The following is a 141,360-nucleotide window of genomic DNA, read 5'->3' as shown; positions in this document are numbered from 1 at the left end:
CTTTCCTGGCCAGCCCTTTAAAAAAACCATAAACCAAACCCAACCCATGATGCACAGCGAAGTGCTTTGGGAGTTCTCTTTTGAATAGCATCAACTTCAGAAACAGCTGCTAAGATCAAATGGACAAAGGGAATTCAGCACCACCCACCCCATGTATTATCTTTTAAAGCTCCAGGAGTTTAATCCTTCCCGTGAACAAAGTCTGTTGTCCCATTTGCCATTACCACTAACATATTATATTCTGTGTGAGTCTGCTTCCTCCTAAGAGTGCACCTGCAGCAAAGCTACAGTATAAGGGTCCAAAGTCTTTGCAATTAACCTGAGTCATGAAATGAAACGTTTCTTCTGCACTGCGAGGAATGATTTCCTATGACCTAAATAACTCTAAAAAGAATGTCATTATTAAAAATATTACTGTTATTGCAAAGGTACTAAAAGCCAAAACAATAATCAGTATTTCTGCAAGCTGCTGGGGTGTGCTTCCTACACAGTTAAGAACCGGTCAGTTTACTAGCCCTATATAAGTCTTTTTCATTTGCCTGGAGAAGCAATTATGGTCTGCCCATAAATGAGAGAAATATCTTTATTTCTAAGCTCGATGACAGGAGTGTATTTCATTCCTGGGAGTTAAATTTTGGTGAGAATTTTGAAAGGCTGATTTTGACCTTATTCAGCATTTTTCCATTCTCAAGCTGACCTTTGAAAACCAGAAATGTTGAATGAAAAAGAATCTGGAAGCAGAGAAAGCAGTGTGTAAGGGATGTAAGGAGGTTTATCACAGCTATGTTTGTGGCAGGAAAACCTACCAGACTAATTCTCTTTTGAGATTCCATCCCTTGTTACACACCACAGCGCATTGCTCTGTCTACTTGGTGACCCAACAGTGAAAATGCTGCTGTACTGCCTGTATCCTGTGTTGCCACCTTCCTACACTGAAAATACAGAAAAATTACAAAATTTGCCAACTTGAGTGAATAACTGAATTTATGAAAGGGTATATAGCTATATAATCTATTAAGAATAAATATTTTATATCCCAATTGCTGCTATTTCTCTCTGATGGTGGCTTTCCAGTTGTAACAGCCATCCTGCCTACTGCATTTTAAGCCTCTTTTCTGTCAGTAATTGTTTTGTTATTTCTTGACCTGGACTATAACACCCTAGCTTTTGACAAATTGACAAAAATAATCTTCAATCTCTTCACTTTGCTTGTGTTTAGACATTTGTGATTATTTGTGACTATTTGCACCGAGTCCTCCAACAGGATATTCCTCCAACAGGATACTCTCCTCAAAGCTAAAGAGAATATTGGATCAATAAAGGTAAGTTTACAGAGAATGGAGCTGAATATTCTCTAAAGACCCATTTGTCACTAGAAATTAAAATGTTTACTGTATTAAAGATGTTATTTTACTCAGCAGAACCTGTACTGGTGACCTCATTTTTAAAAACAAAACCAGAACAAGGTTGATAATATTGAAAATTGTTTATTAACCTGTAAAGAAATTAGGATGAAAATTTCAAATTATGAAAGGCAACATAAAAACTGACTTCTGTAGCAAAATATAAGAAAAAAGAAATGTGAGATGTCAACAAACTTACAGCAGCTTGCAGGACTGAGAATATTGCAGGTATACAGACGCATGACTGCGGAATTTGATGTACTTGGGTATGAAGGTGGTAGGTATCAAGAGAAATCAATGAGGATGTCACTGAGTCAGTGAAGGCTGCAGTCTTGCAAACCCCAATAGTGGAAGAAATCAAATCCTATGAATCATGATTACACAATTAATTTTACTGATTCTATTGGGTAATTTTATTAAAAGCCTCACATGTGTAGTGAGGTAATGCTAGACAATTTAACTGATATTCTCTGAGCACTAAGGCACATGCCAGACTGGGTGTCTTGGTGCTCCTCCACCACTGCTCGCAGCCCCAGAGAGGGCTGTCAGATATGTGGGCTCTCCCACAGGGAGGCATTTTTGTGATGTCTGGGCAAAACTTGCTCTTGGTGAGTGCCAGGAATTCCTGGTGTAAGCTAATTGCTCAAATCAGCAATACCTCTGTTTCAGACAGCACCAAACAACTCTCAAGATAACTACGAAGCTGTCTTCTTTAAAGTGTATTCTACAGAAATGTGGTTTGCTGGCTGAATAACAACATGACACAAAGAAGGTCTTCTTACGCTTTCGTGTACAGCTGCTGGAATTGCCTGTGGGGAGAAAAAAAAAGCAGCAACATATAGTCAAACGTAAGGGCTAATATTTAATGACGGATTTTTTCAAAACTTGTGACTACTCTGTCCTCTGTGAAAGGCGATGACATTCTGGGCTGAGCACTAGGTAAGCAGACCTAACTCCATGTACTCGCCGTGCTCCGGCGCGGCAACGGAGGGATCAGGCCCCACGGGGCCGTTTCGCAGCCAGACTACCAGCGCTCGGGCTGCCCCTCCCCTCACGGGTGCCGCAGCCCGCGCCTCACGGCCTGCGCCGCTCCCCGCCCCGCCCCGCCCGCAGGACCTGCCAGCAGGTGCCAAAGGCGCCGCCAGCGCGGCCGGGCTGCGCTCTGCCTCCCCGGCGGGCCGCGGCCGGTGGCGGTAGCGAGGCAGGTGCCGGCTGTGACACGGTGGCGCTGCGACGGCACCTGCTCGGCCGCGGCCCGCCGGCCAGGCGGTGCAGGCCCCTGTTGAAGGTCTCCTAGCAACTGCTCGGCCAATGGGAGCGGCGCTGGGGCGGGGGTGCGGGCGGTGAGGCGGGGGTTAACCCCGCGGGGCCCGGCCGGGGGCCTGAGCGGTGGCGCCGGCAGCTGCGGGGCGCGGAGCGGGGCTCGGGAGTCGCCTCCTCCCTCCGCCTCCTCCTCCTCCTCCCGCGCCGCGGCGGCAGCAGCCGCAGCAGGTGGTGCTACGCGGATGGGTGCGCGGGGCTCCGCCTCCTCCTCACCGGCGGCTCGGGAGGAGGGTTTCGCGGGGGCTGCGTCCCGCCTGCGAGGCGCGGCGGGTAACGGGCGCTCTGCGGCCGTTGGGGAGGAACAGGGGGCGGGCGCCGGCGCCGGTGAGGGGGCTGGGGCGCGCCGCAGCGCTGAGGTACCGGGGCTGCGCTGGGCTCTGCCCGCCCGCCGCGCGTGTGGGAGCCCGGCGTGGGGCGGCCGAGGGGAGCGGCGGTTCCGCGGTCGGGGCCGGGCCGGGGCAGAGCTGTGTGCGGGGGGAGCCTCCGGCCGCCGCGGTGTTGCGGGTCTTGACATGTGCTCTCCTTCCTGCCAGGCTCCGTGGGATCCGCAGGGGCGCGGGAGAGCTGGGCTGGCGGCGGGGCTGTGCCGGCTGCCCCCCGCGGGAAGGCCCAGCCCTCCGGGGAGCTCTGCGGAGCTACAAGCGGCGGATGCTCGAAGAGGTGGGAGCCGTAAAGCTTTCCTCTGATTCAGTGAATTTGTGGCTGCTCGGGTTTAGCTGGTGGTTTCACGTGATGTAAGAGTAGAGGTTCCATAAAGGATTTTGGCTTTTTTTTTTTTTTTTTACTATTTTGTTTAAAAATATTTTTTTCTTCACTTGCGGCAAAGCCCATTTCGATTTGGAGATTGAATCATAACTCAAGACCAGTTTGTAGTATTACTGCATCGCTATCTATGTAGAACACTGTTGCTTTCAGTGCTCTCAGTGAAATAGTTACATGGGGCTCCATATGCTACAAAGGTATGATAGGAATTTCAGGGTAATGACCTAAAATAAGAGGCACGTGAAGTAAAATGTGAATGTATTGGGTAAATTTTAATAGTGAAATTGGAAAGGAGACCTAGCGAAATTATTTGATACGTTTGATGGAGATTTCAGATTATAAATATTGGGGGGGGGGGGGAGAGGGGAAGATGTTCTCTCTGGTTTTTGAGGGGGGAAAGCTGTGGTACTAATACCAGTTATCATTTGTACTGGAGATACCAGGCTCATTGGCATCAGTATCTTGTCTCTGAAAGTGGCTGGCAGCAGATGCTAAGGAAAAGATCATAAGTATAGGTTGGTTGTACAGCAATGCTTTTATCGTGTATCCTCCCAGTATACTGCAGTCTGGAGCTGAAGGATTTCTGAGCAGAGGTTGTATCTCTCTCTTTAAATTTAATAGCTGCTGATGGATGTTTTCCAATGAATTGGAGTCAATTGATATACGTAGCATTCACAGCACCTGTGATGTGAGTCCACAATTTAACTGTTTTATATGAAAAAAAATTCTTATTTTCAGCTTTTGTGCTGAATGTTTCATTTCGTTCTGTATAACTGTTATGTTAAAAGAAGCAATAAATATTTTCTGTATGTTTGTCCTGTTTCTCTAGCTGTCTCCTCTTCTGGCTGAAGAGTTGTAGCTTATTAGTTTCTTGTATGAAAGCGTTGGTTTGACCTTGCACAGTTTTAAGGTCTGTCCTGTCTTTTGTACAGGGAAGGTTGTACCTGCATGTGGTATTTAAGCTGGAGGAGCTTAGTGTTCACAGACATTATGATGATCTCTTTTCAGACTTCTGCTCGGATGTTCTGTTAACTACCTGTGAGCTGTTATTTCCAGAGGACTAAGAGCAGTGACCCTGGGATCTCTTCCTGCATGATAATACCTGACTAGAGGCTATTGGTTTAAGTAGGAAGTAGAGTTGTCTTTTTCATTCTGTTAGTTTGCATTTATGAACATGGAATTTCAGCTGCTGATTTTTATCATCCATTTGCTTAGTATGAGGATGACATTCTTCAGTTCTTGTCAACCTGGGTGTTTATTTTTTTTTAATAACTCTTGTACACTTACCTGCTCACCACCTTTTAAAATTTACTGAACAACAGAGATGCCTTCACCAGACCCCTTTGTGACTCTAATTTTTGTCTCTTTGTGACTTTCCTATGATATATTTTCATACCCCTCCTCACCCTTCTTTAATTTATTCTTACACTTTGCCCTTCTCCATTTAGAATCGGTCATTAATAAATCCCCTGATATCTTAGTTTAAGAGCTTTTGGTAGAAAACATTGTGAAAAGCTTTCTGGAAATCAAATTATGCTGTCTTGCCCAGGTATGTTGGCTCATTCCTTCTTCTGGAGCACTGTGGCAGACTTGTTAGTGTTTCTTCCTTCTTCAGAAGACATGCTGACATTTCACCAGTCCTATTTGTTTGCAGTTACTGAGTCTGTTCTGTTTTGCTCAGTAAAAACCTCGAATTTACATGAGAACCCTTGCTTGAATTCCCTGGCAATTTCCCTTAAGAGAAATTAGTTACAGTTACCATCTTCCGTTCCATGCCTGATTTAACTTACAGCTTATGCTACGGAAACTTGTGAGTTTCATAATTTCTGAGATCTGGAATACTAGTTCTGACTCTGCCCAGTAAATATTACCAACTTTAGGAACTAGTAAGGTTGTGGTTTGTTTTGTTGTTTCTTTTTTTTGTTTTTTTTTTTTTTCTTTTTAAAAAGTCATCTGCTTGCAGAGACAGCCAAGCTATAAAGTCTGGCTAAAGTTGATCTCAGGAAAATGAGGAGGAACTGCAGAAGACAGTTCCTAAGGTTTTCCCCTTGGGTATCTATGATGTTGGGAGGTTAAGCAGCAGAATGTTCTGCTCCAGCTACACGTAGTAAGTGGATTGTGAATGCACACAGAGGAACACAATTTTGAAGATTAACAAAAATAGTGCTATTGTTTAGTAATAGGAAGATGGTAATGTGAAGATCCATCGTGTGTGTTCAAAATGGGGTAGGAACTTGGGAGCCAGATGAAACGTTTCCATGTGTTTCAATTTGTTCAGTGATTGCATTAACAGAATTTTAGTCATCTGTGTATGTAAAAGTTAGAGCTGAGTCTTGAGGTAGTAGATCAGATTATATTCCTTGTGTAACCTGAGTGTTTGAGGCAAAGACCATGACAGAACAGTCACTGAAATACATGTTGAGAAGATCAAGTAAACATTTCTTTTCTTAAACTCTAGATTTTTTGTTTGTTTTTTTAAGTAAAATGGAATGGAAAAATGTAATTGGGATTTTCTGAGTGTGAAATGCTCAGAAGGAAGCAGAGACTTAATACCCATAGGCTGGGTAGTTTGACTTGCCTCTTCACATTACTTCTGACAATACTGAGAAGTTCAGCTGAAACTTAGACATTACTTAAAGTCCCACAGAATGTGGATAAGCAGAGGGATTCCCCCACACCTATTTTGCAGTTAATAGAATGATTAAATTGCCACAATCTTGTAAATGTGGGAGGAAAGATCTGGGGTTTGCTTTGATTGCAAGGCCCATCATTAAAATTACAATATTAACTAAAGGTCACTGAAACTGTAATAGATTTTTAGAGGAAGGAATTCTTGTAACTGTACAGTAGTCACTGTACATGATATGCATGCTTTAGTGCTAGTTGTAAAGAGCTGTAGAGAGAGAATCATCAAAACTCTAGGGAGGAAATGCATGGACATTCATGGTGATTACATGAATTAAAACAAGTATATGTCTTATGACACTATCAGGGATATATTTATAAACATACAATGTCATGACAGGAGTGTACCCTAAATTTACATAGACTGATGTGTCTTTCTGTCTATCCGGATAAAAGCCATCTGTGTGGCATCTGTGGATTACTAGACAAATGTAAAAGCTTTAAGCAGATTCACAGCTCCTTTCGGGATATAATTTTAGTAGAAGGAATCATATTGCCCTTTAACTAAATGCTAACTATGCCCCCCTCCCCCCCAGTTTTACAAGTTGAAACATACACATGTCAACAACTTGTAGTAGTATTTGAAATATACAGAGAAGGAATGTTTGTTTGACAATTTCTGGTTGATAACTGACTTCTTAAACTCTTCTCCAAGGCATTGTGATATTGGGGGCAGGTAGAAACCACCTCTCCAAAAATTGCCTTTCCCTATCCTTTCTACCTCAGGGGGGAAAAAGTTTTCTGGGATCCCAGATACTGCGTTTCCCATTTGTGTCACACCCTGTGTGGGTTAGAGATGACCAGATGGTGTAATATGATCACAGCACAGTGCTGTGACAAGTGATTCTCTTCTGATTGTCTGAATGAGTTTTACAAACCCAGTTACAACTACTCCTTTTCAAGTTTAAGCATGATATTAAGAAATTCTAAGTATGCTGTGTTGTATAAAGTTTATAATCCTACTTCTTACTGCTCGTGATCATCAAGTTGTGTTATGGTCAGAACTTGGGCTGACTTGATGAGATTTAAACTATAGTTAATCTTGGCACATTCATTGTCAAATCACTCCCTTGTCCCCCAGAACACAAACCAGTAATTTTAAGAACAGCTCCTTTCAGCTCTCTGGGTTTGAAATGTACTATTTTAGAAGTTTAATCTAAACTTACTCTTAAAAAAAAAAGATGTCTTTGTTAGTGACTCATGCATGAGTTTGTGGAACTATTACTGTAGATTTCTGTCAAAAAATACCCCAGGTGCCTTTCTAAGAATCAAGTTCTGGTATGTTATTAACATGACAGCTTTTTAAAGTTCTTTGGGGTTTTTTGTACTTGTTCTGACAAGCACTTGAATGCCTTGGTTTGCTGACTGCTTCCTTAGCATTAATCAAGCTCTCTGCAATTTTAGTGTAAGTATCCTGGGGACGTGTGTGTGTTTAGGGTTTTTTGGTTGGTTGGCTTTTAGATTTCTATCTGCAGTGAGATGGCTCTGCCATTACGTTCATGCATTTGAAATTGGGTCTCGGAAGGTAATTTTTTGACAATCCACCTAGGTCTTGTCCACCCCAGGAATTTCTTGCTTGGGACAGGAAGTGACACTGCCAATTGGCAGAATTACATCTAGCAGGCACTGGGTTGTTACAGGCATATGGCAAGTCATCGAACCTGTTGATGAAGTAACTGCAACAAATCCCTGTGTACCAAAAATGGGCACAGAAGGAAGATCATTAAGTACCAAGTACCACAGTTTTGGCTGTTCAGTGGTTCTTTTCCCTCCCACCCACAATCATTCAGATTTTTGACATTAGATGTTGGGAAACAGCAAAAATTTTTTTTTTTCTTCCTACTGCATGTTTTCCCAACCAGGATTTGAGGGGAAGGGGGGGGAAGAAAACCAAAACTGAACAAAACCTTCTTACTACTTTTACTACTTCTTTTTTGATAGCCTAGGGAGATCCCTAAAGTACTTTTCAGTCTTATGTATTTTATTATTCTTCTATAATTACACAAAATACTGCTTCAGAGTTACACATTTTCCTCCTCTACGTGAATATGTGTCCTGGTGTGTTGTGGTGGTTAAAGAGAGTGTTGTAGCATACTAAAGGTGAAGAGTCCCTTCTGAGTACAGTGTATCTAAATTAATTTTGCGTTCACACTGTCTTCATCAGGAATGCTCATCTTGAGCTCATGCATACTTCAGTGGGACTATTTTTGAGCTGTGTTGCTTCAGAGGAACTGCCTAGACCAGGAAGGAAATATATCTGGTGGGTCTTAATCACTAGATAGCTTTAGAAGTCATGGCTAAGGTCCTGAACTGGCAGTAGAAGCCACGTGGAACTGATGAGATGATCTTAGTATGCGACTAAAGGCTTGTAGCATTCCCTTTTGCAGCTGACACGGGATTGTCTCATTCTGCACATCTGAGTTTAATTCTAAATACAGTATGTAAAGATGATTCAAGTACAAAATGCTGACCACTCTCCGATGATTACTGCTTCAAAGCTACTGCACTTGTTTGGTGACACATAACAATTTAAGATGCTTTGGGGTAGTGGTTTAACAGTTGAAGGAAGTTTTTGAGTTTGGCGTTTTCCAAGTCTTGACATTGCTGAGGGTGGCTTTTAATCTGATGTATTAAACAGTGTGCAGTGCATCCTTGAAAAGTGTACTTTTCAAGACAAAAGGCTCTAGAGCCTTCAAGATTGATTAATGTGAGAAGAATATAGTTGCATTATCTGGACTTTATTGTACTGCCTAAGTGTTCTTGCCTTCTCCGTCTTCACTAGACCTCCTTCTGAGCCTGTGTGTTAATTTTCTTTGTCCTCTTGTTGGTGCACCTAGAAACAGTGTGTCACTAGAGAGTAGTCGTGACAAAGCATCTGTACTGAATCAATCTGCATGAGGCTTGCAGGGCTCAATTTTAGAGAATCATTGCATTCCTGCACCTGGACTAGTCCTGTTTCTGCTCCTAGTCAAACATTGTTTGGGGTGATAGATGCTGTGTCAGAATAGTATTGTCAGTGTAGAGAGACCTGTGGGTTCGTAATACTGTATGTTGAGGGAATTTGGGTGATAAGATCTCATAATTGGTACGCAGCCTCTTAAAGAATAAAAGCCAGTTTGAAAGTAGCGGCGTGTCTGAAACGTGAGTAGTAGTTTTGTGGACTTTCCAACAGTCCTTAATGGAATTTGTGTGTCTCGAGTTTCTTAACAATCTTCTGAAATACCTTATCAGAATGAAGGATTGCGGTGCCAGCAATAAGAATATACTTAATTTGCCTTCTTTTTCCCTTACATTTGTAGGTTTCTCTGTCTGATGGATCCAGTAGAAATGAAACTAACATGTAAGAAGTGTGCCCTCTTAATCCTTAGTTTGACTTTAAATTCCAGTTTTAAAAGCACTGTTTTGTATGAGTGAAAAAAAAAAAAAAAAGATTGCCTTGCAGATTTCTGCTATGAAGTCAGTTCTTGTCTTTAGAGTTGGAACCTTCGCTTCATTCATTTCTGGACATCTTGGTTTTACAGGGTGGAAAAAAATTGAAAAATGTGATTAAATGAATACAGGCAGAGAGGAAGCAGAAAACCCCATTTCTTAAACAAGAACAGTCATCAGATTGTTGCATTGACTGTGTTTTTCTTGCTGCCTTACATGTGCTTTCTGATACATAATTTAGTAGTTCCTGTGAGCTTTCAACTCATCTGAGAATAACTTTTTACCTTTTCTCCAAGTAAATTTTTGAACTTGGAGAAATACTCATCCAGCTGAATATTTTATTTTCTAGTGCTGAGCATTCAGTAACATGACTATGCACCAGTATGATCTCTTAAAAATGTGGTGTTACTTTGGGCACTGTGTTCTGCACACTTTTTTTTGGTTTTTTTCCCCAAATTATAGCTTTTTCCACAGTGAATAAAATACAAAGTTTTGGTGACAGAAATTTAGAAGCTGCTTATCTAGAGTGCGTTTATTGTAGCATTAGCAGGGAATTAGGAGGAAACATCCCTGTGCTCTAAAAGTCTACAGAGTCCATCTAAAACTGACTTGAGATAACTCTTGACAAAGTGTTGATTGAAAAAAGGGGGCCTTCCTTCCTGTCAGGTGAAAAGTTTATTTCCCTAAAGTATCATTGTTCACATAACAGCTGATGTGAATCTTAAGCATCCAAGCTGGATTTTAAGTTTCCAGCAGTGTGGTAACTAATGCTATTATGTGCCTTCTTACTGGGTGGTGGAGGTGGGGCGAGGGGACAATCGGTTTGTTCTTTCTTACCAGTGTGTGACTTTCCTTTGGTTTCCAGAGGGCCAGTGCTGTACTGAGTGGCTGTGCCAATGGGGTAAGTCTTCTCTTATTTGTTTTCTTCAACAATTTTAGAGGTTCTGCAAAGCAGCAAGCAACTTGCCAGGGAAACACAATATAATTAAATCTATAGGTTAGGTTATTTTTTAATAGTTAAATATCTATTAGAATTTCTTTTGCCTTCTCTCTGCCAATATATGTTCTCTAGAGTCTTTATCCTTCTCTTTAAGTAATAAACTCAGACTTATGTTAAAACTTCACATAAATTTATCTTAATAAAATTGCTTCCTGGTTATATGACAGGAAAATATTCAATATTTAGCTTGGTGTGTTTTTTCTGCTGTATATCAACAGAAATAACTGAGTTGTTTACAGTGAGTCTATTATTTTCACATGTGCATGGCATTTTAGCTTTAGTCAATAGTTTACAAGACTTAGTTTAGTTTAAGATAGATGCATCATTTTTACAGTATATTTGCTATGCTTACTATGTTCTAAATGCTGTGTAAAGACATAGAAAAATTTCGTGTGGCTCAAGTCCAATAGTCACTCTCCTATTCCTGCTTTAATCTTCTAACAGTATTAGCTGCTATTGTTAATCTAAAATGCTCTTGCTATTTTAGGAGATGCCTACTTAACGCACATTGCCAGCAATTGTACTAAATATTTCACTGCTGAACCAGTTGCTCAGGTACCCTGCCTGTCTTTGTTGCTATGGGAGATTGGAAGACTATTACTGTGCCAGTGCTGTCATCAGGTAAACTAGTGATATTTTTAACTTAATGGCTTTGTTAACTTTATCAGTGATGTTATAGGTGCTAAAGAGAGATACTGGAGTTTCATGTATGACATACTTGACTAGTTAAGCAGAATGTTAAATAATGTGTAGTACATGCAGTGCTTTGTTTTGGATTGAGTCCTTACATAAATGCTGCTCTAAAATACAGCCCTTTCACGTGTATGTAAAGGTTCTAAGACTCTTCAGTCACACTTTTTTTTTAATCGCACCTTTTGGGATATCTTGCATTTTCAGAGGTTCCTTTACTTGTTCTATTGCCTCATAAATTGACTACAGATTTATTAAAGGAGTATTTTTTTGCTTCTACCTAGTGGAAGAATAAATTTCAGCACACACTTAAGTATATCATACGTTCTGTAAGAATTTTCACTAAATACACAGCTTCTGTACCTGTGTGTAAAAAAAAAAAAAAAAAAAAATGTAGCAAGCCAATTAGGAAGAAAGGTTGGGCAGTTTTTTTCCTTGGCAGAGGAGTAAAATTTGAAAGATACAATACCTTAAAATGTTATTGATCTTTAAATCTTCAGTGGAAGTTTATCCATTTTTTTCACTGTGAATTGTTTAATATATGTCATTATAGCTGAAATTCTAAGCTCTAGACTTGTAAGTTTCTGTAAATAATAGTTTGAGTAGTTGGGGATTTGGGGTTTTTTTGGTATGTAATGTGTCCTAAACTATTAGCCCTGAGTTGTTTCTTAATGTTTTTAACTTTTAGATAGCAAAAATATTTTTCATTATACCTCAGAAAAAAAGATATCTCCCCCAAGCATGAACTCGCAAGTGCTACGCTTGCCACTGCCTTCATCCAAAAGCATGCACAGCTTTTTCAGTGCCTTCTGCACAGAAGAGAATATTGAACAGAGTATATCCTATCTCAATAGGGTAAGTCAGATCTTGTTTACTGGAGGTTGTGTGAAGGTGACGTTAAATCAGTTGTGGTAGTAAAGAGTCACTGGATTAAGAAGGCTTCTTTCTCAATGCTCAGAAGCCAAAGTTGGTGGGGAATAGGGTGTGTGTCCTGTTGTTTCCCCCCACCCCTTCATATAGGATCTCACCTGATACTGTTTCTCTCTTTTGGAGAATTGTGAGAGATCGATTCAGTTATTTATTCCCATCTCCCTTGTGTTTTACCAGGAACTGACAACATTGGGCTTTCCTTCTATTTATGCGGAGTCCAAAGGACAAGAATTAAATTTAATATCGATCATAAATTGCATGAATGAATTGCTTGTACTGCAGCACAAGAACCTTCGAGCTCAGGAAGAAGTAGAAATGCAGCATCTGAAACTGGGTAGTGATATGGATCACTTGCAGAACTGCTATGCTAAATTAAAGGTAGAAACCAAGAGAATTTTACCAATATTAGGCAGCACTTATGTTTAACAGATACTGTATGTTCTTAACAGTGAGTGCTTTTTCTGTTTTTCTCCCCAGTACTAATCTGGAATTGTATTTTTATGTGTGTGTTTTGGTTTTTTGGAAGGCTTTTTTCCAGTTGAAAATTCCTTAAAGTTAACAAAATACAAATTAATGAGAGAACTGAAAACTTACGGAGAATTATGGCTTCTTTAATCAAGGAAGTGGGAAGACTGTTTGGGTTGGAAGTGTTAATGCATGCTGCAGGTGAAAATGTTAAACACTTCATATCATTCAGTATCACTTAAAAGGATGTGCCCAGCTCTAAGAGATAAATTCCGAATATAACTGTAACCAGTAAAAATGTAGGTAGCATTTCTAGGGTGTGGCACAGGGTTGTTACCAGTCTTTCTCTCTATCTGTAGCTTTTTCCATGTTTTGGGTGTGGTTTCTTTTTGCTGTTGCTAGATTCCTTGGATAAATGACTACAAAGTCTTCTAAAAATTGCTCAGAAGCTGTTATCAAAACTGAAGTTACTAAGCTTTGTCTTCTCACAGGATAAATACATGCACAAGGCCAGTCACCGTGGAGTAGCTGATACATTGGAAGTTCACAGCCTATGCTACTTCACGGGTACTTGTATGTGCAGTCATATTAGAAAAGTGTTGTCTTTCCCTTGATTCCGTCAATAAAATAAAACAAAATATTTCAATGCATGATTCAGGGCCTTTTAGGCTTGCTTTTCACTAGACTGGGCAGCACGATCTCCTTGACGAATACTGCTCTAGATTCTCAAAATCATAGTAGTCTTGCTGAGATTGGTTGTCCGTGTAGAATCATTTCAATGTGACATTAAAAATCATGTGTAACTGCAGTCATTTTTATACAAACATTGTATAATATTAGGTTCCAGACCACTGCAGTTACTTTCCCTAGACAAATGGCTTTAAGGTGAGGGCTGGGGAGTACTTGTTAGTGCTACTTCAATCCCAGGCATTTAATTTAGCTGTCAGCTTGTGCAAATTTTCAGATGCCATGCAGCAATCATCTTGATTTCCACTATTGTTACATATATTCTGGTGTGGTTTGCTTAGAAGTTCTTGTTGCTTAAATCTCTCAACACATTTGTAGCTCACTATACATGAAAAAAAAAAAGAGCTTGTATGTAGTATTTTCCTCTGTCATTTAAATTGGCAATTTCAGGTTTGTTTGAGTCTTGTATTTGTGGAAAAAAGATTTCTAAAGTGCTAGTTTTGCATAATCTGGTATAATGAAATCATCTGTCTGGCCTTACTCTGTATATGTGAAATGTCCCATTTGCTTTGCTATGGTCACAGTCTGTGTACCTGTGTTAATTGTTCCCTTGATTATTTAACAGAAGCATTTCAGTAATACTGTAGTCCCAAATTCATACAGGTTGCTTAGTATATCTATACTGTGATAGTAAGGCAGATGCTTACAGAATCCTGACTTAATGTAAAAGCAGTAACTGTATAGGATAATATCTGTTAAGTACCAAGCTAAATTTTTATTTCTTGTGAGCAGGAGTGTTTTTCATGCTGCAGAATCATAATTACTACTCCAGAAAATAGAACTAACTTGTCATTGAGAATGCAATATCATCCCTAAAACACCAGAGATCAAATATGTAGGCTAACTTCATATGAGGTGGTATGGCAGTTTGACTTGAGTGGTGGTGTTTTGTTTTTTTTTAATCCTTCGCTATTAATTCTTATTGATACTGAACTATCAACACTTTTTCTAGGAACAATTGGAATTATCTAAAAGGGAAATAGTTGGACTTCAGGAAAGAGACAGACAACTGCAAAGCAAGAACAGAAATTTGCACCAGTTACTTAAAAATGAAAAGGATGAAGTGAGTTGTTTTGTACATTAACACAAGACATTACACAGATATTCAATAATACGATTTTTTGCAAGAGGTCTAGTATTTTGAATGCTTTTTTGTTGGTAAATGTTGTCTTTCACCAAAGTGAAATTGGCATGTTACATATGTATAAATAGGTTCTGTAAGGGATAGTTCTGAGTTACAGTGATAGACAGTACTGCAGAAATGTACATGCGCAGTTTTCTGAGGCTTGATATAGTTTTGAGCATAGCTTTATCTTAGAATGTTTAAAAATACCAAAAAGTAGGAGGGGGCAACAGCATTCAGTCACATCCTCAAACATGTGTATAGGAGCTTTTCTTTGGTGTTTTTTTGTTATATTGTAGAGGAGAAAGATCAGAAAGAAGGGAGGTAGGGAGAACCAGGATCAGAAAACAGTTTGAAATCCAAGACACTGCTCAGTTTGGGATTTGCTTCCAGTGTGCTTCTTCCCCCCCACCCCGTACTTTATATGGCTCCTAAGTTTCTGTGATTGTTCTCTGTGTTCATAAACATTCATACAGTTAGCAATCAGTACTATCTGTATATAGCGAATATCCTGAAGTTCCAGCTTAAAATACTGAATGTGCTGTATATTTGTAAGGTTAAAACTGATGATTCAGAAAAACCCACATATTGATAGTACAGGCCAAGAATGTGCTTTATATGTTTCTTTTTGACCAAATGGAATAGTCTGTCTTCCAGAAGACAAAGAGTTTATTATTCCCAAAAGAAGAAGAGTTTATTATTTTTGGTTTTTAGTGTAAGCCTAACAAGCATACTTTAGAGCTAAACTAGGTCCTGAATGTTAATTACTGAAAGCAAAAACGAGTCTTTCTCTGCTCTGTTCAATAAAGGTGTTAAAGTTACGTGAATTGTCAGAACATGAGTTCAGTTGTACTTCAGAGGTGCTATAGTATTATAATATGTTGCTTATGGTGTTGGTTTCTGCAGAAAAGAAACTAAATTCACTGAGATAAGTCTGAGGTCAGAATCCATGGGTTGGGAGAGTTCTCCTGATTCCTTTTGTCCCTTTCACCAGAAATAAGGTTTGATAGAAGCATCATTTCACTTCATGTATTTGTTTTGGTTTTCTGAAGAGATTTATGTGCTTATGCTTTAGTTGAAGAAATACAGTTTTTGTGGGGTTGCTTTTAGGTACAGAAGTTACAGAACATAATTTCAAGTAGAGCTACACAGTACAATCATGATATGAAGAGGAAAGAGAGAGAATATAACAAATTAAAGGAACGCTTGCATCAGTTAGTCATGAACAAAAAGGACAAAAAGATAGGTAAGTAGCTGTGAAGTTGACTACAGCAAAATAGCTGTAAAAATTTTGTGTGTTAAAACTTTAAATTTGGTTCTGGGTATCTTTAAAGTCAATATGGTTCTCCTTGTATATTTTTAGATGTTAAAATCTTACATAACAGATGTAGTATTTCATGTCAGCTGACTGTAAGGGTAATAAACTTTTATAATGTTTTACATAAGATTGTTTAACAAGCACAAACCAAGATGGAGATCTCTCCCTAGTAAAAAACTCATTTTGTAGAATTACTTGGAATTAATTCTGAAGCTAGAGCTGTGTTTCCTCAACTTTCTTTCTACTGCTACCATGACAAGACTTTCAGATAGTGTCGTAAACATGTCTTCTGGAAGGGAAGTCCTACTTTTCTCTTCTTACTCCTCCTGCCACCCCCGAAACACTTGGCTGTTTGCCAACTGTAGCGCATGTTGTATTTTAGTAAGCTGGTTTAGTTCACTAAACCAGAAGAAAACTATTCCTGTTGTTGCCAAGTTGGTTTTCTGCTGATTTAGTTTTCTGAAAGTGCTTGTGGGTAAGCCAAACCAGGTTAGGACACTGTAGTAGGAAGACCTATTTTGGCTACAGAAAGTCTTTAGGTATTGGCTCAGTAATCTCTAGAAGTCTCACCCTGCAGTCAGCAAAACTTGGTTGTGGCATGTTCTTGACTTCAGTTGGCTAATAGTAGTTCAAGTACCAGTGAGGTCAAAATGACAGGGTTTTAAATCTAGTTTACTGTTTACTTGATAGCTGACTAGAATTGAACAACACTCAATTTGGAGTGGGGGGGAAGATGTTGTGGTTGTTTTTTTCCTTCTAATGTGGACAGAGTAGTTTCTTTGCTTTGAGGAACACCTTGTGAAACATCAGGAAGTTGCTTGCTCTGAACTGGAGATAAAACTGCTATTATTGCCAGAAGAGAGGTTAGAGTTGATGCACAATTGATACAAAGGCTGAAATAAGGGTGAAGGTGCCATTAAGAAATACATATAAAAGATGAGAATATGTCCCTCTGAGTTTCCAAACACAAAAATTATCTTCTTTCCTTGATTATCTTACTCTTACTTTGTTAAGCAGGGCAATGTGGTTTCATACAGGTCTGTAGACTGAGGAGGATAATTGGGTGATGTGGTCTCTTGACAATAACTACATGTAAATGCAAATAAGTAAATGCAGTGTCTCCTAAATATTTATATATTTGCATGTTGTTTCACGCTTTTGAAATATCCTTTTCATTTGTAGCTATGGAAGTTCTAAATTATGTTGGTAGAGCTGATGGGAAGAGAGGTGCATGGAGGACTGATAAGACAGAAGCCAGGTAGTTGTCTTATATGCTTCAATTAAAGTTGTTCTATTATGGCTTTTATGTTGTTACTGTAAGATTTCCTCTTCCAGAAATGAAGAAGAAATGTACAAAGTTCTGTTAAGTGATTATGAACAACGCCAAAAACAGCTTTTAGTGGAAAATGCTGAGCTGAAAAAAGTTCTTCAGCAAATGAAGAAAGAGATTATTTTACTTCTCCCACCACAGAAACAGAAACCTAAAGAAAGGTCTGAAGATGGGCCAGTAAGTATTCTTCAGTTAAAATTAGATCTGTGTGGTAGTTTGGTATAGTGCTGGAGTTAATTTGATCATTATGGGGGGAAAAAAAAAAGGTAAACTTCTTGTGGAACTTGAAGTGGACTGCACATTTCTGCTTGAAATCTATCCATGTTTAAATGTTCTACTGTCTGTGAACAATACCCAGTGTATTCTTCCCAGTCAGTCAATGGAAAGCGTATTTGGAATGAATTTTAAATGCAGTAGGTACCAGTATGTAATTCTGTGCAATGGTGCATTTTGAATTTTGTCTGCCGTGCATACTAAGATGTTGATACTAGCTTTCAAGGTGCTTATGCAAAGAAACCAGGCTTGCCATAGAATCCATGGGGGTGGAGGAAACGTAATTAAGGTGCACTCCTGTAGTACATGGACTAGAGTAGCTGTTAGTTACTTTTGCGGAGCTGCTGGCATGTTCAAGGAAAATATTTGATTTTTTTTGAGTAAAATGGTTTGTGGGGTTGTTTTGTTTCCAGGCTTTTAAGTATTTCTTCATTTGCACAGGATACTTTATTGTTATGGAACAGCACACTGCACATTCACTGTTTCTCAGTGTTTGTTTATTCCATTTGCTGATTTCTTGCTAGAAGTTGCAGTTCTGTTTTGATGTCAGAGTGAAGTAGGGAATCTAGAAGGTTAACTGAGCTTTCTCTTAGCAATAAGAGAAAGAGTACCACTGGGCATAAGAAAGAGTTGAAATACAGGAAACATGCATAAAGTCTAGATTCTAGGAAACAGTCAAGATGATGGTGTACTAGTAATAGGATATTAAGAGAATATGGATACTCTACAGAACAAATTATGAAGTATTTCCTATTACAGTAAATAATACATGTTGGCACATAAGAATATGTGTAGATGGAGGTTTCCAGAGTGTGCTGTTTAGTGGAATCTAGGGCTTGCCATTTCAGAAGGGCCCCTCACCTGCCTAATTGCTGTACTCCCTTTGTTTCTGAGCCATCTCAAGTGCATTTGTCCAGCCCCAGGATGTTTGAGTACAGCCAGCTGTGGGAATGGGGTCTTTATGAACTTGCGCATTGAAACAAACTTGAGGAAAAACTGGGACTTAGTGCTCTGAAATTCACTGTTCTTGGGTGATTAGACAAGTACTTGTTAACTGTTGTAGCATTAATAAACTGCTAAGAAAATATTAAATGCTTGCACTGAAACTTCTGGTTAGTTCTTTTGTAATAATACTAATTAACCAAATTAAGCAGAACAACTCACTAGACAATAGTAATTGCTAGTAGTAGAATAATAATAGAAGTACTCACTAGATGCAAGTCTCAAGTGGAATTATTTCAGGGGTTGTAGGGTGGTGTGGGTTGAATCCCTTGCAGAATAAAAAAAATCCCCAAACATTGCATTTCTACTTAGAAATGCTAATTCATATTGATTCTTAGAAGGAAGCATATACCTTGGATTGTGGCAGCCAGTGATGTAGTCGCATCATTTATCACTTTGCTTCCCATTGCAAAATCACAAGCCATGAAACCAGCTGGACTGCCATATTATCACAGTACTATCCAGAGACCTACTCCAGACTGGGCTTTCATTGTGTTAAGTGTGTATAAAGATAAGTAAAGGAATAAGATGTTTCTTTATGAGGTCACATAAACCTCTTAAATCAACTAACCCCCACCACCACCCCCCCCAACCAAACCAAAAAGCCCCAAACCAAAAACCTGCCTTTTTTTTTAATAGCTGTTGTTTTACTCCTTAAGATCTCCTGTGATCCAGGTTTGAAAGACAGTGCTTACTGCATATGTAAATGATTACTTTGATGCCTTTGAATGTCTTGTTTTTGTACTTCCCATTCCATTTTTCTTACCTACTTGTAGATAAAGGGGATTGTATAGAATGGTTTAGATGCTTGAGAAGAGTGGAGTATTCGTGCCAGGTATTGAAACGGCTATAGCTTTTCAACTTAAATCTACTAAATTGCCATGGGCTAGTCTTCTCTCTTCCATTTAGGCTTTTATGTCTTAGCTCTTCGGGATAGCATTCAGGTTTGATGTTTGAACAGTGGTGTAAAATGGAAGTGGGAGAAGGAGGTGCTAGTTCCACTCTACCTTCAGTGTGTTGCAGGGGTGTTTTATCATGGTGAAAAACAAGGCAGGGACAAATTCCTTAATTCTCAAGAGGAGAAAATCTTTGTCTTAAATCCTGTTCATGCTGCATAGTGAGTTTATGGGCAGCTACTGCTGAAGTTTAACAGCAGAACTCAGCAGTCTGAACTTACCTAGCTTCAAGATGTGTGAGAGTGAGTCTTGTTAGGTGATACGCTCTCTCTGTGGTGGGGTTCTGGGGACTACCACTTCACTTCTGTCTCTTCAGCATTATGCCGTCAGGGAACTGAACTCCCTGACAGTCAGATTTCCCCGGATGGAAAAGTCTTTCCTCTATATAAGGGTTTTCCTTCTCTTCAGTAAATTAAATTCATATGCATACTTAAATAAACACACGTATTTGGAGTGGTGGAGTGGTTTGCAGCTTCCTGTTTCTGCTTCTACAGGTGCTGTCAGACCTGGAGGAAGATATTGGAGAGTTAAATAAAGAGAATATGTGGGAACTGTCTTGTGAAACTGTGCGAGAGCAGCTTACCAACAGCATTAGAAAACAATGGAGAATGTTGAAAAATCACGTTGAAAAGCTGGATAACCAAGGTGACATTTAACTGTAATACATGTACATATAAAATGCTACTGATAATTCCATTTGGTATCATGCTCTTAGGATTTACTTTACTGTCTGTCTTAAGCTAAAAGGAAGCTAAAATGGAAGGAATTGTGACCTGGTAGACTTTCTGAAAGGCTTTGTGATTACCGTTTTTCTGTCTGAGTTTTAGTTGTAGGTAGTTAGGGAAGCAATTGCACACCAACCTGTTATCATGAGAAAGGACACAATTATAGTTTGACACAGTAAACAGCAACTTTATAAAGAAATAATTATTTTTCTTTGGAAAGTACATGCCCTGTAATAATGTTTGTTGCCTTTTCCCAACTTTGAGATCTACAAGTAACACAGATGTAACAATTTGAAGTAATTGGATGCAAAATATGTAAATCCTTCTCAAGTCTAGGCTTGCCATATCCGTACCTCTGAGGATTCTCGTGGCATTCTAAAGAGAACTGGCTGATGGTATGGTGCCGGACCCTTCTCATTTCCAGCTGTTAAACAGTATTAAAAGGCAGCTAAAAATATATAAAATTCTTTCCTAGTATTATTTTCCCATGCAAGCAAATGTTGCTGCTACCACAGGGATGTTTGCAGTTAAGAATAAGACTGAGAAGGTCATGCATGCAATTGCAAATAAAAGAGCAGATGGTCTATGAGGGTGTTTTTACTGTAGAAAGGATTTTAAGAGCACTTGTTCTGTGTAATACTTGATTTGGTGTAATGAACTGAAAAAATAGTTGTAAGCGTCAGGAAAAATGTTTCAAGAATTTGCTGCTTTCATGGAGTCACCATTTTATTTCTTGGGTTTATACTGATGACCATAGTCTAGTCCTTTTGAATTCAATTAATGTTTAAACACTGGCATCAGGGGATCAGAACTTGGCTCATTACAATCACTGTGATAGCTATGCATGAAATGAAACAAAGCAGTATGTAATTATACAAAATAAATTTTATTCCTCTCTAATTCATTCCCTTACTGGGATGAAACTATGCACACAATGTTTGTTATCTCCATTTTGCCTTCACAGGACTTGAAGAAAAAGGCTTTCTTTTTATATCTGTGATAAATATAGTTACTGTCATATTTTTATGAACACACAAGCCCTTCAAAATGGGCTCAGAATAATGGGCTAACAGCATGTGAATGAAAAGAAGTCTTCAGTTGTCTTGATTTTTCTTTTAAATAACTGCTGAAACAAGTGGGTTTTTTGTGTGACACTTTTATTGCAGTGCAGATGCTTGGTTTACCTTGGGGAGTGTGAAACAGCTATGCTTTCATTGCCGTTTTTTTTTTTTTTCTGAACTGGATTTTGTGCATAATTACATGTGTAGCACCAATTCTGGATCTCTTGTCTCTAATAGAAGTGCTTTTGAATACACTGTGTATCTGTCTTTCAGGATGAAACAAATACAGTCTAAAATCTCTTGCTATTGCTGTGAGTCCATGATGTGAGGGATTTTTTTTGTTCTAAGTATCTTTTTTTTTTCCCCATTAGTGTCACGTGTACATTCAGGAGCTTTGAATGAAAAAGATGTCATTTCAAGAGAAGACCATGAGCTGGAAACTGAAAAGCTAGAATTAGAGATTCAGCAATGCAAAGAAATGATCAAAACTCAGCAACAGCTCTTGCAGGTAGTAGGCTTTAATTTTCCTTGTATCTTCTCTACACTGAATCTAAGCTTTTTTGTTTTTTAATGTGCCGCTTCTCTCACCTCTGAGCCTTTCTATGTTCTTTGATAATGCTTTTTAAATATCTTAATTGTTTGTCTGAGTATAGGTGTGCTAGTCAGTTGGTTAGTAATTTAATGACTTTGTAATTCTGGTAGAAATAATTTTGGGGGATAAACAAAGGTGGGGAAGGCTCCTGAGGTCAGCTGCCTGAACAGGGACATTTTGCTTGCTATGCCCCCACCAACTTGATACTTGCTACATTGTTTCCGTATTAAACTTCAGCCATTTTTCTGATAAAACTGAACCTGTGGAAATACTGCACCTCTTAACAGTCACTCCCAAATTAATGTTTGTGTCTTTTGTTGCTCTATATCTGCAGCAGCAGCTTATGTCTCCATGTGATGATGACACCACTCTGTTACTACAGGACTGCTATTTGTTGGAAGAAAGAGAGCGTCTTCAGGAAGAATGGAGACTATTTCGAGAACAAAAAAAGAATTTTGAGAAGGAAAGAAGAAGTTTTACAGAAGCTGCTATTAGATTAGGACTTGAGGTATTAGAAAAGTGGAAGGATATTAGAAAAGGGAACTCCTATGGAAGATGTGTTACCATTGTTAAGTAGTTTTACTGTTACACAAGTGCAGCTGTCCAACAGTATCTGTTTGTTAACATCTGTAGAGAAATATCATTCCCATACTGTATAAAACATCTTTGGTCATTGTAGGACATCATTCTATTAGCATTTAAAAAACCCAAGTTTTTATGTGTATTGGAAATGCAGTTGCTGCAACTGGCATGACCCATTTTTGTTTCAGCTTTTGCAGTATCTAAGTACTTCCAAAAATCAGTCCAATTATTCACTAAACCATTTATTAGATGCTGCTTAAGTTTGGTTTTCTACAAAAGCAAGGCCTATGCAAATTTCAGTCAGATTTGGTTTCACGGTTGCATTCTCAAATGTACTTGATTCCTAAACTTTTGTGAAAACCTGTGACTGTTGCAGAAACACAAAGTAATTGTTGCCTTTCCCTTAGCAGAGTCATTACCTGTTGTGTTCCAGTAGTTAAGATGGCCAGTAAGCATGCATACTGGAAGGCACTCAGGGTAGATATGTCTCTAAATGAGCTCTGGCACGTGTGTCCTTTGGTCTAGCCAGTACTTAGGGCCAAGAACATGAAGGGGCTTACAAGCGTGGTAGGGAAAGGAGGTCACGATGATGTCATGAGACTATGATGGTACAGATGTGACAAGAAAAAAGCCATCAAAGGGAAAAAGAAATGGACTTTATTGCTTACAGAACTGCTTACTTTGACACATAGAGGAGAAGGTTGGAGTGGGATGTGATTAAAATTTATAAAACTGGATTCAGTTGGTCAGACAAAAGCAGTACTGTTCACCAAATCTCTCAAGATTAAGACTAGAGGGAACTCATAGAAACTGCTTGAAATTAAGTCTAAAACATATCCAAAAAAGGTATGTTTTTATATATCAGGTAGTTGACTTCTGGATTTGGCTGCCACAGGAGATTATGAAGGCAATCAATACCAGCAGGTTCAAAAAGCAGTTGCCCAAGATCATGACCAATACATCCACAGATGGATACGAAAAGCAGGGGGACAAGGGGGTCCCTTCCAACATCTCTAATCAAATGACACTTGGGGCTGGGAACCTCTGAGGGAAAGCACTGCAGAAAGTGGCCAGGTTCATGCAATCTCATAAATAGCATCTCGTGTGGCTATTGTTGGAGACAGAATACTGAGCTAGATGGACAACTTGTCTGACTCGAGACAGCTGCTTTTTTTTTTTTTATTCTTATGCTGTAAAGGTTACTGTAAAGAACATGAAATACTAGAGATTTTACTTGAGATGCTGGCACAACAGTAGTTCACATGGTGACAGATAATGACTCAGTCCACTACATATAGATATGTATTCTTCAACGATTTAATTTAATTTTGTTTGCATTTTAATGAACCTGCGAATTTCACGTTGGACCTTGAATTCAGCTTTAAAAGTCTTGAGTGATAATAAATGATAGTTGTTTGCCCAGAAATGTTTAGGACTGCATTGCAGCATAAGTGTAACTACCTATGCTTCTACTTGATAAAATGCTTAAGTATGAAAAGAGAAGTAATGCTGTAAGTTTTATAGGTGTGTTTGAAAGTTTGCTATAGAGTTCAGCTTACTCTATTCTTCTGCTGACACAGTAGAAATAATTTTATATAATGGGGCATTCTGTTTCACTGATGGTTTTTGGAGATGAAATAGCTTGTTGCTTGATTCCAGAGCCACTGGAATCTTTTAGAGATTGTCTTTTAGCCATTATTTTCCTTTTCTGTACTCAGTGATTGGAAAATGAAACAGCCCCTTCCTTTCTGCCCCAGTTTCAGACAGAAGTAACCAGTTCTATTTTAAATGTCGTTTTTATCTGTTAGGAGAAGGCTCGGGGTTGAGGTTTAATCAGTAATTCTTACTGGCAGCTGCTCAGAAATGAGGGCCACCTCCAAGAGGTAGTGCCACACTGAGGGGGAGGGGGAGCATAGGAGGCAGCAACAGGAGATTGTGTCACAGGAGTGGAGAACAGTAAAATGAAAGGATTAGTCAGACCTCTGAAACAAATCATGGGGTTTGGCTTGTAAATAAATATGTCCTGAGCTAATCCTTATTGAATTCAAAAGGTTGCTCACATGACTGTAATTCTGTGTTAAACTGCTGGCTTTCCTTAATTACATGGATATGGTACAGCTTCTGCTTTCTTAGATAGCAGCAATGTAATGTTGACTAAGCTTGTTCCTATGGTCGTAAGTGTAAATTGTCATTTCTTTTCCTAGAGAAAGGCATTTGAAGAAGATAGAGGAGCATGGCTGAAGCAACAGTTCTTAAGTATGTCTACTGATTACAAGCACTCTGAAAATGTGACAACTCCAAGTGCCTTCTTAGGAAGCAAGTATTTGGTTCAAATTGTGCTCTTGTAATGTGTTTCTTTTCCCCCCCTTTCAACTAGAAGATGCAAATATGAACAAAACTATTAAAACCCCCCAAACTTCCCAAGACCAATTTTACCATGTATGCCTCTAATTGTCAAGGTAACTGATGGTTCAAAATCTCCTTTTTAAAAGAGAATTGTGATAACTCGCTCCCTGATGATTACTTATGTAATGAATTTATATTTGTGAAGTGATCTGGTGAATGTCAAGTACCTGACAGCACAGCTCTTAATTCTAAAAGTTCCCTGTTCTTACTAAATTAAATGTGAGCATATTAATTGCCAAGGCAGTTGAAATCATGACCCATAGAGATCTGTATAGATTAGAAACAAGTTTTGGAAACAAGCATCATAATGTGGAGATGGCAGCATTACTTATTTGAGATGAGGTAATTAAACATGTACACATACATATTCAGTAAAAAGAATCCTTTGGAAAAATAAACAGTGAAAAGAGCATAATGATAATAAAAATAAATTTGAACAATAAACCATTGAATTTTAAGATTAAAATCTTCATAAAGGAGTAATTTCTTCAGAAAAGATAATGAAAATATGGCTATATATGACATAGTTTGGAATATTGTTTTTATTGAAAGTATTTTTTTACTTCCTTTCTTCTACAATTCTTTTTTCTTTCAAGTTGGTAAGTTTACTTCCCATCCCCTCATGCCTGAATATGCATGTGCAGTGTTTTGGTCTTTGCTACTGACTCTTCAGTACTTTCTAAGGGGTCAGGGAGTGGTGTGAGACACAAAAAAAAAAAAAGGACAGAGGAGAAACAAATAACAACAATCTCTGTTAAACAGATTCTTCTTGTGGCAGCCATCATCTAAAGATAAGTGTATGAAACACCTGGCAAGTAAAGATAGCTTGAATTTGTGTTCTTGTTAAATAAAGTAGCCTGCCTTGTGTTCTGGGTTCTCCTTGTTTCTCCTCTGTGCAATTCCTGTAGTGCATCTGTAAGTGTGAAATGAAATGATCTTCTACAGGGAAAACTATTTTTAGTAACAGAATTGAGATTGTTTAACTGTTGCTTATGAAGAATTACTTGATTTAGCGATCTGTCAGCAACTTGAGATCTGTTTAACATTCATTGTACACTAAAGCTTTTGATTTGTAATTGTCTTTTTCCAAATTGTAGTGTTTCTGGATTCATTTAATGCCATATTTTCTCTTCTAAATGGGATTCTTCAATCTTATATATCCTAACCTTAAGCTGCTGGCTAATAGTAATAAAACAAAAAATCTGCCACAGAGAATCATATTCCATTTGGATATTATTCCACAGATTATCGTTAGAATTGTTTTAATGTTAAATTTCCCTTTTACATAACACTTGTCCAAAAGCTCTTAATTCTGTAGTGCTATGATGAATACTGTAGAATACAGAATCATTCCAGTTTTTTCCATTTCACATGCAAGCTTTGAAATCTAAATGTGAGGAAGAGTTAGCGGGGATTGATCTGGCCCTGCCAAGTTTGGCCATGTCTTTCCATTGACTTTAGTGATGGTTAAGTTCATATAAATGTTAAGGCATCTAACATTGCTTTTAACTTTTTTTCTGTACTCTGACAAGTTTGCAAGTTCTCATGTTGGTGTTGATTATTGTATATGCATGCTGGAGAAGTTTTTATTTAAGGAGTAAAAAAGCTTTATCAATTGTAAAGTGAGAAACTTTACATTTAAGTGACTTTAAACTTGATTTCAGTGTGGCTACTTGCAATGGTGGTTGTGTGTGTTAAATGCTTCATTTTCAAATTTAGAATCCTAATTTTAACATAACTTCATTCAGTAGCATTAAGTGTACTTACAAAACTTTATCACAGGTCTGTAACAAGATTTATTATTATAGACATGCCGTAAGATGTTTGGTGTGTTTTTTCACAAAGCAAGTCCTTCAAATGTTTTCAGTTGCACTGTAGTTTAACTGATGGTATGTATGTCTCTCAGGTTGTGACCAAGACAATCAGTTAGTGAAATCTACATCTCAAAGAAAACCTCCCTGTATGTTGAGTGGTCCTGTTTCAGCAGAACCTTGCCAGACATCTCAGTATATTACACGTAACAGGTATCTGAAATGATGTTGCAGGTGGTTATTTTTATACTGCTAAACTCTATGTAGAGCACAGAGACTAAGTTGTGCTAACTTACAGAAAGCCTGATCTAAGGCTTATGATTGATATGTAGCAAAACATATTAAACATTGTACCATAAAAAGTTCGGGTTTTTCTATCCGAAGTATAATTTATTTGTATTGTAACATTCTCTTTTTCCCAGTTCCAGTGCTGCATCCAAAAAACCTGCTGGAGATAGCAAGCCAAATCAGTGGGCGGAAAGTGACAAAGAAGAAACCAAGTAATGCACAAAGTCATGGGAAGACTCTGGAGTTGGCACTCTGCTATGTAGAAACTTGCACATAGAACAACTGCCTTAGACTTCCTAGGGTTGCCTGCTGGGTTTTTTGTTAAGAGATTTGTTCATAAACTTATCATTCTCAAGTGAAACAGAATGCTGTGAGTTTGGTCATTCTTCTAGAGGATTATGTGGTGATCTGAATTGTGGTGTGTGTGTGTGTGTATGTGCGTGCACAAGGCTTTTATTTTTTAGACCACTCTTTGCCTCTTTTCTTGCAACTCTTGAAAGAAAATAATTGAAAAATATATAAGAGCTTTCATATTTTTCTAGTAACAGAAGCTCTGATTCTGTGAATGAAGCAATGGTCTCAAACTTTGACTGTAATACTGGATCCTAATGTTACCTTTCATCACAGGCAGAGATAGCACTTTTAGAAATTGTTTAATTATTGGAAACATTCATTTATGTTTCAAGTGTAACTGGCATTAAAACTTCTTTTGCCTCAACTTGAATGTACAGTATACTGTAGATTTTTAACAAAACAGGTTCTATATTTATTGTGTGATTTGAAAATACCTCTTTGATATTTCAGATGACCTAAAGCGCAAAATCTTTATATATTTGTAAATAGACAAAGTGATTATGCTGAGAAACCATGAAATGAAACACATGCATACATAATATTATTTTACATGGCATTTTACATTGTTTTATAGTGATACTCAGTTTACAGATGCATTAGGACTTTCAGTGGTTCAGTTGAGAACCAAATTATTTCAAATGTGAACAATAAACGTGTAATTCTATTCTAAAACACTGGTTCTTTGTTTTATGTGCACTAAACTTTTAAGCTGTCATGGTTGTAGGGCTGTATACTATGTCAACAAATCTAGTGCTGGTTTTGTATTTTCTTAGTTCTTCCATTTAATTGACTCCAGATTCCTTTTTGGCATAGCCTTTGGGAAATCTGTTTTGTTTATAACATAATAAAAATAACCAAGTAGAGGTAAGATGTTTCAAAGACTCCTTCACCAGACTCAAAGCATGCACTTTTCCTTGCCCATTACAAATTTATCTTGTCTTTTGTTGGGTTTTCATGCATCTGTGAATGCATGTGTATAGCTCTGATTCTAGTGTAATTGACCTTTTTTTTTTTTTTGGAAGATGTCTGAGAAACTTCTGCCTTTCTCAGGGTCATAGGAAAGAAACTAACTCTGAAGCTTAGAATCCTTCACTGAAAATGCATTGCTGCTCTGCTTGTTGTCTTCAGAATTGGATGTAATGGAGTGATCTGCTGCATAGGTAGTCAGGTTGGAAAGATAATACAAATAACATCGTATTTTTTTTTTATTTACTTCTCCAGTTCCCCTTCAGTAAAGGGGTGATCACAGTCATGTTGTCATCTGAAAAGGTTTAGCAGTGTATGGTTCCTGTTGGGCTTACCCCTTCCCCACAGCATGTTGGACAGCTCTTGCCTGGATTTTAGCTATGGAAGAATAAATATACATATTCAAAAAACATATTTAAAGGTGTGAAGTGAAAAAGGTAGTATCTTGGGAATTAAGCGGGAGAATAGTACTTCACATGATGTCGGATTGGTGTTTTCCAGCCAGGAGGTGGTTGCAGGCCCGTGGGTCAGTGCTGAGGCAGTGTCACTATGCCGCCAGGGGCTGCTGCGGGGCTGAGGCCGTGCCAGTGTGCTCGCGGGTGCTTCGCTGGCACACAGAAATGCATTCAGCCTAGCCAGACTTCTACTAGACATTTTTTCTTCATGACAGTAACTTCTAATATAATAATGCCTTTGAAGACAAAATAACTTGCCTATTTAATCTTTTGTTTGTGCCTATTGAATGATTAGCAATTAATAAACATTTTGTACTGATTTTTTTTTTGCTTTAACATTCTGTAACCCACCTTATGGAGGTGTTCAAATGAATTTCCACTTCTGTGGAAGAACCAGCTGTGCTAGAGGTGTGTATGTATGCAGCTGAGTCCTGTGCTGACCTCTTAGATGTGGTCTAGAAGTCTGGGGTATAGATTCAGTCCTGTCCCTGTAAAGAAAGCAAACGTGCCCAGAAATTTAGGATCGCTCTCTATGCAGTTAACAAGAAGCTTTTAAATCTGAAGCTACTGCTAATAATGGTATGAATACTGCAGGTGGACTGGTGACACTGTAATACTCCACTATGTTGGAAACATCTTCAGGATCTTTCTCATTGAGAGACTGTTGAAGAGCAAGGGGGGAGGCTGCTTGCAGGAGTGTAACACAGGTATGCTGTTACACATGCGTGTTTGAGGTAATAGAGCAAGTGACCTACTTAAGAAGGAACAAGAAGTCCTGACTGCCAGTGACTGATTAGCATACTGTTCTTGCTAGCTACCTATGCATGACATTGAAAAAGAAGCAATGCATATGGTATGTCAAGATTTTGTGAACTAAAACACCATAGTTTTAAGATCCACTCATCCTAAACATGATGAGAGTGCTTTTACCATAAATACCTGTCTGATGAAGTATGAAAATTTACAGAGTTAGATTACAGCTGTTATTTTTTTCTCTTTCATCCCCAGTGGTTGAGGATGATACAATACAGCTTTTGCAAAAAATTAATAAATGAAAACTTTATTTAAGAAAACTTTCTCCCTACAAAACAGCCCTTTTCCTAATTTGAAGAACTGCTTCCACCAGCTTCTGCAGCCTTGCTCTATTTCAGTTGCAGCAGGAGAAAAATATTCCCATGTGTATGAAAAAAAAATCAGACCGCATTCTAGCTTTTTCTCAGGGATTATTCTATGTACACTTAAACCATGCCAAGGTAACTAATAAATCCCCAAGTTAGTATCAATTTAAACAAACAGGTTATTCTTGAAAGGAAACCAGAAATGTTTGCTATTACCCTGTAATGTTGTGTATGTTGAATTAGCTTAACTGCTACTTGTGCTGCTTTTTTCTTTTAATTTCTAGTTACCACAAAGCTTTTGCGTGTGAAGACGTGGAGGACATCTTGCTTTTACTTTCTTCCCTTCCATGCCCCCTATCTAATTTGTGACAGAAGTAGATTATAAGATATGAAAGGTTGATATAGTTGGATCCAAAAACTGATCCTAAAAGAAGTGTTCATATTATCTGTTGATTTATTTATTGCTTTCAGAGAATGCATCTGACCTTTAACATTCACTATGCCCAGCAAAGTTTCACTGTAATTTAAAAAAAACCCTTAAAAAAATGCTATGATATACATTGTGTTGTAGTTTTCACACTGACACAGTACTCATGTTCCTTTATTCAAGTTTCAAGTTGTGTGAGATGTACAATTAGTTGGAATGTATAACATAACATTTGTTTTAAAGAAATGTTCAATGACAAAAAACTAATTATCATTGTATAGAAGAGCTTGCCAACACTATAGTGAAGAGTTTGTCACCTAAGGAACAAAACATGCTTGATCCCTTGAACATAATAATAGCTTGATAATGATGAAAAGGACACACTTCTTGCTAATGTCCTGGCCCTCCCACCCCACCCCCCTCAGTGTAGTCTTCTGCAGTGAGCTGGAGGGCAGTTCCCAAAACAGAGGTTGTACAACCCCAGGTGGATTTACAGCCCAGATGAAATCTGTCTGAAAAAGTCAAGACTTGTGGGACTGACAACCCAGAAAGAGCAGTTGCTAGTGGGAGACTAGAAACTGCTGAAATAGAAAATAAATGTTCATTTGTGGTCATTAAAATAGTGTTTGCCACAAATCACACTCCTGTGGTTAATCTTACAACCATAGGTATTGTGAGAACAGCAATAAAGTGACTGAATAACCAGTACATCGTAGATGCTGAATTAGAATCAGATTCATGTTTTTTGCATGAGTTAAAGGCCATGGTTTATTGCATTGCCTGAAGTTACCCCTCCAGAAATACCTTCCAATTGAGAAGCCCCTGTGTGTTTTTCTTGCTTTTTTGTTTTGTTTTGTTTGTTGATGCAATTACCACCCATCTCAGTTTGGAAGACTCTATATCTTTTTTGGGGGGTTGACCAGAACTCATTACTCCCTTTTTGTGATTATCAATCTGTTACTATGCTCAAAAAGGGGCAAGCATGTTTTGTGCATCTCTGCTTGCCTCCATGCCCCCAAAATTTCTAGAACAGCATGCTTGTGTGAAAGCGTTCCTGGGCTGTCAATGTATCTCAGTGATGAAGCTGGCTGCAAGCCTACGTGAGTTCAGGTACTTGGACACATTTTGTATTTGGCTCCTTAGGAAATGCAAAAGTTCTAGCTGCTTCGCTGCTCAGAGTCTCTGCAGCTTTTAATTGTTCACATTTAGCTGTCATTTACCTTGGAAGATAAAATATTTACAGATTGCTTATGAAATCTTTGTTCATTTAAAAAATATTCCTGGTCAGTGTGACCGGAGCTGAAAGGACACACTGATCCTCTGATTTATTTAAATAAATATATATATTCCATACATACAGATTTTTAGCAGGATGTTAGATGTGCTTTGGTGCACATATGATTATAAGAATAGCAAGTCTTTAGCTGTCTTCATCTCCTGTCTGCAGTGGTGGCTGTAAACCAATGCTGAGGGAAGAGAAAGAACACTCTTAACGTGTGTGACACTGACTGTACTTTGTTAATTGGGCCAACTATCAGTTAGATAACAGCTTGGGTCAGATGCCAGGTCAGCATAACCTGGGCAAAATCAGCCTAATCAGTGGCAGGATCAAATACCAGCAGCCAGCTGTGACACAATCTAGGAAATTAAGTAATGTGTTTATTGTAAATGTATTGTAAATGACCTAGTAAAATTGTTTTACTAGGATGAGTAGAAACTTTTAAACAATACAGCAAAAGGCTTATATGAGAAAGTCGGTGAGATGCTAGGGTATGACTTGATTTCCGTTATTCCATCTGAAGAGAAAGTATGATTGCAAAAAGGGAAGTGTTTACATAAACTGATAAAAAACTTGAGAATTCAGCAGAACGGAGCCACGTGTTCCTCAGCTTTCTTCCATAAAAGTCTCACCATGTCTGGCAGAGCCCCATTCACCTTCACTATGAGGGGAATCATACTTGCACTAGCGCTCACCCTTGTAGGTAAGCCTACATATCCCTCCTTCATATCTCTTACCCAAAATTTCCCTCGAGTTCAATGGCAACAATTGGATCTAGACTGAATATTACTTATCTGGTTTCCATCTCTTTTTGCAGGTAGCCAGAAGTCTGACATTGGTAAGTAAATTTCCTTCTCTAACCTTCTTTTGGTGACTTTGTTGTGATTTCTGTTTATTAGAACATGCTTGCAAGTATCATAAAAATGGCTATTATTCCCCACAGACCCTGCATTCAGTAGCAGAAAGAGCTACTTATACAGCTATGAAGGCTGGGTGTTGAATGGGCTTCAAGAAAAAATTTTAGCCAAAGCCGGTCTGCGCTTGAGCAGCAAACTAGAGATCAGTGGGCTGTCAGAGAACACTTACCTCCTCAAGGTACCGTGTCTTCTTCCAAATGTACCATGCAACAGTGAAATCTATATTGCAGTCATAATTGCATCTGGCTAATTTGTGGTTTAGTAAAGCTGTAGGAAGCAACTGGAGACTGTGCTGTAGATGTCAGAGAACGATCTGCAAGTTAAAGTTTCGGAAGTGACTAGTGATTTGGCATCCAGTCACTTACCAGTGTTTGTGTGGAAATTGTTCCTAGGAGGTGTTCCTCGAGACTTTTTGCTGGAAATAGAAGTGCCAAAATCAGGGTTTCTGTTAGAAAACTGTTATTTCTAATTCAAGGCATTCAAGCCTGCTCTGAGTTTATGATTTGGTTTTAGTCTCAACACACATTTCCAACTTCTGTGGGAATTCAGGATTTGGGTATGTAAAATAATTGTCATGCAGACAATTAATAAACGTAGACTTAAAAAGTGATTAAAACTAAAGATAAAAAGTGATAAAAGCTGAAGACAAAAAGTGGTAAGTGATAAAAGAAAGATAAAAATAATGAAGGGCATCGAAAAGGATCATGTAATAATAGTTAGTGTTTGGATAATTCAGTAAAAGATCTGTACATGTGAAATCATGCCTCTGCTGACATCAGTGGAGACAGGACCTCACCCATCTGAAATAAATATGTTTCGGAACAATACTTTTATTTGTCTGTTTAATTTAGTTACAAATCAGAGCTTCTTTTTGGGGTACTGAGTTCAGTGTCAGAGCTCTCCCTGGTTGTAGTTGAGCTGTAGATCTTCTTTCATTGATGAGGGCAAGCTATCAAAATTATGGGCTGGGGATTGTATTTCACCCTACAGCCTTCATCCTGAAATTCTTAAATGGTGTGCAGCAGGCTGTGCTCTGAGGCATCTAAACTAGCAGTAACTTTTCCAAAGTTACTGAAAGTGCTTCTGATTTACGTTGTGTCTCAGTATGGGGGAAAAAAAGGTTTATAAATACATTGTTCATTATTTAAAACAAAACCTGGGTTGATTTGAGCAATTCACAAATATGAATCAAATATAGCAACTAGTTTAACAAAGAAAATAAATTTGGAAGGGGATGAGTTAAAATGAAACATTCTAAAACTGTATTTTTTTTGACATTTAGAATGATATAAACTTTTTAAATGCTAAATTTCACCTAAAGCAGAATATTTATTTTAAGACTGAAAAAATAGGGAGAATTTTATTTGAATTTTTAAAAAATTTTTTTTAACCAGTCTTTCTCCCTGTAAAGTTAATGCAAGTAAAATGTTTAAAATGTCCCTGGGAAATAATAGTGATACATTAACTGGTTCTGTAAGATAAAATAATGCTGCTGAGCCCCCAGGGTTTGTACTGGTTTTATAATAGTGTAAGCAAGAGACAAAAGAATAAACTGCTGTATGAATTTCTAAGCCTGCCTTTGGAAGGAAAGAGTATATAACTAGTGATTATGTTAATTTCTTCCAATCTGTTTACATATTTAGTACCAAAGTAATTTTATTCAAGTAAGTATCTTTTTCTTAAATTCCTCCCAGATCCGCTCTCCACAATTTGAGGAATACAATGGCATCTGGCCCAGGGACCCATTTACTCGATCTTCCAAAATCACCCAGATGGTTTCTTCATGTTTTACCCGGCCCTTCAAGTTTGAATACAATAGTGGACGAATTGGAAACATTTATGGCCCAGAAGACTGCCCTGATATCTGTATTAACATAGTGAGAGGAATACTGAACATGATACAGATAACCATTAAAAAGTCACAGAATGTATATGAATTGCAAGAGGTTTGTTTTTTCCATTCTAACACTACTTTACTGAAAGGATGTTTTGTCTTTACGTGCTCTTCCTTCAAGTTTCTGTTTATTTGCATCTACTTTCAAATGTTCATCATCAAAATAAGAGGATTTTTTCATTCACATGGAAGAAAATGTGTGCATATGTGTTGGATGAATTATCTGGGCTGGATTCTTTTTAAGACATCTGTCTTAAAAATGCAGTCTTCTGAAGAAAAGAATTATTATCTATGAATGTATTTGTTATATGGCTTCCCTGATATAGCTACTTGATCCATTTTATTTGTTCATTGTTGATATTAATTAATTGATTACTTTTTAATTTTAAACTCTATTCCCTGACTATTGTTCATGTGTCTATTTTTTAGTTCAATAGGATTAATTGTGTGCGATGGTAACAGGTTTCAAAACATAATTAAGACTGGTCAGTAGGTCCTTACCTGCATACTGCTCCTTCAGAATCTTTGTTCAGTAAAACTTCTTCTCACACAATGAAATCCTGATATAATTGGGAAGTCTCATTATCTGTATTGATCTACCAGGCTGGAATTGGAGGTGTTTGCCATACAAGGTACGTCATCCAGGAAGACAGGAAGAACAGTCGTATCTCTGTTACCAAAACTATAGACCAAAATAATTGCCAGGAAAAAGTGAAGAAGAGTGTTGGAATGGCTTACATCTATCCTTGTCCTGTTGACATCATGGTATGTGAGATGTGAAAAAACCCTCCTAATTACAGGCACAGCCATTCTGTTCCCATTTACCCTTCACGTTCCTCTGTCTTCCTCCAGAAAGTAAGGCTCATAAAAGGGACTGCAGCTTTCTCCTACAAACTGAAGCAGTCAGACAGTGGCACCCTCATCACAGAAGTGGTGTCGCAGCAGGTGTATCAGATCTCACCACTCAGTGAACCTACTGGTGTTGCTGTTATGGAAGCAAGGTAGGTGGACAGGAATAATTATAGATTCTGGCAGTCCCTTTCACCCCCAATTGAAGTGAAATGAGAATTGAGTTCCACAGGAGTTGGGCAAAGCTGTGAGTACTCATACTTGGGGTTTCCACACTCCTAAAAATTCAGTGAACCATTCCTTATTTGTACCCTGGTGAACGTGACACTACAATTACATGGAAGAAAAGGAAAAATACTCTTTTGCTTGCTTATACCATAAGAATGCAACTTTACAAGTCTGTTTGTCCTCAAAAAGGGCTAATTTATAGTGTCAGGAGGAAGATGGTGCACATAGAAATAAGATCGATTACACCAAATCTGTAGCTCTCATTCAGAAAACAGTGGTTTAGCTCCTCCTCAGAAACAATTTCATTGTTAATAACTCTAATATTATTCTGTTCCAGCTAGAAGGCTTTATCCATTAGCAGACTGTAAGATTTTACTGTAAAAAAAAATTATTAAAGAGTAAAACTTATACCATCACAGAATCACTGAACCAACACACAGCTAAGGCAGATGGAGGAAGAGAGTTCATTCATTCCTCCCGTGACTCTTGTCTCTTGACAGACAACAACTCACCTTGCTTGAAGTGAGAAGCGAACGGGGGAGTGCCCCGGACATTTCCATGCAGAGCTACGGAGGCCTTCGTTACCACTTCCCATCAGTATTGCCACAGATACCACTACAGCTAATCAAGATGAAAAACCCTGAGCAACGGGTATAGTATTTTTAGGTCTTCAAATTGCTTTCCTAATCAAAAAATTACTAAAAGAGTAATGATCATAAATTCCAAAGGATTTAATTAGGTATGCCCCCTCTCTCTCGTGTTTTGTAACAGATAGTAGAAACACTGCAACACATAGTCCTGAATAACCAACAAGATTTCCACGATGATGTTCCATACAGATTCTTGGAGCTTGTCCAGCTCTGCCGGATAGCAAGCGCTGATACTCTTGAGTCCATCTGGAGACAATTTTCAGATAAGCCCCGCTACAGGTATTTCATTGTACCAGCTTATAAGAAACTTTTCAATTTTTTGAGAATTGACATCTAGAATTAAGGATTTTTTTTTTTAACCTGCTTGCAGGCGATGGCTGCTGAGTGCAGTTTCTGCAACAGGCACCACAGAAGCACTCAAATTCATTAAGACCAGAATTCGCAATGATGAACTTAACTACCTTCAGACTCTTCTAAGTGTTTCTTTTGCTCTTCATTTAGTGAAAGCTGATGAACACACTGTTCCAATAGCAGCAGTGAGTAAATCTATGTGAATCTTTCCTGTGTGATATCGAAAGGAATGATAATTGATGACAGCCTTTAATTATTGAGTACATTAGAGACTGGATTCTCCTCTCATGTACACCAATTTTGTGCCAATTTTGAACCATGAATTTCTTTTGGCATTACATACATGAGAGGAGAGTTCAGTCCTGTGTCTTCATCTAGCTACATGGATATAAAAGCCCTTCTCCCATAAGAGCTTCTGAGAATAATTCCCATTTTAGTTTTATGGGATCACATGTCATGCCTTCTACAGACAAAACTTTGTCCAATCTCTTTCTTCTGAAACAAATGGTGATTTGTGTGTTATGTCACTTGAACAGCAATTTTAATTGCAAACTATTCCTATGAACTGGAAAGTGCTGCATGTGAAAGTATTAGTGCAAACATCAAATATTTTGACACTATAATGAATAATTCATTCTGAATGGGATTTTTTCCATCTTTAGTCAATATTATTCTTCTTAAATAGGAAAAAATGATATGATGTGGGAATGCATCATTAATGTAATTGAGTTGTACATTATTCTAAAGATATTATAGATTGATGTTTACCCATAATCTTTATATTTTCAGTGTTATGCTCAGTTGAGGAAAAACAAAATGGTGCTATGTAAATTTCTGTATATTGAAACTAGTGGGAAATTAAGCTCCTAAGTGAAATTTACAAGTAAAATGTCTACAAGCTGATTTAATTTGTTTAGATGTGAACAATGATAATTCTGAAATTGCTCCTCTCACATAAGCTCTGATGATTTTCCTGCTCTGAAACCTATATGAAACACTGTATTGAATATCAAATTCTTTTTTTCCCTGTTTTTCCCCCCAGGATTTAATGACCAGTTCTCGAATCCAGAAAAGTCCCACGCTTCAGCAAGTTGCCTGCTTGGGATATAGTTCTGTGGTCAATAGATACTGTTCTCAGACCTCAGCTTGTCCTAGAGAAGCTTTTCAGGTGGGCAGCTTTTTGTCGGGGTCTTAATAGCTTAGTAATGTTCATTACATTAGCTTAATTCTTTTAAGATACAGTATAAAAATGGCAATTGGACTTATAAATACACATTTCATAGGTCTCCTTCAGAACAAAGACAATAAATCATTTTATTAATGTAGATATTTGCTTCATGATTGAAGACACAGTTTTCACATCATAAGGTAAAATCCTAAGAGGAGCCATCATTGAGTAATTTTATTAAAACCAGTTGCTTTATTGTGATAGGCTTTTCAGTGGGTAAGGGGAAGACTGTGCACAATCTATATATTAGGAAGAGAAGACTGAACTGTGCTTTTTCTATAGCCCATCCATGACCTGGCAGATGAAGCAATCAGTAGGGGCCGTGAAGACAAAATGAAATTAGCTCTGAAGTGCATTGGCAACATGGGAGAACCAGCCAGCATCAAGCGCATCCTGAAGTTCCTTCCCATATTTTCATCCAGTGCTTCTGATATCCCCATCCACATTCAGATTGATGCTATAATGGCCTTCAGAAAAATAGCTTGGAAGGACCCCAAAACAGTAAGTAGGATCTGTCAGGGATTTAGTGAATTAGAGAATACATACTGTGAGGGTAATGAATTTAATGGTATCGTATGTGTGATTCAGCATGTTTAATAAAAAAGGATTATTTTTAAGAAGAACACAATACATTTTATATTTCAGCTGATGTTTTCTGCTAAGCTGTAATAACTATTAGTCAGTAAGAATCTCTCAGAAGGATATCAGCACTGTTTTTTTAGTTGTATGTCATAACCAGTTGAGTCCTGTGCTAGTTATATATGGTGGAAATTTAGCCACCTAAAAGTCAAACATATATTTTAAACTGTGTCCATAGTCAGAAGAAAGACACACTTTCTGTTGACCTCCTAGGCAAAATGTTGACATTGCTCTGTCTCTTTTAGACCCTTTCCTTAAGGTTGGATGAGTCACCACTGACCTTCTGCTGAGGTTGCTGGCATGGTGAGCGTAGGCAAGACTCCTGCCTTTCCCATGGTTTAGATATAGGAGCTATATGAGACAGCATCCACTCAGACTGTCTTTGGTGAGCTGCTGAAGCTCTGCTTTTAAAAGTGGTCTAAAATAGTGAAGCATGCTCACTGAGTCAGTAGAGTTACTCCAAAGAATGAATCTGTCTTCTTATCTCCAGTTGTTTCTTCTGAAGATACTCACCGATCTTTGAACATCAGTAATGCAAAAAGCTATGCTAATGTCTTTTGGATTGTGGTGGGTTGATCCAATACACTGATACAGGGACATTTATTTTAGATTCAGTGCCAGCCCTTCTCCGTGGGGCTGTTCCTCCATTGCCCTTTCAGTTGCCTTAATAAAATTATGTAGAACCATGCAATAAAAAAGATCAGGAGATCTTTCTGCAGGGACAATGTCCCCCTCTCCCATATTTCTTGCAGGTTATGCATGTATCCAGTCTGAAAAAACAGTCACAATTACGGGCAACTCCAGACACTCTTTTCTCTCTGCAGGTGCAGGGATATCTCATCCAGATCCTTGCAGAACAGTCGCTTCCCCCTGAAGTGCGAATGATGGCTTGTGCTGTTATCTTTGAGACAAGGCCTGCCCTTCCTTTAATAACAACGATAGCTAATGTGGCAATGAAGGAGAGCAATTTGCAAGTGGCTAGTTTTGTGTATTCCCACATGAAGGCTTTGTCGAAGAGCAGATTGCCGTACATGTACAACATGTAAGTAGAGACAGGAACGAGGTAGGTGATCTTCTGCAAATATTAAATTCTGTTACATTCTTGTTAGTGAGCACTGCCTGTGCTGACAAACTGAATTCAGTTTATATTCTGATGGGGTGCAGCTTATTTCTGGATGTTATTATCTTTCTCATTTTGTTTAGATCTTCAGCTTGCAATATCGCCCTTAAGCTGCTGGCCCCCAAACTGGACAGGCTGAGCTATCGGTATAGCAAGGTCGTGCGTATCGGTGGTTTCTTTGGTGAGTAAAACCATTTCAGTGACCAGGAAACTTTCACTTCAGAAATCCATTCTGAAGAGACATTATGTCCTTTGGAGAAATATCGCATTCAGTGTGTCAATAAGAAATTGAATTAAATGTGACAGTCACATATTTAAAAGTGCATAAGTAGCCATTTATTAATATGGGCCTAAACAGTTAACATTTATGTAATGATATATCTTAGAGTTGGCAATGGAAAAAGCTGTAGGAATATGATCTTGAATGATAAGCAGAGTGGTTAGAAAAAGGATGTGTCTTTTGTTTACTTCTGCCATAGATAACTATAAAGTTGGTGCTGCTGGAGATGTCTTTGTTATGAACAGCCCAAGAACGATGTTCCCATCAGCAATAATTTCCAAGCTGATGGCGTATTCTGCAGGGTCAGTGGCTGATCTGGTGGAGGTAAATATTCACCTAAACCAATAATAAAGCAAATTAAAATGAAAATTGACAGCAAAGTTTTGTCTCTGTAAGTATGTCTCAGACTGCTCCTTCTCATGCTGTTTTGGTAGGTTGGTGTCCGCGTGGAAGGCCTCACAGATGTCATCATGAAACAAAATATCCCATTTGCTGAATATCCCACATACAAAAAGATAAAGGAGATTGGAAAAGCTGTAGGTATTTTCAGTAGTGCAATGTGTGGGTTATATGAAGGGGTATTTAGCAAGGCTTCTTGTACTAGTTAAGCCCTGTCTCAGAAGGTAAACTACCCACCTAGCAGTAAGTATTTCTGTGAAAGAGAGATCTGCAGGAGGACTACAGGAGACATCACTCCTGCGATGGTTGTGATAGCTTCTTCAAATTCTCGCTCTGTCCCTGCCTCATCCTCACCTCATGCATGGCTGCGGAAGGAGCACAGGAGGAGAGGGGGGAGGCAGGCATTGCAGCATGGTGCCTCATGCCTGGTAGGCTTCACCATTCCTCCCTTCATCTACTTCACTTAGTTTACAAGAATATACCTTTGTCTTCAAGAGGAAAGGTGATTTATTGCTGTGATTTCAAATGGGATTTAGTGGTATTAATGGCCTAGCCCATCTGTGTAAATGTTATTGCATCGGAATACAAAACACTGGACAGGAGGCTATTCGTGGGCACCTCAATGACTGGGAGTAAGTCCGAGTTAGTGATGCTGTGCTATTTATAAAACAGCAAAGAAACACAAACAGCAATGGAAAATTGCAGCTTGGTCAGTGATAGGTTTGATCACCTTGCTGAATTACCATTTGTAAAGTGTTGCATTAAGGAACTTTGATTGTTTCTTTACCTGTTCCCTAGCTGCTGGGGTGGAAGGAGCTGCCAACAGAAACCCCCTTGATATCAGCCTACTTGAAACTATTTGGCCAAGAGCTGGCTTACGTCAACATCAATAAGGAAGTCTTGCATCAGGCTGTGAAGGTACCAGGGTTCCCCACTTTTCTTTGCAAGATTTGACACCATTGTACTTTTATATTCCAACCTCTTTGATCTCTGTTTTACTGCAGACTGTGCTAGAACCTGCTGACAGGAGCACAGTGATGAAGCGAATAGCCAGCCAAATCCGCAGTGGCATTGCAGGACAATGGACGCAGCCGGTGTGGCTGGGAGAGCTACGATACATCATTCCAACCTGCACTGGTCTGCCGCTGGAGTACGGGTCATACACGACTGCTCTGGCACGTGCAGCAGTCAACGGTGAGTTGGGAAGTATGAGGTCAGTCCTGTGAGCTCTGAGCAGGGGATGCAGAGACAGTCTAAGAGGGGATGGAGAAGGAAGTGGGAGAACAGGAAGTTAGAAAAATAAATTAATTTTTGTAGTGGAGGGGAGGTAGTGAAGATGTTTGAAGAGAAGCTGGACACAGCTGATTTCTGTCTCATCTTTGAATGGATTGAAGACAGAGAAAGTGAGGTGAGAATCTGGGAAACCAGAGAGAGAAAGGTCACAGCATTCAAGGCCAGAAAAAACAAAAGCTGCCTCAGGAGCTGATGCAGACATGGGCAGAAGGGTGTGGCTCCTGTGAGATGCACATACAAACTAATCAGGATTCAGTGGTGATTTAAACAGAAACGAAAATAAAAGACAATCAAAAGAGAACTACCAGTAACGTTAAAGAAGGCAGGAAGAGAAGAGGGCTTGTGAAGAGAGAGCTCTGTTTTAAAAGAATAAATATGCAAGTACGAATACTTATCAAGAAGTTAATTCAGTGATCAAACTGTTTGTTGTGCAGCAGACTTTTAGTTTAGGCAAAACTGACCCTTTCTTCTGCTGACACCACATAAGGAATGAAGGGGGAACTACAGGTACCTGTGCCCTTTATAGAAGTCCCATATGTGCTCACCCTTCACTGGTCTTGGCTTTTGGTTTGTTAGTTTGATTTAATAACATCTTTGATCACCTTCCCCTTGTTTTGTGGGTGTTTCTTTTTGTTGTTGCTTGTTTTTTATAAAATAACATCCTTGTAGCCAAGTTGGGGAGGTATGGATTGGATGGATGGGCTACAAACTGAGTGAAGGCTGTCTGGACTGCTGATCTCCAAGAGTAGTCAACAGATGAAAGTCTAATTGGGGCTTGTTATGAGCAACGTTCCTCCATCGCTAGCTGTTCATTGTCTCTTTTAACAATCTGAACCTTGAAAAGAAGGCACCCTCAGCAAATCTATGTCAGTGATGACATTGAATTCATGGGAATGGTAACTGCAGTGGGCAGAGGGGGGCAGGCTGCCACCCCAGGGGACCCTGACAGGCTGGAGGGATGGCCTGACAGAAGTGTGCTGAAATCTCACAAAGGCAGTGCAAAGTCCTTCACCTGGGATGGAGTAACCCATGCAAGTATATAGGCTGGGCATCACCCAGACATAAAGCAGCTTTGCAGAAAAGGGCTGAGAGGCCTGGGGAACAAACTGGTATAGTGAATCAGCAGTGTGCTCTTGTGGTGATGAAGGCCAACTGCATCATTGACTGTAACAGCAAGAGCAGAGCTAGCACGAAAATTATTCCTCCCCCTCTATTTAATGCATCTGAGGCTGCATCTGGAGTACAATGTTCCGTTTTGGGTCCACAGTAGAAGAAAGATGCTCACACTTGGTGTGAGGAAAGATTGGAGAGCAGGGTTTGTTTAGACCGTTTGCTCACTATTCAGTCTGTCTTCTGGCTTCTTGCATTTCTGAAATTTTAATGTTATACTAATTAACAAACTTTCCATTTGGATCAGCTCTTTATTTTCTTACTATATTTTTATTTCCATTTTCAATATGTTGCATCAGAACGTTTGCCTACAGAACAAGCTTTCTGTATATTTTCAGTATTTTTCATATTCATAAAAGATCTCATGTACCCCAAAGTCTGTCTTGTTTTCCAGCCATATTTGTTGTGTTAGCAAGAATATTACCTCTTCCTGAAAACTGTGTCTTGCTCTGTTGTTTGCAGTTGATGGAAAGATAACCCCTGCTTTAACTGGAGATTTTAGACCTTCCCAGTTGCTTGAATCCACCATTCAGATTCGGTCTGACATAAACCCTAGGTATGGCAAGTTTCTAAGGCTTTACATATGATGGAGGGTTTTAAGAAAAGGCAGAACCACATGTTAAAAAAGAGCACCTTTCTTACATCTGACCACTTCACTCTGTTTCAGCTTATACATATATACAGTTGCAACAATGGGTGTCAACACAGAATACTTTCAACATGCTGTTGAAATTCAAGGCAAGGTCCTGACAAGAGTGCCATTGAAATTTGATGCCAAGGTGGACATGAAACTGAAAAATATTAAGATTGAAACAAATCCATGCCACGAGGAAACTGAGATAGTAGTTGGAAGGTACAGTAGCATTACTTCAGAATACTTTCTGTTGCTGAAACCTTATGAAGTTCATATTCACTGATGTCCTGCTGAGGTTTTTAGATAGGCAGAGTGACTTTTCAGTGTGTAGCAGAATCTTTGGGATAAAGAACAAGGAAGAGAAATAAGAGAGTTAAAAGTCAAAAGATACCTAAATTATTTAGGAATTTAATTTTTATTTTAATTTTTTCATTATTTTCTGTGTTTAAATTTTATTTATTTATTTATTATTTTATTGTCTTTTAGGGTTTTTAATTTTTATTTTTTAAATGAATGCCTTTCATGTTTTAGAAATGTATTTAAATTTATCCAGATTTTGAAAACTTCTGGTGATATAAGGAACTGATATTTGTCATGAACTTTTATTTGTCTTTAATAATATTTATACTTATAGTTGCATATACAATCCCTATGTTCAAACAACATATCTCTGTGCTGTCACATGATACCCACAGGGACGCATTTAATTTAATCCAAAGACAAGGGGTCAGAATACTTTACCATTTTTTGCGCATATCTCAACAGACATAAGGCTTTTGCTGTATCAAGAAATATAGGAGAACTAGGTGTTGAAAAGAGGACCTCAATTCTCCCAGGAGATGCTTCATCAGATATTGTGGAAGAACCTTTCAAGCCGTCAGAGAGAGCTTCCAGTGAAGGTTTCACAACGGTAACCTATTCCTTTTTGCTTATATGGTAATATGTACCCTCTCCATGATGCACATGTCTGCAATTTCACTCTTGCCTATGATATGCTCCCAATACTATTCACATACTCATCTCCAATGCAGCAAGGAGATGACAGCATTCCAAGGAAATATACCTATAGCTCTCAAGAGGATCTTTACCACAGCACAGGAAGAAAAACTCATAAACAAGACATTTGCATCAAACTGCATCATCTTGGTTGTCAGTTCTGCTTTTCCAGAAGGTCACGAGATGCCAGTTTCCTAAAAAATACGTATTTGCACAGGTTAATTGGAGAACATGAAGCTAAAGTAGTCTTGATGCCAGGTATGATACTGAGCACAAGTCTTGTCATCTTAGGTTTGGCAGTGCTATTTGAAACAGTATAACCTTCTAATGTGTGCAATTGGTGTGTAGTTCAAACAGATGCTGATATTGACAAAATTCAGCTGGAGATTCAGGCAGGATCAAAAGCAGCTTCCAAAATAATTCATGTGGTAAACTCAGAGTCTGAGGAAGAGGATGAGTCATCTCCTTATGAGGACATTCAAGCTAAACTGAAGAAGATTCTAGGCATTGAAAACGTGTTCAGGGTAAGAGGCTTTGAGCATGGAAGGGGGGAATATTTACCCATAAATGAAGCCAAGAATTTGAAGTTCAGTGTGGAAAGCTGACATGGAAAAGCAAAGATGGGGCTAGTTTGAAAGGTGCTAGTGCGAGGCCTGTCAGCCAGTGCCACATCTAGAGGGATTCATCTTATGGGGTGCATCCAGCTGGGGCTGGTCCTCCATGCTAGGCTAGATTTTAGCTGGGTGGAGTGGATCTAAGGGAGTGCTGCAGCTTCTTCAGTGAACAAGGCAGGGAAGGTGTTCCTTGAAAGGCTGAATGTGAGGAGCTTGTCTGACACTCAGAGAAGTTTTACTTTGTAAATACAGAACCAGACGCATCCCCTCTCTTGCACTACTCTTTGAACTGTTTTTGCAGGTTGCAAATAAAACACGACACCGGAAGAAGCAACCTTCTAAGAAAGGAAACACTATGCTAACAGAGCTTGGGACAGACCCCAAAGCAAAAAATCCCTCCAGCTCATCTTCTGCCTCCTCAGCTGTCTCCTCATCTTCCTCATCATCTTCTGCTTCTCCTGATCGTAAAAAGGCTGTGGATGAAGATGAGAATGATCAAGTAAAGCAAACGAGAAATAAAGATGCAAGCAGCAAGAGCAGCAGCAGTAGCAGTAGTGGCAGAAGTAGCAAGAGCAGCAGCAGCAGCAGTGGTAGCAGCAGCAGCAAGAGTAGTGGTAGTAGTAGTAGTAGGAGCAGTAGCAGCAGTAGCAGCAGCAGGAAGAGTAGCAGTAGCAGTAGTAGTAGTAGTAGTAGGAGGAGGAGGAGCAGTAGCAGCAGCAGCAGCAGCAGGAAGTCATCGAGTCACCATAGCCATGGGCATCACTCAAGGTATCTGAATGGCAGCAGCAGCAGCAGCAAGAGTAGCAGTAGCAGCAGTAGTAGTAGTAAGAAGAGCAGTAGCAGCAGCAGCAGCAGCAGCAGTAGTAGTAGTAAGAAGAGCAGTAGCAGCAGTAGCAGCAGCAGCAGCAGCAGCAAGTCATCAAGTCACCATAGCCATGGGCATCACTCAAGGTATCTGAATGGCAGCAGCAGTAGCAGCAGTAGCAGCAGCAGCAGCAGCAGCAGCGAGTCATTGAGTCACCGTAGCCATGGGCATCATTCAGGACATCTGGAAGGTGGCAGCAGCAGCAGCAGATATTCCAAAATATGGGTAAGTTTGTCAGTAAATTGACTGATGCTGCTAAAGTCATGAATCACATTTCTGATGGCAGATGGCTTTTCATCATAAATCAGGAAATTATGAGTTGACACAGTAAATTTTAGAAACATAAAATTGCAAAATTCATTCTGCAAACACACCTGCAATCATTGGCTCAGATGTCTACTTCAAAGCATCTCAAAAGTTTCCACAAGTTTGTTGAAACTTTTGTTATAAGCAGGGAACCATATTTGCCACTTTACTACTCTCTGTCAATACATTCCATGTTTCTGTCTTAATTTTTTGGTAGGAGCATTAGTGCTTTATATAAACTACTTCAAGTCTTACACTATGTGCTTGTGACTAACAGAACTATGTATGAATGATAATTAGTAAAATTCTTACTTAATTCCCAGTGCTTAGATTTCAATGTAATTGCAGCATTTCTTCTGGGACTTTTCATCTTGTTTTTATCATTTTCAAAGGGAGATGATGAGATTTATCAGTATCGCTTTAGATCAGCGCATAGACAAGAGGTGAGTTTTTCTTTCCTCAGTAAATTAAGTACGGAATCTGTCATGAGTCAAATGGAAACCTTACAAGCAACTTGTTGTCTTTGTTGAGGAAAATTACAGTACTGATAACATTTAGAACACCAAATCAGCCGTAATGGTTCTTCCGAGATGCATAAAGACAGAGAGCTATGCTCTCCTTTATGTTGTGCACATGATGCCATTTGTGGCTCTGCAAAGCAGATGCAAACCTCTACCAATGCAGTACAAGGGACTGGTGATGCACACTTTGGAGAAACAAAGATCCTACCATCAGGAGCTTGGGTCATTTGACTGGCTTTGATCACTTGGTTTCTTGGGTTGGCATCACTGTTGATACACACCGGGATAGTGATATTGACAAATGGGGGAGGATACCTTATTTTATGGTAGTTTAGTTCAGCAGAAGATTCTTACCAGGGCATGAGCCAGTCAGGAGCAGTGTACTTGATATTAGTGTTCCTGAAAAAGTAAGAAGTTCAGCTCTGTGTGTCCATTCAGTTGTTCCTTTCCATTCTGTTCGTCCATTCAGTGTGTCCTCCAGTTGATCAGGCCCTTCCAGAAGTAAAATGAATCAGTTCTGGTCTTTCATATTGAATCAAGAGGCTGGTTCAGTTTGACTTGCTCTGGTTCATTGTTTTTTCACACTGGAAATTCTCATCTAGACATGTATCTTATTTGTCTCTTCCGAGGGGTCAGATGTATTTGGGTAAACAAGATTCTTCAGAGCTAGATCACATGTACTAAGCAGAACAAAGCATATTGCTAGTCATGGAGCTGCTCAGGGTTGGGGTGCAAGTTTATCAACACCAAATGCTATGACAGAGAGTATTCTACAGCACTGCCTACTGCAATTTCTTCAAACATGCTTTTAAGTTACCGTCTTGAGCATGATGTGTTTTCTTCTTGCAGTTCCCAAAAAGGAAACTCCCAGCTGACCAACTTAGCAGCACATACTCCTCTACCAGATCCAGTCATGCCTCATCTCGAGCTGTTTCCAGGGTTAGTTGCATCACTTTTAGGGGTTTTTTGACAGCTTGGAGGAATGGCAGAGTGGTCATGCACTTGCAGTAATTGCACAGCTAGGATATTGGGAAGAGAGAAATACCAACCTCTCAAGTCTCAGGGATCAATGAAGAGTGAGACACACATCATAGTTCCCACACACACTTTCCTCTGCAGTGAGGTGAGGACCCTTCTTACTTGTACCATGACCCTTCCCTCATGGGAATCCCACCCAGCAGGTGCCTTCAGAGACTGATCTTGTGACCTCTGCAACCAGGAAGGAAGCTGAGGTGTTGCAGTGCCAGTGCAAGCATAGTGGTGGTGGAGGCTGAGGCTAAGAGGAGCCTCAGCAGAAGGCATGCTCCAGAATTGACATGTAGCACCTTGGCTCCTCACTACCACCCAGTCTGATGTATACAGGCTTGTCCCTGGGGCAAGTGATAAAGTGAAGTCCGACAATGGAGTGAAGGAATTGCAGGTCATAGCATCCTTAAGGCCCTGCTGTCAAGGGGGGAGGTTCTCAATGTTAGAGACAACGTGCTGGATTATATATTGTGCTAGGGTGCTGTGCAAACACAAAACCTGCCTGCCCCACAGAAGTCACAGCTGAAGTGTGAGGTGACAGCCAACAGACCCACCAGACAGACAAACAGGAACACACTAGCTGGGGGATGTCATTGTTGTGAGAATGAGTGATGAGTACAACTGACAGCTGATGTTAGTCAAATTGAACCACTTTCTTTCATTCACAGGCAAATATATGGGTATTAAAAATGAAGCCCAAATCATATAGTTGTTACTGTATCCTAATGATATGAATATTTCCACGGTATCAACTGTAGCTCAGGAAATGGCACAAATTTTGGCTCATATAAAATACAGTGGTAAAATCCATCTGTGCATGCAGAAGCACATGCACAGTAAAAAAATATGCATGAGAGTTTATAGGCATGTGTGGTACATACGCTGGTATATATTTGCAGTTTAGTTGCTTATTTTTCATTTATCAGATCTTGGAACTAAAATGTTCCATGGTAACCCTTTTATAATTATATTCTTTGCATACTTTCTCCCCCTTCTTCTTAGCCTAAGTTTTTGGGAGATGTTAAAGCACCAGTATTAGCTGGTTTTCTTTACGGCATTCGTAACAATAAGAAGATAGGAGGCCTCCAGCTCGCGGTATATGCTGATATTGACTCCATCAGGCCCCGGATGCAGGTATTTGTGTCAAACCTCACAGATTCAAGCAAGTGGAAGCTCTGTGCTGATGCTTCAGTCCTCAATGCTCACAAGGCAGCGGTAAGGCTCAAAAATAGTTATATACAGCCGTATGCATCACAGGAAAACCATGTTCCATGCATTTAAAAATGGACCATTTCTCTCTCCATTATAGGCTTACCTCAAATGGGGCCGGAATTGCAAGGACTACAAGATTTCAATGGAGCTGGTAACTGGGCGGTTTGCTGCCCACCCTGCTGTACAAGTGAAACTGGAGTGGCCTAAAGTTCCTTCAAGTGTCAGATCCATTGCAGAATGGTGAGGTTTTAGTCTTTAGTGACACTTGTTCATGATATTCGTCAACTGGGAAAAATCAGCATCCACCCATGAGGTTCTAGGGGTTAAAGCACCGACTATTATTTTATTCTCTGATCTGTACGAGTATTGCCTTCCGACATAAAGGCTGATTAGAAGACCATAGCCGCCCTATAGTAAGGTACAGTAATTCTTTATACTGGATGTAATTACTGAAAACTGAGAAACAGATCCTTCCTTTCACTGAACACTTGATCAGTAAAGCAGAGTGGTGATGGGGACCTAACCAGCGATCCTGAAGACTCCGTATGCTACTTACACACAGAAGTGAGACAACCTGCTTGGGATGTGTGCTGCTTTTTGCTTCTCTATTTCATCAGTCTTTCTGATTTGAATTTTTGAAGGTTTTACAAGTTTGTCCCTGGGGCTGCATTTATGCTGGGATTCTCTGAAAAAACAGACAAGAATCCTTCTCAACAAGCCAGGGTGATCGTGGCTCTAACTTCTCCGAGGACATGTGATGTTGTCATCAAGCTTCCTGATGTAATTATGAAATATTATTATCATTCTCCTATTTTTTCCTAGTAGAAAAGTGAGACTGTTGCATTTTAATTACAGTGGGTCAATTCTGAGGAAGAAAAATTAAGTAAGCATTGGTTTGGGTGCAAATGTTGAAAACAACTTTTGTTTCTTTTCAATCTTTTTTATATTACATCCAAGGATATTCATGGAGCAATTTTGTTCATGGAAAAAGAGAGTGCTGTGGGTACTCATAATGACACATACTCATAATGGCATGTGTTTCCATCTGTAGTAGCTGCATAAGTGTTCACCTAACCACCTTTGAAGGGGAGTAATTAATTCTCTCCCAAATAATATCTGGATGATGACCCACACCATGAGAGAAACTGTAAGCAGAACCAAAAAGCTCATGGACAGTGAGTCAGATGAGTTGTGTTCACATAAACTCTTTGCCAGCCACAGTAGAAGAAATTGAAATCAAATTCCAAATAGGACAAAAAGCTGAGCTCAGCTGTTTGCTGTGATTATCTGGCACAAGTGTGTTTTGAATGTGCTTTTGAATTCCTTTTTAGGTGATCCTCTATGAAAAAGCCATGAGGCTTCCCCTGTCACTCCCTGTAGGTCCGAGGATACCAGCTTCAGAGCTGCAGCCTCCCATCTGGAATGTCTTTGCTGAAGCCCCCTCTGCAGTGCTCGAGAACTTGAAAGGTCAGGGTCTAATCGGGTTCAGAAGCATGACATCCTCAGTCTCCCGAATTACTTGAGCACTTTCTGAATTTTTCTGGGATTACCTGTCTGCAGTTAGTTAGGAAATGTGCTGTAATAATGTGAGGATGGTTCAACAGGGAGAGAATATTGTGCATATAGTACAGAAATCATCAGCGTTTCAGGAATCAAGATACCAATTGTCTAAATAGATAACATTTAAACTCTGGCAATTATTTTTTGTTAGATAGAGATTTTTCATGCCTTTTTTAGAATTTATGGGTTCTTAGTAACCAAAAGCCCCTGTAATCCATACAAAAATATCACATAGTGGAAAAAAAGGATAAAGCTAAAATAATATAGCACTAAAAATAAAATATGCCATTTAATTACTTTCTTCCATGGAAAATCAAATACTCACTGGCATTTTATTTAACCAGCTCGCTGCTCAGTTTCCCACAACAAGATCATAACCTTTAACGAAGTTCAGTTTAACTACACAATGCCAGCAAACTGCTACCACATCTTGGCTCAGGATTGCAGCTCTGACCTCAAGTTCCTGGTGATGATGAGGAATGTTGAAGAAGCTGTGAATCTGAAGGCAATCAACATCAAGCTTGGTATTCAGTAAGTAACTCCTGCCAGATGCTGGGATTGTGAGGGACTACATCGTCCACATTTAACATGAGAGGAGCTTAGATCTGCAGTGGTTAGCAGCCCATTTCAGCATTTTCCTTATTTATTTTCCACACGTATTGAATGTGATGCTGATGATGTTGTTCTGCATCTTAGGTGATAAGAATACCCCAATGTAATTTAAGTATTTGAAATGAGCTTATGCTGTGACCAGTGATATTTAGTGAGCAGGAAAATGCCTTTGTCACTGTATGCACGTGAATGTGATACAAACAGGGTATGAACACTCTTCTCCTTAACAGTGAAATTGATATGCGTCCTGTGAATGGACAGGTGAAACTGCTTGTAAATGGGGTTGAAAGCCCCTCAACGAACGTTTCATACATATCTGCTGGTAAGTGATGCAGCATCTGTTGTTTCATTTTCACGTATGTTTTAGGAGAAAGAAAGAAGCAAAGAATCTATCAAAGAGATTCCATCGGTTTGTATTCAATAAGTATTTCTACCTTTGGTTGCAAGGTTAATATTTAAGAACATGTATTTTACTCACTTGCATAGGAACATTTAGAAAGACTGATTAGAGTGTGAAGCTTTCCAAGTAGCCAGACTAAGCAAGATATAACTAATGTGAAGATCCCTCCTTTTCATACATTACAGTAGCTCCTGCTGGAGTTCCAAACTCAAGAAGTGTTTCAGTTATACTATAAAATCTTGCTTGATTAAAACTTTTTGAAATAGAGCTTTTCTAAAATTCACCACACTTGTATATCAATGTTTTTCCTAATTTGATTTTTAGGTATAAATTTGGCTAACATTCTGAAATCTGCTAGGAATAAATACGGAGCACTGATAAAATAGCCTGCTTGCTTTTCTTAAGCAGGAATAGTTTTCTTCTGTGAAAGGTACAGGAGGACCTTGTTTCATTCTGTGCTATGCAGTCAGGGACTATATACAATGCGGGTATTTCCTGACTGTAGAGCTGTAGTATATGAATCAGGCTAAATCTTGCTGAAATTGGGTTAGCATCTGCTAGTGCTGAGCTCTGTGCTATTTGTTACGTACTTGGGAAGTGATAATTGTGCTAGAAATGGCTCCAGTGACAGTCATGGTGTTCTTTGTATTTCCTTACTCCAATATAGTGTACTTAGGGCCTTGTATATCTGCAGAACTGTACAGGTATTATAGACAGCTCTGTAATCATATATAGAAATAAATATGGTTATGTTAATAACCCAAAGAAAAATTAATAAATCTGTGATCATTAAAATTGTTTTCCAACTTTTTACAAACACCTGTTTTCTATATATGCACATTTCTACATTGTTTTGCTGTATGTTATGTTTCTTGAATAGAAAAATTGAGGAATTTCAAGGAAAAGAGTGTTTTAGAAACATGACAGTTGCTTTTTTCTTAAAGAAGCTAGGTTAGGTCTATTTTGGTTTTGCTTTGTTTTATTTTGTTTTCTTCTAGGTGCTCCTCTGTGGATCCACAGTGAAAAACAAGGACTTGTACTTATTGCCCCAGCCTATGGCATTGATAAATTGTACTTTGATGGATACACATTCAGGGTATCATTCTTCTTCCTCATAAGCTTGGGTGTTGCAAAATTTTCATAGATGTCCCTTAAATCTGCAAGATTATACAGTGGCAAACCCAGATGTGTGCAGGGCCCAAAAAAAACAAAAGGAAAGACGACACTAAAGAATTGCATAGTCCTGATCTTTATTTCTAGCAGGAAAAGTGAGAATCTCACCAACAAAAATACCTTATTCTTGCAGTACAGGTGTGTGTTGGGAAATGGGCCTGCGAGCATACACACACACCAAGTCAGCAGGGCATTTGCAAGAAAAATGAGTTTTCAGCTCCTGTCCACTGTTCAAATCAGCAAAACTGCAGCCATTCTTTTAAGATGAATGAATGCTTTAAAGGCTGCACTAAAAATTACGTGAAACAGGAATGTAAGAAATCAGTAAACCATACTGTATCTATCACCTGTATTATGAAAACATCCATCAGACAAAAGCTTCAGCATATTAATAGTCTAGACTATTAATAACTTAACATACTAGACTGGCAGAGTAGGTTTTAAAGGCTGTAACAGTTAAAGACACTACAGCACCACAGGAGTTTGGCATTTGACTGTCAGACCCTTTTGAATTCTTACCAAAGAGATTTTAAAGGTTTGTGCATTAACTTATACTGGATAGCAAAAATTTGCTCTATAGATTTTACTTTTTTTAACTTGAAATGGTTTTGACTGTTTTTTCTCAAAGATTCAAGTTGCTTTATGGATGGCAGGGAAAATGTGTGGAATATGTGGAAAATATGATGCAGAATGTGAACAGGAATATCGGATGCCCAATGGATATCTAGCTAAAGATGCAGTGAGTTTTGGGCACTCTTGGATTTTGGAAGAAAAGCCGTGTACAGGAGGTATGCAAACGCTAATAAATTTAATATAATAATATTACAGTTGTTTAGAAAATGTAGAATCTCTTTAGAAAATCTAAAATCTGTAAATATTTTGGAAATAAAAAACATTTTAAAAGGATTCATTATTAAGTTATATATGAAGTATTCAAATTGCTTGCCAGTTTAGAAATAAGAAATTACAAGTTAAACAAACAAGACAAAATACACAAGTCAGTTGAAATTAAATAACCAAGCTGAAACAAAGTCTTTGTTTCAGTTTTGAAGTGTTTTAGAAGATGATCAGAAAAAAAAGTAGGTAGGTAAATTCGCATAGAATGCTTGCATTTTGCACAACAGCATTTTCCCAGACATCAATTTCCAGCATTTGACCCACCAAAAAATCAGATGGGGATTAGTAATTACTACCATGGCTGACCACCTGATTTTTGAACCAGTGCAACCTGTCAAGCAAAGCATTCAAGTGCATGAGCAGTTCCACGGACTTAATTACATGGTTGAAATAAAAACGCTGTATTTTAAGTGTTTCAGTAGATTAGGATCTTATGGTGTGCTGATGCTCTCAGCTGAGGTTATGATGCAACAGCATACTATAGTGCTGCGAGGAGAACAGGCATGTTGCCTTTGTAAAGAAGACTTGTCCTGGTGGAAAGGACTTCCTCAGTCCCTGGAGATGGCTTCTACATGTTTAGCTGTGCATTAACTGTTATTCTTCTATGTCTTTGTCGAGAATACTGGGCAAAAAAATTGCTTTAGATGGATATGGAGTCCACATGCATGTACACAATAATATTCCCATGGTTGGTAGTGACCACATACTGTGTTTCCATTCCACATACAGTGGAATTAGAGAATAAAGCTTATATTCAGGAATAAATTGTGGCCCATCTAGCTTCTCGCACACTTGTAACTGCTGGTCCTGGGAATCCGAAATGAGATCGATATTACTGGCTGGCAGCAATGACTTCTGGTCTCTCTCTGCAGCAATTCTGTGCCTGGATGACAGTAGTAACAGTGTAATTCTTTAGTGATTATTTTTATTTGGTCAGAAATCCCCCCTGTATTTCCACTGCTGAGTATTCAACACTTTTGAATGTGGTTTTGCAGCTATTCAATAAGCCAATTTACTCTGAAAAATGTTTATTAGAAAGTTCATCATGCTAATCTAGAAATAAACCAGTTGCATTTGAAATTAACTTCCATAGCTCCATATGTAATTAGCTGATTTGAAAAGCTTATCAGTCAGTGATGCTGCTTCACTTATGATCAAAATATAGTTTTCATAGAGGAAAGTTGTTTGCAAGTTGGGAGTGTGGGCAGAGGGGTCCTTCTGGGAGATCGGAAGATTTTGAATGTAAGCATGTAATGATTGCACCAATGTAAGCACCAATGATTGTGTTACAGCCTGCAAACTGCGACGCTCATTTGTGAAGCTTGAGAAGACAGTTCAGCTTGTGGGTGTGGAGTCCAAGTGCTATTCTACAGAGCCCGTGCTGCGCTGTGTGAAAGGATGCTCTGCCACCAAGACTACTCCAGTCACTGTTGGTTTCCACTGTCTCCCAGCTGGTAAGTCAACAGAAATCCTACTGACTAGAAGCTGCACAAAAGTCTAAAGAGATTGTGCCTCAACTCAGTTATTCTACTTGAAACACATTAATAATCTAACATACCCACAGGTAGGGATGGACTTACTGCAGTACTGACTGAAGACCTTTCCCTGCTTTCATTAACATGTAAAACTTTCTTTAGCAAGAGAGGTGTTTTTCTGTTGTAATTTTACTATGTTTTTCATTATACCGGAGTTTAAAATCTAAACCGAACTCTCCTTCATGGTGCTTTGAGCTAACAAGGTAAAGGCAGGGTAACAGCACAGTCAACACAGTGATTCAGCTGAAAAACTGTGTATTGCAGCCTGGCAGGATTCAGCCACATCCGATCACATCCAGCACCTTGAAACAAGGATCCTTGCCTTGTATATTTTTATATATCACTGCCTTTAGGCGTGATCCTATTTCACCAAGCTGATTTAGGCAATAGAAGTCAGGTGTGGTCAGGATTCCTGCACACAGGTGCAGTGATATAGGAGGATGTCTTTTTTATAGGTATATTGTAGATTATAAGAGATTAGATAAAGTAGCTATAGGTTACACAGATGATAGGTTCATGTCTGTTTTCCATCCTTCCTTGAATGTATTATTAATAAAATTCTACATGAAAGTAGTAGTTTTCAAGGTAGAACTGGCTTCTTAATTAAATAGGTTTCCTGGAACGTCTCTGTGTGACTTAGACAGGTATAAATATGTGAGCCAGTGAGGAGAAGCAAAGCTTGCTGTAATTATTGACTAACGCATGGTAAATGCTGTACCTTACAAAATTACTTCTGAAGTATACTGTTTACTTTTAATTTCTTGTTCCCCATCAGATTCGGTTACCAGCCTGACAGACAAACAGACGAAGTTTGACCAGAAGTCAGAGGATATGCAGGACACTGTTGATGCACACATAGCATGTTCTTGTGAGAATGAGGACTGCAGTGCCTGAAGCTGTACATTGCAGCACAGGAAAAAACAAACTTTTAAAAGTTTTTATTGTGTGGTGTAAGAAAACACATCTTAAGGAATAATAGAGATACTAAATTAAGTTTTTAGGGACATGTGGAATCTTCCCAAGTAATTTAAAGTATTAAACTTTATTATTGTAGAAACTGTTATGATTACCCATAAATATCTGATTTCATAATAAATCCATGCATGGAAAAAATTATGAAGGCTTCCTTATTTCACTGGTTATAGAAAGAAGAGGTCTGTGTTGTTTCTCCTCACCCCCCCATATCATAGACTTCTTGAGCTTGTGACTGTCTATCTCCGGTGCACCAGGCACGTGTCTGTGTCAGGCCCCATCGGAGATATGGGTTGGGTAGCTGTGGTACCAAGCTCCTGCCTGTTTCACCCGGTGCTTTCTTCCCTGGTGCTGGGATCCTGTGCAGGAACTGATCACCTCTGTGTGATGCAGAACTCTGTGTAGCAGCAACACAGCCATGTGCTCTGCACTAACTGCATGATGTGCCAGCGCTGCCATAGGGAACAGCGAGATCAGGGAATAGGCTTGAATCTTGTGCAGCTAGGCAAGGCTGCTCTGAGGGAGTCAAGAACACGTTATGTTCCTGATGTACCACGTGCAGAAGCTACTGAGAATCAGGGGGCTTTGACAGGGCACGGTGAAGTTACCCAAGCATACCTTCTGCCAAAGGGTCCAAAGCAGAGCCAGACCTTTGCAGTTTGGGTGAGATGCCCCAGCCTCTGTACCCAGCATGAGCCCTTGCTGTGGCCACCATCAGCAGGTGGGCTCTGCCCCCTGCCCACCCACTGCAGGTCTGCATGGGCACGGTGAGGGATGTGTTCATCTGCCTTGAGTGCTGGAGCTCAAAGGATTCCAGAGGATCTGGAAGATGCTTTCTGCTTACCCCCTAAGGCTGTGCTTGCAGGCTGAGTATACATACTGGGTGAATTTGTTTTTCAGAAAATTGTCTTAGGAGATGGTGTAGACATAACCATTGATATCAATGAGATTGTTGGCAGCTTAAGTCATCAGGAGTTTTGCACAAATTTCAATAGAAATGGTATTGTACTTTAAGTTTATCAGTATTAATTCATCAGCGTTCTCCCAATTAATACACACACATCCAGCCATTTTTATTACTGTCTGAACACACATTCATTTTTTATATTGAAGTTCATTAATGCAAAGCAGAATGTGATTCTGCTGAATTGTTAAAAATGTAGATCTTCAGTAAATTAATTAAAAGAGAAGCAAGTTATTTGGTTCTTAAAATCAGTAGAAACCAATGAAGAAACACGGCACTTACCTATGACCATGTGGAGTGGAGAGGTAATCAGTGGGTAGTTTTTGAAAACACTTGAGAACATTCTGTAAAAGTGGTGTCATTTTGCTTTCCCCAGAAGCTTTGGTACCTTCAGTGAAGGCACATATAGGGGTTTTATTGTTTGGATGTGAGTTTTATAGTTTGGAAAGGTAATGTCCTTAGTACCAAAAGGAGTATGTTTGAAAGACAGGCATAAATATACAGTTATATAAAGTTTAAATGCTGTCACGGTACCTTGTGCTGCAAAGTGATGGGGAGCTGACAGCAGGCAGTGTTTGGGCACTACCTGGCAGCAGCAGTAAAGCGGTGAACTGGTGGGTTTGCTGCTTGTCTGCAGGTCACATGGAGCAGTGATGGGAAGCACAGACTTCCCAGGTAACCCCTGAAGCCAAACCCAGCAGAAGCTGGGGCTTTGCATGACCCCCAGAGCTGGGGTCCATGGGGGGTGTCTGGCAGAGCTCCCAGCTCCGGATACCAAGGCTGGAGCACATTTTTTGGGGGAATCTTATTTTCCAGCCCCCGTGCTCAGGTGTGAGGGGTGCAATGAGCTCAGCAGTAACCCCTCTGGCAGGAGATCCATGGGTGAGCATCACCCAACCACCACGGCAGCTGGAGACTGGGGGGGGATGCAGGCCATGGTTCGCAAAGGGCTGCGGGGAGGCCTCAGCCAGCCTTGGACCCTCTCCTCCACTGCCATTGCAGAGAGAGCTGAGCACAACTCGAAGGAAATGCTGTCCAGGGCAGGTCCTGGGCACAGCAAAGTTTTTCATCACACTCACAATGTTAGGATTTTTTTTTTTCCTTTCTCTTTTTAACTCAGGTTATACCCTTCAGAGAAATATGAAGTGTGAAAGGGCTGTGAGTGTATGGGGGGACAGGCTGGGAGTTGAAATCGTTCTTGAGGTACTGGAGAAATTATCTAGAAAATAAGAGGGTTCCGTTCTATAAACAAACCCCCAAAGGCACATCCCTCACCAACAGGTTTTGCCTACAAGTGGAGCAGAAGCATAGATGATCCCACCCTGTGGCAGTGGCATGGCCAGGGTGACAGGGGATGCAGTGTTTTCTGCCCAAAGCAGGGGGTTGAGTGGGATGGGGGTGAGACCCTGCAAGCCCTGGGCTGGGAGGCTGGGGAATTTGGGGAGACCCTGCAGCCAGGCACAGTCCGTACAGCCCCCAGGGAGGGCATTTATTCTGAGGAGTGTTATGGTGCGTGGTGTTTTAGTGATCTAGTTTTATAATTTTGAGACACTGAATACAAACATTGTTGTGTTTAATCTGCCATCACAGCAGCACTCTTCTGCTTGCACTGCCACTGACCTTGAGTCCTCTCTGCCCACAAGCTGCCCGCTGTACAGCTGCATATAGTTAGGCCATAATATATTAGCTTTTGAGCCTCAGTTACCAGTCATCAGTGGCTGTATACTCAGATCCTTTAGCTACATTTACCATTTATCAAATCCCCAAAGACATGACACGAGTCACTTGTGTGGCTTGGCTTTTCTATGTGCCATCAGTTTTACAAGGGAAGGGGTTAAATCAAACAGGACCAGAATATAGTGCTGGGAAAATTACTGTGAAGTATTGCTTCAAAATTTACTTTTTTCTATCCTACAGATGCAATCTTTAATCTAGGAACAAAATCCACAGACATTATAAATTATATCCCAACTGCCAATTATAAAAAACCATCAGCTAAAGAGCATTATGAAAACTAAGCTGTCTTGGATAGGAGCCATTGATCTGTTGATGAGAAACTGAATCCAGTCCCTTTCCACAGTGACCTGGGAAGCAGCTTCGGTTCCCCACCCACAGAGGAGGTTGGTGGGCAAAGGCGCCTGCACGGCGCCAACACGAACCCCTCCGTCCCGGGGCTGCCGTAACCCTCCTCATGCAGACTCCCCACAGGAGAGGTGTGGGTGGCTCTGGCTGCTCCAGCTGCACCCAGCTCCACACCCCGGGACCAGACCAGACCCTGGCATGAAGAGCAGCCTGAGGCACCAGTGGGGCTGCCTCCAAAGGGACAGGGAAGATGCTGGGAAAAGGGGGCTCCACCATGGGATGAAGGTGCTGCTCCTTGCTACATGATGTGAAATGAGTTTGGGTGAACCACACTTTGCAGGTCTTTGTAAACCAAGAGGTTTGTGTCTGTAATGCCCATCAGCCCCACCCATTCCACCTCACGGGGGCAACCCTCACCCTCACCCCTCTATGGCTAATCGCACCAGTGAAAGCGGTTGACGCATTAGCCCTGCAAGAGAAGGCAGGTGAGGGAAGCATGAACGTCAGTGGTGTTTAGCCATGGCCTTTGTGACAATGACAGGAGGTGAAGTCCCCATCTCCAGAGAGCAGCACTGTGGGTGACAGCCTGTCCCACTCACAGCAGGGCAGGTATCAGCACGGTGTCACAGGGGGGCTGCCCAGGGATTTTGCACAATCCTGCTGGGGCACTATCAGTTAGATAAGCTGTGTGCCTTATGGTCAGGTCAGGATAACCTGGGCAGAGTCAGCACAGACTGCAATAGCACCAGGTGCTTCCAGTGAATAAGGATAATTAGTAGTTTTTCTTACACAATAAATATTTGGCTTTAACTTTTTAATTTTAAGTTTTAATACTTTTAAGCACTTGTTTCAAAAGGTACTTTCAGTGCATTCAGTTGGTGAAGTGAGAACAAAAGTGCTTGTGAAGATTTTGGCTCAGCAATAACAGCTGGTGCCTTGTCCCCAACCCCCTCTCCCTCAAAGGGATTGACTGGTTGATAAAAAGTTGATAACTCAACAGAATTCACCATGCCTGTTAATAATTCTTCTATAAAAGCTGCACATTTCCCCCTACAGTCTTCAGTTGCTTTTAGCATGAAGGGACTCATCCTGGCCCTGGTGCTCACCCTTGTGGGTAAGTTGAAGCTTTACCAGCACTGCTGAGCCATGATGGCCACTGCAGTCTTAAGCAAACTGCATTTCCTTGGGGCCTTTCAGGGTTGTTTACAGCTTAATTTGCTGAAGCCCTTTTATGACTTCAGCTGTAAGCTATTAGATTTCTGTGCCTAAGCTTAGCAGCAGGGGAAGGGCCGAGCAAGCAGGAGCTAGCTAGTGGGGTTGGTGTGGGCTTGGTGTCCCAGGGGTATGGGGTGCACCCTGGCAACCCTTTACTGGTTGTTTGCCAACCATTAACACACTAAGTAAATTAATAATAAATTAAAGGATCCACAGAGATGGGGGTTTCTCACGCATCCTGTCCTTTCCTCCCACACAGGGGGCCAGAAACAGGACCTCGGTAAGTGTGCTTCCACTGCCAGCGAGCAGCTCCCATGTTGCCCTCCCCTATGGCTGTGCCTTGCCCACTGCTTGCATCTATTTTTTGGCAGTAGCAGTCTCACCTTTCTTTGCTGGGACGGTTCTTGTGAGTCATAGCGGAGGAGGTGTTTCTGGTTTTTGGGTTTTTTTTCCAATAGAGCCCATTTTTCATGCCGGCAAGACCTACCTGTATGGCTACGAGAGCTTCACCTGGCACGGGCTGCCCAGCAGAGGCCTGGCGATGGCGGGGGTGAGGCTAACCTGCAAGCTGGAGATCAGCCGTGTGTCTCGCAGCGACCACCTTCTCCAGGTAAATCACCATGGGCGTGGGAACCCAACCACCCACCTGCATCATACAGCTATAGACATTTGGTTCAGACCTCCAGGCTGGTCAAATAAGCAACAAAAAGATGTAGAGCTTACACAAAAGCTTAGGGCCCTTCCTGGTGCTGAGCTGACATTGTAAGCCCAATGTCAGACCAAGCAGGTTTGCTCAGGCAGTGATGATTTCCCCGGCACGGGCAGAGGTGCAGGTAAAGGCACTGAGCTTTGCACCCTGTACTGCTGAGCCGTGCTGGGGGAGAGCTGAGGGCACCACTGGAGTGTCTGCAGCTGTAGCCAAACTGCTTTGGGTTACCAGGTTATTGGTAATGACCTACAGACAGTAGGCTTCCTCTCAGCCTGTGCCTCTGTGGGAGGGAGCCAGAGCTGCTCCAGCTCTGTTGCCATCAGTACCTCAGCCTCCTTGACTAAAGCTGCCTTAGGTTTATCTCCATGTGGAAATATGACAAGCAGCTGCTTTAAAGATATGTCCCTAAGACAGTTTTACTAAGGCAACGCTAAACTTGAGTATGAAAATGAGAATTCAAGAATGAAATATCCATGTTTTTCAACCTGCTCCATAGCCTGAGAAAAGCTCAGTGCTGGACTACAGATATCACATGAAAAAGTCCCATCTGTCTCCATTATCTTCCTTTTGATACTCTTCACATAGGCATTAATTCAAATGTGAAGAATTCTAATGGTGATGCTTGTGCTCGGCATAATGATATCAGATCTGGAAGTGCTGTTACTCATTGAAAAGATTAAACCAAACAGTTTAAAATACTGCCATGGAATGAAGGACCACAAAAAAGGGATCTAGAAGATACCACGTAGGGAGAAAGCTGTAAGAGGGCACTTAGCGTTCATCCTAGGAATTTACTCAGTCTGTAATCCTGCGCATACATTACTGAAACAGCATGAAGGAATACCTATTATCAAACTTGACATACTTCTGCAATTGCAGGCTCTGTGTAACCTTACTAGAGTTGTTATAACTATAGTAATTGCAGACAGTAGTCTTGAGTAGAATTTAATTTAAGGAGACCAGTGAGGAGTGGTGTTCCTCAGGGATCAGTTTTGGGACTGCTGCTGTTTAACACTTTTGTCAGCAACATGGACAGTGGGATTGAGTGCACCCTCAGCAAATTTACCAATGACACCAAGCTGTGTGGTGGGGTTGACACACTGGAGGGAAGGGATGTGCCATCCAGAGGGACCTGGACAGGCTGGAGAGGTGGGCCCATGCAAACCTCAGGAAGTTCAACAAGGCCAAGTGCAAGGTTCTGCACATGAGTGGGGGCAATCCCAAGCACAAATGCAGGCTGGGTGATGAGTGGATTGAGAGCAGCCAAGAGAAGGACTTAGGGGTGTTAGTCAATGAGAAGCTCAACATGACCTGGCAATGTGTGCTCACAGCCCAGAAAGCCAACTGTATCCTGGGCTGCATCAAGAGAAGTGTGACCAGCTGGTCGAGGGAGGTGTTTCTTCCCCTCTACTCCACTCTCTTAAGACCCTACCTGGAGTACTGCATTCAGCTCTGGGGTCCCCAACATAAGAAGGACATGGACCTGTTGGAGTGAGTCCAGAGGAGGGCCATGAAGATGGTCAGGGGGCTGGAGCACCTCTTGTATAAAGACAGACTGAGAGAGTTGAGGTTGTTAAGCCTAGAGAAGGCTCTAGTGAGACATAGACTTCCTACAGTACCTAAAGGGGGCCTACAAGAAGCTGGTAGAGGGACTTTTTACAAGGGCATGCTGTGATAGGACAAGGGGTAATGGCTTTAAACTGAAAGGGTAGATTTAAATTAGATATAAGGAAAAAATTCTTCACTGTGGAGGTGGTGAGGCACTGGAACAGGTTGTCCAGAGAAGTTGTGGATGACTGCCCCCCTGGAAGTTTTCAAGGCCAGGTTGGACAGGGCTTTGAGGAACCTGATCTAGTGGAAGGTGTCCCTGTCCATGGCAGGGGAGTTGGAACTAGGTGATCTTTAAGGTCCCTTCCAACCTAACCCATTCTGTGATTAATTTGAGGAAACATGACAAGAGGCAAGCCACCCTTGCAGCATTGGTTATAAATGCCTAAAATAAAACAAAGCACTAAATCCACACCATTTTGCTCTATGCAGGAGCATGTACATTTATGTATGAGGGTGGGAAGTGTGCATGTATGTGTATGTCACTAGATATGTATGTGCATGCAGGCACACGTTTCCCACTAGGTAGCAGTCAAGGACTTGTGTGCAAGTTTTACAGCTTGATAAGCTCAAAATGATGACAGCTACTTCCAAAGAGACATCAGCTCTCGCTGGGGCATCTCCTGTGAGAGGTCCCGTGGCCATGTCTTCTTCCCTATCAGCTGTGTTAAAGCTTTGGTGGTCTGAGACATGTTGGACCTCGGGCAGCAGCCAAAATAGTCCCTATGTGTTTAGGCAGGCAGCTTGAGCAATGGCTTGGCTGCCTTGCAGACTGAAGGGAGATCTCACTGGACATCTGGGGAAAATGGGTGAGTATCCTTTCGTACAGATTGCCAGCAGATAGTCTTTCACTTACCCAACAACCTTCACCAGATTTGCTGAAGTTTTGAATGCTGCTTGCACAATCTTATTTTTCTCGCAGAAAGCCTTCATGGAAATTGTGTTTTCAAGGATGCTTCCTAGGCCCAGCACAATAGGCTGAGGAGGAAAATGTTTCCTGTGGTGTTGGACAAATGGATTGTGTCCAGCCATGGACTGAAAGTGCCCAGTTTCCCTGTTATTGCACTGTTTCAAACTGAATTACCAGGATGAATGTTTTTCTAATTTTGTTCACAGATTCGATCACCAAAGTTGGAGGAATACAATGGCTTCTGGCCCATGGACCCCTTCACTCCATCTTTGAGGCTTACAGAGACCATCACTGAATGTTTCAGCCAAGCCTTTAAGTTTGAATACACTGAGGGAAGGGTTGGAAGTATTTTCGCCCCTGAGGACTGTCCCATCCTATGCACTAACCTAGTGCGAGGGATTCTGAACATGATGCAGATAACCATCAAAAAGTCACAAAATGTGTATGAACTACAGGAGGTTTGTTTTTTCCATTCTGATTTTACTTTTATTCTCATTTTACTGTTCCATAGTAACTTGTCTGTACATACACTTCCCAGGCAATTTTCTTTGACCTATTTATTGCTGTTTCAAATGGAAAATTCATTGTGTTTAATCAACACTCACAGGCTGGGATTGAAGGCATCTGCCAAACCAGATATGTTATCCAGGATGACAGTAAGAATAACCGTGCCACCATTTCCAAAAGCAAGGACCTGACGGACTGCCAGGAGAAAGCGGTGAAGAACATGGGCATGGCGTACATCCGCCCCTGCCCCACCTGCCCCCTGGTACGAGCAGTGGGGACCCCTCCTGCCATGGTCATGCATAAGCCACTGCCAAACACTCATGCATTGCGCTGATGCTAGTAGGGAATTTGGCTTGTCTGTGCTCAATTAATTACCACCCTTTCAGATTTGTGAGTGAGTCTCTTTGCACTTCTAGAAAGCCAGAAACATTAAGGGCACTGTGACGTTCACTTACAAGATGAAGTATGATGACAGCAGGACCTTGATGACATCTGCTACATCTGAGCAGGTGTACCAGATCTCACCCTTCAATGAACCCAATGGGGCAGCAGTCATGGAGGCAAGGTAGGCACCATGTATGTCCTTAACATAGCTATGATGATCAGAGCCAGGAGGAGATGCCTAAAACATATTTATTGTTAATTTGTGAGTTAACAAGAAACATCTGGCCTGTGGGCTGCGAAGGGCCAAGGCACTGTACGTCCCTCAGGATGCCTAGCCAGGGCCCATGTCCTGTTGTTTGGGGGTTTTGTTGGACCACCTGAAACATTTCTTCAACCAGTCAGAGACTTTGTCAAACTAATGAAAGCTCTCGCCAGTCCTATGACATTTCCAGATAATCCTGAGCAATGCACAGAGAGGTGCACGAGCCATTTGTGGTCACTGCAGCGGTCCTACTGGGCACCCCTCAGTCTTCTCCAACTGCTGTATGTGTCCTCCACACACACAGTGTGGTTAAAGGCTACTGATTAATTTCTTTCTCTCCCTTGAAGACAAGAACTGTCATTGGTTGACATTAAAAGGACTCCTATCAGTGCACCAAAAACTCAGCTGCAAAACCAGGGGAGTCTTCGTTATCATTTCTCAGGAGAGTTACTCCAGATGCCGATTCCTCTCATAAGGATTAAAAATCCAGATTTACAGGTATTAGAGGCTTACTTGTCATATTCTTTCATTATTTATAAGGTTAACAGGTCATCACACAATTATTTTAGACATGGATCCTTCCAACTGTCTGTTTTTTCCCATAGTTAACAGAAACACTGCGGCAATTAGTTCAGAATAACAAGGAAGGAGCCTCTAAAGAAGCTTCAGCCAAGTTCTTACAAATGGTCCAGCTTTTTCGTATAGTGACCCTTGAACAAATTGAGTCTTTGTGGGTGCAGTTTGCCAACGACCTTCCCTACAGGTAACTGTACCACCTTCAGCCAGGATTTTGGATCAGAGGCATACCAGGCAATGGGGATAACTAATCCTCCTCTCCCTGGCAGGGACTGGTTCCTGAGCGCCATCTGTGCTGCTGGAGCTACTGACACATTCAGATTCCTGAAGCAAAAAATTCATGATGAGAAGCTGAACATCTGGGAAGCAGCTGTGACTCTCCCTCTTGCCTTCCATTTCGTTACAGCCAACAAACAAACCCTAGAAGTTGCCTCAGTGAGTAGAGATCATTCTTCTATTTCCATCTCACTCCTTTTTAAAGGTGAATTCACAGAATTATAAGCGAAAGATGCAGCATATTTCCTTCTAAATTTGTAAAATGCAAGGTATTAACAAAATGGGGAATGCTTTAGAAAATGTTTCCAAATACTTGTTGCCAAATTTTTTTAACGTTTAATGTTTTGATGTTAAAACCCACAAATCCTAAGAAAATTACTATTGATTTCTTTTTGCCAAAATATTTTTTTTAAAAAATAGACAAATTCAAGAAAATAATGTCCTGTAACCAAAATCTAAAGTACATACTATATAAGTGTAGCGAGTCTTTTATTGTAGCTATTGTACCATTTAACTTCTGAAAATATTTATGAAAAATCCAAAGTAATTTTATCTATTTATTTCTCAAATGTAATTTTCACAAAATACCAGCTCTAATTACTAGAAACATTAAAGACTGCTACTTCTTTCTTCTGTAGACTTTTCTGACCTGTCCCCAAATCCAGAAAGCACCAATTCATCGAATAATTGTTTACCTGGGGTATGGTAGCATGGTAAATAAATACTGTGCTCAGACTTCACTTTGTCCAAACGAACTTCTTCGGGTAGGTGACTGTCATTTCTTATTCAAAGGAGGTAAAGAAATTTTTTAAATGCCTCTAATGTAGCTCTCACAATGTTGGCAATTAGGTAACTTGCTGTTTACATGTCTCACTCTTAGTTGTGATTGCCTTTAAAATTGCAAAGACAGAATGAAACACCGAGCTGATGTCTTTGAAAAATCAGGTCTTAACAGTTCAGAATTTCAAATGTAAGTGGTAGAAGTCCATGGGGATAATGGATCCTGTAAACAACCTGAAACTGAGTTTAGGTATGATAAATTTGGGATTAAAGCAAAATAATTATAATCCTTCTCTCTTACATTAGGTAGAGTGTACTTAATATATTAAAAAGGCACTAAAGTGTGAATATAAGCAAAGCTCTAGATATGTCATAAGTTAGGGCTTCCAAAGAGGCCATGCTACATAACTGCATATCACTGTCAGAAATATTGAGGACACTGTCCTCAGACTATGCAGCTCTGGCTCCTCACTCAGAAGGACCACAGCACTGAGATGGTCTGCTGGTGTTTCACATGTGTTTAAATCTTCCAAAACAGAGTGAAACAAAGCTAAGCCACCAGAAGGGTAATTTGTCTTCTCAGAATAACAGAACTGTTTAAGTAAACTTGCTATCACTATAGGAAGTGAAAAATATGCAAGTGTAATCCTGCAGCTGTGCAGACCCTGGGGCCTGCAGGCTGGCAGGGCTGACGGAGGTGCCCCAAGGAACGACTGAACCCGGCGTTAGCTTGGGGCTCCTCCTGAATTGGTGCAGGCTTCCATTTAGGATTATCTCCCATGCTCAGGCTCTGGCACAATTTAAAATCAATTACAACACGGTGTAAGGAGAAAACCAAGTTTGCTTGTATGTTCCACATTTGGCATCCTGAAAACGATGGTGAGATTTTTCCTGAGAGAAAGATCTGAACTGCTTTATTCCGGACTTTGCGCCAGTAGTTGTTTTGCTTGCTATGACAATGAATATTTTTATGCATTATTACGAGATCATTACCTGATAAGATTAACACAGTCTGCTCTGTTTTCAGCCACTCCATGACCTTGCTACTGAAGCCACCAGCAAAGGTGATGCCAAAGACATGGCCTTGGCCCTGAAAGCCATCGGCAATGCAGGAGAGCCGGCCAGTATCAAACGCATCCTGAAGTTTTTGCCAACATTTTCCCCAGCTGCAGCTTCATTACCAAACAGAATTCATGCTGATGCCGTGTTGGCCTTGAGGAAAATTGCCAGAAAAGACCCTGTAAAAGTAACTGACATTATTATTTAAACAAATATCCTAGAGGGTATGATTTGGGTTGACTTAGTAATTCAGGAATAATAAAGCCATCAGGTAATCTTAGCAACTCTGGGCAGATTTCTCAGTTACAGGTCTTCCTCTTGCCCACACTGCAAATTCCTGACATCACCCCATCCTTGCTGATATCCCAGGAAAGAGGTTGCTTTAGTCGCTGTAACACTGGGCCCATTACTAATGGCTGTTTCTTCCAGTCCTGTTCACTGTGCACCCAGCAGTAACTTAATTTTTAGTCACAGGTCCCATGCTCAAGTCTTTGTTTAGGGTTTTGCTCTCCATTCACTGCAGATCACACATGCACGGTTTAGAAACAACTTCTCACTGAGAAGTTACAAGGTAGTCACAGATTGTGTCTTCCTCATCTAGGTAAGGGAGATCTCCCTCCAGGTCTTTATGGATAACACACTTGCTCCTAACGTCCGAATGGTGGCTTGTGTTGTCCTCTTCGAAACTAAGCCTGCTCTTCCAACTGTAACAGCTATGGCCAGCTCGCTGCTGACGGAGCCCAGCTTACAAGTAGCCAGTTTCACATATTCACACATGAAGGCTTTGGCAGTAGGCAGGATCCCACAGCTCTATAATCTGTAAGTAGAGGAAGAAGTACATTTTTTAGTAACAAATGGTGATTTTTTTTTTTTCCTTGCAGTTTTCTAAGAATTTGGTCACAGTTGACTATCTTCATATGATTTTAACTCTTTATTACTCAGATCTGCTGCTTGCAACATTGCCATTAAACTACTGAGCCCCAGACTTGACAGGCTGAGCTATCGTTACAGCAAGGTCATTCATGTCGGCATTTATTCCTGTGAGTATGAAGTCTCCTGTCTACTGCTTCAGCTTACATAGCCAAATGCCTCTATTGTGTTCTGTGATTTTAATTCAAAATTCAATCATGGGCTGTCAGTTTAGTGTGCTCTTGAAATAGAAAAAAGCACAAGAGCCTCCTAACATGCAAATCCCCTGAGGGTGTTCTACTACTCTCTGGGTATCTGCTGGGGAAAGCAGTGCCTACATATGGATTTAGGACTTCTTCAGTCACGGTGGTTGTGTTGACTCTGCCCTAGAACAAAGTTCTCCTCTTGAAGTTACAAACTTGAGGACCTATGGAATTGAATCCTGGCAGAACCACTTGCAATCTACTACATCATGTTCCTGAGGTGGCTTACATGCACCAGACATCTTGGAGACCCTAACCAAAACCTCTGCTTATTTTTATTCCTGTGATAGCTGAGTATCAGGCTGGTGCCATTTGGAGGCTCTATCTAATGAATGGTCCCAGCACCATGTTTCCACCTGATATAATCACAAAAGTAAGAGCATATTATGCAAATACTGCAGCGGATATTATCGAGGTAAGTATTTTATTAAAACCACCAGCTAGATGTAAGCCAGCTACAGATAGTATTACTTGTTAAGCCATTTGGACTGTGATGTAGTGTTTTACTCCATCTCTGGCTGTGAGGCCGTATGTGGAAGAGAAAATTTAGATAACGATTAGGATTTTACTTAGGCTGCTTCTTTTATTTGGGCTTCTTGACACATACATTCATCAATAGGCATGAAAACCTAGGAGAGCAGAGGAAAGCTTATGCAGCAGAACATTCATCTACCTACCTAAAGCCACATGGCATCTAGGGTATTTTGCATAAGTATAGGGAAGTGGCATTTGAAATTAAATTCCAGCCAGCAGTGCAGTCAGGGTAGCATGAAGCTCCATGTAACAGCATGCAGTCATTTACTCAGCTTCTTGGGCAAGCTTTGCAGCCTGGGCTGAGCTCTGCACTGCCCTAAAATTATCCCTTCTCATTAATTCAAAGCTGGCTCAGCATGTCCTCAGCATCTTCAGCCATAGCCTGCAGTCATCTGTCAGGTAGACATAGCCTCATAAGTGCAATGGCTTCATAAAGTATGTATTTAGAGCGGCCTCGGTGAGTGTAACACTAGGTACAGAGGTTTTCCTGGGCTCTCTTGTACCTGGCCTGACTGTTTCCTACAGGTGGCTCTCCGGTCACAAAGCCTAACTAAGCTTATCAGAAAGCAGAACATTCCCTTTGCTGAGTACGATACATACAAGACACTGAAGGAACTCGGTAAAATGGTATGTCTCTACACACCCTTCTGATCTGTTTGCAATACACAGTTCCCGCCAGCACTGGGGTGGCATCACTGACCCACCCACCAAGCCGTCCCTTTGATGTTTCAGTGAGAGAGGAGTCAGTCTTCCTGTTTGGTCATGGAAAGATGAATTTACATTGTACTTACACTGTCAACAGATGCCACTTTTTCACTCAATATGTGTCAGTCCTTAATGTACAGTACAAAAGGTGATGATGATGCTGGTAGAGAAAATTCATGTTTTAAACTGTGTATTAAAACACAGTAAGTGGTTGCTCTTCCCTTTCAAAAGGATTATTAAACAAGATTTTTGTTCGTGAGTCCTCAGGTGTCACCCACTACTTACAGGAGCAGAAATTACCAAGTCCTTACTTCATCCTTATGCAGGGAACCTCCCACTGAAGTCAGTTATGCAACATAAGAAAGGCCACATTGGTCCAGACCTGTAAGATGTCTATCAGTTTTCTGGCTAAGGAACCATGATTAGCACCCTTCAGATGGGATCTGCTCTTTGCTAACACATTACTGTATTTTAAGTGACATTATCTGCTTCTTCCTTTTCTCCCCATCTCTCCTTAACACCACAGCTTCTGGGATGGAAAGAACTGCCTCCTGAAGACCCTCTGGTGTCTGCTTACGTCAAAGTATTGGGCCAAGAGATCGCCTTTGTTGACATTGATAAAGAGGCCATTCAGCAGACCATGACGGTACTTTCAAGGCTGTTGTCCTTTTTGTCTGCGAGGCTGACAAATTCCCCTTCCCTGTCTCTTCTTAGCTAACCTATTTCTCTGTTTTCAGAGTCTAACTGGATCATCAAACTGGCAGCCAGTGGTGAAAAAAGTGGTGGAAGAGGTCCAGCGAGGCATTTCAGGCCGATGGACCCTGCCAGTGATGGTGGGCGAGCTGCGGCACATTGTCCCCACAGTGGTTGGCATGCCACTGGAGCTCAGTCTGTGCGGTGCCGCGCTGGCCCAGGTTGCAGCTGATGGTGAGCTTGGGATGCCAAACCAAGCAGTTTCTCCACAATAACTGGTGGTCCAATTCCAATGTTGACATTAAATCCCTCTATAAAATACTCTTGTAATGTGTAAACATTAGTGTTCAGCTACCTCCAAAGGGTTTGAGAAGTAATTAGTGTGTTCCACCTGGGACATATTTGTATAACTCTGGAGTAGCAATCTTCTTTAAATATCACATGAAGTATTTCAAAATGTAAAAGCACTACCCGTGTGTTAACTACTATGTTTATTGAAAACATTGTATCTCTAGTATTTATTGATTCTCTCTTCATGTAATTCCTGTCTGTCTTTTGCAGTGGATATACAGATATCACCACCATTATCTGACAATTTTAGACCTTCACAGTTGTTGGAAACCAACACGGATATTCATGCTGACATCAAGCCAAAGTAAAAATGACATATATTTTCACATACACACACAAGCATTTACATTTGAAATAGATATGTGATTGCACGTTGTTATATAAGGGGCTTACTTGTCCCAGATTTGGGACGGCTGTGGTAGTCCAGAGCAGTGAACTTGTGAGAAAGCAACACAATCACCTGGTGCTTTACAACCCTGCAAACGTAGCAATGTACACTGTATTCCACAGGATGCTCTTATGTTCTGCCATTGCTAAAAATGCTCACGTTTGTACCTATTCAGTGACTAAACATACTAAGTTGTTACCTATGAACAGGTTTTTACAAGTTCAGCATAGAATCGCATCACCACCTAGCACAAGTTGGGGAGATTTCAGGGGGAAATGCTTCTGGATCTGCAAAATCAAAAGCAAAAGCAACAGTACTAATACCAATAATTATAATAATGATAATATTAATACTGATAATAATAATAAACTAGGCACAATCTGAAGCTAGGAGATTCTGGTGTTAGCTTGTCCTCAAGCAATCTATCAGTGACAAAGCAGTGAGAGGTCCATGTTAGCTTTGTTCATCAGATAAAACCCTTCACCTTCTCCAGTGGCACTTCAGCTTTTTTTTTATCCTGCTATGATACATCTCTTCATCCACCAGTAGTGGCTCTTACAATAAACAGAACAGTGTGAAAATGTAATTTTGCATTTCAAAGTTAAATATGTGCATGTTAATCTGTAATTATACATGTTTTTATTTGCACTCTTTCAGGGCATATTTTCATATGATTGCAATGATGGGGATTAATACACAATACTTTCAGAGTGGTCTTGAATTTCATGCAGAGTTCAGTGCCAACACTACGATGAAATTTGATGCCAAGATAAACATGAAAGAGAAAAATTTGAAGATTGAAACCCCTCCCTGCCATCAGGAGGTTGAGCTCACAGCTGTGAGGTACACAAGAGCTTGTTGTATTTTGCTTGTTCTGTGTCACTGATTGTGAGCTCCCTGTTATAAAATCACGAACACGCAACTCCTTTTTAGGCTCTGCTGTACCTTGGCAGTCACATAAAGCTTAGTATTGTCTTTTTTGCACCATCAAAGACAGGTAAGCAAAATCAGAAGATGTTACTTGTGTGCCATTTGTCACCTCCACAGGAGTGAAGTTTATGCTATTTCAAGGAACATGGAAGAAGTAGATTCTGAAAAGAAATCCCCGCTTCTACCCAGCGGAGAAGTGCCAAGTGTCTCTGACCAGCCATTTCAGCCATCAGAAAGATCTTCAAGACCTGGCAGCCAGAAGGTAAGGAGGCCTCTCACCATCTTTATTGCAGACAGGTAGAGAACAGACAGCTCCTCGGAGGGGCTGAGCACCCCCAACACAGCAGCTGGCTAACCAGAGCACAAACAGAAACGGTGAGATTCAACAGGTGCCTGACATACCCCAAACCAAGCCTAACATAAGTCCCAATGGGTTCAAGACGTGGTTATTCACAGTCTGTTCACTCTCATCATCTCACGCAGGTAGGGTTGCTTTGACAGCACGTCTTTCTATTTCTTTACAGTCAATGGGAGGGTGTGTGAAATTTGTATACTTTGTACAATATCCCTTTTTTTCTGAGCCAGAGCAATATGGAAAAGATGGGTCTCAGGCAGGTTATATATTTCTCTTCCCAAATCCTGAGGTAATTCCTGCAGTGAATTGCAGAAGCCCATTCTCTTATGCGCTCTTCAGCTTCTGAGTCTAGCGTGGGAAAGGTAGGTTGACTTACAACAGGAGGGCTGGTAGCCCAAAACTGATACAGAGATATAGACCCTCCAAAGAGCCCTGCAGGTTCTCACTGGGAAGTGTGTTTGTGATACACTGCCTGGGAAAGGCTGGGCAGGAGAGCTGTCCTCTTCCACAGAGCACTTTGGAGGAAACTCCAGTGCTTCCAGTGCTTGGATCTCTAATTTTAATCTCTAAATTTTAATCTCTATTTTTAAACAGTGCTCCCTTTCTTAGGCAGGGCTGTCATCATTCTCTTCATTAATAGGAGGAAAGATTTTAGGACCTGTGACAATTTTTTTGTAGAAAATATCTTTATTTACCATATTTTTCTTTCATACAGCAAAGCAATATTCCTAGTGTGATACTCAAAGGATACCAGCAAGGTTCAGAAGAGGCACATCACAACAGTGTAGGAGGAAGATTTTATGCACGCATCTTCTGTAGAAAATCTGAGAGTTTGGGATGTTCTGCTTGTCTCAGCCTAAAGTCACGAAATTCTGCTTTCTTAAGAAATACCTATCTGCACAAATTAGTTGGCGAACTTGAGGCCAAAATAGTTTTGAAGCCAGGTACAGTCATGACAACAAGCTTTTCTGTCAATCTTTGTGAATGCTGCTCAAGCAGCACAACCCTGGAATGTAAGTATCTTGACTTTAGTTCATACAGATGCTGATATTGGCAAAATACAGCTGGAGATTCAGGCAGGATCCAAAGCAGCTTCCAAAATAATTGATGTAGCAAGCTCAGGATCTAAGGAAAAGGATGAGACATCTCTGTATGAGGACATTCAAGCTAAACTGAAGAAGATTCTAGGCATTGAAAATGTGTTCAAGGTAAGCGTCTTTGAGCATCGGAGAGGGAAATATTTTTCTATAAATGAAGCCACTGTGGAAAACTGGCATGAGAAAGCATTTCAGCTGGGAGGAATGGGTCTAGGTGAGTTCTGGTGCAGCTTCTGCAGTGTGTGGGGCCAAGAAGCTGTATTTCCTTGAAAGCCTGTGGTGAGCAGGTTGTCTGACACCCAGAGAAATTTTACAGAACAAGCTATAAACTCATAATGCTTTGAACTGTTTTCGGAGGTCACAAATAAAACACGGCACCATAGGAGACGGACTCACAGAACAGACAAGACTGCAGTTACAGACCTCTGGGCAGAGCCCAGTGCAACCCCACTCTCCAGTTCATCCTCTTCTTCCACTGCTTCCTCTGCTGATGGTAAAGAGCCTGGAAATAAACACAAGAAAGATGAAATACATCAATCTTGGAAGAAGCGTGGCAGCAGCAGCAAGAGGAGCAGCAGGAGCAGCAGTGGCAGCAGCAGCAGCCGTAGTGTCAGCTCTGCTAGCAGTAAAATCTGCAGCAGCAGCGGAGACCACTCTGGAGACAGGCACTGCAGTGGGGATAATGAATATGCCAACCAACAGGTAACTCATCCAGGCTGTTCTCTTTATATTTCCTGTAGTGAATATTTTGTACATCAGGAAATTGTGCCCATAAAGCATGGACCAAAGAAAGAGAAAACAGACTGTTGAGGGTGGATGTTTGCTGCAGGATGGACGAGGTAACCACCTAGCAGAGCTTTTTCCCCTTTTTAACCTATTTGGTTCTCTGAAGCATTTCAGTTCAGAAGTTTCACATTTCAGAATATTTCAGTTTAAAATGTTTAAAAAAATTAATTTTGTTTTGTCTTTTTTCCATACTCAATACTGATCTTCTTAATGCATTTGTTAAAAGTTAGTTCTTTGTCTTCTCTTAGATCTTCTTACATACTACCTATTTTCACAGGCAAATCTACCTGTTTACCAGTTTTGGTTCAAGCCTGCAGATGAACAGGTATATTTACTGCTTATATTGTGAGCAGGGCTTACAACTAACTGCTCTCACTAGCTCTGTTGCAATTAGAACTTAATTCTCTGAGAATAAAAATATGAGAAATTAGTTCTGCAACAACTTCCAATGGTAAACAACCTGCTTCAAGGTGATTCTCTGTTTTTGCAGGACCCAGGAAGGGAAGTCCTGAACAGCAGCATCAGGTCCTCCTCTTCTTCAGCTAGTGATGAAGGCATCTCTGGAGCCATATCTCAGGTGAGTGTCTTAATCTATAAGAAACAAAAACATTTACTTTGGATTTCCAGTTATTGTCAGTTTATAACAGAACAGAAAAAATTTGGTGATTTAGCATATTAGATAATATATAGAAAGAAAATGAATTGTTTCCTGTTTTATAAAGGTGAGCACATTGGATAGTCATTGAATGTTTTTTAATATTCACTCAACAAAGGCTATCTTGTTAAATGAAACTGGAATGTATATGTTGAAAACTGTGTTAATCAGTAAACAATTCACTATAAAAATGAGAATGCTTTAGAAGTGCTGACCTGCTTGATTAGAAACTGGTTTCAGGTATATTTTTTATTGCATAGCTCCCTGTAAAAGTTCAGGACTTGACTGCTACTCTTCTGTTCATTAAGTCTTTACTGCCAAGTACTTCTGTTCCTATAAGTAGGACCATGCAAGGCCTTTAAAAAGACCTTGATTTTGCAGCAATGTTCAACTTTGAGAGCAATCCAGGTGTTTATTCAGAAATAACTACATGGTAAATAGTTAATGGTACCTGGACCTTCTGTAAGAGCTATTGTAAGAACTGATGGAATCTGGAGCAGATTTCATCAAAGGAAAATTTTGCACATTTCAAACAATGATCTACATGCCTACAAAATAGTAAACCGTACTTTGCTGAGGCACCTCCTCTGCACCAGCAACTCCCAGTTGTGTAAGCAGCTTGTGGAAAAAAAGGTAACTATCTCTACCTTCTCCCCCACCCATTTCCATGTAGCTTGAATTCATCTCTCTTGTCCATCTTTTCACCGCATGACTGCCTCCCTGAATGTTTCCCAGTCTTCCCCAATGCTCTCACCACATACACCTTCTTTCTCAGCCACAGCCTTGCTCTTTCCCCATTTTCCTCTAAGCCCTCAAGGAATTTGTCTCACCTAACCCTTCCGCGGGTCCCTGCCACTCAGACCTGGCAGCACAGGGAGGACCTGCTGCCCCACAGCTCACCCCCCTGCAGCTCTCCCCTGGATGGGTAGGGACCTTTGCCCCACAGCTCAGGTAGGACAGTCACAGCCCGAGTGGATGCTGCTGCCAGGCATAAGGCTCCGACTTTGAACGGGGCCACGTGCTGCTACTCATGCAAGTACCACACTTTGGACTGCACTGAACAGATCCCTCTGTCAACATAAATTAGCACAGTTTTAAACAGGTCGTTAAACGAATTTTATCAGAAAGACTGTTAGCTAAATTACAGGTTGGTAAGAGAGCAGCGCTGAGCTGGGTAATACTGGTTCTTTATACAGCAGGGTCCTCCATACTTCCTTTTGTTACACTGAAATTACTTTACAAAAAGATTCCCAACACTACTGTTCTACTTACACAGGTTGTGACAGGTCTCCCTTGAAAGACTGTGGCAAAGCTACATATGAACGGAATAGGTTGAGTGATGATCTATGATGCTGTTCCATACTTCACATAAAAAAGACTTTCTGAATGAAAATTTTCCTTTACAAATATCTTTTATCTGCGGTTTTAATATAGTAATTTTAATGCTTGTTTATGTTTTTGGTCTCTATTTCCTCTCTAATAACTTAAGCCTAAATTCTTGGGAGACAGCAAGCCACCAATACTGGTGGCAGTCCTTCGTGCCATCCACAGAAATGACCATTCGACAGGATTACAGCTTGTACTGTACACTGATACACAGCCCACAAGATCAAGGATACAGATGTTTGTTTCAAGCATCACAGGATCAAGTAGATGGAAACTCTGTGCTGATGCTTCAGTAATAAATTCCCATGAAGTACTAGTAAGTTTAAAATAATGATCAGCTCAAATGTAAATGAAATATAATGATCTTACTATGTTTTACACAAAAATAAATATATTCCACTCTACTAGGGTTCTCTTAAATGGGGTATAGATTGCCAGGACTACCAGATTGCCACTCAGATTGCAACAGGGCAATTTGCAGATTATCCAGCTATGCAGATGAAGCTGGAGTGGACGAAAGTGTCTTCAGTAGTCCGAACAACTTCAAGATGGTGAGATTTTACTTTAGTTTTGAAAAATTCACCTGTGTCAATGCTCCAGATAATTACAGATTCAGTTCCGCAATTTCTGAGCTGGAAAAATTCCACTTAATCAGTATGCTATTACAAAATCAGATTACACATGTCCGTTTTTTCTGTGTATTAATTCCCTCAAAGCACAGTGCATTTTAGTTTGCAGGAAAACTGCTTTAAACTGCTTTTTAGACTGGATATTAGGAAGTAATTCTTTGCAGAACGGGTTGTTAGGAGTTGGAATGGGCTGCCCAGGGAGGTGGTGGAGTCCCCACCCCTGGAGGTGTTCAAGAGGCGGGTTGACCCAGCGCTGAGGGATATGGTGTAGTTGGGATCTGTCAGTGCTAGGTTAATGGTTGGACTAGATGATCTTCAAGGTCTTTTCCAACCTAGATGATTCTGTGATTCTGTGAAACAAAGGGGATGATGGGATTCACCCAATCTATTGTAGACTTCTAATTTAAAGTAATTTTTCATTCACACATGCATTGCCCACAATAAAATATAGATTCATATCAAAGTCTAACCTTTTTTCATAGTGCTACCAAAATACAGACACATACAACAATTCAATTATCTAAATATGCATGCAACTCAAGCTTTCACTTTTAAAGGCATAGAGGTGATTTGGTTAACAAATGTCTACTAAAGAGGGTATTTTTTATATTAGATTGAATTACCTGAAGTGCTGTTATCTGCCCTTATTAGAGGGGATGAAATGATCCAATTGACTATCCTGGAGAAAATGCACTGAGCTCAGATTTTTCTGCTCTGAGACTATGCCTTTTTTTAAAGGAATATTTTCTGTATTTCTTTATATGAGTCTCAAGCCTGTAAGGGAATTCAATCATAGAGATCCCTCTGTTGACTCATCCACAAACTTAGTGGGTGAAGTATCCTTGCTAAAAGCTGTCACTGCAGGCCTGACACGTTAATATGAGGTCATCTTTTTTCTAGCATGTTAGTATATTGGGTTTTACATAATTGGTGTGTACTTTTAAGTCTGAATGCATTTAAAACAAGCTGGCTATACTTTTTTTTCTCATATCACTCTGCTGTCCAATCTCCTGAACACTGTTTCACCCATTAACAGTTAAAATCTGCCTGCCCCTCCTCCCATGCACAACACCACATATTGCCAAATCCTGATACAAAATGTGTCTAACACAGAATGAGTATTGCTTTATGGGGGCATTTTAGTCTGAACAAATAATAACCAATTTTTTCAAAGACAGAACGTTTTAATCACTTACTTCCTTTTCCAGGTTCTACTCCTTTCTTCCAGGAGCTGCATATGTGCTTGGGTATTCCCAAAGGCAACAGCGTGGTCCCTCTCACCAGGCAACATTGGTTATGGCTCTGACATCTCCAAGAACCTGTGATGTGGTCCTCAAGCTACCCGAGGTAACTATTTCCACTATCTTTTATCCTGGGGCATTAAATACTTATGAAATTGACAGTTAATAGCCTTTTAAACATATTATTAAAAAAAAATAAATTAAACTATAAACAAGCTTCCATCAAAAGGATGTTACATTCATGCAGTTGGTTCCATCGTGAAAATAAATATAACATACTTCTCTTTCTCATGTAACATGCAAACATATGAAATAAGAAACAGGTTACAAAACAACCATCATGATTGATAGCACGTTAACAGTTACTTATTAAAAAGACCAGTCCTCCCCAAATCTTCAGGAAGATGATAGGTTTTCCTGTGTCCTGAAAAAGATAATAAAACCAAGCTGTAGAGAAGCATGATGGCCAAATAATATAAGCAAGGCCTCAATGTATAGGCAAGGAGATGGTGTGCATCTCAGGTAAGCAAGCTGTTCAGACTGCAAGCAAATGTGATGCACAACTTCCCAGAAATCTGCAAATTGATGAATATCAAACATCATTTATAGCACTCCTGTTCTATAGGTTGCAGATGTGTCAGACTGTAGAGCTATTTCATGCTGTAGACAGAGGACTTGATTTCTTTTTAGCTCTGACCTAAATGTAGATTCTAATTTAAATTTCAGTCAGTACAGTCCTCTTTGAACATCATAGGAGAATGTTATCTCATCTCTACACTGTATTTTGCATTTACATTCATGTTTGTTTTCTGACTGATTTTCAGCTCACAATTTATGACAGAGCCGTCAGGCTTCCCCTGCAATTCCCTTCAAGTCCAGGAACACCAATTTCAACACTACCATCCACTGACCGGAATGTCTTTTTCCAAGTAACACTTTCAATCATTGAAAACCTTAAAGGTCAGCAATTAACTATCTGTAAAAGCATTGATTGACTTTGCAGATTTTGTAAATATGATTTATACTTTTGACATAACTTGAAATGATTTTACATTCACTTAAAAAAGCAGTTGGACTTCAGATAGAAATAAACCCATCTGTATGAAAATCTGTGAGGCTGCAAAGATGTAAAGAAAAGGAAACCTATATTAGTAAGATTAAATATTCCGTTCCATGCCAAATAGTAATACCAAATGCACCTGTTCCCAAATGCATCCATTTCAGCTTCACTGCAGAGATTGCTTGTGAAGAAAAAAAATTACAAAATTTATGAGAGAGACATCTAAGTGACCTCAGATTTGGGATGCTCTACTTGATTAGTGCTGTTATGTAGAAGCTAAAACAGCTTCCAAAGTATACCCATTAATTTAACTTCCTGCACTTGATTTTGAAGGGATTATTGTTTCATTAATGCTGTATTAAGAGCTAATCACATTATACTTACTTAGGGTAAATTTTAAATGGAAAAGCTTTATGTAATCCTGGGATAAGGAGTCACATTTTGCTTGAAATCAGCGGGCTAACATCATACCTATGCATATTTCTTTGGTAAACACTAAAACTAGCCTTTATTAATTAAAATGGCTGTAAAATAATTTCTAATCAGAGCTGGTAGGAATTCCAACAAAATGGTTATGACTCAATAAAGGTAGCAGCGTTTTAGTGAATTTCCTCTAGTGTTAATGGTATGTGAATTGTTAACAACATTTGAGAAATTCTTTTCACTACAACAAAGTTACAAAAGCCAAAAGGCCACAAACCGAGAGATGCACCTGCATCAGCTGTGAGCAGAATTTATCTCACACAATGATTGAATCACGAGTGGGTTGTGCTGCTATCTGGGGACGGGCAAAGTTTTGCTTTCATATTACTACATATCCGATATGTCACCTGAAAGAATCATTTTGCTTTTACGTGGGAATAGGTAAAACCAGAAAATGATCTTTTTTTAAAAAAATTACAAATCTAAAATAGAGTAACTGTTTTATATGAAGTATAAAAGGCTTGCTTTTGACTGATTTTTTTTTTTTTTTTCAGCTCGTTGTTCAGTTTTCCAAAGTACAATCACAACCTTCAACGGAGTTGAATTTAACTATTCAATGCCTGCAAATTGCTACCATGTCTTGGTGCAGGACTGTAGTCCGGAACTGAAATTCCTGGTGATGATGAAAAGACTTGAAGAGTCTGCTGACCTTACAGCAATAAATGTCAGACTCGCCAGCCAGTAAGTAATTGCAAACTTAATGACAAATAGATGTCAAGCTGAATATGCTGTAAAAGTGAAGACCAGATTGTTAGGGCAGATTGGTGCTAGCATAAGACTCATGCAAAAATTACTAATGTCAATGGAAAGATTTCTAGGAGTGTCACTGGGATTTGGGACTTTGTCTTTCAAAAGTGCTTCTGAAATATATCTGAGGTTCACAGTAACCTAAATTTACTGCCCAAAATTCTTCATTAATTTGTTAGCATTTAACCATCTCATTTCATTCCTTAGTAATTAGATAGACATATAAACTATAAATCCCAAAGGGACTGTTGTAATCATTTAGTCTGATCTCCTACACTAAGGTAATAATTAGAACTAATTAGCACCCGCAATCATCTCAGCAGAGATGTTGAGAAGTGGACATTGCTAAAAAGGGAATTACTTATCCCAGATTAGGTCATCCCCTAGCTGGTGCATAATGTTCTAATCTGTTTGAAATTAATTTAAAACACGCTTTGATTCATCTTGGAGCAATCACCTCTGCCTTCATAGGTTCTTCTTTAAAAGTATAGTCTGATACTCTAAATTGTATGGGATTATGCATACCAAAATCATTGTAGGGAGTATTCTTCAAAGTGCATAAATAGGCTTTGATCTGCAAGGTTTTATTACAAGTAATTATTTATTTTTGAAAATTGTGTGCCTAACTGTGCCATAGCAGAGAGAAACTAGTATGCCCTGCACGTGTTTTGTGGAAGTACAGAAGGATGCTTGTTTTATAGACTGTATCTTTTGTGATACATTCCTCATCACTGTATCGTTCCCAATCATTTCACACAACTGTACGGATGTGCTTTCGATGTGCTTGAGCTTCATATTTCTTCATTAGAGCGAACACTACTCTGAAGAAAATACTACAATACACAGACTATTCAGGCTGTAAGAGAACCACCGTAGGGAGTCCAGTCTTCCTTTGAAATGTAAAGCACCTTCAATTTATGCGAACATAATAGCAATTATATTGTTCCACAGCAAGGGTCCCTGTAGCCTGGTGTCTTCCTGCCTGAACCGTGGCCGCAAGCAGACACTCAGAGATGAGTAAAGCCAGGGAAAGGTGTATTGTGAGCACTCCTCCTGGCAGGATTTCCTGGACTCTCTCAATCTTCCTCCCAAAGGGTAGCAGGTGACTCATGCCAGAATGATATGAGCATCCTGCAGTGTTGGTTCTGTGAGGACCAGAAACCGTGAACTGAGTAGGGCAAAAAGCATTTGTTTATACTCATTTCCTTTACTTAAAGTGAGGTTGACATGTATGTTTCCAATGGACTCGTCCAGTTGAAGATTAATGGTGTTCAAGCCCCAAGAGGTGTTCCATACACATCTAATTCTGGTAAGAGACTCATTTTTATATTTTGTTTAATCTTTTCTATCTTTTGAAGGAGCGGACGTGTTCCTGCAAACAACTCTCAAGATAAAGATCGCCCTAATTTGAGAAACAATTAGGTGACTTTAACATACCTTCGTACTAGCTTTCATAGGGGTGGCAAGAAAGATGAGCAAGGAGAGAGATGCTGATCCTGTGTATCTTTGCACAGACCAAGCAATGCAGGGCTGTGGTACCTTGTTCTGATCATGGAGACCCACGGAACAAGCATCTAGATGTCCTCCGGCCACAGGCACCCTTGTCACAGGGCTTTGGTTTGTTCCAGGGCAGACAGCAGTATGGTCTTTCTCATTTCCCCCATCTCTTTCAAGATTCATTAGAGTCTGCATTAAGTCCCCAGGAATTTAACAAGTGGTTCAGGCTGGACCCTAAAACAATAACGTCCTTTTAAAAGAAATCCCTTTTTTGCTTTTTTTGTTGCAGATGCAAGCATGTTGATCAGCAGCGAAAAGGAAGGCCTGTCACTAAAAGCCCCAGATTATGGCATAGATAAACTATATTATGATGGGCAGAGACTTGAGGTATTTTTTAAAATTATTTTCAGTGGGTTTATTTTTAGAAGAAAAACATTTAAGTGCATCTTTTCTTTATTTCCACAAAGATTCAGGTTGCTTTCTGGATGGCTGGAAAAACATGTGGTATTTGTGGAAAATACGATGCTGAGAAGGAAAGGGAATATCAAATGCCCAGTGGATATTTAGCTAAAGATGCAGTGAGTTTTGGTCAGTCCTGGATCATCTCAGAAGACCCCTGTGCTGGAGGTACTAAGATTCTAACATATATTAATATTGTTGCCTTTGATGAATTAATTAGTCACATGAATAGATGATTTATATTAATTGTAGCACAATCATCTTATTTTTCACTATTTTTGTGATTAGTGGCCATAGTTTGTTAGTTCACTGCAAGTTCTGGTTTTGTTGCATTTTTATATCAACTTCTTATGCATGATGTAGTTATCTGAAGTTTGTGTGTTCCAGATAAAATTATAAACTTAGAACTCCCAGAGATGATAAGTCAGTATGAAAAGTAGGTAGTTTGACTGTTGAAAAGACATTTTATGTCATGCTTAAGTTTCATTCTTTATTTCCAGGCTTTTAGTTTCCCAGGAAAAAAAAAAAAAAATCTAGCCATGACTATTGAACTAGAGGGCGTTTAAGGTGGGAAATCCCTGTTTTAATTTCCTCAGGCTGAAGATGAACTTAATCTGAAACCCTTAGCCCGGTAATGGTTGTTCTTACCATCCAAGTCCTATATAAAACCAACATGAACATATTGATAACATTAGGGTGCACTGCATTTTGTGTGGAACCCAACTCTCCGGGCATGTGGTGGCATTTTTGGAATATATTCTTAGATCAAGCTCCTCTGGGGGGACTAGTCCAGAAAAGTGTGGATCAGGGAGACTTAAGGACTAAGCTAGTCAGCCATGGCAAGGCAGGTGTGATGCTAGGCACAGCGCAGCAGTGGATATACGGATATCTAGGGGCAACTATTGCTCCAAAATGAAGTGCTGTCATAAGTTTGGGTAAAGCTGAGCGTCAGTTGACTGAGGTTTTCACAAGTATCTTTTTGGATTTGGACACCTGTGTCCTACCCAGGTCCTATTTGGCAAGCCTCTGTCCCTGGGACCGTGCCTCACATGCCTGATTTTCTCACAGCCTAAACCATTGACAGAAAAATTACTCAGATTAGTTTCATGTAGCTTGTGTCACTTGGTCATTGGTCTTAGTTGTTGCTAATTCTACAAATAAAGCCGAAAAAGTTATTTACATAAATTCTGTAGGTGCTTTAAGAGAATTCATGTTTTATAGGTTGTAAGCTGCAGCGCAAATTTGTCAAAATTGAGAAGCCAGTTGCATTTGAGAAGAAGGCAGCAAAATGCTTCTCCGTGGAGCCAGTTCTACGCTGCACAGAAGGCTGTTCGGCGACCAGGACTGTTCCTGTCTCCGTGGGTTTCCACTGTGTACCGGCTGGTGAGGCTGCAGAACGGGTCCTTGTGCACAACCCCTCCGTCCAGCTGTGACTGTGTGAAAAACCGTGAGCTTCGCCGGACTGACACAAGTACCTCGATGTATAAAAAACCCCTCACACGACCCCTTTCTCCTCTCATTTACAGACTCTGCTCTCAACCTGGAAGGACAGATGAGGCTAGACCAGAAATCCGAGGACACCGTGAGCAGGGTTTCTGCTCACACGGCGTGTTCCTGCCAGCAGCAGTGCCCGGCCTGACACCCAGCGTCACCGGCTCCACCCGGGTCTGGTGTCACTGTCCGCCGGGGGTGGGACCCTGCGGACAAGGCTGTGTGGGCAGCGAGGATAAGGCCCCGTCCCCTTCACGAGATCCTTTTTCTCTCGTTATTTTGAGATCTTGAAAATGATTCCGGGCACCCTTTGCTGGGTTTGATCCTTTAATAAACCGTTGCTCTGTAAAAGCGGTCGGCCAAGCTCATGTCTCTGAACCAGCGGTTCCCCGCCGGCGGGCCGCCCCCGGGCCTGCCCGCGCTGCCGTCTGCAGCCCGCGGCCACGCCACCGGGAAGCGGCCGGCCCGTCCCTCACGCCGGGAGCCCCCCCCCCCGGGCTCACCCCCGCCCCTCGGCGGGGCCACCGCGGCGCCTCCCGGGGCGCTCCCCCGCGGGCTGCGGGGCGGAGCTGCGCGGCCGGGCCGGCCCCAGCGCACCCCGCCCGCCGCCGGGGCCGAGGCGGAAGCGGCGACCCACCATGGGGCGGCCGTGGGACCGGTGGCTGCTGCCGCTCGGCCTCCTGCAGCTGCTGGGCGGCCCCGCCGCCGGTGCGTGCCCCTGCCGGGACCCGCGGCTCTGCCACCCCATCGCGGGCACCGGCGGCTTCGAGGTGCGCGTCCCCCGGCGGCTCTGGGCCCCCCACCCCATCCCGTCCGGCCCGGCCCGGCGGCTCTGGGCCCCGGGGCCTGCCGAGGACCGCGGGGAGCGGCCGGGGAGCGGCGCGGTGGTGCCGGCCGGCAGCGTGTTAAAGCCAGCCTGCTCCGCGGCCCTGGTGTGATTGCCGAGCAGGGTTTTAAACAAAACAGGCGCATGTGATTTCCAGGGAGGTGCCGGGGCGGCTGTAACCCACCACCGGGCCCGGCCGCGGCCGCCGCCGCCCCACCGGCGGAGCGCAGGGGCCACCCCCCGGGCTGGTGCCCGGGGCACGAGTCACCGAGCTTTTCAGAGACATGTGCGAAATAACCGTCCCGCTGAGACGCGTCCGGAGCTAATGAGGGTGCTTTTTACCCATTTTCCAGGTCTTCGTGTTTGATGTGGGAAAAGAAACCTGGAAATCCTACGACTGGTCAAAAATTACAACTGTGGCAGCTTTTGGAGAGTACGATCCTGAGCTCATGTGCTATGCTCACTCCAAAGGCTCCAGGGTAGTACTGAAAGGTTGGTTACACTGAGAAGATGTGGGTATTTATGTGATCATGAGTAAGAACATAATGTACATAGGGCTATAATACCTTGACATTTCACATTCACTTGTACACGGAGTATTAAAAATCAGTAAGAGGATTAATTGATAAGAGGATAATGCATACAGGACTGTAATACCTTGACAGTTTGCATGTGCTGGTATGCAGCATATTAAAAAGAAAACCAGCAGTGGCTTCTGCCACAGTAATAATAAAACCATTCCAGTGACAGCTGAATGTAAGTTCCCTAACAGAGAACATCACAGCTATGGAGGAAGAGGGAGGAAAGGAAAACCTTGCAGAAGATAGTTATTTGGGTCTGTATTCTGGGTGTTATCCGCAGTACCCAAAAGACAGAGTAAGGGAAGGGATTTTAAGTACTTTTTAGGACTTTTAACTTAAATCAATCCCTCTATATTAGGAAGTGGTTGAGTTTTAAAACATGAATACTCGGGAACTCAGTGCAAGTACAAATGCTGATTAGAAAGACAAAGTCCATTACCGCTCACATGATGTAATCCAGTTTTGGCCCTGTTGAGGCAAAAACAGAATCCAAGACCACAATGTGGAAAGCAACAAAGGTTAAACATAGAAGTATGTTTATCTAAGCAGTAAGACATAGTCCTTGATGATCCACTGGAAATACTGAAAGTACATTGATTTCAAGAAAGGCAGTTTACAGTGGCCAAAAGAATATTAAACAGAAGTTAGGAGATTAAAACTATAGAAAAAAACTCAGAAGGAACTTAATTTCAAGCTCTGCTGTCTCAAAGAAGCTTGGTAATCACTTCTGTGGTGGGTTCTTAAAACTATACTTGGGAAAAAAGTTAACTCCTTTGTATTTTAACAGTATGGGTGTGGGAATTTTTTTATTTTGTGGTTATGTTTGTTGGTTTAGTAAAGACAAACCTTTCCTCCTTACTATTACTGTGGTGCAAATACATATTAACTCTTAAAGGCCTCTTGTCTAGGTGATGTACCTCTTAAGGAAATTGTTGATCCTGCTAAAAGAGCAGCATGGATATCCCAACAGGTGGACCTTGCAAAAAACCAATATATGGATGGAATTAACATAGATATAGAGCAAGAAGTTAACGAAACCTCCCCTGAGTATTATGCATTAACAGAACTTGTTAAAGAAACCACAGATGCTTTTCACAGAGAAATACCAGGATCACAGGTAATAATAATGTACTTTATACAAACATTATGTTTAACTTTATGAAATGTAAGGAGTTTTGAGAATGCTGTTTAACATATGAATATGAAAAAAATTTATGCCAATCTAAAGCATGATCTCATGAATGGTTAATTATGAATGTTAGCTATGATATGCTATCTCTTTTTGACCTGTATGAATTTAAATGGCAGAAGCCTTTCACTGAGGTTTGTAGATACAATGTTATTGCCTTGTGTGAGCTGGCAGTTATTAGTATGTCTTAAGGCATCTTTGAAAGTAGGGCAAATACAGCCTTCTGGCGCAGAAGCTTAACAATGTTTTGGTAAGCCCATCACTGAAGTTTTAAGGATTTCCATCACGCTTCATATTTTTGATCAGATGGTTTTCATGTTCTATTTTAATTTCTTTGGTGTTTTGAATTCACTAATAGGGACACTCACTGTTTATTATCTAATGTTCATTTTAGCAGCTGAGCAGCTTCTCCTATAGTTCATTGCTATCACTGTGTGTTAAACACTGCAACATTTGGGAAATACTGTCTTTAAAAGTTACAGCTTTTTTTAAAGAGAAAACAAGAGCGGTTAGTTGCCATACGTGATAGTAACTTGTGCATTTTTTCTTCAGGTAACATTTGATGTGGCTTGGTCTCCAGCATGCATAGATAAAAGGTGCTACAACTACACTGGGATTGCAGATGCCTGTGACTTCTTATTTGTGATGTCATATGATGAACAGAGCCAGATCTGGACAGACTGTATTGCTAAAGCCAATGCTCCTTACCTGCAGACTTTAGTTGGTGAGGTCAAAATGCCTCCCCAGGAGTCAGAACGTTTCCATTTGTTCACATGAATAGATAGAAAAGATTGCCTTTTTTTAGACAAGTTTTTTGGTTGTAGTGTAAGGCTTTTGAGTGTGCTCAAATACGTGTTGTCCTAATATGAAAATAGTATCTCAGATCCTTATGACACTACAAATAGACCTTTAGCAGTTGTGTGTTGTTACTTGCAAAGTAATTGTCTAGCCCTCATGATTGTGAAGAACACTCTTAGAATGACAAATGGCAGCCAAAGCAACGGTGTCTGCCCAGGCTTGCAAAGAACCTGAAACATTTCTCTCATCCTTGTGAACTGCTGCTTTCAGCAGCTGCTTTTAAGTGTGAGCAACTAGAGCGGTTACTGGGATCTGAATAGAGCAAGTCTAGGAATCTGCAGGCAGGAGGTAAAGAAGAGCTTGCACCTTAGCCTCTGTCTGTCTGCATGTCCTGTATTGGCTCTGGCTGCAGATTAGTTGTAAGAATAAAAAGCATTGGAAAGTGCCCTAATGCATCTTAATTTTTATTTCCTTCAAAACTAGGATATGAAGAGTACATTAGTATGGGCATTGATCCTAAGAAGCTTGTGATGGGCGTCCCCTGGTATGGCTATGACTATGTCTGCCAAAACCTATCTAAGGTAAGATGAAGACTATCCATTTGCAATTGTACTGTTAATTTTTTCCATGGAAGGAGACAGCTAGATTTTGGTCATACTGTTTTTGGATTAGGATATACTGCGGTCTGATGGATAAGAGCATATGGCTGGCACTCAAGACAGAGACTTTTGCTTGGCTGATAACTGATGAGCAGCATGTCACCAAGCAAGGCATTTTATCTCTCCGTAGGCAACCTGAACCCACGATACCCAAGCGCCATGTTTGACTAAGGAGCTATAGATGTTATCTGTACAGGAAGAGATGATGTCCAAAGGCACTACAACACTTGTATCTGCCTTCTCAACACAGTCACTAAGCTCACTGCTGAAAGACCAGACAAACCATAGCAAACCTATGACTGTTAAAGTATAGCAGTTTATGGATAAATCATGGAGTCTCAAACAACATTATACTTATGAAAAATGTAAGAGTGAATTAAAAGTGGAAAAAAATAAGACAACTGTATAAGTTGAATGATGTGCATCCAATCCTGTATTACTACAGAGTAAACAAATTTAACTGTTTTAATTTCCTTCTGTCTACAGATAGTATGTCTGCCACAGATACTTGAAGATTTGGGATTTTTGAGACCCTGATGCCTTTTGTGATTTGTTCTTGGCTGTACTGCTATTTTGGATTTCAATATATCTATGTAACATGAAACTCATGCCCTCTGCTTTTTTTTCAGGATCATATTTGTTCCCTTTTCAAAGTACCCTTCCGTGGGGCTCCTTGCAGTGATGCTGCAGGGAGTCAGGTCCCCTACAGAGCAATTATGAAGCAGGTGAACAGTTCTCTTTCAGGGGTGCTGTGGGACGAGGTACAGAAGTCTCCATTTTATGAATACAAGGTAAGTGTCTCTTTATAAGACACCATGTTGTGGAGTAAATGTTCGTGAACCGTAGTTCTTTGATTATAAAGTTTTCAGGGTTAGAGTCTTCCATTTGTGTATTCTACTTCATTTTATTTGTGTAGCAAAGGATGGCTGGATTTCCATGTCTTGAATTTCTAGTCTGAAAGAGGGGTACGGTGACTGAAGACTACAGGAGTAATAAAGATCTGTATTACTTTGCAGTTTTCTCAAGAGATTGTATCATGTCAAAAAGGATGTTTTGGCACAAAAAAATCCTACAGCTTCATCCTTCACCATTATAGTTACTTCTATGAGTTGATGACTGATTTAAACTAAAACAGATTCTGAGATGCTCTTAAGTTTTTCTAACCCAGTGGCTTGCATGCATGTTTTGTTCTGCATTTGGTTTCTACATAGACACAGTGGAAGAGTCCATGAATGATTGTGCTTATATGAACAACACAGTGTATGCGTTTCATCTTGTTTCTTTAGACATAATTTTAAGTTTCACATGTAGATGATTAAAAGGCATTGTAAGCAATGACCACGTCAAAGAAACATAACTTTTGACAAAATTTTATAACCTCCTCTGAAACTATTTATTGCTGAAAAAAGCACTTAATCTTTAACTACATTCACCTGTTATGTTAAATAGCGTATCTGAGATTTTAGCTGTTTTAAAAAATTATCAAAGTACAAATTAGCCAAGTCTTTTCATCTAACTTCAGTTAAAGTGTGTCACTGTGCTATAACTTAGATTCTACAAGTAAAAAAATAGCTGAGTATTTGACTTAAAATTTTTAATTGTCCTGTGTGAAAAATAATTTGTAAATCAGGAAAGTATCATTATGTAAATCTACATAGCTTGTATATCTCAGTTTTCAGTTGTACCTTTCACTGCATTCAACAGAAAATGCAATCAAAACTCAATGAACTTTGATGTATCCTGTTTATATAGATAGGTAAATACTAACACTAGTGTTTAAATGTTTTTCTAGGATGCTCTTGGTCACTTCCACCAAGTATGGTATGATGACCCTCGCAGCATCTCTCTAAAAGCAGCATATGTGAAGAATCGAGGTTTAAGGGGCATTGGCATGTGGAACGGAAATAGTCTTGACTATTCCAGGGAAGCTGTAGCAGAACAACAAACTGAAGCAATGTGGCAAGCCCTGACACCGTAAGAACCATGTAACCCTCGATTTAGAATGATGGAAATTGGTAATTTTTTATTATAGTTTATACTGTCATAGATTTTGACTTTATAAATATACCATGATTACAAAAACTTTGAGAACTAGCCAAATTCATCTTGTCATTTTGTATGCAAAGCCATATTTTCATTCTTCAAAAAGTTCCAATATTGCTTTAGCAGCATTTTTTTAAAAAGACTGGTCGTCTTTTTCGTTTTTCACAACTACCGTAAATTGGTTAAAGCTTGAACCCAGTGTGTACCTGGTAACAAGTAAGACCAAGTGGTGGATTTACAGGGCAATCTCATAACAATCCTTTGCTAAGGCTGCCTGGTGCAGCAAATATTCACAACGGGGTCTCATGGTCCAGTCTCAGCTTTCTGACTTCCCACCCCAACCTATATTTTAGCTAAGTCACTCTTGAATCAGATTAAACAGAGAATAGTGGAGAGACAGATTGTTGCTTACATGCAACTTAATGAAACTTGTGCTTGTACTTGGTTACTCTTCTAGAGCTTAAAGTATTTTCTAGACTGAAGAAATTGTGTAACAAGAAGTAGTTGCCATTAAGATTTTTATCAGACCTGTTGTTAGAAGGAAATACTCGATAAACTCCAGTTTCACCGTGTTTATGTATCACGTAAATTCCTTAGTTTCAAAAGCCAAAAATCTTGGATCTTATCTTGAAGAGAGAACGTTAATAGGGAGAGGACTTGGATAATATTTTCTTCCGTTTCAAACTTCTTTACTTCCTGAAAACTAGAACTCAGAAGCTTGTTCAATGATCTGCATATGTATTTTTCCACACACTTTAAGATTCATTCAGTAGCCTGTTGTTTTTATATGGTGTTCCCTCTGAAATAATACAAGGTTATATTTTCTTTCTAGTTCATATTTTTCATAAAATAATTTGCCTAGAGAAATTTTGTAACTGTAAAAATTATCTGTAGTGATGGAAAGATTGACTGGTGTTTAGAGGATTTTTTTTTTTTTGTTAAATAAAATGCTGTCTTCACTAAGGTTGGTAAACAGTGTTGTTTATGCTTTACTTGTTCCACAGCTTACAGCCCACACTGGTGCTCTGCTTCTCAGAACTGTTTCACAACCAGATTAAAGTGCAACTGTGCCCTGCTTAAGTGACTCCATTAATTAAACAATGTATTTAATTAGATATATGTAGTCAGTTGTGGGTGTTTGTTTGGTTTGTTTGTTTTTTTCCCTTGCTAAATAGTTACTGGGAAAACACCACAGAACACCAGCACTACCATAATGGCTACTCAGGAGAGGACTAGAAGAATTCATGTGAGTGTCTGACTGCACATAAAGAAAAAATCCCCTAGAAAAATCAGAGGGCTCTTCACTCCTCTGGTCTGTAGGTTTTAGAAGAAAATGATAAATTTATTTGACATCTAGACGCTTCAGAATTTGTGTTACTATTTATATTCATATGCTAAAATAAGATTGAGATTTGTGAAATCGAGAGGTCTTCTGGAGCAGGTGATCTGACCTACAACATCCTAACCGAAGGCCAGGTGACTTTATTACAAAACTCTCTTTCTTGTAGCAGTCAAGAATCATGAGTTGATACTTTTTCTTTTTTAAATTAGGTTAGATTTTCTAGTAGCTAGTTGCCTGCTCTTGTATCTTATTTAAGACACAATTCTGAAATACAGGATGTGGGATTGAATCCTGAATTGAGCAAAAGTGGTTGTAGTTTTAATAATTAGTTTAAGACTTTAGCACTAAAATCTTTGTTAAATCTTATCTTTAAGAAATTAAATTGGATAATGGGTGGTTTGATTCAAGACATTTAGAAGTCAGTCCTTTTGAGAGTTGTGTAATTTTCTTACTGTAGTACTGACTTGCCATGTGTTTCACTTCCAGCTTTTTAGCTGACATTAATTCCTAGCATGTTATTGTTATGCTTAATGTAATAACATCTGGTACCGCAAACAGGAGAGCTAGAAAAAAAATCACTGTCAAGAAGAGGTTTCCGATTACTCTTTCAGGGAATTGTTATCTAAGCACACGCATGAGCTTGAACTTAAAGAAAAATAGACTGTACAATAGTTTAAGTAGGACTAGGATCATCACTGCAGCTTGTCCAAGACAAACCTCGCTTCTTCCATTAATTACAGAAGAACTTTAACGTCCATGTGGCTTTCCTATTAAAAGAGGGAACAAAACCATCTAGATATGAAATAAGGTGAGGTTATCTGAGATTTTGTTCATACTTCATAATATGGTAATATACATTGGTGATTTATAGATAGGCATAATTATAATAACTAAAATATACTTCAGTAAATAGCTAAATAAAGGATTACCGTTGCTGTAGTTCTACAGAAAATGCATTTTAATAATTTTCCAAAAATTTAATGTGTGTGCCTGAAAATAAGAACAGGAGGTTAGAGATGATAGGTTTATTTGTTAATGAAAGAACATCAGCATATCAATGTGATGTTACACAGTTCACTAAGTTGCACTTTTAAAAGAAGTTAGCTTTGTTTTAGACATGGTATTAGGTTAAACTGTATGTTTAAGTAGCTGACTAATCTTATAGTAAGAGTGAGATTTAAAAAGAAGTGAGCTGCAGTACCTCAGTAGCCTGGTATACAAATTCCACGTGTATATAGTTGATGTCTTTTTACAAGATAACTTCAAGAATGTACAAACAATTGCTCTGAAATTCTGAGCTTCTATATACTTTACAGATGTTAATATCATGTCATCCTCTTAAATTCCTGATTTTCTGGACTGGAGAATTAAAGCTGAATGAATCTTCTTCTGTGTCAGTTCTGCTCTCAGTGCTCGTAAGTCAGATGCTGCTTGCTTTCTCATCTGCAGAAGAACCAGTAATTTAAGGAATTGCAATTTAAGGAAATTTCTGGAGTTGACATATACATGGGTTTATATAACTAAGACTGAATTTTATACAGGATGGCTGAATACAGGATACATTCTTCATCTTTAAAATTTTACATGTCTAATTAGGTAGCCTAGTTCTAGCACTACTTTCTTCTGTACTTCGCCTTGGTGTTTTGAAGAGACAACTGTGAAGTTCATTGTTCTTTTCACTCCTTGTTATACAGTGGAGGAGGCCTAACAAGTACATCCACCCTAGATTATCCAGTAAACAGGGGCATGGGCAATCTCCATGATGTAGAGGACTCGTATTTCAAGCATGAAAAGCTATCCAGTGTGAAGGCCTATACCATCAGGCAGCACTGGTACGGAATAAAGCAGATGAAGAGGACTGGCATCTGCCTGGAGAGCCATTCTCTTTTTTTTCTCTTTATACCATTACTTTTTTCTTAGCCATGGTCCACTACTGATCAGTGCCTCACCAAGTATGTTCTTTCAATTATCTTTTGAGTGAAATGGGAATTTTATGCAAGAGATTGTGAAGCTTACCTTACTGTGTACCTTGAAAATTTAAGTTGCTTGAATGCCATATATTCAAAATCATCTAATAACCTCGTGTTCTGGAGTAATTTGGCTCAAGTGATAAACTTAACAACAACAACTAACACCGTAAAACAAGAACTGTTTAGCAAATATTTACATCATCTAATGTTTGGGAAGATCTAAGTTTTTTAATGCATAGCAACATTTCAACTATTTTATTTAAAAGGCAGAGTACCTTAATTTCTATCACAAGTTTCATTTTTGTATCATCCAGCTTCCTCCTCAGTTGATCAAGTTCATGCTGCACTGTAGCAATCCGGATGACTGTGTAATTCTGTATGAAACAACAACAAAACTTTAAGTGCAGCATTAGTGCATCTCTTCATTCATTGGGTTTTACTTCACCACTCAAGAACAATCCTCTAAACTCTTTCCAACTCTCCCACTTTCTTGCCATCCTTAATGTGTGCTGGGCTGTCTCTGGTCTGTAAGCAGTCTGCTCCCCAAGAGAGGGCAGCTCCTTTCTGCTGCCAGCCCTTCAGCAGAGTACGGAGGTTCTTCCACTCCCTATTGCTTTGGGAAGTTAAGATCCAGATCAGATCTCCTGAGCTACAACACATTGTTTTGCAGTTATCTTTTATGGCTACTCCCCAATTATAATAAAAAGGCATACTTCATTTTTTTTCTCTCATAGGCTTAGCATCACTCTGTCACAGTACATTTATTGATGAGATTGCTACGCTATGTGATGTTTAGTGCAGATAAACTCCTGGTTATACAGCACATCGTTTCAGCAGTAGCTGTGGGTGGGCCTATCTTTGAATTAACCTGTAAAACTAAAATTCATGTTTTCAAAATGTAGGTTCTGATACTCAGCTTGTGCAAGTCAGCCATGGTCCCCTGAAGGCAGTAATGCTGAGGGGTGGGGTGTATATGGTAATCCCTTGATGTTCCAAGCCTTTAAAAATGCTATTAAAGTGCCAGCTGAGCCAAATGATGCGGTAAAGTTGCCTATACAAGGAGTTATTAAGTGGTATCTGTAGCCTCTCATCTCTGAGCTCCTGTTGTAACCTTCTCCCCACTCAGGGGTGTAGCTGCCTGCTTGCTTACAAGGGTTCAAGTCCCAGCTCTGACACCGCACAGCTGTGTAACCCTGGCTCAGGCCACTGAGAAAGCATGAAAGCTACACTGTCATGCCAGAAAAAGCCAGGCAGGGCCGTCAGACTAGTTGGGGGCTACTGAGGAATCATCACATCGCTGGGTTGAGTGAGGACAAAGCTGGTGGAAGATGGGAAACCAGCAACAGCAGGATCTATTCCCCAGAGCCCGACTCTTCCCACCTGACTGATGCCTGCCTGGCCAGCACTAGCTTACGAGGGGTGGAGAGCACACTTGTGCTTAGCCTAATAGCTCGTTAAATCCTGGCTATCTTCTGTGTGTGCTAGCCAGTAAATGACTGCTGTATGCATGTTAAGTTGTTCATATCCTTCACATAAGGCCTCTTTGGACCTAGCCAGAGACACCTAAAAAAACCCTGATATCCCCCTCTAAAAGCAGCAATTACACATCTGAACAAAGCTAGTAATATAACATCAGCCCTATTAATGTTTTTATATTGTAGATATTTATATTAAGATAGCCCAGATAATACACATTTGCATAGAACATATGCTCTTTGATTGTACATACACTCTCTCACCTTTCAGATACAAGAAAGGGACATTTATTTTTCCTAGCCTAGCTTCACATTTGCCAACAGACTTGCTTCCATTAACGCATTTAGAAAATTAGCAGATAAAACTATTGGGAAGGGTGTTCCCCTCTTTTCTCTCTTTTTAATTCCTCTCTGAACTTCCCATGAGTTGACACTAACAACAGAATACAAGACTCACAGTTGCACAACAGTTAACGTGCAACCACTCCAAAAGCCTCAGATGCATTTCTTGTTCCCCAAACTAGAATTCATTACCTCTGTACATGAAATCTGGGATGATGAGAACAATACAGAACTGAACAATTCATTGATCACACTGAACAAAAGGAGATTTTGTTATGAGAAGGTATTGCACAAACACAAAGCAGAAAGAATCAAATGCTCAGACTCAAGCACTTCTTCAGTCTTTTTGAGCAGAATGGGCTGAAGGAATTCTATACCTCAGAACACTGAGGGATATTTGGCTGTTAAAGCTAGTTTACAAGTCATTGGTTGGTGATGAATTTGTTATTTTAATTTATATTTTATACAAAAAAACCCAGGCTGTGCAAAAAGAGCAATTAAATAATACAAACAAATACCTTGGAGTTTGTCATACTGTTTGGTTGTTTTCGGCTGCCTCTAGCTTCCAATTGCAAGAGTAATTTCTGGTGGTAAAGCTCTAAATCTTGTCGCAGTTTGTTTAAAGCATCCTCCAGTGAAACAGTAGCTTTCTTAGTTTCAAAGTACTTCTTTTTCCATTCCTCACGAACTACACAGGAAAACAGTAATACTGTTTGGTCTTGTTCACCTTATCATAAGGTCTGTTGAAGACGGTAATGGCCAGCTGATCTCACAAGACTCAGTTGGACAATGCACACATTAAAACATGGCAGTAGGTTAAACCATGACAAAAACTACATTCACTATAAATGCAACTGACTTTTCACACAATCCCCTGCCACAAAAGGCTCTATCTGTCCACCGAGATATAACACAAGGTCCAAAACCAAAATTTCATTCGGCCTGGCTATTCTGCAGGTTTCAGCTGCACACTAAGTGCTCCAGACCTGTGAAGACTGGTATGCCCACCACAGTCTGAAGTCCGCAGCTTTACTGTAGCAGAATATTTAGCACTGTAGATTTATGCAAAATTTAAGATCTGCAGGGCCAGAGATTTTGAACAGCTTCACTTTATACAGAAGTCCCAAGATTATGGGAAACAGTTATGTACCTTTACACTTAACTATAATTCCTCTTACGTTGCTAATGTGCTGTCAATGGCTGGCATATAAATCCCGCCATATCTGGTGCAGCGGTTGTGTGGACACATACGTCCACTAGCCTGCAAAGTGTCTTAAATGATTCCTTTTTTCAGGGCGTGTTTTAGGAAATCAAGACAACTGCTTCTCAGAAGCTTTTCAAAAAGAACCCAGCTGTTGGAGGACTATACAGTATGTAACCGAGAATGGCTGTCAGCACGGCAATCTTAGGGGGATATTAGACATAGACTGGATCACTCTTCCTACAGAATATGCTCTTCCCTTCATACCTTGTGAAGAAACATGTTTGCAAATGCACTTAATGAAACTCTACAGGTCTGATAAAAATAATTCAAGAGGTGGAGACACTTCTTAAAGAACCTGCAGAAGCTGTTTGAATCCTTGTGAAATAACCTTTATTTTACCTAACTGGATAACATAATTTAAGACAATGCAGGAGCCATTTAGGGCTTAGCTCAGCAGCGTAAATTAGCTTGCCTTGCAGCTCCATGCTACTATTCACTGCTTCGAGTACCCAAGTTGGGTTTTTTAAAAATATAACTTCACCATGCTGCAGAGTGCAGCATAGCCATGCACTTCAAGAATAACTGGAAGAATTGTCTCGTCTTCTCCTTTCAACAAAGCTGCAAATAATAGTTGATACTCTTAGAGATTTAGCTGTATTTAAGTACAAAGAGAATGCTCTCAAAACATCAAAGTGATTAAACCTCATCTCTGTATAACTGGAATGTGACTTAGGGAGGATAATTTAAGTATAAACTTGAAAATAGTTTCACAAAGAAAATTTGGGTGGGATTTCAATGACATTTTACCTTGTTAAAAAAACAAGTTTGTCAAGCTTGTCATGACAGGCTTGTGACTTCCATGCCATAAACTGAATACCATTAGACAGGAAGAACAAAAAGTATTATGCTGGCAATTTAACTAGAAGCCCTATCAACACAGTAAAAACCTATGTAAGCACTAGCTAAAGGCAACGTTTAGAGTATGTCAGCTGCCCTGGGCCTCAAACAGCGAAGCAGCCTGCAGTAGCTCTCTGGGCACTGTATGTACATGGGACACAACTGAATGGTTTATAAAAGCCATAATATTTTTAGATTTACAAGACTGCCACAGAAAAGTGGAAGGAAACATTGCAATCTTGAATCTTTCCAGCATGCTGTTACACAAATGAGCCTTCTCAGAGCTACTGGTTAACAAAACTGCTCTCTCTGTAATTAAGCTCACTGACAGGGAGACAAACATTTTCACATTGTTTTCAGTGTCATTTCTCAATCATTCCAAATTAAATTAAAAGTGTACCGTGGTATCTCCTCAGCTTATTTTGTTCCAGTAGCCCTTTAGCTTTTCTGATCAGTTCTTCTCTATTTTTTTCCATGTGCCTTCTGTCTTTCTTCATTTGTTGCAATTGTTCTACCATCTTGTTTTCTAAAGATATTATAATTATATTTAGCAAGCATCTGGATACTGTAAGTAGGAGGGATCAATCAAGATTTTTGCAATGTACCCATCATAAATCATGCCAAAAGCTCTGTCAGAACAGGCAGTAGAAATTGTTTTATTTTAATAATCTCTTAACTTTTTGAAATTGCTGGTGCATTAGAAAAACGTGAGAAAGCCAGCATGCATCCAGGCATTCACACAGACACCGAGTCAAGTAAACACCCTTTTACATACCTAGATAATGTATCACTAAAACTATATATTAAAGATATACTGCATACATTGAAAACTCTTGCCACATGAAGCTAAAAAAGCCTCCAAATTACTATTTCCTGCTCAAAATACTTTGTAACATAAACTGTAGCAAAATCTTGCCTTAAATTCCAGCTGGTCATAGGCAGAATAGTATCTCAGACTTTCACTAGTCTGGAACAATAGGTCAGTCACTGATCTTCTCACTATCCTCCTCCTCCACCACAGCAGAGGATGCTTAGCAATACTACTAGTGGTTTTCTTTGCTACATTCTCACTTGAGCCAGCAGTATTTCACCCAATCTCCCTCGTTTTCTCCTTCTATCCTGAAGTCCACAAGCTTCCCAGTCCTGAAGTCACTGGGAACCTGCCATGCTCTATGAACAGCTCCTGCAATTATAAATGCCTGGAATTTTCCAACCACAAATGAAAATTTGTAACAATACTGTGAATGAATGTATGTAGAAATTCTTTCATAAAGTAGGTATTTCTGTCTTCATTAACTATTCAATCTTGATTAAATGTTCATTTCCCTGCAATTTCTTGGAATCATACTCACTTGCTGCCTGAATTGTAGGAACTTGAGCTGGATTTACAGCAAGTGCCAGAAAAGGTGGACTAGGAGGTGAAATACATTCTTTCAACAAAGTAAGATGATTTTGCTTGTCTTCATCTGCCTGTAGAGTAAAAAGACACAACTATAAGTGCATAACTCATAATCCTGAATAGTTATAATAGACATAAGCCCTGAAAGTGGCCTGAGTGAATGGGAGGGCTGATTTTCAATTCTGCATATAAGCTGTTTTATTCTGTTACCAGTACAAATGATTACTAAATTACAAACAGCTGGGCCTCTGCAAATAAAATCAGAACACTAAACACTTCCATGCACAGAACATACAGACAAAAACATAGACTATTGCAAATTGTTCTTGTCCATGTCCGTAACTCCACAAGTTACTGACACTCCCATGCAAGACCAGGAATAATGGGGCTTAAAACCGCCACCTGGCTCATTGCTCACAAAGTCTCGACTGCCAATTTCTAAACTAAAATTTATAATAGCAGATTTTCAATTTTATTATTATTTTCATAAGACTCCACTACAATCACTTCTGCACAAGCGACAGTTAATAGTGAAAGCTATTATGCTGTATGATTGCATGTGGGTGCTGAGTCTTCCTAAATATGTTCTTATTCTGATACTATGATTAAATCATATCTATGTTTTAAAGGATTTTACAGTTTTTACCAGAAATTTTGCTTGGCTTGAGAGAAGACAAATTTATCCCAAAGGAAATATGAAATTGTAACAATGTCACTGATAAAAAAAAAAAACAACACTACTGTCAAGAAACTGTAAAAAAAAATTCAGCTAACATTAATAAGACTGAGATAGTTATTGTCTATGTAGTTCCTGTTAAATCATAACCAGAGGTATAACTTGCAATGATTTCATTGTATAGAAATATAGTTGATTTTTCATTAGCAAATCTGTTAAGTAGTAGTGCAAGAATTAACTTTTCTCAATTACTCTCAAATCTATATTTCAGTATTTCATACTTCTAATGAGTTACCTGTCTTATAAAATTAGACTACTTCTAGGTGGAGGATTATATTTATTTCTCAAGATTGCTAAGAATATGTTACCTTGGAAAACACACCTGATTATCCAGTTTTTCACCAGAATCAGCTATAGACTTGCTAGTTCTGTTTTGCTGCAAGCTTAAGATAAAATCAAAGAAGCAAGTGAAAATTCATGTAATGAAATGGCTTTTTTCCCCATTTTCTTTTATTTATTTGAAGTCTGTAAAATAAGTTTCTAGCTATGAATTAATATTATCCATTATTTTAGCAGAATAATTATTTACTAACCTTTGGTTTTTGCATACATATTCTGTAGTTTGGTCTTCCCTTACTTTAAGAATTCCAGCATCCTGTGTTCTGTCTCTTCTTAGTTTGGTATCTTCTTGGTCATCATTATTTTCCATGTTTGTTAGTTCTATGACAGGATAGTGATGATCAAAATATACAGATTACACTCAAAATTCAAGTTGTTTTGACTATCAATGCCTGGACTTTCCAACCTCTATTAGAAATTCAGTGAATCAATCCAATAAATAATGTTATATCTGGGGTTTAGAAGTGTTGTGTGAATAACAGAAGAAATAAATAAATTTTTAAAAAAGTATTTTTGTTTTGAGAATTTGTATCTAACTAATTCTGGTAAGTAGTATAAGAAACATTATCACAGATGAGGAACCACTCAATTATTTCACCTTCCCTAAACTAATTCTGTATCTAACACTGTCTGCCTTTCAGAGACTGAAGATCCATTACAAACTGGAGCCAGAAAAGAAAGGGAGAGCAAAATGTTTTGCGTTTAAATGTTAATGAATAAATGTTATCTGTTTTAAAATATACACAATAAATATTTCAAAAGAAAATTGCTGACAGACTTCATCTTTACTACTACAAAATCCTACATCCTTCATAATTCAAAATAAAATTATGGACAACTTTTCAGTTATATATATATTTGTATATTTAGCGATCTCATATTTAATATCAGTTAACATGATGATGGAGGGACAAAGCTATTTTTGACAGATTATGACTGGAAACCGGAATTACTGAAAAGTCATCAATGAAAGTCTTTTCTAATGCACTCTCCAGACACGTCTCAAAGAATACAATACCCAAATTTTTGTTTTCTTACTCAAAGTGCTGGATATCCAGAAAATCATTCTAACTGACATCTATAAGGTGCCCATACCTATGAAAAATTGAATACTGCCTCATTTAATAATTACTCATTAAAAATTTGCCATAGAATAAAGATCACCTTTTTTATGTTAAGTGTAAAATTCTACTCAAATATTAAGACTTGTCTTCCAAAGTTACTTCCTTAAAAACAATTTCTAATTTTGATACTAATATAGCAGTAGTCATTCAAATCCAATTTAAATGTGTCAGTCATTTCTTTCTTGGTAATCACTACAAATTTAGAAATATTAAGTATATTATCTAACTGTTCAGGAAATTAATGGCCCTCAGTATCCCCAAGACACCCCAATTTAAAGGAAGTAGTAGTTAACAGATCTCTTCCAAACAACATTTTCTATTTTGGCACAGAACTGTTACCTAGTTAATGTGTGCTTTCATACTATTTATTTTCACTGTAGTCTGCTCAAAGAGTTCTCTCACCTCTCAGTTTTAGGAATGACACTGTTCAATGGCATATAAATAAACATTATATGGGAGGGAGGGGAGGAAACGCTTCCTCTTCAGTAGTAATGTAGCCATGGGTAAGATGACAATGAAAGTTGAAGTGAATAAATGCTTTCCCTGATATACTGATAACAAGATTCTTTTCCATTTAAAATTGCTGTTGAATTATGGGATCATTATCCTCTAATCTTTACAGTAGCTGCTTTTTTTCATATAAATAAGATTAGACAAATGCATCAATTAAAGTGTTTCCCTGTATCAGTACACAGTGATAAAGAAGGATTAATTCAAAGTAAAACTACAGCTCTTTGAAAGATATTATCATTATTTAAAAAAATAAATACTGTTCTGATAGCAATATTCCAACTCATGTTTTAACTACAGATTTCTTAAAACTTAGCTTTACTCTGCCAACTTTCTAAAATGCATGCTTTAGCAAAAAGATGACAATGAACAGTTGTACCCTTTTGATATTTAATGTGATTTTGGGGTGTGTGGTTATTCTGGCCTTCTTCATCAGTGTGGTTTACACGAAGAGTAAGAGCAGTTCCTTTGGCTTTGTCATTCCACTTAGGAGTGTTATGGTGTTTTTGACCTTGACTGAGATGATTTTGCTGAGAGGCCTCTAATACCATACCACTCTTTCCAGACTCCCAATCTGCAGGATTTGAATGACCTGGTGTGAAGAGAGATCCGTTGGATCCATTTTGATCTGCATAATAATTGATATTAGAAAACAGAAATATTATTTTAATGTAAATGTTAACCATAATATTTATTCTTCTCCTCCTTCATCATCCTCCTTCACTACATTGGTTAAACTTGCCTTTTTCTCTAAACTGTATCTGCTTCTCTTGAATCCTGTTGTTATGGTCTTGCTTATGTTTTCTGTGCGAAACTGGAACAGGTTCTTTCTCACCCCATTCCACAGGACTGTGCACTTCCTGATTTTCTAGCTGATGACTGCTGTGTGTGCTTCCTAAAAATTGTTGTCTTTTTTCAGGTTTTTGTTGGGGAAGACTGGATAATCTTGATCCATTACTAAACCTATTAGCTTCTGCATTAAAGTGATGTCTTTGTTGAGTTGATGATGATAATGGATAAACATCTTCAAAGTATTCCACTCCAGGTAATAAATATAATTCAGGATAAAGTGCCTAAAATATGCAGTATATTCATCAGGACAAAAGAGGAAATGTACAATGTAAAAAGTTTCTGAAAATGATACCTTAAAAATCATTCAATACATACATAAGGAGGAGCAAATGACTTCAGTTCCAGTTCTGTTTCTTGCTTTGCTTTCACCTTGGAAGATAAAGAATGAAAGCGTAACCAATAAAATATTTTTTTTATCAATAATGTTGCATATCACTTAATTTCTGTATTCTATCATCTTTACATACTACATTTTTTCATAACCAGCACTATCTTCTGTAATGGCCTCATGGGGAAGAAGAAACATAAACTACTATTCTATTTTCTGACATGGTACCGAAACTCCGTGTATTCTTCAAAATCTCAATCAGACCCACAGGAGTACATGAATGTACTGAATAATTTTTTTTATCCTTTGGACTTCCTCTTATGGTTCAAAGGACCCGATACAAACAGTCACAGCAGAAGAAAGTCATCGACTTTCTTTACCAAAAGTTGCTTCAAGATGAATCTGAATAGAAATGCTGAGTTTTGCATAATTTTTTCTATTCACCTGGTACAATACTGCAAAATATTTAATGTATATAGAAAAAAAATATTCTGTTACTCTCTTTTGTCTTCTTGTATTTATTGTTCGTCTTGACATTCTTTGTGTGAATCTTTCAGATTTCAACAGTAGTCCTAAAAACAAAGTCTAAGATAATCAATGAGGATTTGAAAGGTGTGCTCCAACAGGGGAAAAAAAAGAAAAAACAAAGTAATCTGAGCTTACATTTAAATAATGAAATTGAACTAAACGTGGGACTAAATTCTCTTCTCAGTAACGGTCAGGCAATGCCATTGATCCGCTGTTATAGACACTGGCTATAGGCAAGAAAAAGAAGAGCAAATGAATGTGATTTTGGTTTATTTTTCACTTAAAGACCTTTACTTGTAAGTAAGATACAGCTCTTATTACTGCTTACATTGCTAGTGTTGTGAAACAGAAGACTGGGGGGGTGGAAAACCACTCAACAAATATTTGATCATAGAATGTAGTTCAGTGAGGTTACCATGACCCTAAACAACAAATAAACCAGTTAGCTGGTTTATTGCTTTACACTTTATAATAAAGTTAAACATCAAACAACAGTAAATACCCCAAATAAAATGATATATTTAATTTGTCACCAAAAATCTTCACATATATCTACCAACGCCTTTAATTCTCTATTAAAGTAAAATATTTTATTAATTTCCTGACTTTCTAAAGGAAGCTGGAAAATGTCTCCATTTATCTCGGAACTATCAGTGGGGAAGAAAATACACCATCTCACTTATTATCATCCAATTAAAAAGTCCTGAATTCTTTGAAGACGTATGTACACTTTCACATTTAGATTGTGTCACGGTCTTTAAGTTTCTCTTCATGTTTTTCCACCTAGCTTTTGCATATTACTTAGTATTTATTCTAGTTTTTCATGTGAGTAATTTTAGTGATAACTCAACTACAAATGAAATAAAGAATGGCACAAAATTTCCAGCTTGTAATTAATTCCCAAATCTGTGAGAAACAGGAGAAATGAGAGGTGAGAAAAGTATTCTGTACTTATGTACATTATTTAAGTTTTTGTGTATTACAAGGACAAACTTCCAGTTGGACTGATTTTCAAATTTATTTAATCTTTAGCTATGGTTTGTAAGATATAAATATATAGAGAATCACTGTAAGGAACAGTAAGGATTCAGAGATACAGGTTTTTGATTACATATATCTCAGGCTGTATTACTGAACTAATTAGTGGAACACAAATGTACATGCAGAAAAGTTTTCATTCAAAGACTGATCTTTTAAAGGCTTTTGGGCAGGTCACAGCAGGGACCATTAGAGGAATTCTGACTTACTCAGCTTCCATTGCAAATTCTTCAACTGCCATATACCCACCCACGTACTGGTAATAATGACCTTAGGGGGATTTTTTTAAAATGCAACCAGATTTGTCATATTTAATCCATTGATTTATCAAAACTACCATCTTTTCACTGGATGGAAACTAATTACATCTGATGCTTTAAAGAATGTTTCTAATATATCTGTCCAGCTGTGCCTTTGTATCTGGGCAAGTATATGTGCTCTGACAAGAGCTTATGCTCCACCATGTTTAAAAACAAATGCTAACAGTGCTCCTAAAGTTATCTCTAATTTATGTGATATTATCTAATCTGCAGGAATTAAATCTGTGGTTTACATTATAAAGCAGAAGAGCACTAAAGGAAAAAAAAATTGACTTACCACTGCTAGTTTTTTCCCAATGCATTTTAAAAATTTGAATTTATCTGCAACTGCAACTCCACCCAGGTACTCTCCAAGCTTCTCCCGTAGCACTCTTAATGTGATGTGAGGAGACACCCTAGAATGTTGTTATTCATTAATACATCTGTAAGATCAAATAATGATGACTAGTTAGTAAGAGGGGGAAGATAATGCTATATACATGCTGGCTTGCATGGATGGAATGACCAAAACTGGCAACTATGTCCTAGAACTAAACCTAATTACATATAGGCCAGAGACTTTTGGTGTGGTAAAGTTAGAACATTGTATCACCTTATTGTAGGCTGTATTACACTGGCTCTCATAACATTAACTAGCAATATTAATATTTTAGGAACCCCATACAAAGGGAGAATATGGAAGTCCCTGAAATTTGAAAATTACTCCTTTGGAATGCTCTTGCTCATCTGCAGATGAATAACAAAAACACTGGACACTACAGTCATGTGTTTCCTTATAGGTGACAAAGTTTCATGGGGCCAGTCCAGGACTGTAGAACATACCCCTTCAAGCACTAAGGGCTAGAGGAGACTTCATCACTGTCCACTTTAAGTAGTAGGTATATACCTTTGATTTTGTCTTCTCCAACACAAATTTACAGTGGGTGTGTGCATGTGTACATGCAAATGTATTTTAAATCAAAACCAAACACTGCAGTGTGAACATTTCCACCATAGTCTGAGGATGAGAGAGCTGATGCAAATATGAATTGCATCATTTAATGTACTAGTGGGAACCATGCAAATATTAAAGTAATGAGCTCAGTATAAAAATCACTATAGAATAAAAAGCATCTCTGCAGAATAAAACCAAATGTGCAAGAGGCACACAAAAGCTCTGCAGCACAACATAAGCAATTCTAATTGCTCCTATGCTGCCATATAAAATAAATCAGGGAGCAAATTCAGGCCTGAGACTGTTAATCACCCATGCTGATTAAGTGTTAGCATACTCCCTAGCATGATTTTGGCCCAGGCAGCTATCACTCTTCAAGCAATGCACAGACATAGCTTGGGGCATAGCACATGCCATTCTCAGTAAACAGTATAGACAAGAACGTGCCATCCCTTCAACTGGGACAGGTCTTCAACATTAACCTGTCAGGGTTTGTTTGCACTTTCAAAGAGCCCTATATGCCTTCATTTCACACCCTAGGTATGTAAAAACACCCTCAGTTTCATCTCATAAACACAGTATTTTAGTGGGCTACAATGCTTCCCTTGCATTATTTCAAACACCCTGGACTTAGAGGACCCTTTTCAAGATCACAGATCTGCCTTGGAGCACAGGCATGCAGCAGAGGAGGCCAAAGTCTGCAGAGTGGACACAACTAGGCCACACGGCTTGGTCCCTGTACATTCAGCTCGTTTGTTTCTTTCACAGCCATTTTTTCCCCATACTTGCCGCAGATATTAGCCCTAATGTAATTTATTTCAAATGTATAAAGAAATATGTGAAAGACGGATACATAATTCAATACACATCCTTCCAAGGTCTTATGTGAGAACAGAGATGATCTATAATTCAAATATCTCTTATTCACGATCATTTCTTCAAGTTGATGTCTCAAGAGAAGATATGCCCCTTGAATGGTCCTCTGAAACCCAATAAATGCAAGCTCTGTCAGAGGCAATTCTAACACTGCACATCCGTCACTGATAATGCCCATCCAGACCAGCAAGGAAATCTAAATATAAGGCATTTATGAACATCAGGGAAAACATCTAAGTAACTACAATGTATCATGGGAAAAAATTATCTACGTATACAGAACCTGAGATATAGGGCATAAATTTATCTGAAAATTATCTGCCAGTGCAGCTGCTAGGAACATATAATAATATGTTTCTTACTTACTGCCACTGGCTAGCAGAAGACTAGTCACATCCGAGTCATTTGCTTCAGGGTGTTTCTTTAAAAGTAATGCAAATGAGAGTTCATTGCAGTCATCCCATCTAGAAATAACAAAAGTATGGCTTCTGTGGTGAGGAATGAGGAATAAAAGATCACAGAGGCTGAGAAATCAAGTTCATGGGAACAAGAACTCAAGGCCATAGACAATTACACACTTAATATTTTCCTCTAATTTCATGATTAATGGAAGTGGCCTGTACTTAGACCTAGGAATCCTTTGTTAAACTGACTCAGACAGTACGAGGATTGTTAAGCTGACTGGACAGTACTATCAGCAACGTCCAAACAGCATTAGTACCACCAAGGTTGCTGTTCCCTCTTCTGGATTATAAGAAGAGAAGTTTTTAAATTTATTTATTTATTTATTTATTTAGAGACAGTGATATACTGGCCAGGTGCTAGTTATTGCTAATGTACTTCAGCATTGCACAGTACCCATAGAATAATTAATTAGCAATTATTTAAGACTCATCATCAAGCAACAAATAAATATCCAGATATAAACCCACTGAAAACAATGAGAATCCTAATTTAAGTTGGTGTCTCAGAATTGAGCCTTAGTGAAATAAATTTACATTAGAGAACAGAGGGCAATGACAAACGACCATTCACATGAAATGATTTGAAGTTACCACTCCAGCTGTGTATTTTGCACCTCTGCTGGAGACTAGAACAGCAAACAAAATGGATATATGCACTTACTTCCTCTGGTTTTGAGCAGCCTTTCAATAAAAGAAGATGCAAGAATAAATACACTGTGTCCTACATGCTCATACCTGACTGCTGTCAATCTTTTCAGCTACACAGTATATTGTCTTAAGAGAATACTACAAGCCTAAATTTAAATTAGTTAAAACCTGTATTCTCTGCAGTTTAAGCTAAATTGACAGGTTTTGCACAGGAGCAGACAAGGTACATGTAAAAGCTCCATTTCAATACACACATTTACATTATTTGATTTTTCCACAACTTCTTAGCACACTAGATACACAGATTTTGTGTACAGGAGTATAAAACAAACTTTCAAAGTTATAGAAGATTAAAACTGCAACCCTCTGTGCCAGGTTTGGGCCTAGGACTGGGACTAAATCCTTTAAACAGCTACCTGAGAGCACACATAGCACATAGCACATGGCGTTTCAGAAATACTACTGAAGAAAAGAGAAGATATGCTGGTGGTTGCATGGGCTGTAATGCTTCTCCTTGAGAAACATGGCTTAAGCTCTTTCTTCGGATTGAGAGAGCATCATATCCCTGTTCCTGGGAATTCACAGGCTATCCCATCTTCATCAAGCCATCCTGTCTTGAAGCTGGCCCACTGACAAAAGGAATTCAAGATTTTGATAATCAGTCTCAAGGAGACAGAAAGAATATAAGACTATGATCTTCCAATATAAATTATTCTGCAGAAATACTAGCACTGCTCTGAAAGTGTGTTTCGATGGTCTGCACCAAGGGCTGCAATGGAGCTAACCCTGATACAGTCCAAATAAACATGGGCACCACTTATCCTCCAAAAATTATTAGAGAACAAGTCTCTTCTGACAGATGTAACTGTGCTCTATAGAGCAACAGCTGGACCAAATGACTGAAGGGCAGTGTGAAGGATGTACCAAGTACATGAAGCCTAAGACTATACTCACCTTATAAATCCAGCTGAGATGAATTTGCTAGTAAGAGCTACAGGAACTGTATTCAGCTTGAAGTTCCACACTTCTTCTGGGACATAAAAAACATGGAGCTCCACCAACTAAATAAAGAACATATGATCATAACTGTAGATATATTATAACCCTCTTCCTATATGCTTTGTTTTGTTTAGGTGGGCTTTTAATTTCTGGAGGCAGGAATGATTTCTTTGAATGTTAGCACATGAACTAGAAGAGTGAGGCTCTATCTGACAATGACGACTAGATAGTGAGAACATCGATGAGTAGAGCAATTTGTGATTGAATGCCAGCTGACAGCATCAAAGTAAGTCACACTAGAACAAGCTCAACAACAGAAATGAGAGAAAAGAGAGCCTGTGCTACTGTTTCATGTCACTGTGACAGCAATGGACAGAGCTTACTAAAAACAGTTGATACTCTGGAGAGTGTCATGGTTACAAGAATACTTCAGCTGAAATACTAGCTTTGTTCATCTCATAAAAAATGCAAAGCTCTGAAAGCTTGATCCAAACAGCACTACAACTTGACCTTGCCAGCAAGAAAAAAAATTCAAAGTATTGCTGACAGCTGTTAATAATATTAGCTACCTCGGAAGCACAGAAATGCTCTTGGTAATGTCTGCAAAAAGAGTAACTAAGCCTGCTCTGAGCAAGGTTCACTTAGATTGTGTTCAAACCTGTGCTAGTTGTGGGACTGTTAATGTCTAGGTCTTGATATTTTTAGTGAAAATCAGATGGTATTGACAAGGACGATACACTTCCCTGTAACTAGAATCCATGCAAATAACCTATATTAAGTATTTCTGCAATTGCTGAGCTACTAAAGATAAACTAGAAAAGAACACTTTCTATATATTATGTTAAAAGCATGGGTTTTTTCCTATGAGGTCTCCTAGAAATGGTGCAGTGTCACTTATTTTAATATTTTTTATTTTGATTTGTGAAACCTAAAAAATCTTTACAGAAAAGTAGAAAAATTCTCACCTGTGATGTTCGAGGTCTCATTTGACTGAACGACATATTGGTCCCTGTACTTGATCACAATGAATTCCGGGTGGGCTTTCTAATTTTCTTTTTGATCGAAGCATTCTTTAAGAATGAGTTTCATGATAATCTGTTACGAGAGAAGTTACTCCATTAATATCCTTTATTTTCATTTACTGTACTTCTTTCCATTTATGAAAATGGAAAAGTTGTTTCTGTGCTGAGGCAGACAGCTTCCAGCTAACTGCAGACAAACAGACTGAACCACACCTTCTACACAAGTATCACCTAAGTAACTAGGGGAATTGCTAAATCACAGCCCTGCAGCTCCAAGATCTGCCCTGGAGTATTATTTCCTCTTGACATTTTCTCCCCTTTTACAAAAATACTTTGGTTGTATATAATTTTCTACACAATTGTACTGTTTTCCTAAAGATGCAGACCTAAATCTCCACAAAATGGGATTCTTGCAGGCTCTGGGTTTACCTCTGATAAAGGGACAGTTATTGTGAACTTCAGCCAAGCCACATGCACGGCACACTGCACCAGCCAAACGCAGTATTCTAAGGAAACCTGACAGTGCCAGGCAACTCTGTCAGAAAAATCCTTTCATATACTATAAAACATGGTTCTGCCCTAACCTTGTTATGACTTTCCTCAGTGCTCTCACTTTGAGGGCTCTTACAGCACCTGAGGTTACAAATCTCGTGATTTTCAGCTTGCTGAGCACTCTCGCTGTTCTGCTGATCACCTTAGCAGCTCTTTCCCCTATCCCTACTTCTGATTCACCTGTTCTTGAGCACAAGTGGCCAGACCTTCCAAGTGACCTTCGAGGTCTCGCCCTAGCTCCATGTGGTGGAATTAAGATTTCCTTGTGTCAGTGGGAAGCACCTACTTAAAAGGGTCTTTACTTGCCTCTTCACAATTACCCCACCACAAGCTCTCACAAAGGACGTGACTTTAACATCCCGTCACTTCTCCAGTTACTCTCAACCAAAGACACAGCAGGTTACAGCACAAGTTCTTCCCATTAGCCCCTGTATATATGCAAGATGTTGCATTCCCCATTACAACATGTCACCCCGTGCCATTATTCCAGGCTTCACGGTCACTCCCGGACACTTTCTGCAGTAAACACCCACCTCCTCTAGGCTGGAGCCAAGACCCAAACATGCTGGCGAGAGCAAAGTTAGTAACTTCATTCATTATACCTCAAAACAAGCTTCCAACTAGTAATTCACTGGATATTATCACCAAGGCTTGCCACCTTGGTCTTAATGGTATCTTTTCTTGTAATCCACTTTATAGATAAATGGGGAGGTGGGAATCTTATTTATGTGTTTCCAGGCGGCTCCCCCTCCCCGGGCATGCAGACCCCGCAGGAGAACCACCACGAACTACAAGCACTACGGAGACACCCGGACCGCAGCCCGGCTCGGGGCCGCCCGTCCTACCTCACCCCGGGGCTGCTGCCGCCGCCCGCCAGCGGCCCCGCAGCGCCCCCCGCGGCCGCGGCGACCCCGGCGGCGGCGGTTGCGCAGGCGCCGGCGGGCCAGAGAGTTTGGGACGCGCCGGGAAGTTGTGCTGGGTGTGCCGCCGCCTGCCGTGCCCGCCGCCGCTCCCACCATGTCGGGCTCCTCCAACGTGGCGGCCATGAAGAAGGTGGTGCAGCAGCTGCGCCTGGAGGCCAGCGTGACTCGCGTGAAGGTGAGAAGCGGAGCCGCGACGGGACGGGGCGGACGCGCCGCCATTACACCGCCCCGGGGGCCGCGCCCCACGGCGCTCCTCTGAGGCGGCGGGGCCGCCCGGCGGGGCAGGGGCCGGGCCGGGGCAGCCAAGCTTCGACCTGACCCGCCCTGCCGACCCTCCTTGGCGGCGGCGCCCCGCTCCCAGGCTTTACCCCCGGGGCTCCGTCGGGCCTCCCCAGCCGAGCCGAGCCCCGGGGCGGCTGCGCAGCTGCGTCCCCTCCCGCTGCCGCCGCCGCCTCGCCGGGGCCCGACCCGCCGCGCCCTCCGGCTTCCTGCAGCCTCCGGGGGACCCCCGGGGCCCGCGCTCCGGCCGGAGACCCCCCCGGGGGGGGGTGGACGCGCCCCGCTCTCCCCTTTCATTTCCTTATTCTGAGGAGCGTTGTCTTCTGAGTCGGGGTTTACCACAGGCTGCCTGGCTGGCCCGGCCCTGACACTCTAAAATGGAGACTTCGCCGCAAGACACACCAAATGCATTTGACTTGTGCACTTTCGGGGTGAGACTGGGCCCTATCAGATTAGAGATACTCTGGGCAAACTGCAAATACAAGATACTAGTGAAGATGCAACTTTCTGCAACTTTGATCGTTCTTTTTTATGAGTTCAGAGTTACAGCAAAGAAAAGCCAAAGAACTTTTTCACTGTTCTGCTTTTAGGTGGGTACAGCCCACCAAAAAGCCCATACACTGTCTCATCAGAAAGATGGCTTTGCGAGGGAGGATAAAGTACCAGTTCAGTTGCATAGTGTGTCTTAAACTATAGACTGTATTTTTAAACAATTTATGCTGGAACAAGGATTTTGATATATTTAACAAAGCCATCTCCAAGATGTTGCTCATCTTTCACCCTTCAGGCTTAGATGTTTACACATGAAATTTTTTCCAAATTAATTATTCTAATATTGCACAACTTCTTGTCTTTAAGAAGCCAAACGATTATGATGAAACTGCTGTATAAAATCTACGTAAGCACTATTGCAGAATCATTTAGCAGTGTTTTTTGATGTAGTTACATCCTCAGTAAAGAGTCTTCAGTGAATTCTAACGCCAACTTCTATTATGACTAGGTTTCTCAGGCTGCAGCAGACTTGAAGCAATTCTGCCTGCAGAATGCACAACATGATCCCCTACTGACAGGAGTATCATCAAGTACAAATCCATTCAGACCCCAGAAAGTTTGTTCATTTTTGTAATTACGTGAACTACTTCGGTATCTTTCAGTGGTAAGTTCTTGAATTAAGATTCATAAACTATTCTGTCATTAAAAACAGCTGGCTTTAAATGAGACTGCCTGTATTAAAAATATTCAGAAGAGGCAGCTGGTGTTGGTCTAGATCCCCATTTTGGACTCCTCTTCCCCTATTCTGGTCATAGCTCTGTACTGGAGATGCTAAGTATTACGAGTAGCATTTAGCTGCTGCGGAGCTTCCACCAGTTTCTGTTACTGCAGCAAAGTGGTAGTGGGGCCAGCTACTACGGAGCTGCTATTTGGACTAACCTGGCTGTACAGTGCTTCTGCTGTATCTTCCTTCTGTCTAAGGGTACTATTTCCCTTTTCTCCCATAGGATTACTCTCCTGACAGCATACATGGTCAATCCTGATTGTGGCAGATGAAGCAGACTATAGTTCTTGAACTTTTAAGAGTACTTCCAAAGATAGATTAGTGGTGGTCTCTGAGAAGAGCGCTGTCCCCTATAGGGCATGCCCTATAAGGGAAAAGTAAAAAAGTATGTGCTCTAGGAATTGTATCAAGGCCCATACTCCACTCAGTTAAGCTACTACATAGGTAGCAGTTTAAATAACTAGAAACAGCTGCATACTCATTTGGATTTTCATACCAAAACTTCTATAGGTTGATCAGCACTACTGCTGTCACTGTGAAGACTACTAATCTGGCATTTCTTGAAAATTCTGGTGATGAGATTTTAGACTAAACTATTTAGAAAGGGGAGTTTTAGATTCACAGTTGTCTCACCAAGACTCCGAGAGTCACAGTAATTTGATATTTTGCCCACAGTAAATGCACGATAATTCTATCTTGTCCTTCTTTCCCACCACTACTTGACTTGGATCTGTTGGGGGTTAGAGCATAAATGTTATTTTGAAGTACCTGATATGCAGTTAACCATAGTTCACAATCCTTAGAAATCTCATAACAATTCTTAACCTTGAAGAATTCTTATTTTGTAGCTGACTTCCAACACCCAAAGAATTGTAGTTTGCTAGATTTAAGTTGTGTTATTTAAGAAGTTTTATAGAAAGGTGACCACTGAGTCATTAAAATTGTTCTTTCTCCCCTCAGGCAGACTGTAGAAAGCTTTTAAAAGTTTGTGTGTAAACAAGGGCGTTCATGCTAGTAAAGACCAGAGTAGTGACAGTATGGGCATTGATGCTTGACTACTTAACAAACAAAAACACTTCCCCTATTGTTTTGAGCATTGTATTGCAGCAGTGTAACTGAAACATGCTTTAGAGTTACTGTAGCTTTTAAAGTTATTTCTATTTGAATTTTATCAAGGATTCTTCTTTAAAAGGTACTATTCCTGGACACTGACTTGTGTTCACACTACTGTAGCTTCAGCTTTAAGCAGTAATTCAAGGAAGAAATCGGTTCATCTGTAAGAATTATAGATTGTTAACCTATAAAAAGACAAACTGCACTTTAATCAGTGACACATACAGTTCCCCACTGAGGTTTGCCAAAGTCTAGTAATTCCTGGGTGTGTATGTCAGGAAGTAAAGTCTCCTCTGTCTCACACAGGGCATAAAAGGCTTAAATTAGTTTCTTTCTCAGTTACAGCCCTTACCTTCCCCCTTTCTCACTTTGGAATGGAGCACTTGTTTCTGCTGATGTTACAGGCAAAATTCATTAGAACAGCAGTTTTAGTGACACTACCTATATGGAAAACTTCTTCACTGTATCTCTTACAAGCGCTTCCTCAAAATAGGAAATTAGTTGTAATCCTGGTGTTTTCACGATGAGCCAGTAGAGTTCCATGTTTGCACAGTCAGCACCACCTCCGTGCAGAGGAAGTGTATTTAGTTACACAGACTCCCTTGCTTTTTTCAAAGGCAAAGTAGATACCTGGTACTTCTGTAGGCACCAAGTGACTGGGAACAACTTTTTCTGTCCTTCCACTTAGCAGTTTGGCTTCCAGGAGACATTAAGCTTCAGTACCTTTGTAACAGTTTTGATTATCTTCGTGTAACCTTGGGGCTAGCTTCATGCTTTTAAAAGTTTATTTTGTAAACTAATAGTTTTATAAAACAGCTGTGCAAAAAGAGGATTTTTTTTTTTCTAAACAGCTGTCCATGGCATACTCTGAAGGTACATGTTCTTAGACATAGAGTTGCTTCATTTAGCATTAAGTTTCTAACTGCATTTTGGTTTTGTTTTTCAGATCTGTTAGCATCTTTTCCTAGCTGCTGATGTGTGTATGGGCAGAGTGCCTCAAGGAGTGGCCTGGTTTGAAGTCTGTACAAAAGCTTAGCTTTAATGTGCCAAATCTAATTGTAAAATTGCTACTGTCGTCAAACCTCTTACCATCTACCTCTCCAAATGAACTGTATGCTAGTTATAATACTTCTGTTTCATAAGGGAATCAGTTTTATATGCCAAGCAAAAAATAAAAGTGTCTTGACTTTGTCTGGCCTTGAAATTACTGTAATAAGTCGATTAACTTCTGGATATATTGACACCTCACCAGTTACTGCATCACTCTGCAGCAGCTGGAGAGGATATACAAGAGTCTGTCTTTAAATAGTCCATGCAAGTTTGCCTGGGGTTGATAGTCTTACAAAACAATGAAGCTTCATCAGTACTATACTTAGAAGCACAATAGAAATAGAACAGAAAAAATATTTTTGTCTGTTAGCTTCTAATTCAACTATACAGCTGTCCTATTATCACAGACATCAAATCAAGGCAAAGAGTAACTTAATTATTCTTTATCTGAAAGAGTAATTCTACTCTAGTAGATTACTTACTTTATGAGCCATCTTACTCTTTAGGTAAATATGAAAAAGCACTTCTTATAGCTGCATATGAAAATAAAGTAATTCAAAGAAAACTTAGCTTTTTAGCTGCCAGTGAATGCAGTCTTAAGGCAGAACAGTAGTTTATTCTGCAGGTAATACCAACTCCAGTACAGCTATGAGGCTGAAGAGACCTCACATGTTCAGCTGAGCAGAATTTTTAGATGAGATACCTTGATGTACTTCTGTAACCTGGCCTTACAAATTCTTTCCCATTGATGTTTAATTCTTTTTATATACAAGTATATCAACTGCTTTGGGTATATACCTCTTCTAAATATGACATTTACAGAAGACATAGCTGTTGGAGTCAAACATATTTTTGTAACTTCAGCAACATGGCTATTTTATGCAAGAAGTTAATGAAATTTTAAAATACCAGACTTCCCGGGTTGCATACAGCCTTCTCAGTGTTCTCCAGATAGACCATTTTTGGAAAACTATCACCATACTGTAAGTTAGAAAGAGATTTAAAATATTTATCTTACCTGATTAATGGAAGACATCTGGGTTTAGCCACTTAACAGGAAAAAAAAAAAGCTGTATGACTAGAAATACTTTATTTTGAGAGTATCTTTAACCAAAATATTTACTGTCTTTGATGTTGCAAAGTGTAATTTATCTCTACAGCATGGCAGCAGTCATGACAAATCTTCAGTGATAGCTAAATTATAGACTGCTCTGACATTGCCATTTCCTGCTAAACTGGAGTCACCATCCTTGTCATGTTGGATTTAGCTACATCGGAAAGAAAGATGCGTCCTACTTGATCTGCTTCCGTAGAAAGTTTTAATGTTTGCAGTTTGTCTTTCTGCAGACAGATACTATTCAGTATCATCATTAGTTAGGAGTCTGAGATAATCCATAGTTCAAAGCAGTTGTATTTCTGGTCACCAGCAACTGGCAGACAGCTGGCCCTTATAAGTGAAATTTTCTTCTACTTGTGTCCATTTCTCGGCGCTGAAATTTAAAAGAAAAGTTATTAACCAGCAAGTTCATGCAACAGGATACAATCAAGGGCAACCACTCTGGTTTACAGTGGGGTAGGCAATGAAATATGTCACAGTGACAGCGTAGTTGAGTCTTTAGAGTGAGGTTTTCAGGACTAACAAGGGAGAAGAATTAGAGATTACTGATTTAGAACTAAAGAACATGTAGCAGCTCTCTGTCTACTGACAGTAGACAAAGTGTAAAACAAACAAGATTACCCATTTCATGGACTACACCAGGAGTATTGGAACTTTCCTTCTGGTATAGTTTGGATACTCACTTCTAAGTCTTGCCACTCCACTGCAATTCTATGGTAAAAATGACTGGAAAAGTAATTTATCATTGCCTAGAGTAATACTTCCATTTCACTTATGTGCAGAGGTCAGTGTTACTTTCCATTTGCTATTAAGAACTGACATTTATGTAAATAGCTTAATAATTTGTACGTTGATTCTTGCATTCACCGTGCACAAAAATAGCTCTAGTCAAGTTTATTAGGCTCCCAGTAATAGCTTATACCAGGGGAGCATTTTTCACATTTGCTTATATCTGTTTATTTTAAAGAAAATACATTCTGCAAATAAGTAGTCAATGGTATATTGATACTCATCATCCTTGCTATTTTTATTTTTGACTTGCAATATAGCAGAATGCTTCTACTTTGCGTATTTCTCAAAATACACCTCTAAATATTTCAGTTAAACACTTCCATATTGAGAACTGCATTTATACTGCTCTTTTTAGGCTAAGATTTGTGGTTACATTTCATGTCAGATTTAGTCTCCCTTCCCGAGCAGGACTGTCATTATTACTTAGACATACCTTATGAATCCATTCATATTCTCCAAATTTGGAATCAAAGGTTCCTTTTTGAAGAGACCTCAGCTTTAATGTAAAACGTGGCCCAAGTTCTTGAATTCCTACTTTCTTTTCACTCTTGAAGATATATCTTGGGGAAGAGAAAAATAAAAATTACAAAATAAGTTACAAGAACATTCCCTCTCACTTGTGGGTTTTGTGGAAAACGTCACCTGTGGAATCTGAAAAAGATGTAGTCTCGTTGGTTGTGAAATGTAGCTACTTGTCTTCCAATGAACTGAGGATCATGTGGGAAGAGAGAAGCAAACATGCGACCAACAGAATGGCCCAGTCGTGTTGTAAAATTATTCAGGATTATTTCAGGTACATGTTCTGTGGGCTCTTTGCCTTTTCGCTGAAATGAAAGTAATAGGTAAGAATGCAGAGAATAGATCAAATGCAAAAGGATTTTAATATATTACCAAAGAAGAGTCTGAAATAAAATATGGGGAGGACAACCAGGGCCAACTTCTTGTAACAGGGCTGGTAACATACCCTAACCATGTTTTCAAACACAACCTACATTCATATATACAAATAAAGGAGCAGCTGGTAACATAAGGATATTTGGGTCAACAGTGTACATTGAATGAAAAATAATTTTACATTTCCTCTCTCCTGCACCTATTTCCACTCCTGGCAGCACCTGTTACAGCAAATAATGCAGTCTATGAACCATAGGAGTCTTCTCTGTGTACTAATATCAACTAAGAGCATATGGGACTAAAGAGTACATTGGATTCTTCTTTAATAAGAACAGATGAAATTTAAAAACTTATTTCAAAAGAGTATTTTACTGCAAATTATTTAGGGCTAAGTAATACTTACTACAGAAGAGGTGACAGGTCTGTAAGAATAAGAAAAACTATGTTCTATTAAAGACTAGGAACTACATCTATTGAAATATTTTATACTGCTGATTTTTATATACCCTATTGTGTGTATACTATACATTGGGTATTCCCTGTTGATGTAGGTTATCAGCTGCTATTTAATGGCACAAGTATAAAAATACTTGAAGAAATTCAGCAAAAAACAATGAAAATGGAAATATGCTGCAATGGAAATAGAATATACTAGTCCTTGGCCTCCTGCTAGCTTATAAAAAAACCCCCCACCTTTACAAGATCAGCTGAATCATACAGAAGCACAACCAGTTCTGACAGTTCAAGTAGACTGAACGTATTTATCATTAGAGTACTCTACCTTTTTTTTTTTTTATTTTGTTGGAGTCTCACCTTTATTTCTTTACGCAAACGGACACTACTCATTCTAAAATGAGCAGTTGGACCATCAGGCAGATGACTTAGCAGAAGGCCATCTGTTCACAGTTAAAAAAAAAAAGGCTGGTAAAATTCAGCATGTAATTTACTGAGGAACATTTTCTGTGAAATGTGGTATTACATTAGAGTATTATACCCATAACCTATGCCTGATTTACAAGGTTTCATTATATTTTTGAACATACATTCATAAACTAGTTAACTAATGTTCTGAAATAAACTAGTTAACTAATGTTCTGAAATAAGCCCATTAAATTTTGTTTCAGTACCTAACCAGAGCCACCTTCTATGGCTTTCTTACTTACTAATGTTTTGTCTAGTCAGCAAAACTAAATGGAACTTCTTGGTCAGAAAAACTTGTTAATTAATCAAACTTAAACTTACTGAAATAATAACAATGTTTATCCATGCATTACAAAGTAAAAAAAAAGCCAAAACACTTTAATAATTCCAAAGTTCCATTAGCCATCAGATAGTCAAGTTGGCACAGTGATTCCTAACTGTAGTTACACTGTAAGCTGCACAGTGAAGAGAAAAAATCCGGAATAAAGTAGATCTTTGATGCACGCTACAGAAGTATCTTCTTTCCCTAACAGGTCCAGAACTAGTTTATCTATTTTAATAAACACAGGAAAGGATACTTGGTATTTTGCGATCTTCATTAATGACGATTAAATCTGTGAAGTCCCTTGCAATACACTGTGGAATAATTCTTTTCAAAGCCAGTCCTCTTCGATAGTAGACATGCGAGTTAGGTATAACAGTAGACAGTTGTTCACAGAATCTCACTGTTCTCTGCAACACAGGTGAGTTAAGTTGCAATGTGGTAAATACAGTGCCGAATTCAAATATTAGGAGAATGGAAGGTTGCTCATTCCAGCTGCCCTCCCTGATGATATATTACTTCCAGTATCTCTATAAAAATCTGAAGACAAGCTATTAAATTTAGTCAGTGGAAAAAAAATTATTTGCAGTAAAGAATGCAGCACACCACGGACTTTTTTTTTTTAAAGGATTTTTTTTTTCCTCAATCATAGAAAAGCAGGAAAATTCCAAAAGCATAACCTCCAAACTCATTAAAAACATTGGCTTACAAAAAGTTCGTAACATTTCAAAATACAATATGACTTCAGGTACTAATGTCTGAGTTTCCAGATAAACTGTTTGAGGTGTAGTTTTTCCTATTTTTAAAACCACTTCTTTTATGGTTTTCACAAATGGCAGTAATCTCCCCAATCAGGTAATGCAGATCATTTACATACAAGAATATATGCATTAGGTTGATTTTTTTGTTATGAAGGAAACGGTGCTAGAGAAACTAATAGGTTACACACATATACAAGGTTATTGATAGTCACTAAAAGAGCAGCAAAAAATACAGGTGAAAGCTATTATTTTCAGATTTAATTTACCAATCATGAAAACCTTGGTATCTTATAACCAATTGCTCACAACTCTCCAAGTAAAACATACATACCCCACGAGGTCTGTCTGATGTTGTAATAAGAATCTTGGGAACTGTCTGTCTGTTGAAGTACGGTGCAAATTCATCAGTTGCTTCATCAAAAGCAACCTGGAAGAACAGAAGTCTTGTAAATCCACCATATATGAAAAAATTGAAGTACAATTGTTCAAACTGATCTCAATTCTGATGAAATTGAATTTAGAAGGAAAAATTTCAAATCGCAAGTTCTATCGTATAATTAACCATCACAAGGCATGTGGTTTTTACATTTTTAAGAACCTAGTGTGGTGAACACTGGCAGGTTTTACTACCAATAACAGTAATGCAAAAGGCAATTATCTAATGTAGATAATGAAATAATGACATCACCTCTTAGTGAACCCATCACATGTAAAAAGTAATCCATCAACACCTTAACAGGAGGGAGGTGAACACTAGTTATCGTAATAGCATATGCAGAGATTAAGCAGTTACCTCTTCATCATTGGGATCTACAGTTGTTTCATCATACTCTCTTTGATTTTCAATAGTCTTTGGCACGGCTTTTGGAGGTGCCTAAAATAAACAAGTTTATTAACAATTTCATGTAATTTTTAAGTGTATTGCAAAAAACACATTCATACTGCCATGATATTATATATATTTTACATGGAATTAGAAGTATTATTTATTTTACGCCAGCTTTTAAAAAAGAAGTTACAACATTGCCTTGAATAAAAATATGCACAGGTTATTGGGACACCAGAGAGCATCACATGGAGGAAAAGCATTGCTAGAACAGTGACACTGCTTAATTTCAGTCTAATTAAGAAACATAAAACAATAAAAAAAGAGGGGAACTTTCTATCCACTTCTCTTCCATGGGAAAAAAAAAAATAAAGCTGTACTTTCAACAGCAACACATTTTAGCCTTGGTATCTACTATTTAACAACCAGTAATCTATAACATTTACTCTGTTTACTTACACTACTCTTGTGAGATTATGATAATACAGGAACTCAGAGCTGACTGTCTTCAACTGTCAAAACGCTTTTGAAGTAGTTCAGGAAAAGAAGCAAAACCCTTGTTCATGGCTAGGCTTGGAAAAAAGCAGACAACTGGTCTGGGCAGGGTTTGGTCAGATCTAATTAATTTAATTTATACAGAAGTAATGACATCAACACAATGCCATAGCAATTACATTGGTCAGAGAAAACTTCAGGAAGGGCGTGCTTTACACCATTATTAGCTTAAAACTCATCCTGCCCGGCTACAGCATCATTTAACACAGTACCAACAAGGCTTCCAAGATGAACTCTTTGATACCTCTGCTATACGACATAGTGGCTCTGCAGGCTATCCTGCTCCACTTCACTGAAGTCTGCGCAGAAACCGTTTCACTCGCGACACGGAAGAGCCCCCGCACAAGGCTGAGCTGAGGAACTATCACCAAGGCGAACCCTTCCCCGTTCGCGGCGGAGCTCCCCCTCCCTGCAGCGGGGACGGCCTCGCCACGGCATGCTGCGGCCAGAGCCCTTACTTTGTCTCCGAGGGCTTCTCGCTCCTTTCTCCGCTTCTTCTTGGCGGCCAGCTTCTCCTAGTGGGAGAGGGAGAGCGATCCGTTAGCCAGACCCGCCGCCCGGCCGGGGCCTCCCCCGCCCTCCACGGACGGCCGCCACACCGAGCCCGCCCCCACCTTTCTCTGCTGCTGCTTCCAGCGGAGGAACATGAAGTGCCGCCGCTGCTTGTTCTTGATCTCGGACACGCTGAAGGTCGGCGGGAAGAGAACGCGCTCCGGGGCCGGCGGCCCCCCATCCTCCGCCGCAGAGCCCACCGGGCCGCCGCCGCCGGCCATGCTGCTGCCGCCGGGCACGAGCTGACCCCTCACCCCTGACCTCTGCCCCGCGCGCCGGCAGCGCAGGCGCCGCGCATGCGCGCTGGGGGCAGCTGAGCGGCGGCCGGGCGGGGCTCGCGCGGGGCGGTGCTGAGGGGGGCGGGCGGCGGCGGCGGCTGCGCGCCGCGGGGCGGCCTCGGCTGGTTTTGGCTGGTAGTGTTCCTGGAAATTAATTTTATTCCATTAAAGCCTGTTAAAACTTAGCGTTAAAATGAAACGAGAACCCCTACAACTAATTAAAGGGATTTAATTCATGTAAAACCTGGAGAGCAGGTTTTCTGTTCCTCAGCTGATTTTCCAGCTTAGAGGTGTGCAGGAGTTGCTGCACAGTGAAGACTATGCTCCGTATTCTAGAAGTGGGGCACTCGAGGATTTTGGGGGGCCTGGGCTAAATTAGAGGCATTTTTAATCTCAGACTGCAAAATTCTGAGCTTCAGTGGATCTGTCCCAAGGATTGTCCCAGAGATTGGAATATGTCTACTAATTTTATATACAAATACTATTTTGCATTACTAAGTTTCTCTTATAGAAGAGAGAAAAAGAAGTGTTAATGTAAACACATGAAGTTAATGGAAAAAAAGATCTGGAAATAACCTGAACTAGACAATGTCTCAAACCTGTCCTATAAACGAATTTAACTCTGTAACTCAACTCGCTTCACTGAGGTTATTTCTACTTAACACAGATGTAAATGAAAGATCAAAGACCTCATTATACACAATCCTGTATTTTTCTGGACTCACTCCCATTTTTGTCAAGAGAAAATATTTCAGCTACCATTAGTGCCTTACGGCACTAAATTTCCATGGTAATTAAGGTTTGGGAATGTAGTTGAGAATATGTTAACCAAGGATTTTCTGTAACTTTATTTCACTAGCTGATTCCAATATCAGAGATTGCAAGGGTATCTCTAGGAGTCATCAGCAGAGATTGTCATCACTGCTGTTAGCAGAGCTAATAGGGAGTTCTAAGTTATTTGTAGTTCCAGTTTGCAATGGTGGTGTTGTTGGGATCTTTGCAAACTGATGTGCAGCATAATTGTGTGAAGCTCACTGAGTTCTTACACATGAGAAAAACACATTATCTTTCTCCCTCCCAGCAAGAGGGAAGACAACCTCCAAATATTCAAAGACTTTTCTTCCAAGGACTCACAGGAGCAAAATAATGATACACAATAATACAAGAACTTCCTAGGGCAAGGGAGGAGCAATTAAAAGACACCAGAAGGACACTGTGGACTTGGTAAAAATAAGATCACTAACAAGGTACAATTATAACTTCAATAGAAGGCCTAACTAATAAATGCATGCATAGTATTAGTTTAATTTCTTCATAGACAAGGTTCCAGGGTTTTTTGTTTATTTTAGCTATGAACTCTGTTCTGTGCAAATAATATTTTAACCAGGATACTCTTTTTTTTTCAGCTAGCATTTCCAGGATACCATCTTTTGGAAGAAGCTGCTTGGTTAAAAAAACCCAAACACCCCCCCCCCCCCCCCCCCCAAACAACAACAAAAACCCAAACAGAAAACACCAGTAGCTTTGAGCTGTGTAAACCAACAAGTTCTCCAGTGGAGAGTGATGAATGAAGACATTTATTCCATGTCAGCATCAAGGAATTCTGGAGGAAACCTTTCTGTAAATTACCACTGACCCAGCTGCAGTAGTTGAAGCATCACTTTGGGTTGTATCAATAGAGCACTGCTTTTTTTTGCTGTTCTGTCATTTTAAACAATTGAAAAATATTTTGTGATTAAGGTGAAAGGACAAAAATCCATCTGGGGAAAGGAAATTAACTTAGAAAATATTTATGTAAGGAGATGAGGGTCGGGTGCCCCCGGATTCAAGAATTTATTAGAACTGTTGGTTTTGCTTATTTTTTTAAAATAATGTAATAACTAACATTTTGTGATTTTCCTGTTTTGTTTTTCTTAATTTCATTACCTGAAGGTAGAGAGAACATACTACTTCAAGATCCATTATACTGAACAAAATGCCCTGAAAATGCAGTGCTCCAAACCAAACAAAACATTGTCTATGTTGGAAGAGAGATAAGCCCTACAGGCTTCTTTCTTTCCTCTTACAGAATAGTGGTTTTCCCTTGAAAAATAAAACAAAAAGCTGTTGTATATGTTTTTAAAATGGATTCATTTTGACTGTAGTTACATTGCCTTGTTAATATGGCAAAGGAATCCCCTCGGAATCAGTGTGCCAGAATTCTTTGTGGTTGCTGTTAAAACAGATAACTACCAATTGGTAATAGTGATTTGAAGATCACAAGATTCATGAGCACAGCTTCTGTAAAGTAATGGCTCAGTTTTAAAAATTCTTGGTGTGTTAGAGGACAAGGGAGGAGTGACTGATTTTTCTCTAGGACAAAATCCCCCAAGTTACACAGTTGGAAACGGTATTGTCATGGATCTAAAACTGGTGAGGAGAGGTGGCTCAAGGTTCCCCCAAGGGTTAGCTTTGCTGAGGTTCACATTTATGGCCCTCGAAACCTGCAGGATCCTTAGGCCCCCTGAACTTTCTGTTGGTGGTGAAGAACACATGTAAAGGGTTGCAGTTGGTGCTGTGTACTGGTAGTCAAGCTGAGTGAGAGAGGCTCATACATTTAAACAGCACAAGGCACCACGGAGCGGAAATAGGAGCAGGGGCCCTGCAGTGTGGTTGCGTGCTGTTGCAGCGCGCATCCTTTGTTCAGCTGCCCAAGGCCTAACTGGCAGGAGCAGACTGCTGAACTAAGACAAGTGTACTCTTCTTATTCTTGCATTCAAAGCTAGTTCTCCCGTCCCTTCACGGTGCTGAGTGGGTAATGAAGTTGTACCCCAAAGGTCTGGGTTTTGTTATGCCTGTAAGCACCTCAGCCTTGAGCCTGCAGAGCAGTTAGTGCAGCTTTGATCACGTCTGAGCCTTACCAGGCCCCTCAAAATAGACCATCTCCACGCTCTTGCTTGCAGCCTCTCTCCAGCAGGCATTCTCAGGGACTGTCTAGCAGCACTGACTGTGTAGCAAAGTTAGTGATAGTAGCTTTCCTTAACTGGTAGCTCAAAAGTTAATTTATTCACATTTAATATAGAAGACAGGACTTTCCAGCCTCTGGAGACTGAGAATAACAGCTTTCCTTTCAATGGAACAATCAAACTACAAGCCTGCAGGTTTTTCAGAGGTGAGAACTGCCTTCATCCTTCCAGCTGAAGCTATTGCTGCATGCAGAATAAGGTACAGAAAATGCTGGGCCAAATAGCTAGTGGCTGGGGCACTCTCTTCCTGAAAGGAAGGACTATTGGATTCCTGGCCAAGTCTCGATACTCTCCCTGCAGTTTACTTTAAAAAGTTACACAGCAAAGCAGAAACAATCCATAGAGAATGGATAGTAACCAGGTTCAGTCTCTAGGTGTGTGCCCTCATCACTGGACTAAAGAACCTGGTTCCTTTTACGCTCCTGGCCTGATGCTCTGTTGGGCTTGTTGCACAATGAAGAAAGGGTAATGTGGTCTCAGCAGGGTGGAATATTCAGAGAGTGGTGGAAGACGTTCCATGTGGCAGGGGAATCTGTGTTTGAGCCCACATCTAACCGAGGAAAGAGTCGAATGTGGGCCCACCACAATATGCCATCGTACGAAAGATGGACATCTATACCATCACTTTTTGAGAGAAAGCCTGCATTGTATTTCATAGAGAGCCTAGACCTATGATGTTACGTGTTATTGTGTCAAACCATCTGGGATCTCCGCTGTAGAAAAGCCTCTTGTTCATCCAGCTAGGTGTAAGCACGAGATAAATGCTAAACTACTGAGCTTTTTCCAGGCTGTTCCCAGACTTGGGCATACCCAGAGCTGTTTCTCCAGGGGAGCATTACATAGGGGAGCAAGGTAAAATTACAGGGTGCCTATGCAGGAACTGCGTGGGTAGCTTTCAAGATCGTCATTGGGACTTACAGGCTTGCATTCCTTAGTGGATCTTGTTTACAGTCTTTAATTTCAGTATTTTCAGTCACCTAGGGCAATGTCTCTAATGGATAAAATGGGGATTGTGCTCAATAAAGTTGGGTGTTATTTAACATTTCAGGATGAGCACTAGAGCTTACTATGAGCTCCCAGTGCCTGGCCTCATCCCATAACTCAACACAAAAATTAATTATTTTCATATGCTTTTCTGGGTTACTCCTTTACAGTATCTGAACTGTGTACAAGCATTAAGGTGCTTATTGGAAAGAAGGTAGTATGTCCATTATACAAATGGGAAAATTAAACAAGTTTGTCAAAACAAAATTTATCAAATGTATCTATGAATTTGGAAGGCCCTGTGTAAGACACCCAAAGCTGGATGTTTTGAGAATATTTAGCACCATACATTCAAAGCACAACTATGTTCAGTTAGATTCATAATTAACTTCACTGTGCTCAGGATCATTTTTGATACCAGACTGCAAATATCTCAAGTTCAGCACCCAGCAAATGAGGAATGCAGACTTAGTGTCTGTCCCTAAAATGAAATTAAAGTTTGTTATACTATGGATAAGGAGACCAAATGAAATTTTCTTAGTCAGTTTTCATTCTGTCATGCATTTGCTTTTGAGAGTTTCTTTACAATCTTCATGCTTTTTATAGCTTTTGTGTAAAAAGACCTGTGCTTAAGAAAGCAAACAATGGTAAAAGAAAGCAAAGGCCCCTTCGGGGCAGCTTTATCTTCCAGAGTACTGACACCCCTGCCCCAATAGGCATCACACCAGAACTTGCTGAGAGTGCACTCTGTTACCTCCTCTAGGTCATTAATAAGTACATTAAGAATTTTGGCCCCTGTATGGGTCCCTGAGGAACACCTCTAGCAACCAGCCACCTTTTTGGTGGACTTTGCACTGCTGATCAACACCCGATGTACTCCACAGCCCAGCCAGTTATCCATCCACCCTGTGGTACGTTTTTCCACTCCATATTTCACCAGTTTGACTGTAAGGGTACCATGGGAGACCGTGTTGAAGGCTTCCCTAAAGTCAAGGTAAACAGCACATGCTGCTTTTCCTCCTCCGCTGAGCCAGTCTGCCCATCAAAGGTTTGCCCTTGGTAAAGCCATATTACACCAGCTGTTCTCAGTCACCTTTGTGTCCTTCAGGTACTTGGAAATGTCTTCCAGGAGTATTTTCTCACAGTCATCCTGAGGACAGAGGTGAGGCTGACAGACCTGAAGTTCTGTGGCCTTTCCATCCTGCCCGTCTTGAAGTTGCAGCAATTCAGCTTAGTGTAACCCTCCTGCTATACCGTGCGAAGAGCAGTGATTACTGATGCATTTAATGGTCTGTGCCTAACATCTCGGAGCATGTATGTATGTGCATGTGAGAAAGAAAAAGAAACAAAGCTTCTGGAAGCCTGAGAGAGCAAAACTTAAATAATCTAAGGAAAAATGAAGCGAAGGAGAGCATTTAAAAAGGAAGGTATTTTATCCTGCCAAAGAACTTGCAAATGTATTATTTAAAAATGAGTGAAATTCCATATTCTGCTGCAAGCATCCAGTTTTAAATCTCATTAGTTTAAAAAATGTCTTTACAGCTACTTAATATATGGATGTCAACACAATCTTAAACGTGTAGTTACAGCCGACATTACAATAATTCCTTCCCACAGGACCTATCACGATGGCATAGCTGGCCATTATCTTAATCTGGGCAGATCAGCCTGATGAATACTGGGTGTTTGATTTACTACAAGTCTGTCAGCACTTCTGGTTAGTTAGTAGATTAAAACTACTAGATAGTGCATTAATTATATGTAAGCCGAGAGAAAAGATAAAGGAGTTTTACTGGAGCTTCAAGTGCCTACTGCAGAAAACCAGAATACTTCCGCAAATAGAAATTCTATAAACAAGAAAATGTCAATGGCAACATTTCATCAACTTTGTGGGTATGTAGAAAAACTTGTGTTTCTTGGGGGGTGTGGTCCTCTTGTAGGAAGTAATGCTAGTATCTTTCATCTGGTGGCAATTACACATAGCTTGGGCTACCTTAATAAAACATTCCTTCACGTACTGAAGAAGAAAGAGTTTATCCAACATTAGAGTATGACTCATTTCTAGCCAGATATTTTTCAGAATATGCTACCTTGTGTTATTGAGTTCCTCTTATTTTATATTAAGGTGTATTTGCACTTTAGTGGAATAATTTCTCTGTAATAAATAGAACTTGGTATAGCAAATAATTTTGCTTCTTTTTCTGCTTGCAGGTTGCCCACAGATATCTAAGAATTTTCTCCTTGTTCAAAATTATTGCAACGTAATTTGTAGGTGTTACTATAGAAATAAGGTAACTATTTTGTTATGGAGTGAAATACCTCAGTTTCACTTGCAGATCACTCAACTCCATGGTAACAACACACATTATCAACAATTAAGCAAAGTGTATTGCTTAAATATTCTTCTATTTTAATACATTTCAGTGTCTGGCTATATTACTCTTTAGTAGATACTTCACATGTTAAACTGAAAAAAGCCAGTTAAAATTGGAAAAACTCAGGATCATTTTCTACTTGGCATTATTAATAAGCCAGAAGTATTTATAAATGGCTAGTAACACATATTTGTTTGTTTACAAATTTGAACAATAATATTTGTGTAAGAAACAGAAGTTGTGAAGTGATGCATGATAAGGATTTATTCCACAGTGTTACCAGAATTTTTGGTAAGATGAACTAACTTGAACAATGTGCATTTTAATATAGTTAAGTGCAGGCTAATATTTCTAGGAAAGAAAAATGTAGATCAGTTACCTGATGGAGGACTGCATTATGAAAAGTAGTGATACAGAAAAGCAGTTAAGAGCACAGAGAAATTATATCCTTGTGGATAAATGTGGGGAGCACCCTGTAGCAATAGGGGTTTCGTTGGTGGAGCAGCATGTCTTCACTGGATACCAAGACAAAAATTGAGAAACTGGTTAAGCAAAACTCTATGGTTGACTTGGGATCTAGAAACCCTTCTTATAGAAGAGACTTGAAAAGCTTCATCTCTTTAGCCCATCAATGAATCACATAAGAGCTAACTCACCTGGAATTACATAAATAAAGAATATAATTGTAATCATAGAAATCTTCAGTTTAGCAGACAAATCTTTTAAAAGATGTAGTGTTTGAAAGCTGAGCAAAGAGACATTTTTTGCTTAAAAACCAAAACCAAAACAATAAAACCCACCACCCTTAGACTAACTAAGCCTTGGAAAAAAAATTAGATAGATAGGTCTGTGAAGTATATCTTGTCACCTGAAATCTTTAAATCAAGAAGATGGATTTTTTTCAAATCAAATGTCCTAGCTCTACCAGAAATTATGTGGACATCACTTGCTCTAATTGTCACCTGTACTGTGCAAAAGGTCAGGTTGGAGAATCACGGTGATTTCTTCCGGCCTGAAAACCTTTGATGCTATGAACCGTCAAACTGGAGGAAAAAACCACTTTAAAATGTTCTATAAGAATTTTAGAATATCTGCCATAATGTTCAGATAGCCTGCGGTTAGGGACTGCAATGAGTGGATTTTAAAAATAATTCGACAGACAATTTTAGCTACATTACAGGGTTTTTTTCCTGTTTGTATTACTAAATTTTGACAAATAGTCACTAGCATTTCAGTATCTCTTTTATTTAAGGCTACCCAGCCCCTTTCCCCTGATAATTTTTCGTTTCTTTATTGATTTATCAAATCTTTTAAGACTGGTATTTCCATGCTGAATGTTCACCTCAGGATGACTTTCTGGAAAGCACATTTCTGTATTTGGTAGTGAACTTACGTTCACAACATCAAAAGCAAAACTACTAAAGCTAATAGAAACCAAATGCTAACGCAAGAAGTAGTTCCAAAATATTAGACAGATTGGTGGGATAATTTGGAGATTTACCAGGAGATTTCCTTCTCTTTTAGATTATAAACTCGCAATGGCACAACTTTTTTTCTTATGTGTCGATAAAATATGAACGTGCTTTCGGATGGTTATAAGTGCTAATCATAAAATAACAAAGGTAATGAATATTATAAGACATTTAGCTGGCAACATGTAATAATCCCGGTGTCAGATAAACTCTTTTTTCCAGTATGCATATGTAGCTCTTATTAATGAAACTCAAGCTGCACCTAATTACTAGTAACAGAAAATCACTGGCGTTTACCTCCCACGTACAGAGCCACACCTTGCCCTCCAGGAAATCCAGAGAGCTTCCCAAGAACTACCCCTAGCTCTGGCCTAGATTTCAGCCTCTTTTTTAGCATTTTACAGTAGAAGCTTGTCAGAGCCAATCCTGTCTGGTGCACAGGGTTTGACTGAATGAAGAAATGAAACTCATCATGAAATCTGGTCTTAAGTCAGACCTTTTATTACAGTAGCTCTTTTGCATGGTCTACATGGTTCAACAAGTTCGGTGCTCTTCCCAACACAGACTGATGCTGAAGACTATCTTTATTCCCTACAGTAGGAGACAGAGGACAGAATCAAAAGCACCATTTCAACAAAAGTTACTGTACAAGATGACAAGGAAAAATTCACTAAGATAATATTTTCCTTTGTCTATATTTCCAATTTGATCATATTTTCCTCTTGCTTGGGAAAATATTTTGTCTCCTAAGTTTGTGGGGGATTATTTATGAAAGAGAATGTAGAACATGCTTACCTTTGGCAGGAGAGAATTAGGCTAAATGGTTTGAGCCCTATTTTATTTTATTTCACCAGGAGAGTTTTAAATGCATTCAGTCTGATACCAGGATTGTATCCATCAGCTGACTATCCATCTGGTCATGGCCTCTGAAATTCAACTTCAAATGTAAATGTGCAGTACTAGTGCCAGTAGGGGATTCAGGATACCTGTCCTGTCCTCAGTTTCATTCTTCACAAATACTTTATGGTAACCTCTGATAAGTCCCTTTGTGCCTTATTCTTCTACAAAATCATTGTGAAAGCATTTTTACCTTATACAGATAAATAAGCATAACATATAGTCTAGAAAAAAGAACAAGGGCCCAGCAAACCTCATAGGGAGTCCTCTCCTGGGAAGCAGTCACTGAAAAGGAGTTGGAGACTAATAAACCACAGTCGATACTTCTCTGACAGGGTGACTAGAAAAGGGAATCTAACTCTTGATGGCCCAGGCAAGTAAATACTGAGAAAGAATAGAGAGGTTTGTACTTCCTCTGTATCTGGCACTGATGCAAGGCAAATTGGGATGTTGTACATGGGGTTTGTGTCCTAAATTCAAAAAGAGTGATGAAAAATTAGAGGGATTTCATAGACATGAGATATGATTAAAGGATTAGGATACTTTCCTTCTAATATGGGGCTCAAGGAGTTCCACCTATTTAGCTTATCAAAGAGAAGGTTAATGGGGGCCCTTTACATACCTTTCTATGTAGTAAGTATCCATTTAAAAGTACATGGTTTAGCTCTAGTAGACAAAGATCCAAGAGCTGCAGTCTTAATTCATAGCTACCCATAATTAACAATTGAGAGGTTTACCAAGAATTATGGTAACTTTTCTGTTGATATTTATATCAAGATGTGATGTTTCCCCCTTAAAATAATACAATCTGGTTAAGACAGGAATTAGTTCAGGGAAATCTGCTCTCCATTATACAGGAAATCAAACTAGAAGATCACACATGTCACTTCAGGCTTTCTAATCTGTTAATTAGATAGTTTATGTACATTCAGTTTAATTGGTTCTGTGATTGTTAATAAAAAGTATTTTAATCTTTCATGTTTGACTGTAGCCTCACCTAATCTCAATTATTTCTTACTGTATGTGGGTGGTGGGACTTTGTCATCCTACCAGCACCTCCACCTTCATCCCTAGGGGTTGCATCATTATCTTGTCACACAACCTGCAGGGTTGATACTGTTGATATGATGCCAGCCACAGAATCGTTGAGAGATGGAGTGATGGCATTACTGGAGATCCCAACAAAACTGCTTTAGATCCTGCACACAAGTTATTTATCAAGACCAAGTTCTGTAGTCTCTTTGCAGGTCTCTCTTGAGGATTTTTAGCATGTCATTCTAGATTTTTTTACAACTAGATGTATAGTTTTCCAGTCTTTTATCAAGGCTGAGATTTAAAATTCTATTCTCACTTGCTCATTCAGCTGTATTTTGCTTGGTAGTCCTGGGAACAGACTGCCACCCTGACAAGGATGAACCGCCTCCATTGGCCGTGCTGTTGCTTCTCTGGGCACCCCTCCAGCTTTGCATGGAGAGCAGCCTGTCCTTAACACCATCTCATGAGGAAGCAGTCCATCTTTTTGGGGACACAATGATTTGCTTTACTTTGGGCTCAAGATTTTTCATTCCATTATGCCTGTTGGCAGAAATTAAATAAGGTAATTTTGTTGTTTCAAGCAAGATGTCAGTCTGGTACCCTCACCTACTGGCTGTATTTCTAGGTATTATCCTGCCTTAGGAAGTGGCAGGTACTCCACAACTCTCTCCAGTTCAAAACTCTTTGAAAAGTGCTGTCCCCTTCATGTTTGCATTCGTGAGTTGTTTCCATTTTTCTTATTTCAAAAAGCAAGCTGCAGTAGATAACCCTCTTTACTCTTTTTGTTGTCCTGCAGTTTGGTGCCAATTAATCTCCTGTTAGCTTCCCGAACCATCTGGCCTTTAAATATTTCTTAGATTTCCAAGAATTTTTAACAGTCACTACCTGAAACTTCAATGCACTGGATGTTCCAGTATATTCTCAAACCAAGCTTCCACCTACTGTGATTTGGAAAAGACATTACGTATGTATAGTACTCGCAGAGGACTGTGTGGCAGAAACCAAACTATGTACTTAGGGTGAAACACATTTCAACGGGTTTTAAGAAAGGCTTTGTCAGTAGACAAAGGCTTAGCATAAAGCCAGGATAATCTTGTGACCAATAATACATTAAACTCAGAAAAATGGTTAGGAGCAGAACTTGCTAGAGTATACTGGAAGGGAACCCACAAAAGGAAGGAAATGAACAGTTTGAGTCTGTTAATGGTAAATACTGTTTTTCCCTCCACCCATAGGCATACATCTTACTTGTACCACTACTATATATCCTAGACCAAACATGAGAACCATAATACTTCAGGGAGCTAAACATATAAAACTCCCATGACAGAATTAGGTTCTGGGACAGAGCTGGCTAATGAGCAACAAATAATACTAGAATACTATACACTTAAAAAAGGATTAGAAACCAAACCCCCTACCCATTATGTGAGAAAGCTGTAGATTTTGTACACAAAACAAAAGATGGTCCAGTTATAAAGGGTAGCCATACACAGGCCAAATCAAAGTTGCCCAGGCAAATGTAATTCTATATTTCCTCACTTTTGAATGCTTTATTTTACAGTATTAGAGATCTTCAGTTGTAAGTTTTTCTTTATATATAGTATGTTCATACATCCATATACAAGACTTACTGGAATCCTTTTCAGTGTTAAGCCATCTGGGACACAGTGCTATGGGAGTTTGGAATAAAAGGAATCCAAATATCTGTTCTGGTAAAAGTGCTTTCTTTTCAGTCCAAGATTTGTTTTTTTAATAAGCCTAAAGAAGAAAAAAACCCCATAAATTGGAGTTACAATGAAATAAGCTGGGGCATCCCATACCTGCAATGGCGGGAAATGGCTGAGCTGCATAGAAAGCCAAGCAGAGTCTGGGGCATCTGCAGTGACAACTTCCTTCTGGGAGTATTCAAAACAGAAAATTCAAAGCAGTAACAGATACAAAACTGTATCAGCAATGAAAGAAATAGCATGGGGCTTTTTCTTTAAGAACAAAAACATGAGTTCTAATTGAGACTATTGGCAAAAAGTGTCTATGTGTGAAATATTTTAAAGGCTTATGCCTTTGAATGTATTAGGTCCAATTTCCAAGACTGTTGAGAATTTGCCAATTGCATCATTTTCAGTTGTAATTATGAGAGATTAGTGTCAAAAACAGCTGACTTTCATTTTTTGAAGCCTACTCCTGAGAAGATACTGGAAAACCAGGACTCACCGTCGGTATTTCTGATCATCTTTTAACAGTTTCTTCTGATGGAGTAATATTGGTAACATAATAGCTTTGCTAGAGAGCTTTTGAAAACTGGTCTCTCAAGCTTAGAAAATCTGTGTGAAGACAGTAATAGTTATCATTCAAACGTGCTGCCAGACTCTAATTATTACTTCAAACACAGCAAGAACACAGCATTAACAGGATTTTTTTAAAAATCTCTTTGGTAAGCTGTAGTAGCCACACCTACATCCTCTTAGAAGAAACATATTTCTCTTCTGCTCAATACTTTGCACGAATATGTATTAATTTGTGCAGTGCATTCATAAATTTGTCCAGAATTTAGCTCTTCTGGTTTTTTTACTCAGTTGATCTTATTGTCATGCTTCATACAATACTACAGTTAAATTACACTACACTTACTTCAGAAGCTGTTAGCCCTTGAAATTTCCCTTGCTTATGGAAGATATATGGTATACTTGATTATGGTATACTTGGTAAGGGCCACGAAGCTGCTCAGTTTTACTTTGCCTTTACCACATTAGGTTTAACTAATCTAATCAAACTGGTCGTGCTCCATAGCAGATGTGTTATGCTTAAGAGTGTCACTTGATCCCACAAAGTGCTGGGCTCACATACTCAGAGAAGACGGGGACCATGAAATAAAGATTAGTTTCTTATCTGCAGTACTGTGTTTCACCTTTATTGCACTATCTGTCTAGCTGACAGTCATTTTAGTTGTACTACCAAGCTAAGCCCACAAATTCAAATAGCATTATTATATGATTTTCAAAGCAGCCAAACCACATGCTTCATTCCTCATTTCTACAACAGTTATATACCTGCTGATTGTTAAAAATGAGGGCACTGGAAACCAAAGGAATTCAGCATTAAAGAAATACTGTGTTTTATTGAAAAAAGTATTGAAACCGTAAGTTCTCTTTTCCTGCAGGATCCTGAGCAATGCTCTCTCTCTCAAAAAAACCCAAAAAACCCCAACTGTGTATTTTGACATACAGTATAGGTCTGACTTGCAAAAAGCACAGGTTTTGAAATTTCTCTATAGTTTTTCAGTAGAGGCACAGGCTTCCTTAAGAAATTTAATGTATGGAAAATAGGTGTGAACTTGTATTTCTGTAGTCATACTTGTGGCTTTCTTAAAGGTTGTGCATAGACCTCTCCACACCCAGGGACTGAAAATCATCACTGACATATTAGCATAGGGTAAACATACTTCTTTTAAAGGGGCTTTTCTGAAAATGTTTCTCTTTTTTTTCTTGATACGACCTGCAATGGTCTGGTGGTGCAGATCCCTTATGAAATATAACATGAAATTAAAGAGGAGCTTAATTAGGGTACATACTGCCATGGAACATTTTCCTGAAAGACCTAACATTATTGGGAATTTGGTTTATTTGAAAGGATCTGTGTTGTCAGACTTATTTTTGTGGCCAATAATGAAGGACAGAGGGGGACTTTTTCTTGAAGAGCTAAAATCGGACTATGAGGATCTGTGTGTTTGTGGGGCAGCTGAACTCACCCACCGAGAGTGTAACAACCTCTCCAGGTTGTTTGTACATTACACACATTGTCATACAGTGACTTGATACTGTGTCTTATTACACAATCCCAGGAATGGAAGAAGTATAAGGAGTCATCCAAAGGAAAGAGAGGGAAACAAACTCTGCTGTTAGCAGAAGAATGGCACCTCTGTTCTTTTAAGTTCTATTTTGCTGTATGGTGGCAGTACCAAAACAAGACCTGCAGAGATGTTTGGGAATGAGTTCCCTCATCTTGGCTTTCCCACATTTTTCACAACATTTAGCAGGCAGAGTGCACTCAGGATATGTTCTTAGTCCTTGAGGGAGATCTTGAATCTCCCTGGAAAAGAAAAGATTCTTTCTTTCCACACCACTCATCTTCCTTAGTGCTAACAACACAAGGTAGCATTGAGGAGATACAGCTTTCAGTCTTCATTCTGCCAGAGATAGGCTTTGAAAGAATATCTTAAATTACTGAGATGTAAAAAAAACACCTCTAAAGGTGGGGATATCACTTCTTCCTGATTTGGGTACTGAAAGCAAAGCCATGAACAGCAAGAGAGACAGTGTTCACCAAGAGGAGGTTCATCTCTGCCCAACTCCTGCATGGTCCTGCCTCAGAGCGGTTCTTCTGTCAAAGAAACTGCCCATGCATGTGGTCTCTCTGACATCTGTCCTAACAGCCACCCTGGCAGCGGTGGGGACAAGGCTGTGGTCAAGCCAAGGATCTGAAACTCCTGCTGGGGACATTTCCACCATGTCGGGACAACACTACCATCCTCTAAATACAGTTTGTGTCATAGACCACGAAAGGTTCAGATTTTATCCTTCAGGTTTTATGGGTGATTCCCATGTCTTTGAAGTTCTGTTCCCACTGAGGATGAAGACAAATTCCCACCAATATTAATGGAGTTAGGATGTTTCCTTGTCTCTATTTTTGCTGTTGTTTCCTTTGCTGCAGTAGACCTATTCCTTTATTAAAGCTTTTGCCTCGGGGTAAAAGAAAAGCCATGATACTAATAAATTATGAGGTATTTACATTTGTGAAGCCAACCCCTTATGCCTAGCTCCTCCTCTGATGTTAAGATGACACTTTTTATAGAGCTACAGCTTCTATACTGCCATTATTCCCCTGTGGGATCCAAGACCAGGAGGTGACAAAACAGCAGGCCACCATGAGCCAAGTGACAGTAAGTAATATCTAGGAATGCTTGCTGATTTTGACTCAGTGCAGTGAGAAACAACTATATTAGACCAGTGGTGGTTTGTTTAATGCTGGAGAGCAAAGTAGGATCAGAGACGAAACTGAAGCAAATATAAAACTGGGGAGGTTTCTAAACTAAGCTTGATTTTTACCTGAGAATAAAAGGCCTTATGTTGTAGATATATCTGTAATAATAATCCCAAGAGGAAAGTGTTAAAGGCATCAGTTTGCTTATCACTAATTATGTTCTGTTTATGTTCTTTTACATTTGTTTTTACTTTTTTTTGCCTGCAGTTCTCTCAATGCCCCAACAATGAATAAAGCTAGCTTTAGTGTCATGATCTGTAACAAAATGATCTGCAGTTACTCTTGGGAATGTTTTGCATCTCTTGGTTTCATTGTATTTTTGTATTGGCTTTAAACCTTCCTTCTTTTAAAAGTATCTTCCTTCTTTAAAAAAAAAATGGTTTAGCATGTTCAAATATGTGTGGTTCAAACTGTTCAGCTTAGTTTATTCATTTCTCTCTCCTACTTTTACATATTCAATGCTTTTGACTTTGCCTTGCCCCACCTCTTGTAGGTTTGGTAACAGACAGGTAGCAACTTTCTCTCTGGGTGTTGGTTTGTTGGTTGTTCGGGTTTTTTTAATAGTTGGCTAAGTCACTTCAGTTTATGCCTTTCGTTTTATCTCTGTAGCATAGCCTATTATGGATAAATGTTAAGTAACTATCATAGTAAATGAAACATCCTGTTAACTGGATTTCTGCGTAGTTAACTCCTAATGGCTCTTTGTCAACAAACTCAAAGTCTCTGACCTCCCTGGTGTCACCCATTCTAATGTTCCTTCGGCTCTTCCCTTGCTTTTTCTCTTGCTTACCTTCAATTGTCTTGTTCCCTCCTCTCCATTTCTCCTGCAAGCTCTCTTTCATCCCATTTCGCTGGTTCTTCACATCTTTTGGAAGTAAAGAAGAGGGCAGGTTGGTGGGCATCTGGGAACACAACTGTACTAATTGTCCCTATTTGCTGTGCAGCATTTCTTCCATGGTCCTTCTTTGCAAAATTCCCATGTAATATTGTCAGTTCCCTCATTCTCACCTTGACTTTCATGAAAGAAATATTTGGAGTAGTTAGAAAGCAAGAGAGGAAAAGGTGCAGATTTCCTTTGCACAATGCCTAGGATTTACAAGGTCAGTACGTGAAATGGAGCAGCTTTCAGAGCTGGGAAGGAAATGGTTCCTGAAATATGTACTGAGCTGGGCATTTTTAATCCTCAACATGAAGTGGTGGACAGTGGTGCTGAGCATACTCATACCAGTGCAAAAATACATTTTTAAAACTGTACTATAGCGAAAGAAATACTGATTTTTGGCTGACAGAACCTTAGCCCAAAAAGGAAACCTGAAAAAAGACAGACACGAAAAAGCCTTGGAGCTAAATACTCTCACACTTTAGAAAGTCAGAAGTAAGGAACAGAAAGAAAACACTTGATGATATGGCTTTTAGTGAGCTTTTGGAATGTAATGGTGAAACTGTGTACTGCTGTAATGTGACATGCTTATTTGCGGGCATTAACACATATGAAGACAGAATTTTGGGTTATTGTATTATTATGCACAACTGTGTGGCTAATTTGCATGCAAAATTTCTATGATTAATAAATTATGCAATGCTAGTACAAGTGCAATCGCCAGCGCTCTAGCAGGCAACATTAAATACTATGCTCTGCTCCAGTAAAGCTTTGAATATTTGAATATCAGTTTGCCTTTCCCAAGCTGCAAAGTGATCAAAGGAGGGGAAGAATGTTCCTTGCTTTTATCCCTCTTACAGGAGAATCAGAATAGTCACCAGATAGATGCTTATGTAGAAATGTCAAACAAACTCAGCTGAAAAAAATAAAACAAGAAGATTTACTAAAATCACTTGAGTGAAGGTGTAACACAGCTGTTTATAAAAAGCAAGATAAATGTTTTCAAGTTCTAAAGTTTTGTATTTAACAGTTTGAGTAAAAGGAACATATCCAATATGCATAGAGTAGCATACTCTTAATACTGGGATAAATCAGTTAAAAAAGCATAAAGATAAGCATACAATGGGCCTGCATTAAAAAATTGTATTATGAGCTGGCTCCTATCTGAGACCAAGATCTGAAAGTGCTACAACTGATTTCTGAGTACATATGCACCTTCTTTTACTGCATTCATGCCAAGTTCATAAGGATTATGAGAAAATTCAGCAGATTAGGCCTTTAACCTGGTATCTCCAATCTAAACAGAAAAGTGCCAGATATGGCTAAGCTACTCAGGGTATCAGGGTGTCTGCAAAACACTGATATTGATATTATAGCTTGAAATTTCAGATCAGGCTCTCTGCCTTGTGCTATGAAGAATTTATTCCCTGCTACAAGGGTTTTTTCCCACTTTGCCTAACATAAATTTCTATTCATCTCCATTCTCATTTTAAAATTCCTGTCTTTTTAAGAAATCTCTTGTGAAATTAAAGAGCTGCATCATATTCTTGCATCACATTCTGAGCACAGTTAGGCTTTGGCTTGCACTGAGCTTTTAGAAGACACTGCCAGCACTACTCTGTCTCCCGAACATTTTACCCAGGGCATAGGCAGCTTGCATGTTCTGAAGCAATTACTATACTAAGCACCCAGTGATGTATCTTTCCCAGAAACTGAAAATAAAGGTATAAAAGATCCACACAATAATTTATGGGCGTTAACATATGGGTGTAAGTTTCTCTGGGGGTAATTATGTGACTATGCAACAACGCCAAGGATGCTTTGATACATTAAAACAAATTCTCACAATGATGCTTTTCATTACTGTCAGGAGTGTATATATTTAAACAGGAGAGAGGGATGAGAGAGGCCCATATGTCTTTGCAAAAAATAACCCTTCCCTTCATGCCGCAGGCAGGCTGAGGAAGCCCTGTTGACACAGGCACTTACATTAGATGTGTTTACTGGAAACTTCCTGTTTTGAGAGCAGAAAACTACACAAAGTGTGCTGAGAGGGGAGCAGCGTGTGTAGTTTGCAAGCTGGAAGAATTACTGGGTATTACTGACAGCAAAACTATCAAAACCTCCTGGGCTTTGCAGAACTTCTGTACTTTTAAAAAGTGCAATCTAGCACACTTTGGAGCAATCTAGCACACTTTGGAGCAGACTACTGTGGTTCAGAACTGCGGACCTCCATGACAAGTCCGAGTGCCAGGCTATGTTAGCATGCCTTGGAGAAGGGAAGGTTCCCAGCTCAGTCAGAGAAATTTCTCCCAAAACTTCCCTTGACTTGCTGGCAGACAGCTGCATGGAGCCCCAGGTGTCCTTTAAAAATTCTCCAATACATTGCTCATCACTCCCGTCATGAGGGCTCAGTAGATTTTCAGTCATTGTGGAGACACCAGAAGCAGTCCCACCATAAAGGCTGCCCTGTGGGGTGGGCTCAGGCCGCAATGCCTGTACCTGTTTGCGAGTATTGTAATTGCCCAGCTGGAGTTAAACTTCACGCAGTTTAAGTTTTTATGCCTTCAAATTTTTTATTTTTTATTTTTTTTTAGTTTTAGTTTTTCTTCTAGTGAGGCTATTGTCTAATCCTTTGACCTCTTGCATTAAGTCTGTGTAAAACTGCACTCTTCCAACACAGCAAACCACTACCCTAACGATCCACAATTACCGGTGTTACAGAAGCATCCTCAGGGATACAGGGGTTTATAGAAAAATCATCAGGGTTTTTTTTGGAGCAGTGACAGGGAGACAGGATTCTGCCCTTGTGATGACAGTGGCTGTGGTGAGGGTAGGAGATGTCCTGGTGGGTGAGCAAGTGGCAGGCGTGTATTTCAAGAGGCTGTATTTGCATTTCCTGCCCCTTGTAAGCTTGTCAGGCGTGCTGGGACCGAGTCTCGGCTTGTGGAAATGATTACAAGGCAATTTATACCAAACAACAATCCCTACTGTTGTGTTTGTTACAAACTTGGCTGCAGTACAGTAATGTTTAGTGGATTAATAATGTCTGCTTTTGGCCTCTCCTACTCCCTCAGCAAACAATTTTCATGTATAATAAATGTTCTCATTTAGTCTAACTAGAACAGAGCCCAAGGGTCAGAATAGCCATACCTTCACACTGAAGAGAAAAGACTCTGGGTTTCCAGATGAGAGATCAGCTTTATCCCCTCTCCATGCCAGGGTCCAAGACTTCTGTCCTTTTGCAGGATCAGCTTTGCTGGGCAGGTCCCCCTGAAATCACAGAGCGGGTAGCGCCAGATGTCCCCTTCCACAGGACAAGGTCTGTCCAGTCAAAAGGGTCACAGTGGGCAGCAAAGGCAGCACGGAGTCACTGGGACAGGCGGATATTTGTTGAGCGTTTGGCATTTTGAGAAAAAACAGCACATTTTAAAATTTAAAACTCTATGAATATCTATATATAAAATATGCAAAAAATAAATATTTCACACCAATGATTGATCACAATGCATGCTGTGAGGGCATATGAGATCAAGTAAGTGGCATATGGTCTTCCCTTTGCACGGGAAGCCTGAGAGTTACAAACCCTTTAAAAATCTGTATGGTTTATCTTGTTGATTATCAACCTCTTTCGGGAAACAAAGAGTCTGCCCATGTTTCATAATGTGTGTAGTAGAAATACCAGGATATGCAAATATGGAAGTTACACAACAAAAGCAAAACCGAATTAAAGTTGTTTAGTCAAAAAATGAGGGAACAGGAACTGCAGCCTTTTTATTGCTATGCCACTGAAATGAGTGTGCACAACCTGGCTATTTAGGTGTTTGTAATGTTGTATGGTACAACTGTTTCTCTCCATCTTCCCACTGCTGTTTATGCCTCCTCAGTAACAGCTAAAATGGAGGCTACCAATCTGGGGTATAATGAAAGAGGAATGTTGTAAGTGGTCTTGTGAAGCTTTATGACAGCTATCGTTTGCTCAAATAATTAAGAATAGCAATTAACACTTAAAGTCAAATGAGGGACTGTTGACTTTTAGCCTGGAGAGCAGGGCTGTGGCAACACCTTTGTGACAGTCGGTGGATGGAGACTCTTTGCTATTGAACTCTCTGACCCAAATGCTGTGGCTGAGCATCTACCATAAGAAATACAGGTTGTGTCACAGGTCCAGGTGCCCTCTGATACA

The 141,360-nt window shown here is 39.7% G+C and overlaps 7 protein-coding genes and 1 long non-coding RNA gene across 22 annotated transcripts; 5 read left to right on the top strand and 3 right to left on the bottom strand.

Annotated features, from left to right (window-relative positions):
* Positions 1-2,794: 2,794 nt before the first annotated feature.
* On the top strand, positions 2,795-27,927 carry SSX2IP (SSX family member 2 interacting protein). 11 transcript variants are annotated; one of them, XM_074832396.1, is made up of 18 exons: positions 2,795-2,894; positions 3,260-3,386; positions 4,110-4,176; positions 9,473-9,513; positions 10,468-10,503; positions 11,090-11,223; positions 11,981-12,147; positions 12,400-12,600; positions 14,387-14,497; positions 15,668-15,803; positions 17,058-17,133; positions 17,211-17,382; positions 19,931-20,081; positions 21,594-21,730; positions 22,149-22,322; positions 24,601-24,712; positions 26,709-26,826; positions 27,036-27,927. In XM_074832396.1, exons 6-18 carry the CDS (start codon positions 11,181-11,183, stop codon positions 27,115-27,117), a joined length of 1,680 nt encoding a protein of 559 aa, XP_074688497.1. In that variant the 5' UTR covers positions 2,795-2,894; positions 3,260-3,386; positions 4,110-4,176; positions 9,473-9,513; positions 10,468-10,503; positions 11,090-11,180; the 3' UTR covers positions 27,118-27,927. The 11 variants fall into 11 exon arrangements, with proteins under 11 accessions (XP_074688497.1, XP_074688500.1, XP_074688504.1 ...); XM_074832399.1 differs by lacking the exon at positions 4,110-4,176 and having other exon boundaries at positions 12,011-12,147; XM_074832403.1 differs by lacking the exon at positions 4,110-4,176 and having other exon boundaries at positions 22,197-22,322; positions 24,601-24,652.
* A 4,206-nt stretch (positions 27,928-32,133) lies between these two features.
* LOC141926832 (vitellogenin-2-like) lies at positions 32,134-55,925 on the top strand. Its single transcript, XM_074833240.1, has 36 exons — positions 32,134-32,203; positions 32,318-32,338; positions 32,444-32,595; positions 34,112-34,363; positions 34,915-35,076; positions 35,164-35,312; positions 35,889-36,039; positions 36,160-36,317; positions 36,409-36,574; positions 37,432-37,557; positions 37,900-38,118; positions 39,081-39,298; positions 39,460-39,557; positions 39,856-39,980; positions 40,091-40,192; positions 40,854-40,973; positions 41,060-41,249; positions 42,981-43,074; positions 43,186-43,371; positions 43,918-44,062; positions 44,184-44,406; positions 44,497-44,672; positions 45,064-45,494; positions 45,555-45,852; positions 46,326-46,376; positions 47,304-47,393; positions 48,483-48,695; positions 48,790-48,932; positions 49,334-49,472; positions 50,024-50,159; positions 50,597-50,783; positions 51,095-51,186; positions 52,263-52,360; positions 53,066-53,225; positions 54,627-54,788; positions 55,645-55,925. The coding sequence occupies exons 1-36, from the start codon at positions 32,134-32,136 to the stop codon at positions 55,761-55,763; spliced, it is 5,622 nt and encodes a 1,873-aa protein (XP_074689341.1). The 3' UTR covers positions 55,764-55,925.
* A 4,036-nt stretch (positions 55,926-59,961) lies between these two features.
* LOC141926831 (vitellogenin-2-like) lies at positions 59,962-83,980 on the top strand. Its single transcript, XM_074833239.1, has 35 exons — positions 59,962-60,001; positions 60,362-60,382; positions 60,561-60,712; positions 63,536-63,787; positions 63,937-64,098; positions 64,253-64,401; positions 64,830-64,980; positions 65,088-65,245; positions 65,328-65,493; positions 65,973-66,098; positions 67,142-67,360; positions 67,775-67,992; positions 68,116-68,213; positions 68,636-68,760; positions 69,405-69,506; positions 70,111-70,230; positions 70,322-70,511; positions 70,839-70,932; positions 71,674-71,859; positions 72,064-72,208; positions 73,017-73,245; positions 73,334-73,509; positions 73,756-74,100; positions 74,462-74,509; positions 74,675-74,761; positions 76,329-76,541; positions 76,634-76,776; positions 78,063-78,201; positions 78,920-79,055; positions 80,133-80,319; positions 81,603-81,694; positions 82,172-82,269; positions 82,350-82,509; positions 83,563-83,724; positions 83,868-83,980. The coding sequence occupies exons 1-35, from the start codon at positions 59,962-59,964 to the stop codon at positions 83,978-83,980; spliced, it is 5,202 nt and encodes a 1,733-aa protein (XP_074689340.1).
* Positions 83,981-84,459: 479 nt separating this feature from the next.
* Positions 84,460-91,051, top strand: CTBS (chitobiase). 3 transcript variants are annotated; one of them, XM_074832388.1, is made up of 8 exons: positions 84,460-84,602; positions 85,012-85,150; positions 86,148-86,356; positions 86,981-87,152; positions 87,710-87,807; positions 88,515-88,676; positions 89,678-89,859; positions 90,933-91,051. In XM_074832388.1, the coding sequence occupies exons 1-8, from the start codon at positions 84,471-84,473 to the stop codon at positions 91,006-91,008; spliced, it is 1,170 nt and encodes a 389-aa protein (XP_074688489.1). In that variant the 5' UTR covers positions 84,460-84,470; the 3' UTR covers positions 91,009-91,051. The 3 variants fall into 3 exon arrangements, with proteins under 3 accessions (XP_074688489.1, XP_074688491.1, XP_074688490.1); XM_074832390.1 differs by having other exon boundaries at positions 89,678-89,900; XM_074832389.1 differs by lacking the exon at positions 90,933-91,051 and having other exon boundaries at positions 89,678-90,891.
* Positions 91,052-92,207: 1,156 nt separating this feature from the next.
* Positions 92,208-109,336, bottom strand: SPATA1 (spermatogenesis associated 1). 3 transcript variants are annotated; one of them, XM_074832385.1, is made up of 13 exons: positions 109,219-109,336; positions 108,209-108,315; positions 104,610-104,727; positions 102,434-102,487; positions 102,009-102,339; positions 101,646-101,894; positions 99,827-99,953; positions 99,616-99,676; positions 98,511-98,628; positions 97,559-97,684; positions 95,576-95,745; positions 93,516-93,614; positions 92,208-92,713 (listed from the first exon to the last, which is right to left on the bottom strand). In XM_074832385.1, the coding sequence occupies exons 1-13, from the start codon at positions 109,252-109,254 to the stop codon at positions 92,609-92,611; spliced, it is 1,701 nt and encodes a 566-aa protein (XP_074688486.1). In that variant the 5' UTR covers positions 109,255-109,336; the 3' UTR covers positions 92,208-92,608. The 3 variants fall into 3 exon arrangements, with proteins under 3 accessions (XP_074688486.1, XP_074688488.1, XP_074688487.1); XM_074832387.1 differs by having other exon boundaries at positions 101,820-101,894; XM_074832386.1 differs by lacking the exon at positions 97,559-97,684.
* Positions 109,337-110,754: 1,418 nt separating this feature from the next.
* On the top strand, positions 110,755-114,607 carry GNG5 (G protein subunit gamma 5). The gene is made up of 3 exons (XM_074832384.1): positions 110,755-110,925; positions 112,030-112,185; positions 114,365-114,607. The coding sequence occupies exons 1-2, from the start codon at positions 110,845-110,847 to the stop codon at positions 112,153-112,155; spliced, it is 207 nt and encodes a 68-aa protein (XP_074688485.1). The 5' UTR covers positions 110,755-110,844; the 3' UTR covers positions 112,156-112,185; positions 114,365-114,607.
* Positions 114,608-115,541: 934 nt separating this feature from the next.
* RPF1 (ribosome production factor 1 homolog) lies at positions 115,542-121,480 on the bottom strand. Its single transcript, XM_074832383.1, has 9 exons — positions 121,271-121,480; positions 121,115-121,171; positions 120,069-120,149; positions 119,607-119,702; positions 118,771-118,924; positions 118,085-118,167; positions 117,020-117,201; positions 116,811-116,937; positions 115,542-115,958 (listed from the first exon to the last, which is right to left on the bottom strand). Exons 1-9 carry the CDS (start codon positions 121,427-121,429, stop codon positions 115,917-115,919), a joined length of 981 nt encoding a protein of 326 aa, XP_074688484.1. The 5' UTR covers positions 121,430-121,480; the 3' UTR covers positions 115,542-115,916.
* Positions 121,481-133,236: 11,756 nt separating this feature from the next.
* LOC141926830 (uncharacterized) lies at positions 133,237-140,539 on the bottom strand. The gene is made up of 3 exons (XR_012624216.1): positions 140,328-140,539; positions 137,085-137,159; positions 133,237-133,578 (listed from the first exon to the last, which is right to left on the bottom strand). It is a non-coding gene; the product is annotated as an uncharacterized LOC141926830 (long non-coding RNA).
* Positions 140,540-141,360: the final 821 nt, after the last annotated feature.

The sequence above is a fragment of the Strix aluco genome, chromosome 8, assembly GCF_031877795.1.
Source record: "Strix aluco isolate bStrAlu1 chromosome 8, bStrAlu1.hap1, whole genome shotgun sequence".
Taxonomy (NCBI): domain Eukaryota; kingdom Metazoa; phylum Chordata; class Aves; order Strigiformes; family Strigidae; genus Strix; species Strix aluco.
The sequence above is the reverse complement of the archived record's forward strand: the minus strand, read 5'-3'. Positions and strand labels throughout refer to the sequence as shown.

Excerpts from the sequence above, each read along its gene's own strand:
- CTBS (XM_074832388.1), top strand. The coding sequence starts at position 84,471 with ATGGGGCGGCCGTGGGACCGGTGGCTGCTGCCGCTCGGCCTCCTGCAG. Across the intron at positions 84,603-85,011 it reads CGGGCACCGGCGGCTTCGAG|GTCTTCGTGTTTGATGTGGG; the intron begins GTGCGCGTCCCC and ends CCCATTTTCCAG. Across the intron at positions 85,151-86,147 it reads CTCCAGGGTAGTACTGAAAG|GTGATGTACCTCTTAAGGAA; the intron begins GTTGGTTACACT and ends CCTCTTGTCTAG.
- RPF1 (XM_074832383.1), bottom strand. The coding sequence starts at position 121,429 with ATGGCCGGCGGCGGCGGCCCGGTGGGCTCTGCGGCGGAGGATGGGGGG. Across the intron at positions 120,150-121,114 it reads GAGAAGCCCTCGGAGACAAA|GCACCTCCAAAAGCCGTGCC; the intron begins GTAAGGGCTCTG and ends TGTTTATTTTAG. Across the intron at positions 118,925-119,606 it reads CATCAGACAGACCTCGTGGG|AGAACAGTGAGATTCTGTGA; the intron begins GTATGTATGTTT and ends CCTGTGTTGCAG.
- SSX2IP (XM_074832392.1), top strand. The coding sequence starts at position 11,181 with ATGGGAGATTGGAAGACTATTACTGTGCCAGTGCTGTCATCAG. Across the intron at positions 12,601-14,386 it reads ACTGCTATGCTAAATTAAAG|GAACAATTGGAATTATCTAA; the intron begins GTAGAAACCAAG and ends CACTTTTTCTAG. Across the intron at positions 15,804-17,057 it reads CAAAAAGGACAAAAAGATAG|CTATGGAAGTTCTAAATTAT; the intron begins GTAAGTAGCTGT and ends TTTCATTTGTAG.
- SPATA1 (XM_074832385.1), bottom strand. The coding sequence starts at position 109,254 with ATGTCGTTCAGTCAAATGAGACCTCGAACATCACAG. Across the intron at positions 99,954-101,645 it reads TCACATTAAATATCAAAAGG|AACTAACAAACATGGAAAAT; the intron begins GTACAACTGTTC and ends ATCCTGTCATAG. Across the intron at positions 95,746-97,558 it reads TAAGCTGAGGAGATACCACG|TTCGTGAGGAATGGAAAAAG; the intron begins GTACACTTTTAA and ends TTTCCTGTGTAG.
- LOC141926831 (XM_074833239.1), top strand. The coding sequence starts at position 59,962 with ATGAAGGGACTCATCCTGGCCCTGGTGCTCACCCTTGTGG. Across the intron at positions 71,860-72,063 it reads GTTGAGCTCACAGCTGTGAG|GAGTGAAGTTTATGCTATTT; the intron begins GTACACAAGAGC and ends TCACCTCCACAG. Across the intron at positions 79,056-80,132 it reads AATCATTGAAAACCTTAAAG|CTCGTTGTTCAGTTTTCCAA; the intron begins GTCAGCAATTAA and ends TTTTTTTTTCAG.
- GNG5 (XM_074832384.1), top strand. The coding sequence starts at position 110,845 with ATGTCGGGCTCCTCCAACGTGGCGGCCATGAAGAAGGTGGTGCAGCAG. Across the intron at positions 110,926-112,029 it reads CCAGCGTGACTCGCGTGAAG|GTTTCTCAGGCTGCAGCAGA; the intron begins GTGAGAAGCGGA and ends TATTATGACTAG.
- LOC141926832 (XM_074833240.1), top strand. The coding sequence starts at position 32,134 with ATGTCTGGCAGAGCCCCATTCACCTTCACTATGAGGGGAATCATACTT. Across the intron at positions 34,364-34,914 it reads ATGTATATGAATTGCAAGAG|GCTGGAATTGGAGGTGTTTG; the intron begins GTTTGTTTTTTC and ends TTGATCTACCAG. Across the intron at positions 50,784-51,094 it reads AACATCAAGCTTGGTATTCA|TGAAATTGATATGCGTCCTG; the intron begins GTAAGTAACTCC and ends TCTCCTTAACAG.